Genomic DNA, 144179 nt, shown 5'->3' with positions numbered 1-144179 from the left:
TCTGTTGTGATGTCCCTTCCCTCTTTCATCTCTAATTATCTTGATTTCTATCTTCCGTGTCTTTTAGTTCATTTGGATAAGATTTTTTTTCAATATTATTGACTTTCTCAAAGAACCAACTCTTTGTTTCATTGATTCTATGTATTGTTTTGTTGTTGTTTATATTTTATAGATTTCAATTCTGGGTTGTTTCTTGTAGTCTATTCCTTTGAAGTATTAGTTATTCTTTGTTTTCTAGAGCTTTCATATGTGCCATTAAGTTGCTAGTATAAGATATCTCTAATTTTTTTTTAGTGTAGCCACTTAGTGTTATGAACTTGCCTCTTAGAACCACCTTCATTGTGTCCCATAAGTTTGAGTGTGTTGTGCTTTCATTTTCATTTAATTCTAAATTTTTTTCATTACCTTCTTTATTTCTGTCCTTTCCCATGTTTCATCCAGTAATGAGTTGTTCTATTTCCATGAGTTTGTACACTTTCTATTGTTGATATCCAGCTGTAATACATAGTAGTGGTCAGATAGAATGCAAGGAGCTATTTCTGTTTTCTTGTATCTGTTAAGACCTGCTTTGTGTCCAAGTATGGTCAATTTTGGAGAAAGTTCCATGAGCTTCTAAGAAGAAGGTATATTCTTTTGTGTTTGGGTAAAATGTTCTACAAATATCTGAGAGGTTCACTTGATTTATGACATTATTTGACTCTAGCATTTCTGTTTCGTTTTTGTTTGGATTACCTACTGGCAATAGTTAGGTATTAAAATCAGTCACTATCACTGTGTCAAGGTCAATATATAATTTTAGCTGTGGTGGTGCTTCTTTTCTGAATTTGGGCATCCTTGTGTTTGGTGAATAAGTGTTTAGAATTACAAAATTCTCTTGTCTGTATAAGTGTTGCCTTGGTCATGGTGTCTGTTCACAATAGTAAAACCCTAACTAAGACAGTTAGGGAATTTTACTGACAATATTTTCTGTTCCTTTGACCTGGGTTCCTCTCCTCCTTTTCTTCCTATCATTGGTAAGTCTTTTCATAGGACACAAGATTTCCTGGAGGTTTTCTGCCTGAGTTTTATTATATTTAACATTTTCTTTGACTGAGGTATCGATTTCTTCTACTTTGTCAGCAGTGCTTGGGACTCTGTCTTCTGTATCTTGTACTCTGTTGGTGAGGTTTACCAACAGAGGTTATACGGTTTTTCCTTGACTTCCCAAATTTTTCATCTCCAGTATTATCTCAGTTTGGGTTTCCTTTAGTGATTCTGTTTCTATTTCCAAATCTTGAGCTCTTCTCATTATTTCATTTTCACATACTTCATTAAGGTATTCACATCCTCTTTAATGTCCTTAAACATATACATAATTGCCATTTTGAAGTCTTTGTCTTATGCTTCATCTATATTGCACTTCTCAGTGCCTACTATAGTGGGATCACTGGGTTCTGGTGGAGGTATATTGCCTTGTTGTTAATGTTTGTGTTTTGTGTTGGTTTTTAGACATCTGAGACTGGGATGCTTGCAATTTCTAGGTGTTGATATATGATCTTGTCTTCAATGAGTGATTGTTTTGTTCCTTGCTTTCTGTTGCCCTCTTTGGGTTTTAAGAAAGTATATAACTGTGGGTTGCCTGGAAGAGGGTGCTTCTACAGGTTGGTATGTAACCAAGAGGAATAGAATTGTGTTAGGAGGAAAGGATGAGAGGGCCTTCAGGAAAGAGGTAAGGAGATACTGTCCAAACTAAGAGGTAGGGTTCTAAAGTAGTTAGAGGTATGCTAGGAAGGGAGAATCATGCAAGTAGATTTCAGTAAAACAAATAATCTGAAAATGCTTGGATGAAAGGCCTATGGGAACCCAGAGTCTGAACCATGAGTTAGAGTAGCCAATGAATGAAGGTGGAATAAGAGGAGAGGGGATTATTAGCCAGTTGTTACCAGGTTAAGGGCTAGGATGATGAGACCATAATAGAGGATAGGAAGGATAGTGTGAATCACCTACCTGAGTCCCTGCCAGATGTTGCCACTGAGGATCCTAGGTAGAGAGTATTTCCGGGTATTATACTTGCAGCTGACACGAAGAAATGAGAATAGACAAAAAGGAATGGCTGAGAGGGCTCACAGGAAGGAGGAAAGCTGGGTCTATGCTAAGGTTTAGGAGAGTCCCCAGGGAATGGAGGAAAGGTACCAGCCATCAGGCTTTTACAGTGCTCAAGAAGAGACTGTAATGGAGCACAGGAAGGAAAGCATGAATACCCCATTTCATAAACAATAATTTAGAAGGCCATTTGACAGGAACATCATGTTCACTTAGGAGAACAATCGCAGTAGCTTCCCCACAGTGACATCTCCAACTTTCACCAGAATTACAGTACCAGACATGAATTCCCTCCTATGGAGGCAAGGCACCAAATTCAAGCAGAGAGCACTTGGTTATCCCTATGACAGGGACATACCACTATTGTTCCAGTAGGCTCATCTTGCCTGGCCAGTCAATATTCTTGCATGTAGTAAAACTATTGATGAAAATTCTCCTAAGGAAGCTTGCATAGCCTGTTTTAGCACTATAATGGCTCATCAGCAGAGAAGAAATATCCAATCCAGTTCCATATTGATTTTTCTATCTTATTACAAAGACATGTGCCATCTTTACTAAGAGTATCTGACCAGCCGACTCTGGTGGGCCACCAAGAGTAATGGCAATTACCCATATTGTTTCCAGTTTAAGATAATCTAGTACATCAACGAATAAAAGCCAGAAAGAATGAATTTGGGCTTTAAAGTTCCAAAAACTTGTTTGTCCCCTTAGAAAAAGTGAGTCAGTATTTAAATAATCCTCTAGGATGATGGGCTATGAAACAAATGGGCTTCAATCAATCTACTTGTTCTTCAACAGATTAAAAATGCAAACAAAATCTTCCCACATTTCTAGAACACTAACACACTCATGAATCTGCCTAAACGTGCAAATCAAAGAAATTTTTTAAAGAAAATCTATATGCTTTGTGTTAGCATCATAATTTAAACATACATGCTTTCAATAGTCATCCAAAATTTTACATTGTGTACCTATAATTACAAATACTAACGATGTTAGAAGTGTGTGTGGTGCTACGTACTGGTCCTCCCAGCCTTTCGAGGCCAAGGCAGGAGAATTTCAATTTCAGGTCCACCTGACTACTGAATGCACGGGGGGAATCTGTCTCATAAGCCAAAACACAAACGATAAGAGCAAATGTGTTTTAGGTCTTGGTTTACAAAATATTTTCATTTCACCACCATTTTAAAGCGACCTCTGCAACTGATCTGGTGCATGGTTACTTGGTTGTAAGTTATTTCAAAGAGTACATTTATTAGAACAAATCACAGCTTACACACACCTGAGGTCTGCTGCAAGATTCAGCCTTGGTTTTAAATTGTAATTTGGTCTGGAAATCATAGGAGGTAGGCCACCCCTTCTGGATGCAATGGGAAGCTGCTCTATGGTTCTAGCTCCCACACTGAAGATAAAGGGTTATAATCTATTTCAATCATGTATTTGCTATGAAACTCCAGTGAGCTTCATCTTACATTGTTAGGGAGAGAAAATGAAATAGAAATTCCAATTGGTGTTAGGTAGAAAATGTAACCTTAATAAAATGTCTCTCATAGTAGCATAATAAAATTCTACTCCTTCTTTGCAGGTTATTCAGATAACACCTCCTCCATTATGCCTTGTATTTGCCCATCAGATATGCTTTCTGATATTATCCTCCGCCCACTCTGAAAGCACAATGCCTTCTCTGAGGTGAGATACTTTATGCTTAAGCAGAAATTGAGGTCACGTAGACAGGAAATTCCCAATCCATTTTTTTCTTATTTTCTTCTTCCTATTTTTGAGATTATAACATAATTTATCACATTTCTCCCTTATGTTTCCTACCTCTAAACCTTCCAATAATATTCTTTCTTTCTTTTAAATTCATGACCTTATTTTTATTAACTTAATACACAGAGATGTAGACATAAAGATATATATTTTTAAATGCAACCAGCACAGTTTGTATACTATTAATTGAATGTATGTTTTCAGGAATAACTATTTGGTATCGAATAACCTATCAGCATGTTCTTCCCTAAATAAGACCATTTCTCCCTCTCTTGGCACTCCTCAGTTGCCTGTAGTTCTTTGTTTAGGGATGAGGCCTCGTGGGCTTTTCCCTGTCTGTTTTGGAATGTCTATTGGAATCATGTTGGTGAGCCTCAGGTAGAGGAGAGGGTCACTTTTCTCCATTAGTATGTTGCCCATGATCCCTTGCTATTCCTCTGACCTACCTCGCTTTCCTCACAGGCATTCCAGTATCCTTAAGATCACAGTTGCCATCCTCTGATCTCTTAACATCCAGATGTTCACTCCTCATTCTCAAATATAGAACTTGATTGTACATCTAAATTCTGATAAATCACAGCTCAAAGATAACCCTTGGGAGGAACTCTGAGACAGACAGGAGGAAAGGGGTGGGTGGGGAGGAGGGAGTTACTACACTAGATTTGTACACAGTTGTGATTCCTTCAACAGCTTAGACATGAAGTATGCGTCTCTGTAGTCCAGATGCTGAAGCTCAGGGAGATTAAAGAAGTTTTCCAAGACCTCACATATACATGAGAACATAGCCTAGATTCTGGACACATGTGAGATTTTCAAATTCATTCTGCACGGTAAATGTGCATATGAATGCTACCATATAGCTCTAAACCAGCACAACCAAGTTCCCTTTAAGCCACAACATTATCCCTGAGGATGATTCCAATAAAGCAACTTTCCAACTGTTTTATGAGCAGTAGAAAGAACCATCATGAGTAGGGATTCATACATTCCCAAGGCCCCCCATTTAGACACATTTAAGTTGAACACAAGTATAAAGAATGAAGATCAGAAAGAGAAAAAATAAACAAAGAGTGGCTGAGGCTTACTTGAGTTGTCCGGAACAGAGAACACGCGGGACTTTTTTTTTTCCCAGACAAATTCAATAAAGATGTGTGCTTTTGTTATCTAAAATCAACATGAAAAGTTTGCCCCTCCCACCACCTCTGGGGCCTTTGTATAGAGCCCATAATTGAACTTTATTTCCTCTGGCAAAGATTTCCTTCAATGTTTTTGTAACATTCAAAGCAAGCTTTATTCCGTCCTTAGCAATCACAAGCAGAACTTCAATGATTCTCTACATATTTGCAATTTTAGAGAGAAAACACCATGAAACGCTAAAGGCCTTGATTATCAGAGGGATGAAAGATTCATACTTTGCTCTGATGGAGCAAAACCTTGGCAGGGTGAGAGCCACCTTCCGAGTACAGCAGTGAAGTTTCCACTCTGTTGTGTCAGATGAATGGCTTTCATTTTACTGTTTGCTTATCCTCAGTAAGGGTGCCAGATTGATTCAAGTTATTTGTAATGCCTTGAAGGCATAGGAGGTTGTAGCATCGAGAGTCCTCGCAACATCCTATTGCTTTTCTAAGGCAGAATTTGTCATAGTAACATAAATGTCAACAGAAAATATTCTGTTTCTCTTCACATATTAATATTTGCTTGCGAATAAGTAAATATAGCGATCAGAAATGCCAGTGTAGAGTTGATGCTGGGATGCATTTTCTTTTAAGATTTTTATTTTTATTGGTACATACATGTGTGTCATGCATGTTTGTGTACATGAGGGCAGTGCCAGCAGAAGCCAGAAGAGGATGTTAAAATCCCTGAACCTAGAGTTATAGGAACTTGTGGGCCACAGACCATGGGTGCTAAGAAGTCTTAGTTCTCTGGAAGATCATCAAGGTTTTGTAACCACTGAGATATCTCTCCAGCTCCCTTTCATGTGTTTCCTAAACTGCAGGTGACAGCAAGGCCTTTTTTCATTCTTAATTCCAAGTTGGACCACAGCATCAAAGTATATTAAAAAAAAAAAAAACTATTCACAACTTGGAGTCAGGAATTCCAATAAAAATTCTATTTTCTCCCTAATCATGAAATGGCACCAAGGAAAGTCTTTTGGCATTGACTGTATACACCACTGAAAAACATGATTCTTCTGCCTAGTGCATAAACAGTTGGGAAACTGAGCAAAAGTTCTTTCATGTCCCACCACGCCGCAACTTTCCGCAGAGTCAGCAGAAAAAGAATAGCATTGCATAGAGCTGTAAAGCTTTGATGAGTTTTAATACAGACACTCAAAACTATTTTTCCTCAATAATCAGAATGCCAGTCATTGAATCCCATATGGAATAAAATGCACCTAGAGGTATATGGCCTCCTTACACCTTGTAAATCCCAACTTTCTTATCACTTTGTCCAGACTCAGTTATACTAGCATATAAAGAGTCTCTTTTCTAAAAGTCGTGTTCTTCCTTCTCTTATTCCTTGATCCTATTTTTAAAAAAAAGGAAAGGAAAGAAAGAAAGATAGGGAAGAAAGGAAGGATAAAAGGAAGGGAGGGAGGGAAGAGGGAAAGGAAGGGAAGGGAGAAAGAGAAAGGAGGGAAGAAAGGAAGGGCAAAGAAGGAAGAAAGGAGCAAAGAAAAAAGAAAGCCACGGATGATTGAGAGCACTTGTTCCTTCCTCCCTAATTTTGATTCTTAAGAAATGAAATGTGAGATACAAAAAAGCAGAAACTTACTGTCTTTTCGTCCCATGCATAGTTCTATGCAGAGTTACAGAAATGAGAAGGTGAAATATTTCTTAGTTTATGATCTAATGTCAAAAGCAAGTATAACACATCTGAATATTCTACAGCAACAGCTCTCAACCTTCCTAATGCTGCAACCCTCTAGTATAGTCCCTCATACTGTGGTGACCCTCAACCAAAAAATTATTCCATTTCTATTTCATGACTGCAGTTTTGCTACTGTTATGAATCATAATGTAAGAATCTGATACGTAACTTCCAAAGGGGTCAAGATCCACAGGTTGAGAACCACAGATCTAAAGAAAGCTCAAAATATAGGAGGAAGTACCAGAAATATGGGCATAAACAGACTTGTCAATGAGAACAAAGTAGCACTGCCTTGGATGGCTAGCCCCTCTAAATGTCTGTCATGTGTTTCTTTCTCATCATCTGAGAATGTTCTATGTCATGTTAGCCTCCTTCCCCAGACTGATTGGCTGAATCAAAACATATTTTTATTGCAGCTGATCATGATGGAGTACACCTTTAAACCCAGAGTACAGGAAACAGAGCCAGGCAGAATTTGATGCCAGCCTGGTCTACATAGCAAGATTCAAGCCAGTCAAAGCCACATAGCTAGACCTTATCTAAAAATGTGAAAAAAAAAAAGCGTGTCTTCATTATATACATATACATTGTCTTCATTTGGGTTTTACTGCCGTGAACAGACATCATGAACAAGGTGACTCTGTTAGGATTTGGTTCTAATACTTTGTCTTAATTTTTCTTCCAAAAGCCACAGCTGGCTTCAATTGAAAATAAAAATTGGCCTACAGCCAATGGCTATACACTGATACACAACTATTTTTTTTAATTAGGTATTTTCCTCATTTACATTTTCAATGCTATCCCAAAGGTCCCCCATACCCACCCCCCCAATCCCCTACCCACCCACTCCCCCTTTTTGGCCCTGGCGTTCCCCTGTACTGGGGCATATAAAGTTAAGTCCAATGGGCCTCTCTTTGCAGTGATGGCCGACTAGGCCATCTTTTGATACATATGCAGCTAAAGACAAGAGCTCCGGGGTACTGGTTAGTTCATATTGTTGTTCCACCTATAGGGTTGCAGTTCCCTTTAGCTCCTTGGGTAATTTCTCTAGCTCCTCCATTAGGGGCTGTGTGACCCATCCAATAGCTGACTGTGATCATCCACTTCTGTGTTTGCTAGGCCCCGGCATAGTCTCACAAGAGAGAGCTATAACTGGGTCCTTTCAGCGAAATCTTGCTAGTGTATGCAATGGTGTCAGCATTTGGAAGCTGATTATGGGATGGATGCACGGATATGGCAGTCTCTAGATGGTCCATCCTTTCATCACAGCTCCAAATTTTGTCTCTGTAACTCCTTCTATGGGTGTTTTGTTCCCATTTCTAAGAAAGGGTAAAGTGTCCACTTTGATCTTCGTTCTTCTTGAATTTCATGCGTTTGGCAACTTGTATCTTATATCTTGGGTATCCTAAGTTTCTGAGCTATTATCCACTTATCAGTGAGTACATATTGTGCGAGTTCCTTTGTGATTGGGTTACTTCACTCAGGATGATACCCTCCAGGTCCATCCATTTGCCTAGGAATTTCATAAATTCATTTTTTAAATAGCTGAGTAGTATTCCATTGTGTAAATGTACCACATTTTCTGTATCCATTCCTCTGTTGAGGGGCATCTGGGTTCTTTCCAGCTTCTGGCTATTATAAACAAGGCTGCTATGAACATAGTGGAGCATGTGTTCTTCTTACCGGTTGGGACATCTTCTGGATATATGCCCAGGAGAGGTATTGCGGGATCCTCCGGTAGTACTATGTCCAATTTTCTGAGGAACCGCCAGACTGATTTCCAGAGTGGTTGTACAAGTTTGCAATCCCACCAACAATGGAGGAGTGTTCCCCTTTCTCCACATCCTCACCAGCATCTGCTGTCACCTGAGTTTTTGATCTTAGCCATTCTGACTGGAGTGAAGTGGAATCTCAGTGTTATTTTGATTTGCATTTCCCTGATGATTAAGGATGTTGAACATTTTTTCAGGTGTTTCTCTGCCATTCGGTATTCCTCAGGTGAGAATTCTTTGTTCAGCTCTGAGCCCCATTTTTTAATGGGGTTATTTGATTTTCTGAAGTCCACCTTCTTGAGTTCTTTATATATATTGGATATTAGTCCCCTATCCGATTTAAGATAGGTAATCCTTTCCCAATCAGTTGGTGGCCTTTTTGTCTTATAGACGGTGTCTTTTGCTTTGCAGAAGCTTTGCAATTTTATAAGGTCCCATTTATCGATTCTTGATCTTACAGCACAAGCCATTGCTGTCCTATTCAGGAATTTTTCCCCTGTACCCATATCTTCGAGGCTTTTCCCCACTTTCTCCTCTATAAGTTTCAGTGTCTCTGGTTTTATGTGGAGTTCCTTAATCCACTTAGATTTGACCTTAGTACACGGAGATAGAAATGGATCAATTCGCATTCTTCTACATGATAACCGCCAGTTGTGCCAACACCATTTGTTGAAAATGCTGTCTTTTTTCCACTGGATGGTTTTAGCTCCCTTGTCAAAGATCAAGTGACCATAGTTGTGTGGATTCATCTCTGGATCTTCAATTCTGTTCCATTGGTCTACTTGTCTGTCACTATACCAGTACCATGCAGTTTTGATCACAATTGCTCTGTAGTACAGTTTTAGGTCCGGCATGGTGATTCCACCAGAGGTTCTTTTATCCTTGAGAAGAGTTTTTGCTATCCTAGGTTTTTTGTTATTCCAGATGAATCTGCCAATTGCCCTTTCTAATTCGTTGAAGAATTGAGTTGGAATTTTGATGGGGATTGCATTGAATCTGTAGATTGCTTTTGGCAAGATGGCCATTTTTACAATGTTGATCCTGCCAATCCATGAGCATGGGAGATCTTTCCATCTTCTGAGATCTTCTTTAATTTCTTTCTTTAGAGACTTGAAGTTCTTATCATACAGATCTTTCACTTCCTTAGTTAGAGTCACGCCAAGGTATTTTATATTATTTGTGACTATTGAGAAGGGTGTTGTTTCCCTAATTTCTTTCTCAGCCTGTTTATCCTTTGTATACAGAAAGGCCATTGACTTGTGTGAGTTAATTTTATATCCAGCTACTTCATTGAAGCTGTTGATCAGGCTTAGGAGTTCTCTGGTGGAATTTTTAGGGTCACTTATATATACTATCATATCATCTGCAAAAAGTGATATTTTGACTTCCTCCTTTCCAATTTGTATCCCCTTGATCTCTTTTGTTGTCTAATTGCTCTGGCTAGGACTTCAAGTACAATGTTGAATAGGTAGGGCAAGAGTGGACAGCCTTGTCTAGTCCCTGATTTTATTGGGATTGCTTCCAGCTTCTCACCATTTACTTTGATGTTGCCTATTGGTTTGCTGTAGATTGCTTTTATCATGTTTAGGTATGGGCCTTGAATTCCTGATCTTTCCAAGACTTTTATCATGAATGGGTGTTGGATTTTGTCAAATGCTTTCTCAGCATCTAACGAGATGATCATGTAGATTTTGTCCTTGAGTTTGTTTATATACTGGATGACATTGATGGATTTCCGTATATTGAACCATCCCTGCATCCCTGGGATGAAACCTACTTGGTCAGGATGGATGATTGTTTTGATGTGTTCTTAGATTCGGTTAGCAAGAACTTTATTGAGGATTTTTGCATCGATATTCATAAGGGAAATTGGTCTGAAGTTCTCTATCTTTGTTGGGTCTTTTTGTGGTTTAGGTATCAGAGTAATTGTGGCTTCATAGAATGAGTTGGGTAGAGTACCTTCCGTTTCTATTTTGTGGAATAGTTTGTGAAGAACTGGAATTAGGTCTTCTTTGAAGGTCTGATAGAACTCTGCATTAAACCCATCTGGTCCTGGGCTTTTTTTGGCTGGGAGACTATTAATAACTGCTTCTATTTCTTTAGGGGATATGGGACTGTTTAGATGGTCAACTTGATCCTGATTCAACTATGGTACCTGGTATCTGTCCAGAAATTTGTCCATTTCGTCCAGGTTTTCCAATTTTGTTGAGTATAGCCTTTTGTAGAAGGATCTGATGGTGTTTTGGATTTCTTCAGGATCTGTTGTTATGTCTCCCTTTTCATTTCTGATTTTGTTAATTAGGATTTTGTCCCTGTGCCCTCTAGTGAGTCTAGCTAAGGGTTTATCTATTTTGTTGATTTTCTCAAAGAACCAACTCCTCATTTGGTTAATTCTTTGAATAGTTCTTCTTGTTTCCACTTGGTTGATTTCACCCCTGAGTTTGATTATTTCCTGCCTTCTACTCCTCTTGGGTGAATTTGCTTCCTTTTCTTCTAGACCTTTTAGGTGTGTTGTCAAGCTGCTAATGTGTGCTCTCTCTAGTTTCTTTTTGGAGGCACTCAGAGCTATGAGTTTTCCTCTTAGGAATGCTTTCATTGTGACCCATAAGTTTGGGTATGTTGTGGCTTCATTTTCATTAAACTCCAAAACGTCCTTAATTTCTTTCTTTATGCCTTCCTTGACCAAGGTATCATTGAGAAGAGTGTTGTTCAGTTTCCACGTGAATGTTGACTTTCTATTATTTATTTTGTTATTAAAGATCAGCCTTAGTCCATGGTGATCTGATAGGATGCATGGGACAATTTCAATATTTTTGTATATGTTGAGGCTTGTTTTGTGACCAATTATGTGGTCAATTTTAGAGAAGGAACCATGAGGTGCTGAGAAGAAGGTATATCCTTTTGTTTTAGGATAAAATGTTCTGTAGATATCTGTTAAGTCCATTTGTTTCATCACTTCTGTTAGTTTCACTGTGTCCCTGTTTAGTTTCTGTTTCCATGATCTGTCCATTGGTGAAAGTGGTGTGTTGAAGTCTTCCACTATTATTGTGTGAGGTGCAATGTGTGCTTTGAGCTTTACTAAAGTGTCTTTAATGAATGTGGCTGCCCTTGCATTTGGAGTGTAGATATTCAGAATTGAGAGTTCCTCTTGGAGGATTTTACCTTTGATGAGTATGAAGTGTCCCTCTTTGTCTTTTTTGATAACTTTGGGTTGGAAGTCGATTTTATCTGATATTAGAATGGTTACTCCTGCCTGTTTCTTCAGACCATTTGCTTGGAAAATTGTTATCCAGCCTTTCACTCGGAGGTAGTGTCTGTCTTTTTCCCTGAGATGAGTATCCTGTAAGCAGCAGAATGTTGGGTCCTGTTTGTGTAGCCAGTCTGTTAGTCTATGTCTTTTTATTGGGGAATTGAGTCCATTGATATTAAGAGATATTAAGAGATATTAAGGAAAAGTAATTGTTGCTTCCTATTATTTTTGTTGTTACAGTTGGCATTCTGTTCTTGTGGCTGTCTTCTTTTTGGTTTGTTGAGGGATTACTTTCTTGTTTGTTCTAGGGCGTGATTTCCATCCTTGTATTGCTTCTTTTCTGTTATTATCCTTTGAAGGGCTGGATTCGTGGAGAGATAATGTGTGAATTTGATTTTGTCGTGGAATACTTTGGTTTCTCCATCTATGGTAATTGAGAGTTTGGCTGGGTATAGTAGTCTGGGCTGGAATTTGTGTTCTCTTAGTGTCTGTATAACATCTGTCCAGGCTCTTCTGGCTTTCATAGTCTCTGGTGAAAAATCTGGTGTAATTCTGATAGGCTTGCCTGTATATGTTACTTGACCTTTTTCCCTTACTGCTTTTAATATACTATCTTTATTTAGTGCATTTGTTGTTCTGATTATTATGTGTCGGGAGGAATTTCTTTTCTGGTCCAGTCTATTTGGAGTTCTGTAGGCTTCTTGTATGTTCATAGGCATCTCTTTCTTTAGATTTGGGAAGTTTTCTTCAATAATTTTGTTGAAGATGTTTGCTGGTCCTTTGAGTTGAAAATCTTCATTCTCATCCACTCCTATTATCCGTAGGTTTGGTCTTCTCATTGTGTCCTGGATTTCCTGGATGTTTTGAGTTAGGATCTTTGTGCATTTTCCATTTTCTTTGATTGTTGTGCCGATGTTCTCTATGGAATCTTCTGCACCTGAGATTCTCTCTTCCATCTCTTGTATTCTGTTGCTGATGCTGGCATCTATGGTTCCAGATTTCTTTCCTAGGGTTTCTATCTCCAGTGTTGCCTCACTTTGGGTTTTCTTTATTGTGTCTACTTCCCTTTTTAGGTCTAGTATGGTTTTGTTCATTTCCATCACCTGTTTGGATGTGTTTTCCTGTTTTTCTATAACAACTTCTACCTGTTTGGTTGTGTTTTCCTGTTTTTCTTTAAGGACTTGTAACTCTTTAGCAGTGTTCTCCTGTATTTCTTTAAGTGAGTTATTAAATTCCTTCTTTATGTCCTCTACCATCATCATGAGATATGCTTTTAAATCCAGGTCTACCTTTTCAGGTGTGTTAGGGTGCCCTGGACTGGGAGAAGTGGGCGTTCTGGGTTCTGATGATGGTGAGTGGTCCTGGTTTCTGTTAGTAGGATTCTTACGTTTACCTTTCGCCATCTGGCAATCTCTGGAGTTAGTTGTTATAGTTGTTTTTGTTTAGAGATTCTTCCTCTGTTGATTTTGTTACCCTCTATCAGCAGACGTGGGAGACTAGCTCTCTCCTCTGAGTTTCAGTGGTCAGAGCAGTCTCTGCAGGCAAGCTCTCCTCTTTCAAGGAAGGTGCACAGTTATCTGGTGTTTGGACCTCCTCCTGGCTGAAGATGAAGGCCCAAAACAGGATCTTTCTCAGAAGCTGTGTTGCTTTGGCCAGGAAGGTGGCCGGTTGTCTGAAGCCAAAGATGGCGCCGCCTCAGAAGCTCTCGGGTCAGAGCTTTCGAATGACTGCAGTGCAGCTGCTGACAGAAAAGAGCGATACACAACTCTTATAAAGGACAACATTTAACTGGGGCTGGCTTACAGGTTCAGAGGTTCAGTCCATTATCATCAAGTTGGGAGCATGGCAACATCCAGGCAGGCTTGGTGCAGGAGAAGCTGAGAGTTCTACATCTTCATCCGGAAGCCACTAAATAAAGACTGGCCCCCACTTGGTTAGGAGGAGGGTCTCACTGCCCAACCCCACAGTGGCATACCTCCTCCAACAAGGCCACACCTACTCCAACAAGACCCTACCTCCTAATAGTGCCACTACCTAGGCCAAGCACATTCAAACCACCACATACACATACATATACACATACATATAAATCATATATATGTACATACACATATACATACATGCACAATACCTTAATATGATCTTGCAATAATGAGATGGGAAGAGTATCTCATAGCATCCAGGTGGGTGCAATGTAATCACAAAAGTGCTTATAAAAGAAATATGCTGGCAAAAAAAAAAATGTTAGAGGCAGGAAACATGAAGACAGAGATTGCCATGACACAATTGCTGGCTAGAAGGGAACCACAAGTCAAAAACCATGGGCACTCTCTCATTTCGGAAAATATAAGGAAACAGATTCCCACACACACAGTGTGTGCTCATTTAATCTATTGAGTTTGGGTTGCTGGGGATAGTAGCCATAGGAAACTAATACAGAAAGCTTCATTGCGAGGGTGAGATTTGAGCAAACACTCACAGGAAGTGAGGGGGCTCTGCAGAGTATCTGGGAAAGATTACTTAAGGAAGAAATGATAGACAGTGTGGGTAGAGTATGGCTCAGTGGTCAAGAGCACTCATTCTCGCAGGAGACATAACTGTTCCTAGTACCCACATGGTGAATCATGACCATCTGTGACTCTGGTCCCAGGCCTTCTGACACACTTTTCTGAACTCCGTGGGCACCAAACATACATGTGATACACATGCATTCGTGCAGGTGAAACACTCATACACATGAAATAAATAGATCTAAAGATAATTTTTGAAATTGAAAAGAAAATGCAAACAGCAGGCCAAAGGTCCCAGGTGTGACCAATACAGCAGAACGACAACAGAAATCAGAAGAATTGGATGTAGGAGAGGGACACTAGCAAGATTTTGCTGAAAGGACCCTGATAGAGCTGTCTCTTGTGAGACTAGGCCAGGGCCTGGCAAACACAGAAATGGAGGCTCACAGTCACCTATTGGATGGATCACAGGGCCCCCAATGGTGGAGCTAGAGAAAGTATCCAAGGAGCTAAAGGGAACTGCAACCCTATAGGTGGAACAACAATATGAACTAACCAGTACCCCGGAGCTCTTGACTCTAGCTGCATATGTATCAAAAGATGGCCTGGTCGGCCATCACTGGAAAGAGAGGCCCATTGGACACGCAAACTTTATATGCCCCAGTAAAGGGGAATGCCAGGGCCAAAAAATGGGAATGGGTGGGTAGGGAAGTCGGGGGGAGGGTATGGGGGACTTTTGGGATAGCATTCTAAATGTAATTGAGGAAAATACGTAATAAAAAAATATTTTAAAAAAAAAGGAGAGGGAAGATGGAAGATGGCGTGGAGGGAGGTGCTAAGGAGGGAGGAAGACTTCTAAATGTTTATGAGAAGAACAGCCCGATGAATTAATAAGCCGCCTGTCTAGATAAAGAGAAAAAAGCCTTGGATTTTAGTATTTGTTGAATTCTATCACATAAACATCCCCATTATAGTTAATTTTAGGTTATCCAGAGATTGACAGGTTCTTCACAAAATTCGTGAATTTTGAAGTGCTGCCTGCAACAGAGCGTGAGCTCCCATTGGCCAGTTCCATGCTGTCTCCCATCTGGGCTGAGCAGGTTGGAAGTTGAGTGCTAACAAAAATGTATTTTTAAGCTTCACTGAAAATCAGTGAGGAGATATTTATGTCTGACAGATGTGAGATTCCAGAATTCTTTTCTCTTTGCCTGCCGTGCTTGGTGACTAAGTGGAGGTTTGAAAACGCACTTTGGAGCCAAGGTGGGTGGCAGCGGAGCATGAGTTTAAGCTCAGTCAGTACTCAGGAGGCAAAGGCAGGCAGATCTCTGAGTCCAAGGCCAGTCTGGTCTATAGAGTGAGGTTCAGCAAAGCCCTGTCTCAAAAATTAATTCATTAGTTAGTTAATTAAATCAATTTTAAAATAGAAAATAAAAAATATTTTGGGGGGTAAGGAAAATTGCTGTCAGTAAAATTCCTGCCACGCAAGCACAGGGACACAAACTTAAATTTCTAACATCCACATTAAAAGAGCATGGTATGGTGGCATATGCCCATGGCCACCATGTTTGGAGGCAGAGGACAGAGTCAGGCAAATCCCTGGAGCTTGCTGGCCAGCCAATCTAACCAATCCATGATTCCCAGTTTCAGTGAGAAACCCTGTCTCAAACTACAAAACAAAAAACCAGGTGTTAAAAAATAAAGGAAGACTGTCTTATTCAGTGTTCTGTTACTATAAAGGGATACCATAGCCATGGCAAACTCTTTTTTTTTTTTTGAGTATAAAAAAATACTTATTCTTATTTTAATTTTTCCTTTTATTATTAGTTATTTTCTTTATTTACATTTCAAATATTATCCCCCTTTCCTGGTCCCCCCACCCAGAAACCCCCTTCTCCATGCCCTTTCCCCCTGCTTCTATGAGCGTGTTCCTCCACCCACTCACTCCTGCCTCCCCACCCTAGCATTCCCCTACACTGGAGCATTGAGCTTCATAGGACCAAGGGCCTCTCCTCCTATTGATGCTCAACAAGGCCATCCTCTGCTACATATGCAGCTGGAGCCATGGGTCTCCCCATGTGTACTCTTTAGTTGGTGGTTTAGTCCCTGGGAGCTCTAGGGGTACTGGTTGATTGATATTATTGTTCTTCCTATGGGGTTGCAAACCCTTCAGCTCCTTCAGTCCTTTCTCTAATTCCTCTACTGGGGACCCCATGCTCAGTCCAATGGCTGACTATGAGCATCCTCCTATGTATTTGTCAGGCTCTGCAGAGTCTCTCAGGAGACGGCTATGTCAGACTCCTGTCAGCAAGCACTTGTTGGCATCCACAATAGTGTCTGGGTTTGGTGTTTGTAAATGGAATGGATCCCCAGGTGGGGCAGTCTTTGGATGGCCTTTCCTTCAGTCTCTGCTCCACACTTTGTCTTCGTATTTCCTCCCATGAGTATTTTGTTCCCCTTCTTGAGCCTCATGTGGTCTATGAATTGTATCTTGGGTATTCCAAGCTTTTATAAAAGAAAGCCTTTAATTGGGGTTTCCTTACAATTCAGAGATTTGTTCAATATCATCATGACAAGGTGGCACACAGATAGACATGGTAGCTGAGAATTCTACACCTGAGTCCACAGGCAGCCGGAAGAAAAAACTCTGAGCCTGACATGGGCTTCTGAAACCTGAAACACCCCCCAATGCACCCCACCCCAGCAATGATACAGTTCCTCCAACAAAGCCACACCTACTCTAAGAAGGCCACACCTCCTAATCCTTTCAAATTGTGCCACCATAGTGATCAAGCGTTCAAGTCTATGAGTCTACAGGGAACATTTTTATTCAAAGCATCACAAAAACACTTGATATCACCTTCTGGCCTCCACATGAACTTATGTTTAGAGATATGTGAGACTAAAGACACAACTCAATAGTAAAATGAGCATGCCTAGCATGCATGAGGCCCTGGGCTGGAGCCTCAACACTGGGAAAAAGAAATGGGAATGTGTGATAGAAGTTGGATACTGGGTTAAAAAGTAATTATATTTTAGACCAATGGAAAAGAAAGCAGCTTTGGCCAAGCCAAAGCAAATGCATCAATTATGGAGGCACTGTGGGAAAAATGAGCTTTGGAAAGAAAGAAAGAAAGAAAGAAAGAAAGAAAGAAAGAAAGAAAGAAAGAAAGAAAGAAAGAAAGAAAGAAAGAAAGAAAGAAAGAAAGAAAGAAAGAAAGAAAGAAAGAAAGAAAGAAAGAAAGAGAAAACAGTAAATAGAGCAAGGGGTCAGAAAGGATGTTTGTTCAAAAATATTTAACACAAGAAGAAGTGAAATGTGCACCCACAGAAACATGTAGATTGTGTCTTGGGAAGCCCTAGTCAAGGTGACACATGGTGACTTCTCCATTAAAGACATACTCGGCTCCTTTTTCTAGTGTTGGAAGCCAGCGTTCACATAGTCAGGACCACTGAAATAATGTAATTTGATGTAGATCACCACTCTCATGGAAGTCACACACTTTCCATAAAGGGGCTAATGAGGAAAGTGACTAGAACCAAGCACAGCTCAGAACCACAGTGGGTGAAGGAGAGATGAGAAATGGTGGGTAATGAAGGAAGAACGGGAACCCTGGCCTTCTTTCCTTGTTGATCCCAGCCTCTACATAAATGGGACTTATCCTTTTCCTAGTCAGAATGTCACTATTTCCTCAGAACATTGAGTGGCTCAACCCATAGACAACACATTCATATCACCCTTTCCAAGACTCAGGGAACGTCATAGGAAAGAGGCAAAAGAATATAAGAACCAGAAGACGACAGGAAGGGTAGGGAGATGCTGTCTTCTGGGCTTGGCACAGCCACTGCAATCATAAACTCACCATAGCTGTGGTTGCCTGCATTAGGACTGGATGTGACTGGAACTGTCAACAGCCAGAAATGTCAACATGAATGGAGGAGGTGCTCATGGGGTCCTTCCGCTCTCAGCTGCCTAGTGAAAGATTCAGGACAGGAACAGAGAGTTCACCATATGTGGTAGCTTCCCTGAGCTGTGGGAAGCGCACCTCTATAGTGGATAGGCCTAGCGCTGCTGTTTGTATTTTGATGCCAATTCTGCTCTCCTTGGGAGGGGTTGCAGACAAGGAGTGAGCCCTGTCCTCAGGTGACTTCTTGTGAACCAATCCCCTAATGAATAAAGGAGCCAATCACTGGGCGAGTAGGCAGGACTTCCGGGTTGGATAGGGGGAAGAGAAGGAGAAGAGGGTTCGAGGTCTTGGGGATAGCCTAAGGACAAGGTGTAGCTGCTAGGGTTTGCCGGTATCATGTGAGATCCATCAGGATTCGCCACTGGAAGAATCAGACTTAGTAAGACGTACAAGATTAGGTTTTAGTTGTTGTGCCCAGATATTGAGTTACCATTGTTTCTGAGCTAAGCTTGTGTGGTTTATTTCTTCTTGCAGCTATTCGACTGGGTTCAACAGAGAAAGTTATAGCAGCAAAGCATGGGTTAGCCTGATGTGCACCACAAAGGCCATGGGGGCTTTGAAGCATGCAGCCGGCGTGGTATCAACCTACCAGTGGAAACTTAGCGAGCTGGGTGGAAAGATTTTGGAATTCTGAGTCAGAGTCTTCACGAGGTAACAACAGGTCAGCCATTGTCTGCCAGTGCATGGCCGGCCAGTCCCATGGGGCACAGAGTGCCGAACTCAAGCACGGGAACGTGCTGATTTTTTTTTTTAATATTTCTGGCAACACACCTCAAATTTGGTTCCCTTTATTTAAAAAATGGGGGGCTGGGTTAATGTTAGAGGGTTAGGGTTAGAGGGTTGGGGTTAGGATTGGGGTTAGAGTTAGAGTTAGGGAGAGAGACTGGGAGGAGAGTAATTTTCTTCTAATGGTGAGCCCACCAGGATGGGTTAGGAATCTCCATACCCATGCATGATTACACAGACAACCCTTAAACTTAAGAGTGTCACAAAAGAAATAAAAACATATGCACTTTGGAAGGGGACTAGTAGAGAGGAGGAGGACTTGTTCACAGGGGTGGGGGAAGAGAAGAGAGGGTGGAAGTATTCAAAATGCATTATTTATGTGCAAGAAATTGTCAGACATACAATTTAGTCAATAAAAAAATAAAGAGATAGCTATTGAAGTATTTTGTAATGTACCATAAATTTTAAGTCATCTTGATTTCCTCAATTCATAGCTGAGTTTGAGATATAGAAGAATAAAAGAAGCCAGTCTGGCTTAGATGCACGGGACCATTGATTGTTAAAAAGAAGAGGATCTGAGAAGGCCCTGGAGATGAGCAGCCCAAAGGTGCTGCCTGGCTTTCACAGAATGACACTGAGACCCAAGGCACTGACTATGTGACACTGACATCTAGGTCCCACTCCAGACCAACATCAGGGTATCTGACAGGAGTCAGAGCACCAAGCTGTGTTTGTATGTTTAGCCAGAGGTAAGCACTTAATGGTATGGCATTAAGTACATTCACTATGTTGTATAGCAATCACCACCATGGATTTCCAGAGGTTATTTACATTCATTCAGAAACTCTGTATCCTTGTAAGTACCCATACCTGCCTCCCTCCGCCCAGGCAGCCTCTCAGCTGCTTTCTATCTCTGAATTTTCAGGTTCTAGATGCTCCACACCAATGGAATCACCTGTTTGTTTTTTCTCTCTGGCTCATTTTTTTTCTTTTTTCTCTTTTCTTTCTTTTTTTTTTTTTTTTTTTTTTTTTTTGGTTTTCGAGACAGGGTTTCTCTATGTAGTCCTGGCTGTCCTGGAACTCACTCTGTAGCCCAGGCTGGCCTCGAACTCAGAAATCCGCCTGCCTCTGCCTCCCAAGTGCTGGGATTTAAGGCGTACGCCACCACTGCCTGACCGTCTCTGGCTCATTTCACTTGAAATGTTTTCAAGGCCCATCTGTGTTGTAGAAAGTATAACAATAACACAGATGTGTTGGTGTATACTCCTTTACTCCCAGTGCTTGGGAGACAGAGGCAGGAGGATCTCTGCGAGTTTGAAGCCAGCCTGGTCTACATAATGAGTTCCAGGACAGCCAGGGCTATCTGGAGAGACCCTATCTCAAAAGAAAAAAAAAAAAGAAAGAAAAAAGAAACAATATAATAATCACCTTCCTTTTTGAAGCTAAATAATCTACACATTGAATAGCACACTTTGTTTAGCCACTGTTTAGCCATTTTCCCCTTGAATGAATTTCTTCTTAGTTCTGTTCAACCACAGAGAGTAATGTCACTATTGAGCTTTCACAGAGATACATGATTAGCTGAGTTCTGGCTTGAAATTCTTTGAGGGATAAATATAGATGTGAAGTAAATATAAATATGCATGCAGAAATCATATGGTAATTCCCCACTTAGCTTTGGGGAGGAGGCGCCATACCATAGCCCACAGCTGTGGCACCCCTCTGCAGTCCACCAGCAACGTGCACGGGTTGCGATTTCTCCACACCCTTGCCAAAATTTGTTATGTTTTATATATAGCAGCTATCCTTATTGATTTTTCAGTGGCTTTTTAAATGCTACTCTGGTGATGCTGGGTAAAATAAAGCCTCCTGAAGAGTTTTCTGGTGGTGGAATGAGTATCCCATGGAAGGCAGTCAGCAACTGTCAGTCCCTCTCTTATTCCCTGGAGTCTTTACTAATGTCCAAAGAAAGTACGGGAGATGTTAAGCCACCGTGGAGCTGTGACACAGAACTGGCTTGAACTTCTGGCTTGTTTTACCTCTAGATCTCACAGGAGATGTCAAATGTGTCCTCCGTTATGTCTAAATGGCACTACACCTGCATCCCAATTTCCCTGAGTTTACCACTCTGCATCTCTATTATTAAACCAACAAGAGGCAGCTGTAATACTCAGGGGTCCTCAAGGAATGGGTGAGATTGTATGTACAATTATATCTCTGCTAGCATTTACGTTACTGAAGTTTCAAGGGTTTGGTTTGTTTTTTTTTTTCAGTTAACTTAATAAAATGCCTTGATAGAGGTGACAGAATCGTTGGCAAACAGTATAAGCATATGATGCCTTAGAAATGCTTTCAAAGGCAAATCTAAGAAGCATTTGCACATTTTCTTTCTCATCACAGCTACAAGCTGTGACTTAGTTCACCATCTGAATCCTGACATGTTTATCAGTAAAAATGTTGGGTGTCTGCAATGATTACCGCCCTTCTGACAATCCACAGATGATGACCCCAGGAACCACAAAAACAATCAGTCCACAGTGCAATGTCTACCTGTTAGCAACAAAACACTGAACAATTGACTTGTAACAAAACAGGAGTCAAACCACATTAAAGAATTGTTGCTCTTGTTGGGCAATCTAAAATGCACCCCCACAACACAGATCAATGAAATATTGGAAAACCCAAGCCAATTGGGACTCACTGCTGTGTATCTGTCCTGTGGCATCATGGTGTGGCAAATTGAAACAAACCACCTCGAAAAACTGGTTTTTCAGAAGGAACTCAAAAGTATTTCCAAAAGTAAGCAAATCTTGCAGTTTTCAATTAGCTTTAGTCAAACTATTCACAAACATTATATGCTCCTCTGTACAACTGAAATTTTTGATACCCTTAGGTTTAGGTGAAACTCTAAAAACCTCTTGTGATTGTAGATATCACTACCCTGTTTGAGCTTTCCTCCCTTCCTTTCTGGTATCACAGATTCTGTGATTAAATCCGGTATGTAATTTTACATATACTGGCCAACTGGGAAAGTTCTCTCTAAAGGACTGCCAAGTAGAATGAGATTTATAGCAAAGCATCATACATGTAAAATTATACATGGATCATTTGAGTTCCTAAGTAAAATGCTGATTCTGAGTCACTAAGACCTCATACTCAAGAGATGCCCAGGCTGCTAGCCTGGTACTCAGGGGAGCAAGAATGCTCATAGATGCTAGCCAGCCAAAAAAGAGTAAATACACCCATGAATTGGGTCAACTCAAGGACCCAAGAGAATGGCAACATTGCTGAGATATACAAGTACCAACTTAATTGAAATATTTTAAGGATCTGCTTGGAGTCCCATAAAGAATGTATTGAGGGGTGGGGGGCCTAGAGAAATGGCTCAGCAGTTAAAAGCCATTGCTGCCCTTCCAGATAACCCAAGTTTGGATGCCAAAACCCATGTCAGTCATCTTACCTGTGACTCCAGCTCCAGAGGATCTGGCTCTTTCTTCTGGCCTCTACCAGAACACACATACATGCAAATAAATTGAAAAGATAAATATCTTTTAAGAATGCATTAGGTCCAGTGATTATATAATATATTTATCTGTACTCCAGGATTTGGGAGGCTGATGTAAGAGACTCACAAGTTTGGCTAGCCTGTTCTACAGTGTCTGTCTGAAGAAGAAGAAGGAGAAGGAGAAGGAGAAGGAGAAGGAGAAGGAGAAGGAGAAGGAGAAGGAGAAGGAGAAGGAGAAGGAGAAGAAAGAAGAAGAAGAAGAAGAAGAAGAAGAAGAAGAAGAAGAAGAAGAAGAAGAAGAAGAAGAAGAAGAAGAAGAAGAAGAAGAAGAAAGAGGAGGAGGTGGAGCAGTAAAGGAGACAGAGAAAAGGAGGAGGAGATAGAGATAGAGGAGGAGGGGAGAGTGGGATGGGGAGCAGAAGGGGAAGGAGAAGAAGAGGAGAATGGGACAAGGAAGAGGAGAAGGAATATACTGAAGGAGCACAGAAGTAGGAAGAGCTTACATTACTATATAGGGTGAAACGTAATGATGGAGAAAGCAGGGGTGGAAATTAGTTGGAGACAACAATAAGACTCTGGTTGCAGTACGATGGCAGAGGAGCAATGGGAAGGAAGCATCAAGGACCCCCTTATTTAATGCAGAAGCAACTAGGTAAACTGAAGTGGATTCTATAAAGAATAAAAAGGCTGGAAAAGAAATAACTGGGAGAGCAAGAATAGACATAGATTTGAGACCAAACTCAGTGCTGCTATGTTCTAGCACCCAGCATCTAGCATTTGTGAAAATCCAAGGTGAAATCTCAAGACATTACTCGGACACAGCATCTTGAAGCTGTTTTTGACCAATCTGTAGCACAGTTATACATTTGGGAGTCATCAACATGTAACTGGTATTTAAAATCATTGCAATTATTAAAATATTGTCTAGAGTCTATGTATAGTACAAAAGAGAAAAGGACCCAGGGCAGAGGACTGAGAAACTTCAAAACAGGGAGTTTGAGTAAGAAGAGTCGCATAAGGGGAGTGGCTAACATTAGCCACAGGAAGGGTAAAAAATACACCACATAGGTGGGAAGACCCTACCACCACCACCAGATAAAAGAGGAGAAGCTGTCAACTCTATTATACTTAATGTTTCTGCCAGGTCATTGGTCTCAAAAACAAGAAGCCTGCTGGTAATAGCTAGAAGTGAATTGTGTCTCCCCCAAAATGTGTGTGTGTGTGTGTGTGTGTGTGTGTGTGTGTGTGTGTGTGCCTCTAATGATAATAAGGTAAAGTCAGGGATGAATCCAGACCCAACATGACTGACATCTTTATAAGGATTTCGGATACAGACAGTCAAGACCAGGGAAAACTCTGTGAGAAAACATCAAGAAAGTAGCTGACTATAAGCCGAGGGTTCAGAAGAAGTTACAACTAACCAGGCAGTAGTAGTGTGCACCTTTAATCCCAGTAATCAGAAGGCAGAGGCAGGTGGACCTCTGAGTTATCGGTCAGTTCAGTCTACAGTGTGAGTACCAGGACAGCCAGGGCTACACAGAGAAACCCTGTTTTGTAAAACAAGCAAACAAAATGAAGAAGAAGGAGGAGGAGGAGGAGGAAGAAGAGAAAGAAGAGGAGGAAGAGAAGGGGAGGAAGAGGAGGAAGAGGAGGAGGGGGATGAAAAGGAGGAGGGGGAGGAAGAGGAGGAGGGGGAGGAAGAGGAGGAGGAGGGAGAACCACAACTGCCATACCTCATCTTAGCCTTCCAGCCCCTGGTTCTGAGAGAAAACAAGCCATTTGATGTGTAACATTGCTTTGTTGCTCTACACTAGTAAAAAAAAAAAAAAAAAAGTCTTAGCAGGCCAAGTGTGGTAGTGTACCACTTCTAACACAGTACGTGAGAAGCAGAAGTGGGCAGATGAGTTTGAGGCCAGCCTGGGTCTACATAGCAAGTTTCAAGCTAGCCAGAGCTGTATAGTGGGAATCTCAGCTCAAGAACAAAAATCTTAACAAAAGAAAAGTCGTTGAATTAATGGTCTTAGTCGAAGTGGGAATCATCTTGTCCCGAGGAAGGGGAAATGAGAGTAAAGACGTAGTGAGTGCAGAAAACTCCTGAGGGAGACGTGGCCATGAAAGAAGGAACAGATAGGTGATGGAGGTGTTAGGTAGATGATGAAGAGGTTTACAGAACTGTGGGAAGAGTTTCCCCCAGATACAAGATAAGTTTCATAAAAATGAAAGATTTGTGTCTAACCGCTGACAGGAAACATCAAGAGAGAGCTGGAGGTGCCAAGAAGAAACGGAAGCAGTGAAGAGCCAGGAAAGGAAGGGACCAGGATATTATGAGGCCCTGTGATTGTAAGAGGAAAGACCTTGTGCGCTTCCTAGGATGGGAGAAACTTGTGAGTGTGCCCAGGTGAGAGTTTCGTGGTCTTCCATGCACTTTGTTGTACATGACCTAACACAGTCACCCTACGTGTGAAGTGGGGAAAAGTTATCCACATTTCACTTAAGAGGAAAAAGCAGAAGAGAGACTTCACTCTGTGAGCATGAGGTCACACAGAGGGGTTCTACTTTGTCCATGTCACATCCCCAGTCTTCAAACGTATCCCACCAGAACTGTAGATAAAATTTAACAAAATGTCAGTTAATGCATTTTTAAATCCTGAAAATAAGAATATAATTAGTTACTTAAAAAACATCATCAGCAAACACAGCACAAATCATGGAGTCAGCAGCATAGAGTATTTTGTTTTATAAATCCTTAGCCATGTTAGAGAGGCCTCTCTTTTTTCTGTTTATTTTTAAAAGTTAAATTGCCTAGTTCAAATTATTAAATGAAACTTAACATAGAGGACTATGTTGGAAGTTAAGAGATTAGCATTTGTACGATGGCTGTAGTTCTAGTTCAGTGAAAGATGACCAGGTTCTTAGTGAAAAGATTTTACCTTCAGGTGTCTGAGATTTGGGGAAGAAAAGGAAGCAGCTAAAATGACTCAAAACCAAAGGGGAAGCCAGGCATGGTGGCCCACGCCTTTAGTCCCAGGACTGCAAAGACAGAGGCAGGTAGATCCCTGCATTTGAGGGCAGTCTGGAAAGCCAGGGCTACATAGAAGAACCCTATGCTAAGAGACAAGGAGAGAAAAAAAAAGGAAAACCCCAAAGGGGAGGAATAAGAAGCATCATGATGAAGAGCCTTCCAAGTCAAATGCGCTGTTCAAATTACTGAACCTCTGAGGCTAGACTTCAATCAGGGAAAAGCTTGGTGGAAGGGGCCCCCTACTCCCGGGAGAGAACAAACATGATTTAAGTTTAAAAAAAGCTTTTAGTTTTATGGCCGGGGAGGTGGCAATAAAACAAATGAACTTCCTGCCCGTGACTCTTTTTCAAACCCTGCCAATTCCTGTGTCTGGGGAAGCTATAAAGAATGTCCAGCCTCCTGTCAAAAGAACGGCTGTGCATCTCCAGCTTGCCTTCAGACAAGCATCCAAGCATCCATAAGCCTAGAATAGAGGAACAAGCTGGGCCATTCTGTTCTGCCCTGCTGCAGTCATGCTAGCTCGGCCTCGGTGCGAACCATGAGCCATAGGTGCTAGAGAAAGGCATTGAGCAGTATGAGCAGCTAATGAAAAGCAGAATCTTTTTCTCTCTGGCAGCAATACCGATAGCATGAAGCACGTCTCCTTTGGAGCTTTCCAAACCACTTCAAAAGCATGTTTTTCTGGCGTGGATCAAGGAAACTAAGCAAATTGCCCCTGAGCGAATAGCCACCAGCCAAGATATTGATGAGTGTGGGCAGCTCAGGACCATGCACGGGCTTCAGAGGGGTCCTTTGCAAAGTTCTGTTTAACTCCAGCAAGTGTGGACAGCACTGGAAGAAAGAGGAGCCTGTCTTTGTGATCTTCAGCCAAGCTAAAGGGGGCTAAGCCCTTGCTTCCTCATGATGGCCTGCCTAGGCTCGATGTCCCAGACTTGACTTTTGCTCCTCTAAAAACCTACCAGTTTGGCTGGCAAGATGGCTCAGTGGGTAAATGTGTTTACTGCCAAACCTGAGGGCCTATTTAGTCCCTCTGGGTACCCATGTGATAGAAAGAATGATCTGACTTACAAAGTTGCTCTCTGACCACCCATAAGTGCTGACAGGCTTGACCACAGACACATACACACACATACACACCCCAAAAGTAGATAGATAGATAGATAGATAGATAGATAGATAGATAGATAGATAGATAGATAGATAGATAGTGGCTCAGCAGTTAGGAGCACTTGCTAATGCAGAGAATTCAAGTTCCATCCCCACAGGACACAAGCCAGCTCACAACTGTCTAGAATTTCAGTTTCAGGGGGTCCAACACTAAGTTTTATCTCCACAGGTGCCAGACATGTGTATGATATAATACATACCTGCAGGCAAGAGTCTGTCCACTTAAAATACAAATAAAACAGTATCTTTTGTTCCCCACCCTCGACCTTGACCATTGAGCTAAATCAACAGACCCAATAAAATATTTTTAAGAAGAGAAAGTTTTGAACACAGGAACTTTTATAAATTTAGTACACCTATGCATTGTGAAATGAACATGAGAATTTAAGGATCCAGGGTTCAATGTTGTGGTTTAAAGTGGTGTGTTAGGTGTCAAAGGGTGGACTTGCGAGGGTTAATCTTTGTGGTCAACTTGACTGGATTTTGCATCCCCTACGAGATACAACTCTGACATGTCTGTAAAGCTGTTTCCAGAGAGGCTTAACTTAAAAGGAAAAGTCTCTCTCAGTGTGTGTGGCACCATCCTCTAGACATGGGTTCTGGATTAGTGGACAATGGAATAAGCTAAGCATAAATACTCATTTTTCTCTGTCTTGACTAGAAAAGCAATGAAATCAATCATTTCATAGTCCCACCTCCATGCCTCACCACCACAGTGGCCTACATGCCATCTTTAAACTGTCCATCAAAATAGATCCTCTTTTTTTTTTTAAGCTTCCGTCCAATATTTTGTTACAGCAATGAAAACGGTAACTGATACAGAGCAATTGGCATAGAAACCAGTGAGGACTGGATGTGAAACATTCAAGATAGTCAATGTGCCCAGTAGTTCATACAGTGCTAGGCAAGTACTCAAGAAGTAAAGGTGGCCTTCCAGGTTCACACCTCCAGAGAGTGTGATTTCTGGACGGTCATTAACAAGGAATCCTACCCAACAGTCATAGATAGACAGACAGAGAGACAGACGGACGGATGGACGGACGGATGGACAGACGGATGGATAGATAGATAGATGGAGAGAGATGGAGAGATAGATAGGTGGAGAGATAGATAGATAGATAGATAGATAGATAGATAGATAGATAGATAGATAGATGATAGATAGATAGATGGATGGATGGATGGAGAGATAGATAGATGGAGAGATAGATAGATGGAGAGATAGATAGATGGAGAGATAGATAGATGGAGAGATAGATAGATGGAGAGATAGATAGATAGATAGATAGATAGATAGATAGATAGATAGATAGATAGATAGATAGATAGATGGATAGATGGATAGATGAATAATAGATGGATGGATAGATAAATAGATAGATACATAGATACATAGACAATCTTCCTACAAACCAAATAATCTTTTGCCTGGATTTGGTCACTACTCTTATAAGGCTAGAAGAACAAGAGGAAAACTATCTGTGTCCCTAAGAAGATGCTACAGACTACCTCATAATGCAGTTCTCTCCATACTTGTTCATTGCATCTCTGTTTAAAATTTAATTCAGCAAGGAAAGTAGACTTTGTGATAACAGGGGCAATGAAGATGGTGCTAGCTAGGAACATCTTTCTTCCCCCTTGTCTCTGTGGGAAAAAAAAAACTGTGTATGCCAAAAATAAGATTCGGTTAAAAATAATAATAATAATAATAATGCTTTATTACAACCTGGAGATTTTTCCCAAACTCAGAGTGAACTCTATTGAGCTGAGTCAGAACTCTAACACTAACTCAGCCTGATGCCAAAGCAAGACAGAGACCACCTCCACCCACAACCCACTTCTGCTCTTTCTCTCCACCCCAACCCTATGTCTTACATCTTGTCACTCTTGTAAGAAGGAGCTAGACTATGGTCATGGTACACACCTTTAATCCCAGCACTTGGGAGGCAGAGGCAGGCTGATTTCTGAGTTCAAGGCCAGCCTGGTCTACAGAGTGAGTTCCAGGACAGCCAGGGCTATACAGAGAAACCCTGTCTCAAAAAACCAAAAAGAAAAAAGAAAGAGCTAGACTACCGGCAGGCAGGAATAGAGGAAAGCAGCTGGCCACAGAGAATGCTTACTGACATCAAGAGAGGCTGCTAAAGATTTAGTATGCTTTCTTATTTGTTTTGGGGTGTGTTGTCTGTAAGAGAGTGGCTGATGAAGTCTCCTGCCAGGGATTATTCTTTTTTTTTTTTTCCATTTTTTATTAGGTATTTAACTCATTTACATTTCCAATGCTATACCAAAAGTCCCCCATATCCACCCACCCCCACTCCCCTGCCCACCCACTCCCCCTTTTTGGCCCTGGTGTTCCCCTGTACTGGGGCATATAAAGTTTGCAAGTCCAATGGGCCTCTCTTTCCAGTGATGGCCGACTAGGCCATCTTTTGATATATATGCAGCTAGAGTCAAGAGCTCCGGGGTACTGGTTAGTTCATAATGTTGTTCCACCTATAGGGTTGCAGATCCCTTTAGCTCCTTGGCTACTTTCTCTAGCTCCTCCATTGGGAGCCCTATGATCCATCCATTAGCTGACTGTGAGCATCCACTTCTGTGTTTGCTAGGCCCCGGCATAGTCTCACAAGAGACAGCTACATCTGGGTCCTTTCAATAAAATCTTGCTAGTGTATGCAATGGTGTCAGCGTTTGGATGCTGATTATGGGGTGGATCCCTGGATATGGCAGTCTCTACATGGTCCATCCTTTCATCTCAGCTCCAAACTTTGTCTCTGTAACTCCTTCCATGGGTGTTTTGTTCCCAAATCTAAGGAGGGGCATAGTGTCCACACTTCAGTCTTCATTCTTCTTGAGTTTCATGTGTTTAGCAAATTATATCTTATATCTTGGGTATCCTAGGTTTGGGGCTAATATCCACTTATCAGTGAATACATATTGTGTGAGTTTCTTTGTGAATGTGTTACCTCACTCAGGATGATGCCCTCCAGGTCCATCCATTTGGCTAGGAATTTCATAAATTCATTCTTTTTAATAGCTGAGTAGTACTCCATTGTGTAGATGTACCACATTTTCTGTATCCATTCCTCTGTTGAGGGGCATCTAGGTTCTTTCCAGCTTCTGGCTATTATAAATAAGGCTGCTATGAACATAGTGGAGCATGTGTCCTTCTTACCTGTTGGGGCATCTTCTGGATATATGCCCAGGAGAGGTATTGCTGGATCCTCCGGTAGTACTATGTCCAATTTTCTGAGGAACCGCCAGACTGATTTCCAGAGTGGTTGTACAAGCCTGCACTCCCACCTTCTTACCTGTTGGGGCATCTTCTGGATATATGCCCAGGAGAGGTATTGCTGGATCCTCCGGTAGTACTATGTCCAATTTTCTGAGGAACCGCCAGACTGATTTCCAGAGTGGTTGTACAAGCCTGCACTCCCACCAACAATGGAGGAGTGTTCCTCTTTCTCCACATCCACGCCAGCATCTGCTGTCACCTGAATTTTTGATCTTAGCCATTCTGACTGGTGTGAGGTGGAATCTCAGGGTTGTTTTGATTTGCATTTCCCTGATGATTAAGGATGTTGAACATTTTTTCAGGTGCTTCTCTGCCATTCGGTATTCCTCAGGTGAGAATTCTTTGTTCAGTTCTGTGCCCCATTTTTTAATGGGGTTATTTGATTTTCTGAAGTCCACCTTCTTGAGTTCTTTATATATGTTGGATATTAGTCCCCTATCTGATTTAGGATAGGTAAAGATCCTTTCCCAATCTGTTGGTGGTCTTTTTGTCTTATTGACGGTGTCTTTTGCCTTGCAGAAACTTTGGAGTTTCATTAGGTCCCATTTGTCAATTCTCGATCTTACAGCACAAGCCATTGCTGTTCTGTTCAGGAATTTTTCCCCTGTGCCCATATCTTCAAGGCTTTTCCCCACTTTCTCCTCTATAAGTTTCAGTGTCTCTGGTTTTATGTGAAGATCCTTGATCCACTTAGATTTGACCTTAGTACAAGGAGATAAGTATGGATCGATTCGCATTCTTCTACACGATAACAACCAGTTGTGCCAGCACCAATTGTTGAAAATGCTGTCTTTCTTCCACTGGATGGTTTTAGCTCCCTTGTCGAAGATCAAGTGACCATAGGTGTGTGGGTTCATTTCTGGGTCTTCAATTCTATTCCATTGGTCTACTTGTCTGTCTCTATACCAGTACCATGCAGTTTTTATCACAATTGCTCTGTAGTAAAGCTTTAGGTCTGGCATGGTGATTCCGCCAGAAGTTCTTTTATCCTTGAGAAGACTTTTTGCTATCCTAGGTTTTTTGTTATTCCAGACAAATTTGCAAATTGCTCCTTCCAATTCGTTGAAGAATTGAGTTGGAATTTTGATGGGGATTGCATTGAATCTGTAGATTGCTTTTGGCAAGATAGCCATTTTTACAATGTTGATCCTGCCAATCCATGAGCATGGGAGATCTTTCCATCTTCTGAGATCTTCCTTAATTTCTTTCTTCAGAGATTTGAAGTTTTTATCATACAGATCTTTCACTTCCTTAGTTAGAGTCACGCCAAGATATTTTGAAAACCTGGATGAAATGGACAAATTTCTGGACAGATACCAGGTACCAAAGTTGAATCAGGATCAAGTTGACCATCTAAACAGTCCCATATCACCTAAAGAAATAGAAGCAGTTATTAATAGTCTCCCAGCCAAAAAAAGCCCAGGACCAGATGGGTTTAGTGCAGAGTTCTATCAGACCTTCAAAGAAGATCTAATTCCAATTCTGCACAAACTATTTCACAAAATAGAAGTAGAAGGTACTCTACCCAACTCATTTTATGAAGCCACTATTACTCTGATACCTAAACCACAGAAAGATCCAACAAAGATAGAGAACTTCAGACCAATTTCTCTTATGAATATCGATGCAAAAATCCTCAATAAAATTCTCGCTAACCGAATCCAAGAACACATTAAAGCAATCATCCATCCTGACCAAGTAGGTTTTATTCCAGGGATGCAGGGATGGTTTAATATACGAAAATCCATCAATGTAATCCATTATATAAACAAACTCAAAGACAAAAATCACATGATCATCTCGTTAGATGCAGAAAAAGCATTTGACAAGATCCAACACCCATTCATGATAAAAGTTTTGGAAAGATCAGGAATTCAAGGCCCATACCTAAACATCATAAAAGCAATCTACAGCAAACCAGTAGCCAACATCAAAGTAAATGGAGAGAAACTGGAAGCAATCCCACTAAAATCAGGGACTAGACAAGGCTGCCCACTTTCTCCCTACCTTTTCAACATAGTACTTGAAGTATTAGCCAGAGCAATTCGACAACAAAAGGAGATCAAGGGGATACAAATTGGAAAAGAGGAAGTCAAAATATCACTTTTTGCAGATGATATGATAGTATATATAAGTGACCCTAAAAATTCTACCAGAGAACTCCTAAACCTGATAAACAGCTTCGGTGAAGTAGCTGGATATAAAATAAACTCAAACAAGTCAATGGCCTTTCTCTATACAAAGAATAAACAGGCTGAGAAAGAAATTAGGGAAACAACGCCAGGGATTATTCTGCAGGGCTTGATTTGCTCATCGCTGGATCAGCAAGATCCCGAAGGAAGAGAGAAGACTGGCCTCTCTGCCAAAAGGAGAACCCCCAGCCTTCTGTAATTCTCCAGCTCACCCAAGAAAATCCGCTCAGAGTTGAGCAAAGCTTCTTCTTTAACTCAAAAAAGCCTTAACCTTGGCTAACCATAGCTTCCCTGGAGATAAACAGAAGACGGAGTGAGTAGACTCTGGGCATCTACTGTCCAAGTCTACAGGCCAGTGTGTCATTTTATTGAGCCCATATGCAGAAAGCCTCAAAATAGTGTTTGCTGACAATACATATATAATACATGATATATGATATCTACTGAATATATATATATGAATATATACCACAGAGCAGTGTCTTATCCTACTGTCATGATAAAATACCCTGATAAAAGACAACTTAAGGGAGAAAGAGTTTATTCAGCTCTTACAGTTCTGGTTACAATCCATCATGAAGTTCTATCCATCATGGCTGGACGGTCAGAGAAGTGGGAGCTCGAAGCAGCCAGTCGCATTCTGTCTGCATTTGGAAGAAGAGAGCAACAGGTGTGTGTGGCTGCTCATTTTCCTTTCTCCCATCTCACCCAGTCCAGAATCATCTACATAGGGAATAATCCCACCCGCAATTAAGATGTGTCTTCCCATATCAATTAGCATCATCAAGATAACCCTTCACAGCTATGTGCTGGATTCTACGTTTCTGTTGGTTGGTCAGCACCAGAACCATCCCACCCACCACAAATCCTGAGGATTTCAGGATCTTCCTAGCAGGATGTCCTGGTGAGACCCTAATACAGTACTACTCAGAAAGAAGTGGGGTTTCTAAAGAAATGTTAGCATCCCTGGGGCTTAGCAAACAGTGTAGGAGAATGGTACTTAGGTCTCAGGAGTCAGATAGAGTGGAACTCAAATGCCAGCTAAATTTTTATCCACGTGACCAATGACTGTCACTAAGTAAGATGCTACCGGCTGTAAGTTCACATCCTACACGAGCTCTGATGAAAGGATGTTTCTAGAAGGCGGAGGCATTGGGAGGTGACCAGGCTTCCAAGAGAGCAGAGCCTCAAGATGAGACTGGTGCCCCTGAAAAGAGAATGACATAGCAGTAGATCTCTCTGCCACACGAGGATATGGTGAGAAGCCAGCCAACCACTCCAAGACCGTCTTCTCTGGCAACCAGGCGGGCCTTGACCTTGGACTTCCTAGCTTCTGGAGTCATGAGGAATAAATCCGTGGCAGTGTGTGAGAAAACCAAGCACACATGCATTTGCTTTTGTTGAGAAATCTCGAAAAGTCGCAAGCACCGGAACCCCTGAACTTGTGGTTTCCCTCCCTTCCCTGAGACAGAAGCTCTCTGCTGAGGGTGGGGTGAGGTGGGGGTGGGGTGGGGCGCTTCCCTGCACAGCACACCTAGGTGGGTTCTGTCTGGCTTGGACTTCTACAGCTACCTGAAGACCCTTTAGAAAAAAGTCTTGGCTTCAGGCAGGAGGTACAGACTCTGGTGTCAACCCTGCGCTGGGAATGTGCCCTGACACCTCAGTCAGCACTGAACACTGTACCCGTAGCCATTCCTTCTGACCAGGACCCTCCTCCCCTCTTGCAGTTACTAGCCTAGCTCACAGGCAGCCTCCGGTGTTTGTGTCAGGCCTGCTTCAGCCACCCATAGCTTAGTCAAAATCAGAACATAGGTCTACTGGCTTCCAACCCAGGAGTCCCCTCAACTTAGAGGTGCAAATAAATTTAAAACCAAAGAAACTGAACCTGCTTTATTTTCGTTTTCTCATTTCATCACTTCTTAGAAATCCCCATTTAGAGAATCTTGACCTCCAATGTCCCATAATCCTTTCGGAAATGACACAGCAAACAAGATGCATGCGCAGAGCAAAGCACCGCCTGACTTCGTTTTTTTTCTGTCACCTAAAAAGCGTAGAAGGTAATTTCTAAGCCGGCAGTAAAATCTATTTATAAAGATTGCTGATTTGTTTTTCAGCACTTCACAGCACAGAGGTTTAACTCATTTCCTTACCATTAAAAATGAGAGAGGAGGGGAAGGAGGGAGAGAGAGAGAACCATTAGTTTTTTAAAAAACAATCGTAGTCAGTGCATTTTATAAATGTTTTAATTTAAGAAAAAACTTGTAAATTGGAAAGTAAATAGCTTTCCTAAAATGTCTTCAGTTTACACCCAGTTTGCTGGTTGGTGAGCTTGCTATTCTTCAAAGCGAAATATTTCACAGTCACTGATTACATAGTATAAAGTTGTTTTTATAAAGCAGTTGGTTATCACTAAAACAGTCATTATAAATTAAGTTACAGGGCATAAAGGGACATCTTTATTCAGACAAATGCCAAAGTATGAACTAACTCAGTACCAAAAATTATGTTTTTACAGGAAAAACACCACACATTCTCTTTGTGGAATAACTCTTAACACCATAGTGAAATTTTAATAACTCTGCAGCAGGAACTATGGTGATTTTTGCAGTACATTGTGTTCGCTGGAGCGCCTGCCATGAGTTATTAGAAAGGAAACACTACCACCTAGTGGATAAATGAGAAAGCGGCGAGCTTTGCTCAAAACCATCAAAGTGTGCCATGAAGTTTAAAGAGAACAAGGGTGTGAAGGGGAACTTATGCAATTATAATTTCAAAAATAAAAGAAAAAAATTAAATAAAGAAAGAAAAAGATTTTATCACCTTCTCTAGGGGTAGTGATATCATACTTACATTTAGTTAGCAGGGCTCTGAGAGCATAGCTCAGTTGGTAGAGTTCTTGCCTAGCACGTAAAAATCCTTGAGTTCGAAACCCAGAACCCCATACACTGAATATGGTGTCCAATGCCTGAAATTCCAGCACTCTGAAAAGAGGCAGGATTATCTTGTGTTTACAGAATGGGATAGTACTTACAGAGCTGTTGTATAAATGGTACAAAAAAATATCTTCAGGGGATACATCGTCATTCAAATATGGCTAGTGAACTCTTTCTAAATTCCAAGTTTAGGGGGTGTCTTAGTCAGGGTTTCTATTCCTGCACAAACATCATGACAAAGAAGCAAATTGGGGAGGAAAGGGTTTATTCAGCTTACACTTCCACATTGCTGTTCATCACCAAGGAAGTCAGGAGTGGAACTCAAGCAGGTCAGGAAGCAGGAGCTGATGCAGAGGCCATGGAGGGATGTTACTTACTGGCTTGCTTCCCCTGGCTTGCTCAGCCTGCTCTCTTATAGAACCCAAGACTACCAGTCCAGGGATAGCACCACCCACAAGGGGCCTTTCCCCCTTGATCACTAATTGAGAAAAATGCCTTACAGTTGGATCTCATGGAGGCATTTCCTCAACTGAAGGAATAACTTCAGTTATTCTGTGATAACTCCAGCTGTGTCAAGTTGACACAAAACTAGCCAGTACAGTGGGGAAGGGATAAGGTTTTTAGTATGCACCACAATTCAGGAGAACAGATTAAACAAGACTTTATTCAGGTGGTACCAAGTGTGTCCATTCTTATCATTTCTAACTTAAAAGAGATCCAAGCAACAAGAGCCCAAAGGGAAAGTGAAGGGGGAGAAGTTGGGACTGATGCTTCCACATTCCCAACCCTCCTCCAGCACCACCCAATAGGGCTCGCTGCCATGGAGTCTCTCTCCTGCGCATGTCTCTCCTTCCTACTTCGTAAACATGCAGTGCAGGTAACCCTGGGAGGTCCCTGCAGCCCTTCTGCGAAATCGAAAATTTGTTTTTTTTAATAATTCGTGAATGCTACTATGTTCTTCCTCATGCCTCTTCTCTCAGCTAACGCAAGAAATTAAATGTAAAGGCCAATGAAGGAATCAATCGCTCTTCCATGGAGCCAGGCATGCAAGGGTATAAAGCAAAGCTGTTCTTCTCATCAAATCTATTCCTCTGAAGAAATAGCTTTCAGTAATTTCTGTTAAAGTGTAAAACGCAGGAGCTGAAGAGATGGCTCAGCTGGAAAATGGGGCGCTGCTCTCCCAGAGGACAGGAGTTCGGCTCCCAGGGTCCACATAGGGTGGCTCACAGCTGCCTGTAATTCCATTGCTAGATAGTCTGCCTCCCTTCGGTCGCATCTACGGGTTCTACACATACACACACACGTAGGAGAGCACACACACACACACAAGAAAGAGTAAAGTAAATCTAGAAAGAGTGTGACAGGTATATTTTTAATATGTTAAGCTTTCCCTGTTAATTTGAATGCACTAACTGTGGGTATAAGCCACACAGACAAGCGTGTTTGAGCATCCTGGTTAACTTGTAGTGACAAAGAGTCTTAAAGCCAACAGGCTTGAGAACTGATGTGCTACATCACATACTCCTGCTCTGGGACTCCCACCATTCCTTAAAAATAACACCGGGTCAGCCAACACCCCATGCCTTTAAGCCTGACCTGCCTTACCTATTGTGGAGTTCTAAGCGTGGTCGGTGTTAAGACAGTAGCATCCTCGTTATTTAACAGCATCATTGAGAGATCACTGACCAAAAAAACTCCAAGTTGTATTCCTTCCTATTTTGATTTATGTGTATGTTGTGAAAGGGTCGTATCAAGCAATTAAACATCTACCATCTCTACGTAACCGGCATTTTGTGCAATGGTGTGGGATGTGGGGGGAGGGGACGTATTGGAAAGGACTCGTCACATCTGTCCTATTAGCATGCTATAAGTGTGCACCACGGTGCTATCCAACTGGGCCTCTACTGTTTGACCATTATCTTATCTTTGCACTAAAGAAACAGGCCTGCTGCAACACCACAAACTTGGGTTATGTACTGGCTGGTTTTGTGTGTCAACTTGACACAAGCTGGAGTTATCACAATTAGTGATCAAGAGGGAGAGGGCCCATTGTGGGTATTGCCATCCCTGATCTGATAGTCTTGGATTCTGTAATAAAGCAATTGAGCAAGCCAGGGGAATCAAGCCAGTAAATAACATCCCTCCGTGGCCTCTACATCAGCTCCTGCTCCCTGACCTGCTTGAGCCCTGATGCCTCGTTCTGGATCTTAGAAGGACAGATGTCAGCTTTTCACTACAGTGTTAGAGATGGCTTGCCCCTCCAGCCTATTCAGTGTTTTTGTCATGAAATGCTGTTGAATTTTGTCAAACATCTTTTCTGTTTGCTGAGGTGCTTGTCGACTCTACCTTTTATTAATATGGTGTATAGTGTTGATTGGCTTGCATGAGTGTTGAACCAAACGAATTCAAATTCTACTCTGTCATGATGGTGCTGAATTCCATTTGCTAATATTTTGTTCAGGACTCTTGTGTTTGTCCTTTTTCGTTGCCTACTAATTTTCAGTAAGAGTGCCCTCTCTGAGTGCTCTATCTACACATACACCTGCATACCAGACAGAAGAGGGCATTAGGTCACATTATAAAAGGTTGTGAGCCACCATGTGGTTACTGGGATTAAACTCATGACCTATGGAGGAGCAGCCAGGGCTCTTAACTGGTGAGCCATCTCTCCAGCCCCAAGAGTGCCCTATTTAGAGGTGAGATTTGGGTGTATGTTCATGCGGGGGTGTGTCCATGTGTGTATATATACATGCATGGAAGCTGGCCATCAACTATGGGTGCAATCCCTCAGAAACATCCACCTTAGTGTTTGATGTAGTATCTCTCATTGAGATCTTCTGGTCAGCAAGCTCAAGAAAGCCTCCTATGTCTGCCTTCCCTGCTCTGGGATTACAAGTACAAACCACCATGCCCAACATGCTGTTTTAGATTTATTTTAGGGGTAAGACTGTTTTGCCTACATGTCTATATATGTGTTCCTGGTAACTGTGGTGTTCAGAAGAGGGTGTCAGATCTCCTGGAACTGGAGTTAGAAATGGTTATGAACTACCATGTTGGAGCAGCAAGTACAACCAGATCCTCTGCAAGAGCAACAAGGGCTCCTAACCGCTAAGCCAACTCTCCAGTCCCTCAGACAGAACTTTTTGCCTGGATACTAGGGCTCAAACTCAAGTCTTCTTGGTTACAGGGCAAGCACTTCTCTACAGCCGTCTCCCCAGGTCCTTTGTTTGACTTTTTATTTTTTCAATTTGACTGATCGTTATTTTAGAATTCTTTTCTGTGTTTACGCCAGAGCCTGCAAGGGGATGCCAATGAAGACAATTTGAAATTCAACTCCCACCTTTAGGTTTTGTTTAGCTATTTACCAGCCCGGAGTGTGATTTGAGATCACCAACTTACCTAAAGCCATCTGGTGGTTACACCTTATAGATGATCGTTGTCCTTCCCTCCCAAGTCAAAGGCAAATTACATTTTATTACTGCCCCTTTGTTCAATGAGATTTATGTCTCACCCAATACATTGGAAGCATAGTTCTTCGTCTATATAAAGAGCCCCTTCTAAAGGAGTCCAGCCTGGGACTGCTTTTATCTAAGGCACTCAAGAAAGCAGAAGTTCTAAGTCCCCAGGATTTGGTAGCCCCTTGGATAAGAGCTAGCCTTATTCATCCAACTGTTCCTACTTCCTCATTGCTCAGCTTCTATGGGATCTTACTTTGTACCAAATGACCAGTGCTTAAAAAATATCGTGTCCAGGGGAATAAGGGTTTTTTAATATTTATTAAATATTAAATAAATTATTACAACTTTTTTAGGCACAGTCATGGCACACATATACACACATGCATGCAAGACACTCATACAGATAAAAATAAATAACACAAGTTTTTAAAACTTCATTCTAAAGAGCTCATAGATAAACCATCATGCGGCGCAATTAATCAAACCCATTGTTTTTCATCTCATTCATCGTGTATGAGTTCATATTTCAGTGAACTTCGATGTAATTAGAGCCTTTCTGGAGCGGTGGAACTTCACATTGGATTTTACACTTTCTCTATCAGATATGTTTCAAGTATTTATCCACACCAAAAAGAAGAAGAAAAATCATTGACAGAGTTAAAACTAGAAAAAGGGTTATCCTCTCTTGTGGGGCTTTGGGGGAGGGGTGGGGGCAGGGAGGGACTCGCTAGAGGTTTAATAATAGAGATGCAGAGATACCTGTATAGTTTAAAGCTGTTGGTCTTTGGCTGGCACAGTCTCTCAGCTAGCCTCTAACTCAAGCCAACTTCTCCAACATTGTGGCTCTCCATGTGGCTCTCCATGCCCTACTTCCCTGTTCTGCCCTCCATGCTTAGGTCCCTCTGAGTCTGTCTCTCTGTGCAGGTCTTTCTCTGGTCCTTTGGCACCAGCTCTTTATTATGCAAAAAGCCACACTCCTTACTCATCCCGCTGTCATTGGAGGGACACATACATGACCTTTCTCAAAGCCTTGGTTTTTGGGGCAAGTGAGGAAACAATAAACATATTCAGCCAGCCTGGCCCGCCCAGCAATTAGCAATGCAAAGGGACATACTTTTTCATAGCCAGTAAACACAATATTTGTAGGCCAATCCAACCATCCTCTTCCACAAATATTTATTTTTAAATGAGAAAGGTCCTTCAGAGTATCTGCTATCCTGTTGAAAATGGAAGTGTAAAAATATTTAGTAACAAGATAAAGTAGGGAATAATGGTGGCCCAAGCATTAGAGATAATAACGAATAAGAACTTCAAATCATAAGCTTAAACTATCTCTTTCTATTACGCTTTCCATGTGACCGATTGCAGATATGGTCACAGTCACAGCCAAACCAGCGCTGTCAGGAGGCAAACGGTGACTCTAATGTTAAGAGTCAGTCAGAGGCCTACTTATATTTAAATTTTCCTGTACTTTGTTTTCTGTATTCTCATACTTTATGTTTCCATTCCGTAGCCAATAAACAGACGTAGGGAAGTTCATGCTAGAAAAACAAACACACAAACAAAAGAGAATGAATAGACAAAGGAATCATCTGCAGTCTAGTTTGTAAGTCCCCACTGGATTCTGAAAATACAAGTCTGGTTTTTAGGAGTTGTGAGCAGAGTTGAACACCAGGCTGCATGAAAGGAAGGTGCCTACTCTCTCTGTCATAGTAGATAAGACCAGTAGAACTTAAGAGCAGTCTCCCACAGGCATAAGAGCCTACTAAACAGAGTCAGAGATTTCATTTCAGTATAGAATACACAAGAAATAGCCAAGAGGAAAGTGCCGTTATTGCTATTGAGTTCTTTAATTTTGTTTGTTTCAGTTTGGTGTTGTTTGTTTGTTTGTTTTTTGAGACAGAGTTTCTCTGTGTAGCACTGGCTGTTCTAGAACTCACTCTGTAGACCAGGCTGACCTTGAACTCAGAGATCTACCTGCCTCTGCCTCCCAAGTGCTGGGATTAAAGGTGTGTGCCACTACCATGTGGCAAATGTTCATTTTTTTAAAGTATGGAAGGAGATGGAAGAGGAAAGGCCCAATAAAGGTATGCAATTGTTCTTTTTATTTCACTTCTAATATTTCCATTAGATGAGATGGATTTCGTATTTACCACCCTGTGGTATAGTGGAGCTTATCTGCACTGAACTCCATATTTGGACAGTGCTGACCATGGTGACATCACAAAAGAACATTACCATGAAATAGCTATATCATAATAATCTGTGTAGTAAACTACAGGACTGAGCTAGAATCTTCTCATTTTTAAAAGTTATTCATTTATGTAATTTTTTTTAATGTAGGAGTGCTCTGTCTGTAAGTACACTTACATGCCAGAAGAGGGCATCAGACCTCTTTGTGGATGGTTGTGAGCCAACCTATGGTTGTTGGGAATTGAATTGAGGACCTCCGGAAGAGTTGCCAGTGTTCTTAACTGCTGTGGCATCTCTCCAGACCTCTGATATCTTTTAAATCATAAAATATAGGGAAATGCTGGGCATGGTGGGGGCACACCTTTAATCCCAGCACACAGGAGATGGAGACAGGTAGATGTCTGTGAGTTTTAGGCCAGCCTGATCTACAGATTGAGTCCCATCACAGCAAGGGCTATACAGAGAAACCCTGTCTTGAAAAACAACAACAGCAACAATAATATAGAAAAATTGGAATAATCCAATGAACATAATTCCTGCAATGTTGAGTTGCAGATAAGCACGGACAGCCTGGTGTCTGCAAAGCTGACCCAGGAGCTCCACATGACACTAGACTAGACATTGGGTTATCTACGCTTGTGGGTCCATTTTAATCATTGCAATGCATTTTTAAACATATGAATTTATTTATTTACTTTACTGATTTCTTTATTTACTTGAGAAACCTTGAAAAATCAGTAGGAATTTGAGCAGATCGTGGAGGAATGTCTTTAATCAGGCTAAACCCTTGTGCATAAGAGAGATTTATCTTGGAACAATTGGTTTGTTTTTTTTTTAATTATTGATAAGTAACATAGTGAGCAAAAATAAGCTGAAAGCAAAGGGGATTTTCTCCTACTGAGTAAGGGGTTGAATTTTTATATCTTAGGTAGACCCCAGACAATGAATGCCACTAAGAGTCAAGGCGACACACAAAGAAAGTAAACCCTTACAAACTGGGGAATCAAAGTTCAGTGTGTGGTGTGTGTGTGTGTGTGTGTGTGTGTGTGTGTGTGTGTGTGTGTGTGTGTGCGCGCGCGCGCGTGCGCGTATGCACGTGCACGCGAGTGCGTATGTGGAGAGGGAGAGAGAGTCCTGACTGTGAGAAAGCCACAAAAGAGAAACTGTCCAGTCTTGTGAACATCCCTAAGCAAGGTTCCAGCTGGCACCTGCTGTGGGGGCCTGGACTCATTTGCAGCAGCCAGGAAGCTAAGGTAGGCAGATTCCTGTGTGTTTTAAGCCAGCCTGCATTAGATAGTGGGCTCCTATTTTAGGGTATACAGTGAGACTCTGTCTTAAAAACTGAAAAAGAACAACAAAATTCTCTCCCAAAAGAAGGCAAACTAAAGCCAGAGCTGAAAAGACACTTGACTGAAGTCGACAACAAAAAGACTCAATTTGGAGACAGAGATTAATCAAGCTAACTACCTTCTAAATAAAACAATCAGAATTCTCCCACAGGAGGCTGAAGAGAAGGCTTGGTGGTTAAATGCACTTGTTACTCTCTCTTGTAGAGGTACCGGGTTCGGTTCCCAGTACCCACATGACGGCTCACAACCGTACTGGGGACCTGATATTCTCCTGACCCCCACAAGCACCAGGCACATGCGTAGTGCACATATGTACATGCAGGCAAAACACTCATATGCAAAAATAATCTCTTGTTTTGTTTGTTGTTTTCTAGCAGAACAAAACAAAATCCAGAGTTCCTATAATCTAGGATGCAAACCAGTTAAATCCAATATATGAAGAAAAACACTCAAAAGAAAAAGAAGCCAATGAAACCAAAGTGCCCTGATACTGGAACTAGTCAGTACAAACAGAACAACAGAAAAACAGAAACAAAAACAAACAAACAAAAACCAAAAAACTAAGCATAGATAGAAATCAACAAAGCAAAAAGAAGTTAGATTAAAAAGTCTAATAAAAATTTCTGAAGACACAATATATGATTTTAAATTGCCACATGTACTTGAAAGCAATTTGAGACAATGAGACTAAATATGAAAATGTTGAAACTATCTAATCTGGAAAATATGAGCAATCAGAATCTATTAGGGAATGAGAACTTTTCCCCAAGGATTACTTTTGTGTCCTCTTGTATTTTTGTTTTTGAATTTTTATAATTTTAATAATATTTCCCGGAGCCGGGTGTGGTGGCGCACGCCTTTAATCCCAGCACTTGGGAGGCAGAGGCAGGCGGATTTCTGAGTTTGAGGCCAGCCTGGTCCACAAAGTGAGTTCCAGGACAGCCAAGACTATACAGAGAAACCCTGTCTCGAAAAAAAAAAAAGAAAAAAGAAAAAATATTTCCCTAATTCTTTGAGAATGTATACAACTTGGTCATATTCATTTCTCTTCTCCAACTCCTCCCAGATGCACTCCCACTTCCCAGTCCACCCAACTGTGTTCTCTTTTCTAAAAAATCCATTGAGTTCTATTTGTACTACCCAAATACTCTTGGATGTGGATAATCTTATTTTTGATAATTTCACTATTACAAACTAAGTTAGGAGATATTTAGCAAGAATATATCTTTATGCATTACTGCTTTAAACAGAATTTCTCTATATATAAGACAGAAAATGTAGACCACATGGGAATATTTATACACATTTATTAGGAGGAGAGCCCCTTGGTCCTGTGGAGGCTTGATGACACAGGATAGGGGAATGCTAAGCCGCTGAAGCAGGAGTGGGTGGGCAGGTAGAGGAGCACCCTCATAGAGGCAGAGGGAAGGAGGAGGGGATGGGGGCTTGTGGAAGGGAAGGAAACTTGGAAGGGGGATAGCATTTAAAATGTAAATAAATAAAATAACCAGTAAAAAAGAAAAGCATGATGGAGTAGGTATCGTGGTGCACACTTTAATCCAAGCACTCCAGAGGCAGAGGCAGGTAGACTTCGGTAAATTCAAGTCCAGCCTGATGTACATGGAGAGTTCCAGGGCACCCAGACTACATAAGACCCAATCTCGATGATTAATTAATTAATTGTACATGTCTCTCTCCACTGTTGTAAGCTCCAGCACCAGGCAGTGGAGGGGAGGTCCTGTCTGTCTGTCTGCCTGCCTGTCTGTCTGTCTGTCTGAGAGAGCAAATGCATCACTGTAGATCAAACCCCTCTTGGAAGAGGAGGAGTGACTCTTTCCCAGTTTTGATGCTTTTCTTTTGAGACAGGGTCCCCCTATGTAGCCCTGGCTGTCTTGGAACTCATGTTGCTCCAAATTCAAACCAGTCTGCTCCCCCCAGACTCCAAAGGCTTTTTTTAACATCTTTAGATGTGCATCTTCATATCCACTGCCACACCCAGCTCGATGCCAATTTTTAGTGAGTATCATCTCCTCCGGACCTCAGTTAAATTTGCACACTGGGATAAAGGCAGGATATAGGGAACGATGGAGGCTGCATGAGGTAACAAGGAAGCCTGCACACATTCTACATACAAAGCCATGCGAGAAGGTGGAATATTTGTTGCAGTAAATTCAGTCATCTGGCAGATCGTCTCACAAGCCAAGCCAGTGCTTTGTGCTGGAAGTCTACCAACATCAATCACTTTGGGCCATGACTGTCAGAGGATAATTGAATGAAGACTTATTATAATTGGTTATTAATAAAAAAGACTATTGTCTTTCATATTCTGAAACAAGAAGCAGAATTCTGTCTTTAACTAATCTGTGTACCCTGCACAATCCATATGTATTAAGATATCTGTATTTTTTTTTCATCCTGAGAGATACTGAACTGACCTGCCTGGACCTCTGCTTCCAGTTGCTGCCCAAAATAGTGTCAGGGATTGCTGCTGATTCCAGGTCATCCTGCCTCATTCGACCTTTCAGATGGATCTAGTCAGAACTTTGGTCAAGCCCTGCGCCTTCTAAGCATACAGAGACTGGATAAAAGATTCGAAAGCTAGCTTTCTTCAGTCTAACCAAATTTTCTAATTTTCCTACCCCTCCCCACCTCTTTAAAGAGTTTTTCATCACCCTGTTCAGCAGGAAGAGGTTATGCAGAGTTGTCAGCCCAATTCCCTGGGTTTGGGGGATTGGTAATGGTTATTTTACAAATTATAGAAAAGTTGACATTTTAAGGGATAATTTGTGACTGGTTATAATTTTGAACAAGGGAGGAAGTAGGTGGGATGGATTATGTAGCATAATCTTAATTGGTAGCAAACTTGATAATTGATGCAAAGTTGAGGTTATAATTTTTTATATTGGTACAGAATTTATTTTGATACAGATTTAAGGTTTTCATTGGTATGAATTTCTTAGATTTATACAACATTTGATATTAATATTGTTACTCTTAGATAGGCATTGTGCCTATGCAACTCATTTAAGACTACAAAGCTTAGACCCAGTCCTTCTATAATGGTTATTAAAAAGTGTTTTTAGATAATTAAGCAATGTGAGATAAGGGCTAGATAGCAAACACGGGGTTATGTTAGATTCTGATTTAATTATGAAAAGGTGTTTTCAATATATTTCAATTACAAATAACTAAGAGTAGTCAGGTTTAACAGTTTATATGTATATAAATATTCATATATAAATGTCTATATATCTCTATCTCTATATCTATATCTGTCTTCAAAAACACCAGAAATACATATCATTTGACAGTGAGACATGTCTGCTCCTGACAGCACCCCCTTCTAGGTTCAAAGAAGAAATTGAGCATCTTCACCTCCAAGAGAGGTTGCTTATCATGGCAAAGTAGCCACTGAGCAGGAATTGTCTATTTCATCTGCAGACAAAATACTGTCCACAAAAGGACACAATATACACAACAGTTGACTGTTGGCTCTCCTAAGAGAGGGCAAGCAGTTCTTAATAATTCTGCTTTGCAAAGGTCTGTCAGATGATCCTGGGCCAGAAGGCTGAAGACTGATGCTCCAACATTTTGAGGAATTAGGAGGCTGTCCAGGTAGTCAGCTGCTCTACAATTGTTTAAGTTTGAGAAGCTATGTTTGGTTCTTCCTATATACCCAGATAATGCTTAAATCTCTCTCAGATTTCTGATGGGATTGAAGACTAGTTTTAGTCTCATAAACAAACTAAAGTTATTTAACATTGAGAGGGTGATAATAAAGTGGAAGATGTGGTTTTCAGATGGCGTTACAAGCTAAAATTTAAACATAATCTAGGGATTTTAAGTTTTAAGTTAGGAATAATGGTAGAGTACTTTATCTAATTGACAAATATGATGGACTAGATGTCATTTGTATATCATACTATGTAATTTACATAATTGTTATGGTTTTGTTCAATCAATGTCTAGGAGAACACTTTTTTTATTTTTTATTGTTTATCTTTTATTGGACAGAAAAGGTGAGGTGTAGGGTGGTTCTGATGCTGTCCGATTCCCCAAATGATTTTTGATCTCTCAATAAAGAAGCCATGGACCAATTACTGGGTGGAAGGAATAGGTGGGACTTCTGGGTCCCTGGAGAAAAAGAAACAAACACAAGAGTGGAGTGGGGAGTTTTGTCATGCTTCTGATGGAGAAGGATTGAAGAGCCATGTGAGATCTCAAAATGGAGTGATCACCACAGACTGTTCCTACCGGTGTGGTTCAGGGTCATTTAGCAGTGGTTAGATGTGAGTAAGCCACTAAGGTTTAGGGCAGGTAGGAGGTGCAGAGATAAGAATATTAATAAGGAGATACTTTCCAGGTAGGAGATAGTAGTGACCAGCAATTGTGTCCAAAGGCAAGTTGAAATTGAACAACTGTGTGTGTGTGTGTCTTTTATCCATGGATTCAAGGGAAGCTGCGTGGGGGCTGGCAGCACGGCCTGTTCTCAGAGCCTAAGCAGGGTAGCTAAGGCTACAGGCAACAGATAATTCCTATCACTTTCTTCAGAATTACCTAGAACACTCAGTACAGTGAAAATTCTGGGCCCAAGTCCTTGGCCTGCTAAGATTCCATCTCTAAGGCTGGATCTTTGAAATCTTCACTGAGAACATTCCAGAGCCCAGGTGATTTTGACACATGGGAATACGAACTACTTGCTGTTTGTTCTGGCAGAACGAGAGCTGGCAAAAGACAGACCAGGGTGGAGCCCAAGGGCAAGTTTCACACCTTTGTCACTATGGGGCAATTCTTCACGTTTTCTTCAAATGAAAAAACATCTAGACACTAGAAAATGTACCTTAGGAAGGGAAAAGGTCCCCAGAACACAAGGAGAACCACCACTTTGGGAAGTTGGAGGAATAAGAATGTTGCCAGCCCAAGAACTGGAAGGCAAAGCAAGACAGAGAAGGTTCCACTATTGGAACTGCCAGCCCAGGCTAGGCTTGGACCTTCAGCAAGAGTGTCTACATAAGCTTTCAGTTCACTGTTTGTAGGTGGCCTGTTTAATATTAGATTGGTAACAGACAGACTAGAAAGACTAGGACCACACAAGGTTTAGCAGAACGGGACAGACCTGTATTCTCATGGTGTATCAAAGTTAGCATCAAGTTTTAAAAACTTTGTTGGTCCACGGCCAAATTTAGCCCTGAATTATATTTAATTTTTACATTTCTCATTTTTTTTTCAATTCATACACACACATACACACATACACACATGTGGCAGTGCATATGTGGAGGACAGAGGACAACTTTCAGGAGACAGCTCTCTCCTTCCATCATGCAGGTCTGGAGGACTGAACACAGGTCATCAGGAGTCACAGTGAGCATCTTTACCCATGGAGTAATCTCTCCTGCCCCTGAACCAGAATTTCCAGTAACGAAATCCAAGTATCTGATGCAAAGCCTGGATATGGTACACTCACTGAAAGGAACATAAATCAGAGTCTGGAACTCAGCCAAGCCGGGTTTGAGCAATGCAGACATCGGACATCCTTAGTGTGTGAACCTCTGGTAGCTCTCATTCCATGCTACAGGTGAGGATGGTAGCCAAATCTGTGGGTGCCAACCAAGGAATTTCTCCAATGCTACCCTCTTTCTAATCTGATATTTGCTCTTCTGTATTGCCCTCTCGGCTTCAAAGACAATTCTTTTCTGTAAGTCCACCCCCCATGTTCTGATAGTTATTTGAATTGTCTGTGATTTGGGAATGATTAAAACAAGAATCAGCTTTCTAATTACTTGATGGGTTAAGAGTTCCTTTCTCCCTTCTAAAGCACCTAAGAATCAACTGTAGCAATCGAGGGAGTGTAGCAGGAGGCAAAACAGATGCCACGTGCAACATAGGAAGTAGCAGCTCTTAGCTCTTAGAGTAGCATTTTATGCTTTATGCCATACTTCATACACCCACATACACATACACACACTCACACACACATACACTCACTCTCATATGTTCATACACATAACATACACATACAGATAAACTCACACAATGTACTCACACACAGACACACACACTCACACATATACATGCATACAGTCATATGCACATATGCTCATACACACACATTTACACACATATACACACATACATGTACATACACTCACACACACATATACACACATATATACACATACATGTACATACACTCACACACATATACACACATACATGTACATACACTCACACACATATATACACACATATATACACATATACACACATACATGTACATACACTCACACACATATACACACATATACTCACATATACACACATACATGTACATACACTCACACACACATATACTCACATGCACACACACACACAGTATCACAAACATACACTCACACACATCCACCTACAGATACACACAAATATATACATGCACACACATGCACACTCACACATACAGATACAACCACATGCACGTACACTCATACACACACATTTACAAACATATACTCACACACACACACACACACACACACTCTCTCTCTCTCACAAATATACACTCACACACATAGAGATACACACACACCCAACAGCCAGAAAGGGAGGGATTTTAAAAATTAGTTACACAGGGCTGACTTATCCTCCTGCTAAGTCTCCAATAATTGTGTGCTTTATGAGCCACAGCGTGAAATGGCTCCGTCCTCTGGAGGTGCTTGCCCATTCTTGTGTGCCATGTACTCCTTAGGGTAGGTAGTCCTGACCCACTCCTGGCTGCCTGGAGGAAAGTTGGCTCCAGAAAGCCATGGTCTTGAGCAACTTTACCAGGTATTTCAATTACACAATTGTTTTTTGTATTGTCTCACTGAGGAGACATGAGTAATGAGCAGGAAACCATTATGTAAGAATAAAAAATATAATTAAATAGCACTCTGAGCCACAGATATCACAAGTGCTATAGTAATTTTGTTGGCAATTGACCTTGAAGATTGATTTATTCAGTCTTTCTGCACAGGGTGTGGCCCAAATAAAATATGTCAGAAACATGCATGAACACATTTGTGTCTTTCCACAGTGTTAGAGTTCATATGGAATAAAAAAATTCATAAGCTGTAACAGTTTCATGGCCAGCGATTTGCCAAATGTATGGCAGCAATTTGTCATACATCTGTACAATCCCAAGCTATCTGGGTAACTTCCTGGGGTAGCATCTTTTCTATAAAACCAAGTTAGTTATAAGTTTGTGCATTGTGGATAACACTGGGCCCTTTCATTCTAGTTTTAATTATTGCAATACTCTCAGGTCACACATTACACATCAGACAGGGTCGGGGGGGGGGGGTTAAAAGAGGCCATAACAGAGTTCAGGAAGGTCAAAGAAGCCTCATGGTAGATATAAGCTGGCAACCAGTAGAGATGCAACGAGTCACTGCAATGGAGAGTGGCTGAAAGGCTGCCATGTCGAGATGGCCTCAAGGTTGAGTTGGGATGCAGAGGCAAAGTGCAAGACAGTGGAAGCCATGGAAGGCAGACACAGGACCCGGTTCAAAGAGATAACAAGATGGACAGACAGAGAACAAGCAATTGAAAGCAGCTCTGTCAGCAGAGGAGATGTAGCTGAGTACAAGCCCCGCCCGAAGCACGTGGAAGTTGTCTTCCTGTCAGTGCCTTCACACAAACCAAGTAGTCAGAAGACAGTGGTAGCTGTTGCCTTCACTGTTGGGTAGCCTCCTCTTCATGGGATCAATGTGGGTATCCTACACCCTTCTTTTTCCTAGTGTGGCCCATAAGTCACCAAGCCTTGTGGTTGTAATGTGCCCAGACAGTTCTATAGTTCCAAGCTACTTGGATAACTCCATGGTGTAGTATCTTTCCTATAAGATAACTATGTTAGATATTAGTTTGTACATCATGGGTAAGACTGGGCAAGTAGTACTCTCTGCATGTATGACGAGGTGCAGATTATTCTGCCTCTGCATTTGCACACACACACAAAAAAATGGAGCCAAATGTTGCTTGTAAGATGGAAACAGCATAGCCTGGAAGCCAATGTTTTATACAGTTCAGAATGATTTAGAGCTGGGCACAGCCTGATCCCCACAGAGAGCCTTGAGAGACACTGTTCTAGAGTCAGTCGTCTGATAACTGAAAGTCAGAGAAGAGTGTACATGCTTTTTGGGTGTTTTGTTTTGTTTTTTTTCAAGACAGGGTTTCTCTGTGTAGCCCTGGCTGTCCTGGAACTCACTCTGTAGACCAGGCTGGCCTTGAACTCAGAAATCTGCCTGCCTCTGCTTCCCGAGTGCTGGGATTAACAGTGTGTGCCACCACCGCCCGGCGAGTGTCCATGCTTATAAAGCTTTTACACCTTACAAGTGCTACTTGCAACCTTACGCTCTATCATTTGGCTTTTAAACTTGTGGAAGTGTTCACACTCTAATGCCGTCTCCCGTTGTATACTGCTCCTTTTATTTACTGTATGGTTGTTGTGATAGCACTCTGACCTTTGTTCAAGTATAAACAATCAGAAATATACAATGTGTTACAGCACCTGTATAGATACCGTAACTAGTCATGCAACTCTCCTTTACATATGTGTTTTTACTCTGAAAAGGAAGCACAAAAGCTACCTTTAGCTGTCAGTATAAAAAGTTCTGGGTGAGTATTTGCTTGAATGTAAGCAGCCTGTGACTTATCAAAACTGCATATTCCCTATGCATATGATGTGAATACTGTGTCTGTGAGAGGCTGAGGTCTTTATTTTAAACTAGTGTCTACCATGATTCTTATGAACAGCAAGTGTTGGAAACTCCAGGAGGATCCTTGTCACCAACAGCCTTAGAAACTTGGAAGAGTAGCTAGGAAAAAAGTAAAAATAAAGGACAGTGTTCTGGGCAGAAAAGGCAAAGCAGGTCATTACAAATGTCCTAATAACTCAGTGCAATGTCAAGGATTAAGTATAGGGGCAGGGGAAAGATCATCAATACAGGCTTGAGAAATAGATTACCAGTTAAGAACGTTGGCTACTGTGATGCTTGGCCCAGGGAATAGCATGATTAGGAGGTGTGGCCTTGTTGGAGTAGGTGTGTCACTGTGGGCGTGGGCTGAAGACCCTCACCCTAGGTGCCTGGAAGTCAATATTCTGCTAGCAGCCTTCAGATGAAGATGTAGAACTCTCAGCTCCTCCTGCACCATGCCTGCCTGGATACTGCCATGTTCCTGCCTTTATGATAATGGACTGAACCTCTGAACCTGTAAGGCAGCCCCAATTAAATGTTTTCCTTATAAGAGTTGCCTTGGTCATGGTGTCTTTCACAGCAGTAAAACCCTAACTAAGACAGCTACTCTTCCAAAGGACCCAAGTTCGATTCCAAGCACTTGAACGACAACTCACAACTACCTGTAACTCCAGATCCAGGGACCCAATGTCCTCTTGTGTCCTCCCCAAGCACAAGGCACATGATGAACATACATGTAGGCAAACCACCTAGACACATAAAGACATTTTTTTTAAATATTAGAAGATCACAATAGTGACTAACTAATAATAGAATTTTCTTTCTGTGTCTGGCAAAGGAAATGTGCTGCCTTATATAAATAGGTAGGAGAATGTCAATCTAGGGGGAAAAAAGATTCTTCAGAGCATTTACAGAGCATAGTGTGGGTGTTCTCAAGGAGGGCGAGGCAAGGGGCAATTTTTAAACACAGAAATGAAGAGGACAGAAGTACCAACAGTGGTAGAACATTGGTGTTACCAGAAACTTTGGGATGTGGTGCAGTGGGTACTATGCGTTACAGGGAAAATTGAGGCATCCTCTCAGGATTCTTAGTCTCCATGATAAAAGAATTTAAGAATGAACTTAAGATCTTGGTTCCGGGACTCAGCGGGACCTAGGAAATTAGTCTGAACAGGTTAGAGGGTGCGCCAGAGAACCGGACAGCTTCTGGGACGGGCAGAAGCACAGAGCCGCTGAGGCAGCAGCCTGGGCGGGCCGCAGATAACCGGCCACCATCCGGACCAGAGGACAGGTGTCCGCCTGGCTTGGGAGGCGACCTCAGCCTCAGCAGCAGCGGTCGCCATCTTGGTTCCGGGACTCAGCGGGACCTAGGAAATTAGTCTGAACAGGTTAGAGGGTGCGCCAGAGAACCGGACAGCTTCTGGGACGGGCAGAAGCACAGAGCCGCTGAGGCAGCAGCCTGGGCGGGCCGCAGACAACCGGCCACCATCCGGACCAGAGGACAGGTGTCCGCCTGGCCTGGGAGGCGACCTCAGCCTCAGCAGCAGCGGTCGCCATCTGGGTTCCGGGACTCCGCGGGACCTAGGAAATTAGTCTGAACAGGTTAGAGGGAGCACCAGAGAACCGGACAGCTTCTGGGACGGGCAGAAGCACAGAGCCGCTGAGGCAGCAGCCTGGGCGGGCCGCAGATAACCGGCCACCATCCGGACCAGAGGACAGGTGTCCGCCTGGCTCGGGAGACGGCCTCAGCCTCAGGAGCAGCGGTCACCATCTTGGTTCCAGGACTCCCTGGAACTTAGGAATTTAGTCTGCACAGGTGAGAGTCTGCACCACAGAAGCTGACAGCTTCTGGGAACTGCCAAAGCAACACAGCTTCTGAGAGAGGCCCTGTTTTGGGCCTTCTTCTTCGACCAGGAGGAGGTCCAAAAACAAGATATCTGCGCACCTTCCCTGTAAGAGAGCTTGCCAGCAGAGAGTGCTCTGAGCACTGAAACTCAGAGGAGAGAATCTGTCTCCCAGGTCTGCTGAGAGACGGTAACAGAATCACCAGAAGAACAATCTCTAAACAGAGTCAACTATAACTACTAACTCCAGAGATTACCAGATGGCGAAAGGTAAACGTAGGAATCCTACTAACAGGAACCAAGACCACTCACCATCATCAGAACCCAGTACTCCCACTTCGCCCAGTCCAGGGCACCCCAACACACCCGAAAACCTAGACCTAGATTTAAAAGCATATCTCATGATGATGGTAGAGGACATCAAGAAGGACTTTAATAAATCACTTAAAGAAATACAGGAGAACACTGCTAAAGAGTTACAAGTCCTTAAAGAAAAACAGGAAAACACAATCAAACAGGTAGAAGTCCTTACAGAAAAAGAGGAAAAAACATACAAACAGGTGATGGAAATGAACAAAACCATACTAGACCTAAAAAGGGAAGTAGAAACAATAAAGAAAACTCAAAGTGAGGCAACACTGGAGATAGAAACCCTAGGAAAGAAATCTGGAACCATAGATTTGAGCATCAGCAACAGAATACAAGAGATGGAAGAGAGAATCTCAGGTGCAGAAGATTCCATAGAGAACATCGGCACAACAATCAAAGAAAATGGAAAATGCAAAAAGATCCTAACTCAAAATATCCAGGAAATCCAGGACACAATGAGAAGACCAAACCTACGGATAATAGGAGTGGATGAGAATGAAGATTTTCAACTCAAAGGACCAGCAAACATCTTCAACAAAATTATTGAAGAAAACTTCCCAAATATAAAGAAAGAGATACCTATGAACATACAAGAAGCCTACAGAACTCCAAATAGACTGGACCAGAAAAGAAATTCCTCCCGACACATAATAATCAGAACAACAAATGCACTAAATAAAGATAGAATACTAAAAGCGGTAAGGGAAAAAGGTCAAGTAACATACAAAGGCAAGCCTATCAGAATTACACCAGATTTTTCACCAGAGACTATGAAAGCCAGAAGAGCCTGGACAGATGTTATACAGACACTAAGAGAACACAAATTCCAGCCCAGGCTACTATACCCAGCCAAACTCTCAATTACCATAGATGGAGAAACCAAAGTATTCCACGACAAAACCAAATTCTCACATTATCTCTCCACGAATCCAGCCCTTCAAAGGTTAATAACAGAAAAAAACCAATACAAGAACGGGAACAATGCCCTAGAAAAAACAAGAAGGTAATCCCCCAACAAACCTAAAAGAAGACAGCCACAAGAACAGAATGCCAACTTTAACAACAAAAATAACAGGAAGCAACAATTACTATTCCTTAATATCTCTTAACATCAATGGTCTCAACTCCCCAATAAAAAGACATAGACTAACAAACTGGCTACACAAACAAGACCCAACATTTTGCTGTTTACAGGAGACACATCTCAGAGAAAAAGATAGACACTACCTCAGAATAAAAGGCTGGAAAACAATTTTCCAAGCAAATGGTATGAAGAAACAAGCTGGAGTAGCCATTCTAATATCTGATAAGATTGACTTCCAACCCAAAGTCATCAAAAAAAGACAAGGAGGGTCACTTTGTTCTCATCAAAGGTAAAATCCTCCAAGAGGAACTCTCAATTCTGAATATCTATGCGCCAAATACAAGGGCAGCCACATTCATTAAAGAAACTTTAGTAAAGCTCAAAGCACACATTGCACCTCACACAATAATAGTGGGAGACTTCAACACACCACTTTCACCAATGGACAGATCATGGAAACAGAAACTAAACAGGGACACACTGAAACTAACAGAAGTGATGAAACAAATGGATCTGACAGATATCTACAGAACATTTTATCCTAAAACAAAAGGATATACCTTCTTCTCAGCACCTCATGGTACCTTCTCCAAAATTGACCACATAATAGGTCACAAAACAGGCCTCAACAGATTCAAAAATATTGAAATTGTCCCATGTATCCTATCAGATCACCATGCACTAAGGCTGATCTTCAATAACAAAAAAAATAACAGAAAGCCAACACTAACGTGGAAACTGAACAACACTCTTCTCAATGATACCTTGGTCAAGGAAGGAATAAAGAAAGAAATTAAAGACTTTTTAGAGTTTAATGAAAATGAAGCCACAACGTACCCAAACCTTTGGGACACAATGAAAGCATTTCTAAGAGGGAAACTCATAGCTCTGAGTGCCTCCATGAAGAAACGGGAGAGAGCACATACTAGCAGCTTGACAACACATCTAAAAGCTCTAGAAAAAAAGGAAGCAAATTCACCCAAGAGGAGTAGACGGCAGGAAATAATCAAACTCAGGGGTGAAATCAACCAAGTGGAAACAAGAAGAACTATTCAAAGAATTAACCAAACGAGGAGTTGGTTCTTTGAGAAAATCAACAAGATAGATAAACCCTTAGCTAGACTCACTAGAGGGCACAGAGACAAAATCCTAATTAACAAAATCAGAACTGAAAAGGGAGACATAACAACAGAGCCTGAAGAAATCCAAAACACCATCAGATCCTTCTACAAAAGGCTATACTCAACAAAACTGGAAAACCTGGACGAAATGGACAAATTTCTGGACAGATACCAGGTACCAAAGTTGAATCAGGATCAAGTTGACCTTCTAAACAGTCCCATATCCCCTAAAGAAATAGAAGCAGTTATAAATAGTCTCCCAGCCAAAAAAAGCCCAGGACCAGACGGGTTTAGTGCAGAGTTCTATCAGACCTTCAAAGAAGATCTAATTCCAGTTCTGCACAAACTTTTTCACAAGATAGAAGTAGAAAGTACTCTACCCAACTCATTTTATGAAGCCACTATTACTCTGATACCTAAACCACAGAAAGATCCAACAAAGATAGAGAACTTCAGACCAATTTCTCTTATGAATATCGATGCAAAAATCCTCAATAAAATTCTCGCTAACCGAATCCAAGATCACATTAAAGCAATCATCCATCCTGACCAAGTAGGTTTTATTCCAGGAATGCAGGGATGGTTTAATATACGAAAATCCATCAATGTAATCCACTATATAAACAAACTCAAAGACAAAAACCACATGATCATCTCGTTGGATGCAGAAAAAGCATTTGACAAGATCCAACACCCATTCATGATAAAAGTTCTGGAAAGATCAGGAATTCAAGGCCCATACCTAAACATGATAAAAGCAATCTACAGCAAACCAGTAGCCAACATCAAAGTAAATGGAGAGAAGCTGGAAGCAATCCCACTAAAATCAGGGACTAGACAAGGCTGCCCACTTTCTCCCTACCTTTTCAACATAGTACTTGAAGTATTAGCCAGAGCAATTCGACAACAAAAGGAGATCAAGGGGATACAAATTGGAAAGGAGGAAGTCAAAATATCACTTTTTGCAGATGATATGATAGTATATATAAGTGACCCTAAAAATTCCACCAGAGAACTCCTAAACCTGATAAACAGCTTCGGTGAAGTAGCTGGATATAAAATTAACTCAAACAAGTCAATGGCCTTTCTCTACACAAAGAATAAACAGGCTGAGAAAGAAATTAGGGAAACAACACCCTTCTCAATAGTCACAAATAATATAAAATATCTCGGCGTGACTCTAACTAAGGAAGTGAAAGATCTGTATGATAAAAATTTCAAGTCTCTGAAGAAAGAAATTAAAGAAGATCTCAGAAGATGGAAAGATCTCCCATGCTCATGGATTGGCAGGATCAATATTGTAAAAATGGCTATCTTGCCAAAAGCAATCTACAGATTCAATGCAATCCCCATCAAAATTCCAACTCAATTCTTCAATGAATTAGAAGGAGCAATTTGCAAATTCATCTGGAATAACAAAAAACCTAGGATAGCAAAAACTCTTCTCAAGGATAAAAGAACCTCTGGTGGAATCACCATGCCGGACCTAAAGCTTTACTACAGAGCAATTGTGGTAAAAACTGCATGGTACTGGTATAGAGACAGACAAGTAGACCAATGGAATAGAATTGAAGACCCAGAAATGAACCCACACACCTATGGTCACTTGATCTTCGACAAGGGAGCTAAAACCATCCAGTGGAAGAAAGATAGCATTTTCAACAAATGGTGCTGGCACAACTGGTTGTTATCATGTAGAAGAATGCGAATCGATCCATACTTATCTCCTTGTACTAAGGTCAAATCTAAATGGATCAAAGAACTTCACATAAAACCAGAGACACTGAAACTTATAGAGGAGAAAGTGGGGAAAAGCCTTGAAGATATGGGCACAGGGGAAAAATTCCTGAACAGAACAGCAATGGCTTGTTCTGTAAGATCGAGAATTGACAAATGGGACCTAATGAAACTCCAAAGTTTCTGCAAGGCAAAAGACACCGTCAATAAGACAAAGAGACCACCAACAGATTGGGAAAGGATCTTTACCTATCCTAAATCAGATAGGGGACTAATATCCAACATATATAAAGAACTCAAGAAGGTGGACTTCAGAAAATCAAACAACCCCATTAAAAAATGGGGCTCAGAACTGAACAAAGAATTCTCCCCTGAGGAATACCGAATGGCAGAGAAGCACCTGAAAAAAATGTTCAACATCCTTAATCATCAGGGAAATGCAAATCAAAACAACCCTAAGATTCCACCTCACACCAGTCAGAATGTCTAAGATCAAAAATTCAGGTGACAGCAGATGCTGGCGAGGATGTGGAGAAAGAGGAACACTCCTCCATTGTTGGTGGGAGTGCAGGCTTGTACAACCACTCTGGAAATCCGTCTGGCGGTTCCTCAGAAAATTGGACATAGTACTACCGGAGGATCCAGCAATACCTCTCCTGGGCATATATCCAGAAGATGCCCCAACTGGTAAGAAGGACACATGCTCCACTATGTTCATAGCAGCATTATTTATAATAGCCAGAAGCTGGAAAGAACCCAGATGCCCCTCAACAGAGGAATGGATACAGAAAATATGGTACATCTACACAATGGAGTACTACTCAGCTATTAAAAAGAATGAATTTATGAAATTCCTAGCCAAATGGATGGACCTGGAGGGCATCATCCTGAGTGAGGTAACACATTCACAAAGGAATTCACACAATATGTACTCACTGATAAGTGGATATTAGCCCAAAACCTAGGATACCCAAGATATAAGATACAATTTCCTAAACACATGAAACTCAAGAAAAATGAAGACTGAAGTGTGGACACTATGCCCCTCCTTAGAAGTGGGAACAAAACACCCTTGGAAGGAGTTACAGAGACAAAGTTTGGAGCTGAGATTAAAGGGTGGACCATGTAGAGACTGCCCTATCCAGGGATCCACCCCATAATCAGCATCCAAACGCTGACACCATTGCATACACTAGCAAGATTTTATCGAAAGGACCCAGATGTAGCTGTCTCTTGTGAGACTATGCCGGGCCCTAGCAAACACAGAAGTGGATGCCCACAGTCAGCTAATGGATGGATCACAGGGCTCCCAATGGAGGAGCAAGAGAAAGTACCCAAGGAGCTAAAGGGATCTGCAACCCTATAGGTGGATCAACATTATGAACTAATCAGTACCCCGGAGCTCTTGACTCTAGCTGCATATGTATCAAAAGATGGCCTAGTCGGCCATCACTGGAAAGAGAGGCCCATTGGACACACAAACTTTATATGCCCCAGAACAGGGGAACGCCAGGGCCAAAAAGGGGGAGTGGGCGGGTAGGGGAGTGGGGGTGGGTGGGTATGGGGGACTTTTGGTATAGCATTGGAAATGTAAATGAGCTAAATACCTAATAAAAAATGGAAAGAAAAAAAAAAAAAGAAAAAGAGGCCATAAATTTGAAAGAGAGTAAGAGGGGAGTATAAACATGGAGGCTTTGGAGGGAGAAAAGAAAGGGGGAAATGATGTAATTATTTTATAATCTCCAAAATAAAAATAAAATGTAGGGGGCTGAAAAAAAAAAAAAAAAAAAAAAAAAAAGAATGAACTTAAACAGAAGCTCAAGGACAATTCTATTAGTGTTCAAAAGAAAAACTCCAGAGCAAGAAGCATGACAGTTCTTCATAAATAGTAACATTAGGGGAATAGAGAAAACCATTGTTTGTGAGAAGCCGGTGTGGTGGAAGTGGGGGCGGTTTTAGAGAAAGAAAAAAGAAAAGAAAAGGAAAAGGAAAAATCCCAGAGTGACTGAGGAAGCTTGCTCAGGATGAGCTGAAAGAGATGGGGAAAAGGAAAAGTTACAGGAAAGGAAAGGCATTATCTCACTACAGGGATAATTATTTCTCTGGTCTCTTTACCCAAGGCTTAAGGTAAATTAGCCTTTGCTTTTTGGGGAATGGTCTCTGCCTGGTGAATGATAAGCCCAGATTTATTAACTCATAATCTTGGTTAGCTAGAATGTTAGGTCTCACTGGGCAATGGTGGGGGTGGGCACACACCTTTAATCTCAGCAGAGGCAGTCAGATCTCTTTAAGATTTGAGGCCAGCCTGGTCTACAGAGCAAGCTCCAAAACAGCCAAGGACACCCAGACATCCCCTGTTTCAAAGTGGGGGGAAGATTTTAGGTCTCTACCTAAGAACAGAGATTCTGGGGGCTGGAGAGATGGCTCAGCGCTTAAGAGCGCTGAGTGCTCTTCTGAAGGTCCTGAGTTCAAATCCCAGCAACCATATGGTGGCTCACAACCATCCACAACGAGATCTGGCACCCTCTTCTGGGGTGTCTGAAGACAGCTTACATATTAATAAGTAAATAAATCTTTAAAAAAAGAGAGAGAAATTTTATCTTATTTTCCAAAGGAAAGTGTCTCTTCCTTAATGGACTTCTATAGAGCTCTGATCAAGACTACTGTGGCATTGCCTCTCTTAAGCCATAACCCCAGCATCATTTATGGGATGGGCTAAACCTGAGGATGAGACAAGACCTATTTCACCAAGAAAAGCCAAAGATCCAGTTCCAGAAAAGATTAGTGCCTTGAGCTTTGGTCGCGCTCTCAGGTCATCTCCAGGTAAGGATGCTCTTTCAGAAGTTAGAAGACACCCAGCTCCCTTCTGGTGTTCTTGGGAAAAGCGTGGTCATTCCTGCTTGTGCAGTTTTCCAGGGCCTTACCCTAAACTGCATGCTCTGTTCCTATCACAAAGCCAGGTCCCCAGCACCAGAAAAGACAAGACAAAGATAAAGAGAGTTAAATCAGATACTTTTAAGCAATAATCATTGGCTGAGTTACAAATAACAGACCCTGTATTTATTTGCTGGATAGGGAGAAGTACTTGCAAAAGTGTTTCCTGTATGAGGTTGTGGGCAGTTTCTGTGCAAGGTTGGAGTTCAGGCAGTATCTTTGTGATAGTTTTGTCAAAAATATCTTCTATTTGCTAGATGTAATCGCCATCTCAGAGGCTTGCTGCTGAATAAACTCACCCTTTCCACTCCTTTCTAAATTCTGGCTGGCTGATTCAGCTAATCTATTCTGGCTTCAACTCCTCTCCAAGCTGACTGATTTTCATCTGGCTTCTCTCCGTGTCTCCTGAGTTGCTCTGCTTGCCCTCAAACTAACTCTGGTAATCTATTCTAATCTTCTGGCTTCTCATTCTCTGGCTTTAACTGCCTCTGCTGACCTTCACTGAACTGCAGGAGCTCATGAAGGAACTCACTCAACTCCACTGTACTGTACTCGCCACTCTGACTCCCCACTGACTGACAAGCGCTAAAGACTGAACTTGCCCCTGACCTGAATAGCTTCTCTCTCTTGTGCCACTCAGATGAGCGTTGAGCATATTCTGTCAAATCTCCCTCTGATTCACCACTTTGTTTGCCCCTCAATTAGACATCGTTGTTTAGGATTAAAGGTGTGTACTAAGTGTGTGTCTGGATTCCAGCCAGATCACACAGACCTAGAATATCTTTGCACGTCATCCCTTGCCAGAGCTGCCATCAATCATTCCTTCAAAAGTGTTTTATATTTGTCAAGTGTTGACAAAGCCATTCCATTTTTTGATTCTAACAGCATTCATGTTTCTTTCACAAAAACCAAAGATCACACAGAAGCTGTATCAGCGGTGCATTGTTTGTAATGGAAGGGAGTTATAACATTGCGGGGAAGATTGGAGGAGGCAAAAGGAATACGCACTTGGCTGGATCAAGACTACAGGGAAAGACAGTATTCGGTGTGGAGACCAAAGTCTCTTCAGCACTTGCGATAGAAACCAGTAGTTAGCAACTATACATTGTATCATTCCTCAATTGTTTCTTGTGTGTTACTCATACACAATACACGAGTAAAACATGTACAACACAACTAACAACTCTGGAGCCAGAGTCGTTGATAAAGTTGCCCGAAGCCAAGGCTGTGACCCACGCCTCCACAGAACACACATCTCGGTTTCTCTGTGCAGGCCCAGTCTGGCGGGTTGCCGGGTACTTGGTGCGATGTCCGCTGCAAAGAGAGTGGGCAGATAGATTTGATCCTTTCAACATCTGGCTCATCCAATCCAGGTATGGTCTTTACAACCTCGGCAGCAGGAAACTGTTGGATACCTTCGCTTCCACCAGGGGGCGTCTCTATAAGTTTTGCCTGGTTTGGGGGGGAAAAAAAACCGCGAACATCCGGGACTTCGCCGCAGGAACGCTGACGTGATTGGACCCTCCACGGCCGCCGTAGTGCATCGGAAGCAGTAAACAGGAAGCCGGAGAATCGTAGCCTTGGGTTGAAGAAGACCGAGAGTTCCTCGGGGACTCGCTCAGCTCCGGCCGTTAGAGCCACTTCCTCCTCCTCCCAGTCCTACGGAAGCTCTGCCAGAGGCTGCCACTTCAGCGAGCCGGGCCATGGCCGAATATTCCTATGTAAAGTCCACCAAACTCGTGCTCAAGGGCACTAAAGCCAAGAGGTGAGGCGGCGCTCGGGAGGGAGGCGCGGTTCTCAGTGCATCCATCCCCGGGGCTCAAGGGACGGGGTAGCCAAGCCACCCAGGACACTCAGACCTGCGTGGACAGCCTCCCCGACACTTCTTAGCTGACGCTGCGTGGCCGGGGATCCCCCGAAACGGAGAGACCAGGAGTCCTACTTTTGCCCCCCCCCCCAGGCCTCCCCCTGCCTGCCTTGATAACTTGCTTTAAGGAAAGTTTTTTTTTCCACCGGTCTTTCCTGCAAATGGAAAAAGCAAGCGGACAAACAAAAACGCCCTGATTCTCTGCAGTGTAATATGTAGGGGGCAGGCAAAGCTGCATCATAGTGTGAGTCGGGACCTTGAATTCGCACCGGTGATGGGTTGATGGTTCGTTTGCTGATTTATTAGACGCTGGTTCTTGTTCCTCGAGACTATAAAAAAGAGTTATGAGAACTGAATGAGACAGCCAACTCAGAATATAACAGCCAAGTGGAGGCATGTGGGTGTGATTTATAGTTAGCCCTATAGAGAAAGATATCTTGCCCGATCCTATTTCCGTCCTCTTGAAGGATCTAGCCAAAGTTGAACACTTTATTTCCTGTATCACCGCTGAAGCAGTTTCAACAGGTACTTGTCAGCGAGCTTCGTGCTGAATGAGCTCGGAGCTTTATCCTGACCGAATCTGAAACTGTTTAAAATTTAGAATTTGCTTCTGAAGATGTTGTCGATAAAATACAAAGAAGTTAAGACAGCAGTTATTAAAACCTATGTAGTGCTTTCCATGTTTCCATGATTGGTTCTTTGTTTTTTTGAGACAAGGTTTCTCTGTGTAGTCCTGGAACTTAACTCTGTAGACTAGGATAGCCATGAACTCAGACACTCACCTGCCTCACCTCCCCCACCCCACCAACCCCCAAGTGCTGGGATTAAAGGCTTGGGCTGCAACCACAGCAAGGCTCAGAATTTGTTGTAAGCACTCTGAATAATCACTTTTCCCCTAAGATCTCTCCTCGTGTTTCCATTTATGGAGCTGTAATTCATAAGCCATAAACTCCTTTTAAAGTGTACAGCTAGTGGGGTTTAGTATATTTACGAGTTCACCACTATTTAGTCAGTAAGCATTTTGCCACTCCAAAGGAGACTGTTTAACCAACCATTAAATAGTCACACCCTTCTGCCCGCCCTTCCAGCTTCTGTCGACTGCTTTCCAGCTATAAGGATTTACTTGTTATGAATATGTTATGCCTGTGGAATTAAATAGTACATAGCCTTCTATGTTTGGCTTCTTTCACTTAGGTTGCTGTTGAGACAGGATCTCCGTACGTAGCTCTGGTTGGCCTGGAACTCACAGAGATCCACCCGTGTGCTGGGGGCTGCTGCTGTGTGCTATACCTGGAACTCACAGAGATCCACCCGTTTGCTGGGGGCTGCTGCTGTGTGCTATACCTAGCTTCTTGCTCTTCGTTTTGAAGAGCAATCCATCCTGTGGGCTGTGTGTTTGTTCTGTTCTGTGACTGAATGATACTATTTTTATTATGTTCTTTCTTCATTTGATGAGTGTTTTCTGCTAATGACAATGATGCTATCAGTTTTCTGGTTTTTGTGGACATACTTTTTTCATTTCTCTTGGATATCTGCGCGCACACACACACACACACACATGTGTGTGTGTGTAGAATTACCTAGGGTGTTATTTTTGATAACTCAGTGTTTAGCTTTTTGAGAAATGCTTTACAACAAGGCTGTCTTTAGTTAAGGGTTCTATTACTCTGATAAAACAACTTGACCAAAGACATGGGGTAGGGAGAGGGGTTATTTCAGCTTACTTCTGCTTTGCAGTCTGTCGTCTGGGAAATGAGGGCAGAAGCAGCTTCTCGGTGTTTTAAACCAAACATCTGTAAATTGTAAAAGATCGTTTATCCGTAGGTCACTCATAGAGCTGGAATGACTCCTGAGTTCTCACCTTGTAGTTCTTAACACATAACAGTATGTCCAAGTCCATGCATACATCTTTTTTCCCCTTTAGTAAAAAGAAAAAGAGCAAAGATAAGAAGAGAAAACGGGAAGAAGACGAGGAGACCCAACTTGATATTGTGGGTAAGCCACCTCAGTTCTTTTTATTTTTTAATTTTTTTCTCTCTAGAACCTCTTTTATTAGGGCACTAATCCCATTTTGAGAGCTTGACCATCACAAACGAATCTCCTCTCAGTGTTGTGACCGCTGCCGAGCTCCAGAGCATTGGTGACAAGGTTTCAGCATGTAAAATTTGGAGATGATACGAACATCCAGACTATGGCATGACTGAGATTTGAGGTTCCTATAATTCTCACTTGCCTTACAATATTCTTAGAATTTATCCAAACGTTAACAAAGTCTAGAAATCCATCCTAGCTCGAAGCTGCACTGTCGTTTATTGTATGAAATGTTAGCATCTCTTATTGTTCCACTTGAAGTGTTTTCTGAGTCAGAACTGATGGTCTGCTTGTCAGGTCACCAGATAAGACTTTTCTTCCTCACCGTAGGAACCCCACAGTGGGCCAGAGACTCCATTGAGACTGATCCCCAACTTTAAAGGCCTGTCAGACAAAAGTACTGTCATCTGCACATCATTTTCTTTGGAAGCACATAAACTGTGGTGACGAGTCTGCAATTTCTTTGTTTCCAAAGGAAGTATAATGTAGCAAATTAATTATCACATACCCTGAAATGAATGAGAATCCTAAACACAACAGAACATCAAGGCCCCTATAAGTGGTTCTAGAAGCACTTGCAAATCCATAGCCAATACCTTCTGTTTTCCTGCCCTATGTGTACCTATACTTTCAGTCAAATTTCTTGTTTATTAAAACTGGGCAAGCTAAATTTTGAAACTTTGGCCAAATAAAACCACAGGTAATAGTATGTGTGGCCGTGGCCAGGCCTGGCAGCCCGATGTGGGTCCCAGGGATAGAAGGAGAGAAGTGGCTTGCACAAGTTGTCCTCTGTCTGACTTGTACACACACTGACAGACAAACACATGGACGCAAATAAATGTAATAAGAAATTTTTAAAAAGTAGGCAATGGTGTAAAGTTACGATGTAGGAAACCTCACATCACTTGAAAAAAAGCCGTTCTAAAATAATAGAATTCTGTAATTGGGGTCAGGATCAGGGGTAGGTATGTGTCTGCTGACCTGCTGTTTCTTACCATAGGTGAGTAATTAATGGTATTAGAATGTGCCAAATTGTTCTAAATGGTGTTGCTGTTTTAATGTCCTACCAGGGATAGAAAAATGTTGTCTGCTGCAGGTCCTGGGAAGTAAGCAGCCTTTCTCTCACACCGCTGCCTTTGGTTTTCTTTACACTGCTTGTCTGCTGAGCTGGTCTCTAGTTTTCCTCCGACTTGTTAACTGTTTTCTCTCATAGTTGCTGCCTTTTAGGTCTTTATTTAGCTTACCCTTATCTCAACATCTTGAAAGACTTCTGCTCTTCCTTTTGGACACATTCAAGTTTAGAGTTTTCTTCTTTGCTAACTTTATCACCCACTTCAGGGTGATTGTGTAGTGTGAGGTAGGTCTCAGAGATTGGGTTTTGCTTCTGTTTTTCCCCAGCCTCCTTTTGAATTGTTGTCTTTTGCTATGAAATGGCTACTTAAAAATTAGCTGGGTTTCTGTATGTCGGTCTCCTTCCTGACTCTTGTTCCACTTATCTGTTTTCTGTCAGTGTTTGTCTTTATTACTTCATTGCTTTATTCATCCCATAAGGTTTCCAGGTCCAGGAATTGAGTTCACCTCCTTCGTGTTTCTTTAATTAAAATTTGCTATTTATTCTGAGTGTTTATGTCCAGTTAAACTTCAGAGTAAACTTACCATTTCATTTAATAAAGTCCGTCAGGCTATCTAAGAGAGTTGTATTGCTTTTAGACTATTTGAGACATTCAGTATTTCAATTGTATAGAGCTTATATTTCTGTATTGGCTTTGCTCTTTGGGGTGTTAAGCTCCCTCACTATCATTGCTGCTTTGTTTATATGAACATCTCCAGTCATGTTTTCTTTGACTGTAGTTTAATTCTTCCTTTCTTGTGTCTTCTATTGCTTTACTGTTTTTCTTTTACCAGCCAGGACATTGGAAATACTGGGCAGATATGGTGAGAAGAGCCACAGCAGTTACTTGTAGTCCTCATCGTAAAGCCCCCCATACAGAGTGACTTAGGCATAGGATCTTTATAGGCATACTCCCAAAATAAGAGTTAGAGTTGAAGATTTTAAAAACAATTCTTAGTTGTAGAATTAGTCAAAGAGCAACAAAGATTTGAACATTTACTGGCTAGTTTTGTGCCAGCTTGACACAGCTGGAGTTATCACAGAGAAAGGAGTTTCAGTTGGGGAAATGCCTCCACAAGATCCAGCTGTAAGGCATTTTCTCAATTAGTGATCAAGGGGAAGGTCCCCTTGTGGGCAGTGCCATCTCTGGGCTGGTAGTCTTAGTTCTATAAGAGAGCAGGCTGAGCAAGCCAGGGGAAGCAAGCCAGTAAGGAACATCCTTCCATGGCCTCTGCATCAGCTCCTGCTTCCTGACCTGCTTGAGTTCCAGTCCTGACTTCCTTGGTGATGAACAGCAGTATGGAAGTGTAAGCCGAATAAACCCTTTCCTCCCCAACTTGCTTCTTGGTCATTATGTTTCTGCAAGAATAGAAACCCTGACTAAGACAAACATGTACCCCACTTGCCAACTGTTGTGACATACAGAAAACACATAACTGACAACTGCAGAATACATTTTTTAACCATACGTAGAAATGCACCAAGAAAATACTGCCATATTGTAAATGAGACTGCACAACAAAACCTTTCGAAGGTCTAAAAATAAACAACTTCATGATCCTTTATTTGTTTGGGGTGGCTCTCAGATTCAGCCTTCGTGCCTGCAGCACTAGACTGCTTTAAGCTGTTTTTTAAGTGAGATGGTGGGTTGGGGGTCCCACCACCACCAAAACAAGACAAAACTGACTGACTTAGTGATGGGCAGCTTCAGTGAGTCCTGCTTATAGTCTGCTGCTTTTTGACAGCTTAGCCCATGGAGTGATCCTGCAACCAAGAACTATGTAAGCATGTGTCTGGCCTTTGAATGGAGGCTACTTGAATTCCCAAGAAGAAAACACTTTTTCTTCTTGGGCTAACTTTTTAGGCAGTGAAGAATTCTAAAACTGATGTATTGTTTTCTCTACTTTGGCAGAGACTGAAAATTAGACATTGCTACTAGAAAGCATGTGGGGATGAGGTCTACAGTCAGAGGAGCTTACTGTTTTGTAATTCTGCATGTGTTAAGAGTGATCTTGACTGTGATAAGCAAACAAGTTCATGCAGAGCTGGTAAACTCTGAGTAACTGGGGCTGTATCAGTGTCGAGGACTGTACAGGACACATGCAAGGGTACAGTTAGGGGAAGGCAGTGCAGGGTAAACCAGCTATCTCTGCATTCAGACTTTTAAAAGGTTAGCTATAGGAAAAGCAACAGAGCTTTTGAGTAACCCTAAAATAAAAAGAATAAACTTTGATTTTTATTTTGTAGGAATCTGGTGGACTGTATCCAACTTTGGGGAGATTTCAGGAACTATTGCCATTGAAATGGATAAAGGAGCCTATATCCATGCACTGGACAATGGACTGTTTACACTGGGAGCTCCACACAGAGAAGGTTTGTATGGGGGACAAGCAATGGCAGGGAGGCCATGTCAAGTAAAGCACTACAAAGTTTGTGCATGAGTCTGAAGCAAGGCCACCACCACACTGAGCCCTGCACATTTCTCTGTCCTTGTCCTTCATTAGCTGTTGAGAAGTGTCTTTTTCTAGAATAATCATTTGAAAACATTGTGACTAGTTACAGAAGAATCTCTGTAGGAATAGAAGATAGCCTTAAAATCACATGAAAAATTGCCATTGCAGCTGGGTGGTGGCAGCACACACCTTAGTCCCAGCACTCTGCAGAGACAGGCAGATCTCTGAGGACAGCCAGGGCGGCACAGAGAACCCCTGTCTCAAAAACCCAAAATGGTGGTGATGATGATAATGAATGAAAATAGGATTGTAGTTGGGAAGAAAGAAGAGAATCTAACTGAATCAGAAGTTTGAAGGGTTTTTTTTATTGCCTGTTTGCTTGTTTGAAGTTTGTTAGAACTGGGTGTAATTAAGAGCTAGACATTTAGACATTTTCTCCTTATCCTTAGTCTACAAGGAAGCACCACAAAGAGTGAAGTGACTGAAGTAAAAAGGTGTGTTTAGGCCAGAGTGGACATTTCTGGAATACATAAAAGCATTTGGTATTTCACATGCTGTTATTGATGTACTGTGTTTTAAAAGGTGAGATTATATTGGAAGTGACTAAGTTTCATGCAGAACTGTCTTACAAAATATTGCAAAATGCAATGAATTTAATAATGATATTTTGATAGCATACTTAGCATATTATTATAGTGTGTCCAAATACCTTAATATCCTTATATGTAATTTTAGGGGGGAAACTAGTTTTAAAGCACAAAATATCTTTATGTATATATATGTATAACAAATGTGTATTTTCCATTTTTGTTTTTCTGTAGTTGATGAAGGCCCCAGTCCTCCAGAGCAGTTTACTGCTGTCAAGTTGTCTGACTCCAGGTAAGCTTTAGTTGAACTGTAGTTAAAAGCTTTACAATTTAATTTCACATAACCATGCATGGTGACGCATGCCTTTCATACAGACAAAGGGGAAGAGTCTGGAGCATCAAGAGTTCAAGGCCATCTTGGCTACATATTGAGTTTGGGGACAGCCTGGGTTGCATGGAACCCTGTCTCAAAAAGTAGTAATTTCACTTATGTAAAAAGAGCTGCACTATTAGTAAATATAAAGTCAGAGAATAATTTTAATTGAAAGACTTTAGAAAACATGTTATTTATAATCAGAACTTTTTTGGATTTTCAGTTTTGGGAATTTGGGGAATGTCTGCTTGTACATTAGTGAAGGCACATATGTTTTATTATATCACATATACATTATCTGAAGATAACTTTTATACAGTGTGTCACTGTTCCTGAATTCCGCTATGAATACTGTAGGAGGCTAGCTGTGGCATTATCCATATCATGTTTAGCTCAGAAATTTGGGATTTTGGAGGTTTGGGGATTACTTAACCTGTACTCTGTATGTGGATGTTCCCAGTATACACTTGTCTTAGTCAGAGTTTCTATTCCTGCACAAACACCATGACCAAGAAGCAAGTTGGGGAGGAAAGGGTTTATTCAGCTTACACTTCCACATTGATAATAATCACAAAAGGAAGCTGGGACTGGAACTCAAGCAGAAGCTGATGCAGAGGCCATGGAGGGATGTTACTTACTGGCTTGCTTGTATAGAACCTGAGACTACCAGCCCAGAGATGGCACCACCCACAATGGACCATCCCCCCTTGATGACTAATTGAGAAAATGCCGTACAGCTGTATCTCATAAAGACATTTTCTCAACTGAAGCTCCTTTCTCTGTGATAACTCCAGCTTGTGTCAAGTTGACCCAAAGCCAGCCAGTACAGTACTCTTTGTCTAGAAAACTTAAGAGCCTAAAAATGAAAAATGTCAAGAGACCAAATTAAATAGATCAGAAAAAGCATGGAAACAAAGTAAATATAAAAACAAGATCTGCCAGTGATACTATAATGTATAGATTTTGCTGTTAGAAGAGACATAACAGACTTGGTGGCAGACATCAGGAGGCTCAGGAAGGAGAGGACAGGTTTAGGCCAGCTAGGAGATGTAGTGATACCCTCTCTCAGGAAAAAGTCAGGAGATAGGAGGGCAAAAGAAAATCTTGCTGAAAGTAAACAAAGAGTGTTCTTTTATCACACAAAACAATTGATCCATTTTGTTCTTAAAGTGCCAGGGAACAGAATGATGTTTGAGCACGAGATAAAGAAATTGAGTGTCAATGTTGTAGTAATTACATCAACGTAATAATGATTTATATATAGTATCTTCAGTGAGACCTAAAAACAACTTCAGGAAAAACAGTTTGGTTTGTGGTTTGGAGGATAAAGTTGGTCATGCCAAGAAGTGGTCACAGGGCTCTTGGAGCCAGGAGAGTGCAGTTCATGTGCCTGGAATTCCATATCTCTGTGAGAGGGGAAAGCTGGCCATTAGCCAGCTTCCTTTTCCCCATTTTATATGTTCTGGAACCCCAGCTCATAAGATGGTACCACTCACATTTAGGGTGCATATTGCCTTCTCACTTGAACCTCTCTGAAACCACCTTCAAAGACCCAGAGGTAAACCAAATCAACTTACCAATGAAAATAAACTTCAGTATTTTTCTCCCTCCCTCTTCCTTCCTTTCTTCCTTCCTTCCTTCCTTCCTTCCTTCCTTCCTTCCTTCCTTCCTTCCTCTCTTTCTTTCTTTAAAATACAGGTTTCACTATGTAGCCCTGGCTGGCCTTGAACTTATTACATAGACCAAGATGGCCCCTGACTTACAGAGATCCAACTGCCTTTGTCTCCTGAGTACTAAGACTAAAGGCCCATGTCGTCATACCCAGGGTATACATTTTCAAATGTGCATGATTAACGTTTAGCTAGCTTCATAGCTTAGAGCGTTAGCTTAGGTGGTATTTCAGTCCCTAGCACCTCTCTTGTGAGGTCAGTGTTCATAGCTTTTTCTTGAAAGCAGGTCGAAAAACTATCCTGGCCTGGTGGGAATCTGCTGAGCTACTAAAAAAGACATTGTTGATAGCCTCCAATCCAGTGGCTTCCTTTTCTAGGAATCTCTCCTGAAGATAAATCAGCAGTTGTATATATAACAGAGAAATCAGTATGACTTTGTATAATAGCATAAAAGGTGACGTTTACACATCTACAATAGGACAGTAATCCCTTTGGGAAATGATTGCTGCACAATGTAAGATACTGTATAATGATTATATTAGCAAACTATAAGGTTACAGATAGAGAATACAGTGTCCACTATAAACATATCTGGTCTGGATCTATTATATATGTATATGCATATGTATGCACATACACACAGATACATCAGTATACCAAATATTCATAATTCTACAGTTAAATTCTTATTCTCCGTTTTTAATGTTTATCTTTTTTTAAACCCTTTAATGTTTATCTTTTTTTAAACCGAAGAATTGCCCTGAAGTCTGGCTATGGAAAATATCTTGGTATAAATTCAGATGGACTTGTTGTTGGGCGTTCGGATGCAATTGGGCCCAGAGAACAATGGGAACCAGTGTTTCAAGATGTAAGTACTGTTATTTAGAAAAGCCAGTTTAAGAAAAAGTCATTTCAGTAATAGTATATTCTCTAAAGTTAGTAATAAAACAATAAAGGTAGATTGTAATAATGTTATGCATTAAATTGGAAAAAATTAGAATAAACTTATAACTATAAAGACGAACACAGTCCAAACATAATGATACAACAACAATACTACTACAGTGGCTTGTTGCAGTCCAGAGTGATAAATTACATTGCTGTCAAAACAGTGCAAAGGAAGACATTTTCCATTCTGGGTTCCATCTGCCATTGAGGCGTGTTGTCATATTTTTCATGAAAATATAAAAAGCAAATCCCAGGGTGTTTCAGGAGCATCCTTTTTACATAAATTGGTTCAGAACTAGTAGAGACTGATAAGAGGGCAATGGGAGAAACACAGTTGACATCTCATGAGCAAGAATTGTACTGAACAGTAATTACTTGTTGTTTTTGTTTTTTTTTTTCTTTTATTCAAAGTAGATTTTTACTCCATGCAATATATTCTGATTATGGTTTCCCCTGTTCCTCTCTACCTCCTATCTCATCAGCATTCACATCCTTTCTGTTGCCTTAGAAAACAAACAAGCATCTAGGCAACAGTGATAAAACAAAATATAATACAGTAAGACAGAAAGAAATATCACATAGGACAAAAGAAACAAAGAAACAGTCCAAAAAAAACCACACACACAAGAAACATACCAGAGACACACTCAGGAATCTCATCAAAATACAAAACCAGAAGCCATATTGTGTAAGCATAGGCCCTGGAAGGTTACAAAACAACCTCCAAAGATGCCATTGCATTTGTGCTGTCTGCTGCTGGGCATGGGCACTCCCCGTAAGAGCAGTCTGTTCCCAGGTGAGGCTACGTCTTTCCTGTGTTAGTGGCGATCTATCAGTTAGAGGTAGCTTTGGGATTAGGGATGGGAGCGTGTGCACTCCACCTCTCAGCTCTAGGAACCCGTCTGCTGCAGACATGTGCAGGCCTGTGCATGCTTTTCACCTCTCTTTACAGGGCTCACTGAGCCCTGAGGGAAGGGATTTCATGGAGACATCCCATTCAGTACTGGGTGTTCCAGAGTGTCTCACTGCATGTTGTGTGGCTGTGAGACTCGGTACTTTTTCCCACTTGCTTCAAGAGGAAGCTTCTCTGATGGTTGAACAAGATACTGATCTTGATTATTGTCATTAGGTGTCATTATAGTGCAACATCTTTTGAGCAGAGCTGTAATACTTGGCTTTTCCCTAGGCCCCTGGCCTGTCTACTCAGGTTATTGGCCACCCAAGCAGCTCCATCTCATTGAGTGGGCCTTAAACACACCATATGTTTGTTGCTCACTGCTCCCACAAACGTTGGCCACTATTGTACCAGGTGCAGGCAAGTCACCATTGTAGGTAAAAGGGTTTGTAGCTGGATTGGTATTTACCTTTCTCCTTTGATAGCATCCAGACTACCTCCATGCCATGAACTGGCCCAGAGGAGTGAGGGCTCTAGGTAGGCACCAGCTTGAGCCCACCATGTTCAGTGAGCTATGTAGTTGTACTCTTCAGTACTAAGGCCTTATCATCATTTTGTCCAGAGCAACCCATAACCTGGTGCTGACCTGAGTTGTTTAGGGAATTCCATGGGACGACCTCTTTGGCCTTTGGTTACATCACTTGGTTAGATGTAACCCATTCCCAGTCTTGGAAGCTTGCTTTGGTGATGAAAGATGTCCAGTTGGGACTCTTGTCTCCCCTATTGTTTGGTAATTTTAGACTCTGTGTGTGTGTGTGTGTGTGTGTGTGTGTGTGTGTGTGTGTGTGTGTGTGTGTGTGTATGTGTGTATCAAATGGCCCTGAGTTTTAGAAGTCCCTCCCTCACCTACCTCTTCCCTCCTGTCCCCTATTCTAGGCTCCCCCTTCATCCATCCATATCTGTTCTGTAATTAAATTCTGTAACTGTCCTTTGGGAGAGCTGTCCCTTCTCCCAGTCCCTTACTCTATACCTAGCCCCTGTGGTTATAAGGATTGTAGCTTGCTTATCAATGACTTAACAGCTAACATCCACATGGAAGTGAATACATGTGTGGTATTTTTCTTTCTAGATCCAAGTTTGCTCATTCAGGATGATTTTTTTTTAGTCTGCAAATTCCATGTTTTTGTTTTTATGACAGCTGAGAAATACTCTTATTGTGTAATATATTGTGTAAATATGCCACAGTTTCTTTTGTTTTTTGTTTTTTGAGACAGGGTTTCTCTATGTTCCCTGGCTGTCCTGGAACTCACTCTGTAGACCAGGCTGGCCTTGAACTCAGAAATCCACCTGCCTCTGCCTCCCAAGTGCTGGGTTTAAAGGCATGCGCCACCACTGCCTGGCACCACAGTTTCTTTATCCATTCTCCTGTTGAGGGGCATCTAGGCTGTGGTTTCTGAATGTTATAAATAGAACAGCAGTAAACATGGTTGAACAAATGTGTCTGTGGTAGGGTGAATCTTCTCTTTTGGTATATAAAGAGTGAGGCAGCTTAATCCTGAGTTAGTTCAGTTCCCAGCTTCCTGAGGACCAAGCACACTGATCTCCATAGTGCTGTACAAGCAATGGGTGTTCCCCTGGCTCCACATGCATTTGTCCTACTGACCTTGACTGTTCCAGTCTGTGTAAAATGAAATCTCAAAGTCGTTTTGATTTACATTTCCTAGATGACCAAAGATGTTAAACATTGCAAATGCTTCTCAGCCATTTGAGGTTCTCTATGAAGAATTTGTTGCTTAAACAAGCAAACAAAAAACCAGGCAGTCACCACGCCTTTAATCCCAGTATTTATGAGGCAGTCAGATCAGATCTCTATGACCTGCTTGGTCTATAGAGCAAGTTCCAGGACAGCCAAGCCTACTCAGTGTACAGAGAAACCTTGTCTCAAAAAGTGAAACAGAGAAAGACAGTGACAGAGGAGGGAGGGAGAAGAGAGAAAAGAAAAAAAGAAAGAAAAAGAAAAGAATGAATTTAAGTGGGTTGTTTCCTTGATGTCCAGATTCTTGAGTTCTTTATGTATTTTGAATGTTGGCCCTCTATCAAACATGTAGTTGATTAAAAAAAAAAAAACCCTTTTCCCATTCTGTAGCATGCTGCTTTGTCCAAATGCCAGTGTCCTTTGCCATGCAGAAGCTTGTCATTTTCACCAGGTCGCACTTATTCACTGTTAATCTTAGTGCCTGTGCTATCAATGCTCTGTTCAGAAAGTCTTCTCTGCCAGTGAGAGTCCTTCTATCACGTTTAGTGTATCTGGTTTTATGTAGAGTTCTTTGATCCATTTGGAGTTGAGTTTTGTGCAGGGTGGTAAGTATGGATCTATTTGAATTCTTGTACATATAGCTGTCCAGTTTTACCAGCACCATTTATGGAAGATGATATCTTTTTCTAGCTTCTTTATTAAAAATAAGTTACCCATATATGTGTGGATTAATATCTGGGTCTTCAGTTCTATTCCACTGATGGATAGGTCTGTTTTTGTGCCAGTACCACTGTTTTTATACCAGGTCTTTGGTACACTTTGAGACTGGGGTTAGTGACACCTCCAGGAGTTCTTTTATCATTCAGGATTGTTTTAGCTGTTCTGGAGTTTTGTGTTTCCATTTGAACATGAAAGCTTTCCTGTCCAGATCTATGAAGAACTGTGTTGGAATTTTGATGGGGATTGCATTGAATCTGTAGAGTGCAATTGATAGGATGGCCAGTTTTATTACATTAATCCTACGGATCCATGAATATGGGAGATTTTTCCATCTTCCTATATCTTCGGGGTTTTTTTTTTTTTCCTTTAATGTTTTACTAAAGTTTTTATCATGCAAGTCTTTACTTGCTTGGTTAGAGTTACCCCAAGATATATTGAGGCTATCATGAAGATGTAGTTTCTTGATTTATTTCTTAGATTCTTTGCCATTTGTAAATAGGAGGGATTTTTCTGAATTAATTTTGTATCCTGCTACTTTGCTGAAAGTGTTTATCAGCTGTGGGAGTTTCCTAATAGAATATTTAGGGCCACTTATGTATACTGTCATATCATCTGCAAATAAAGATACGTTGACTTCTATCCTTTGATCTTCATTGTCTTGTGCTAGCTAGGACTTCAAGTACTAGATTGAATAGTGTGGAAGGATGGACCACTCGTCTTGTTTCTCATTAGTGGGAATGCTTTTGAGTTTCTCTCCGTTTACATTGATGTTGTCTGCGGGCTGGCTGTAAAATGTCTTTATTATGTTCAGGATGTCTCTCGGATCCCCACTCTGCAGGACTTTTATCATGAAAATCAGGTGTGGGGTTTTGTCAGAGGCCTTTTCTGCATCTTCTGAGGCATCGTGTGGTTGGCTTGTATTTCAGTCTGTATATATGGTAGATTGTGTTTATCGGCTTACCTATCTTGATCATTATGGATGATCTTCTTGATAAGTTTTTGGATTCAGTTTGCAAGTACTTTGAGACTTTTTGCATCTATGTTCATAAGAAAAATTGGTCTGGGTTTCTTCTCCTTCCTCTGTTCCTATTACTTGTAGATTTGGTCTGTTCATGGTATCCCAGAGTACGTGGATGTTCTGCACCTGGAGTTTTTTAGATTAACATTTTCTCTGACCCAGGTAGCCTTTTCTTCTATCTTGTCTTCAGTACTTGAGACTCTTTCTCCCATCTCTTGTATTCTGCTGGTGAGGCTTGCCACTGAGGTTCCTGCTAGAGTGTCAGTTATCCCTCAGCTTGGGTTTTCTGTATCTCTGTACTCTTTATTTCTCCCAATGTTGGGATTGAAAAGTTCTATTTCTACTTTCATAGCTTGAACTGTTTTTTTTTTCATTTTATTCCACTGTGTTTCATTTATTTGCTAATGGGTTTATTCATTTCCTTTTAAAGGACCTCTAACATATTCATAAAGACTGTTTGAAGTCTCTGTCTTATGTGTCAGCTATATTGCATCTCTCAGAACCATCTGTGGTAGAGTTGCCTGGCAGTAGGGGCTATACACAGTCCTGGCTGTTACTGTTTTCACATTGGTGTCTACGCATTTGGGTTTGAGCTAGTTGTGCTTCTAGGTGCTGATATTTGATCCAGTCTTTGTCCAGTTGGTCTTCAGTTCCTTGGTTTCTGTTGCCCTCTTTGGCTCTTAGGAGTGTGATAGCTGTGGGTTACCTGGTAGGGAATACATCTGAGGACCTGCCACATGTAGCCACTAAGGGGTAGAGGTAGAAAATCGGTTTCTCCGGATGGGGAGGATGGGCTTGTCGTTGAGGGTATCCACAGGAGGAGGAAAGCAGAGGGGACCACCTGGATCTGCTTAGGCCCCTGAGAAGTGGGACAGGGCCGAAGCACAGGCCACAGCAGTTCATCTGCTCCAGAGCTGGAGATGAGACTGGGGACTTGGAGTTGGAGGTGAGGAGAGAGGCTGAAGGCTGAAGGTTGCCTACTTGCTTCCTTGATGAGCTTAGGGTTCCCAGGGAATGGCCATGGGAGTTGGGTCTGAGACAAAGAGCAGCAGGAATTGTCCATCATGTCTTAGGCATTCTGGCGTTTTCTGACTCGTCTCCCTCTCTTTAGTTTGGAGGTTCTAGTTTTGTTTTTTTTCCAGGACTGGTTAGTAACAGCTACACCAGGGCCTGTGAGGTATCTCAGCACTTGACAACTTAAAGCTGAATATCAGAACCCATGTAAAGGTGGCTAGAGAGCACTGCTTCCACAGAGCTGGCCTCTGACCTCTGCACACACATCATGACACATGTGCACACAAGCACAGATCTTATATGCAAAGTAACTAATTTCTAAATAAAATAAAAGTTGTACTAATGAGAAGACCAAGAGGTCAAGATGTCAAAGTACAAGACAATTTATTTCACTCCACTTCTAGGAAGACACTTTCCATTTTTACAATGTAAAGAGAAGACTTCGGATCTCTGGTGTACCAGTTTACATTGCAGAAGCAGGGGTTCCACCGGCAGATTCTGGAGCATGTGGCTAAAGACAGTCGAGTCCCTGCTGCCTTAAATAAGACATAAACAAAATCCACACTGTGTTAACTAGATATTTCAAGATCATTCCATAATTATTGTACTTGCAATTTTTTTCTGATGATATTCAAAGTTTTCCAGAAGAATCATCCAAATGAAAATTTTAACCCATACAGTCATTAGGAAAACAACTATAATTCACATTCAAAGCCACAAGAAATTTAATTGGGGGGATTTATTTAATAGAAATCAGTATAATTATAAACATTAGACCCTAAAAGAATACGGGTGTCATTCTATAGAAAATCTTCTCTAGGCCAAAGGCTAGCTTTTTAGTGCTTTTAATTATGGAGAAAAGTAAGTTACACTCAAAATACTAGTATTTCAATAAATTATTATGTTATTGATAAGCTTTATTTTCTTTGAAGATAGTTTTTAGCTTAACTAATGAGTTGTATCCTCAGACATAGGAATGAAAGGAATTAATTTTGCGTGGTTAGTATACTGTCCTGCTGGAAGAAGGAAAACGGTAGTGTAATGCTCTGCCACTGAGGTACAGTCTCCAGCCCTGAGGAAAAGTGCACTGAAGTGTTTACTGTGATAATGTGTGGAAATTAAGATTTATTTAGGTTGACTTTGGTTTCCCCTTGTATGTCTTTGTGTTTGCCACGCTTTGTCTAATTTTTTTTATTTTTAATTTTAGAATTGGGGAGAAAATTTTAAAGTAGCATAATGACTTAAAATTTCTGCAAGTATTCATAGCTTACTTTTTTTTCCTTTGTTTTATTTAGGGGAAGATGGCTTTACTGGCCTCAAATAGCTGCTTTATTAGATGTAATGAAGCAGGCGATATAGAAGCAAAGAATAAGACGGCAGGAGAAGAAGAAATGATAAAGGTAAACACCTCCTATAGACTGTAGGAGATGTCTGGGAAACCTGCGGGAGCCACTGACTGTCACTTTCTATGCTGAACCAGATGTGCTTTCATTTTAATCATAAATCCAGTGGTATCTTATCTGCACACTGTAATTGAGAAATGATTGGATCAAAGCTAGTCTACTGTTTTCTTAAAGTAACTTTTAAGATAGATAGTTTGCTCCTAAAGCATGAGAGTTTGCAAGTGAAGAACTCGGCCTCTTATCTCCTGCCTGCATTGCTCAGCCATTCCAGTCCCTGCCCTGACCATACCTTTCCCCTCTTATTGTCTTGGTTTGGTTTTACTGTTGCTTGCTTGCTTGCTTCTTTTATTGTATATAAATATCTTTTCTATAAACACCTTTTCTGCTTTTCTTTATTATTACTTTTGGAGATTCCTGTCCTTGTATATCTATAGCACAAGTCTTCTCCCTTGTCCTTTTTATCACCTACATAGTCTTCCATATTCTAGTTGTTACTTACTTTACTTAATCTCTTACAAATCGAAGTATAGAGGCAGTGCTACAATGCATGACTAAATCTGCAAAAGCAAAATGTTATTAACTACTTTAGCACCCATGACAGAAGTCACTAATACACACAAAAGTCTTAGTAGACCTTTTGGGTCTCTGGCCTTTAGGTTTTGCCCACTTTGTGAATGCACGTCCTCTGTCCATGAGAAGAAACTTGAAGCACATAAAGCAGTTGTAAGTCACTAACTGGAAGGGAAAGTCCTGCTTCCAGGCGGAGTTGCCTAATGCAACTCGTTATTTTACTTAGTTATAAAAGTTATACAGATACATTCGTATCACGGTAAAGTTCTCAATAAACTGCCAAGACTCTCAGGTAGCTAACTGCAGTCTGATGGAGTCTTGTTTCAGCTTACATATAATTGCAACTGATTCTATAAATGATATGTATATGAATTAAAAAACACATCACTTTTCTGAGCTTGTCCTTTCCTAAATCTCATTGATGAGTTCATCGTTTTCTTGGTTTGCATGAGAAATCACATAGAGTGTTGTTGCTTAGCAAGTGGGGAGAGGAAGATGAATGGGTGACCTGTTGGGTTCCCTCGATATCCAGATCAGATCCTGTGCGGAAAGAGAAACCAAGAAAAAGGATGACATCCCAGAAGAAGACAAGGGAAGTGTGAAGCAGTGTGAAATCAACTATGTGTATGTACTCTCCTCTAGCCTCACTCTGACACTCAGGGCTGCTCGGGGAAGGAAAGAACCTGAAGGACCACAAGAGCCAATAACGAAACTCGGGGAAACAGAGCATTGTGCTCGCTGCTTTTCTTGTGGCCTCAGTTTTCCCAGTTATTTTTCCAGTGCTTAAAGCTAAAGGCACATGGGCTAGTCAGCTTTCCCTTTCTTAATAGAGTTGCTGTCATACCACTCAGGGCCATTCATGTTCCAGACATGAGGGCTTCAACCCGCCAACATCCCCAGGAGAAGGAGGCTTTGCAGTGCTACCCAAATGGCAGCCCTCTTGATGGATCATTAAAAAAAAATCACCTTTGTAGCAGAAAAACTATCAATTTTTTAGAGAAATACAATTAGATTTGTTAAATAAATGTGTTAGGAAAACGTTTAATAGTATTTGGAATTTGATAAGGAAACAGTAAAAGTTTGAGTTTTTTTTTTTTTTCAATGAGAGATCTTTCTTTACAGAAAGAAATTTCAGAGCTTCCAGGACCACAAACTCAAAATAAGCAAAGAAGATAGTAAAATTCTTAAAAAGGCTCGGAAAGATGGATTTTTACATGAGACACTTCTGGACAGGTAATTGTATATTTACATAATTACAGCAGTGTGTTCTTATATCACTGTTTTAGAATTGTCTTCATCTCTAATTTATGTGGTAATATTATCTAAAGAAGACATATGTCTGGGGAAAGCATGCTGAAAACAAATTTCTAAGTAACAACTAGAGTGTAAATATGTGCATTTTTTTTTTTTTTTTTTTTTTTTTTAGTTTTTCAAGTTTCTTTGAAACTTTCATAAATTTCCTGAACCATCAGGCCATTTCTGCAGTTAGCAGTTACCATGTTAGCCACCAGGCCGTTTCTATGGTTAACAGTTACCATGTTAGCCACCAGGCTGTTTCTATGGTTAACAGTTACCATGTTAGCCACCAGGCTGTTTCTATGGTTAACAGTTACCATGTTAGCCACCAGGCCGTTTCTATGGTTAACAGTTACCATGCTTGCCTCACATACATTTGCTTCCCATCATCTTCCCCTAAGGAACAGGGCTAGAAAGTTGTTTGAGTATATGAAGATTCTGTGTGTTCTGGTAGAATACTAGAGGTTACTAACACTGAGGGGGAAAATCCATGAATTTGTATCCAGACCAAAAGTTTAGTAAGGGAAATCAAACCTGATTTCGTAAGGTTAGATTCAGCAGTGTGCAAGATACTTATCAGATAGCACATTATTGATATTTGTTCCAATTTATTTCTATTTCAATAAATAACAGCCTACAGCTACCACATGGACAAGCAGGCAAGGAAGTTAGCTAGCTTCTGGCTTAACGCAGTCAGTACTGTCAGTCAGAAGATGCAAATCACTCTCAATCCTTCCCATTATCTGATAAACGAATACGTAATCACGTACTTCCTGTTAACTGCTTTGTAGGGTTGGTAAAGGTGAACTCCGCTAATGGGAGAATATTTTCAACCTTGAAAACCCATACATTTAATTATGTGGTTCTGAAAAGTTGGAGAAGGACATGAAATACAGTCAGACTTTGAAATATGAAATAGTCTAGCAACTTCAAACTAATTTTAAAAAAACACACCATTGCTGCCCATGGAAACTTAGGGAAGAGTTAAACTTATTTAACTCATAAATAACTATCATTTCTCTCGTGAACTGAAAAGGCCTTTAAGCCACATTTGTGAAATATTATAAAATAATGTTTCATAAGACTAGAATCAGTTTTATATAAAAAGAAAATTGAAAGGTAAGGATAACTATCAATATTTGATACAGTTATGAAAATAGAACAATTTCTAAGCATGAATTTTCTGTTTTATCAATTGACTCTCTCTGTATGGTGTGTTTTACATCGATGTTTTTTTGTCTTAAACAGGAGAGCCAAATTGAAAGCTGACCGATACTGCAAGTGACGTGGACATTTTGTGTAGCTTTGGGTTTTTTTCTGTGGTTTTTTTTGTTGTTGTTGTTTCTTTCTTTCTTTGTCTCCTCCCTCCCTCTCTCTCTCTCTCTCTCTCTCTCTCTCTCTCTCTGAATAAAAATATTTGATATAAGTGCTTTTACAGAGTTCTCGAGTCCTTTTGAAACTGTTGCTAAATTTAGTTTCTGGTTTGACCTGGCTGGTCATGGTTAACGTTGGCCCTTCACGGGATTTACTTTTCAGGTAAGTGTACCCTCTTAAGGACTGCAGGACTCTTTATTCTCTGAATTCCTATCATGTTACTCCAGGACACACATTCCCGGCGCTGTGGACTCTTGACTGCTGCTGCACTGCCTGTCTCTTCTCAGTCCATGTTTGATCCGTACATTTAGAGGACGTTAGAAACTCTATAAAGCTAAAAGTGAGTAAAGCTTTGACACGCTTCCTTTTTTTTTTTTCTTTTTTTCCGTGTGTGTGTGTGTGTGTGTGTGTGTGTGTGTGGTGGTTAGTACCATAACAAGGAATGTCATGTTGTATAGAAGGATATTTCAAGGCCAGCCTGGGGTGCATAAGACCCTGTTCCCCCAAAAAGTGTTTTAGGCAGGGTCTCTAGAGGAGGAACACCAAGGAGAGGGTGGGAAAAAAGAAAGGGGAGCTAAAAACAGTGTATTAAATGAACTTCATAATAATGATGGCCATTTCACTCCTGACTGGGTGCCTCAATTGGATTAAGTCCCAAAGTAGCTGTCTCTCACTGTGAGGTGATGACTCACAGTTACTCATGTCACAGGTTGGGTTGCCCCAGTAGTCCCAGTCTGGCACTGGAAGCCCAGGAAACTCCCATAGAGCCTGTGTTCCTTTTTCAGCGATGGAAGCTTGGGAATGCTGATTCTGCTGCTAGTGAAGGAGGCAGTGGTATGAATCAGCGCAGTTCAAGAGGGAGAGCCAGGTGTCGAGAGAATAACCTCTCTGAAATAGACTTTCAACTGGGCTGCTACCCGGAGGTGCTGCCCACAGTCAGGGTGGGCCTTCCCACATCAGTCAAGGGAACCAGGACAGCTCTCAGGTGAGGCTCTCCATTCAGATGATATCATTTGTGGCAAGTTAACATTAAAATCAACCATTGTAGAAAAGGAACTTTCCTAACCTGCCAAATCCTGCCGCCTTCTACAGGTTATGTTCCATGCCTCTTAAAATCAAGACAGTATCCTGTCTGTAAGCACAGTACCTAGTGTCCACTTTACACAGGAGCCCTTGCACCGAATGGAGCCCACCTTAGCCCTCGCCCCATAGCTGGGGATTGCCTCGCACTGTTCTCCCACATCTGAGTTATAGACGGGAAGCCAGATCTTACATTCACTCCAGGCTTGGCTTTGTGAGGGACAGCAGGAAGGGTGCTAATCAACCTATTTCCACATGGCAGCCGTCTGCCACAACCAGAAATCATCAAAACTAAAGTGCCTACATTTCAAGGCTGTGAAAATCTGCAGGCTAACATAATCATCTGGTCTTTTCCTCTCTCCCAGCACAACAAATAAAGCAATAACTCAAAGTTACAGACTAAAATGGCCTAGCCCACCTGTGGTTTAGTATAGATTCCCAGGAACCATCCTTAGATGCAAGGCTTAGCAAATTGGGGTATTAGACCCCAATTCTACATGCTAAGAAACTCCAAGTAAGTGTGAAGCAAGTGTTAGAAAGCACATTGGTGGAGGGGGTGAAGATGCTAAAAGATGGAAAGATTCCTCATGTTGCAGGATTGGCAGAATTAATACTATAAAAATTGCTTGTATTATCCCATGCAATCTAGGGAGTCAGTACAGTCCTCCTAAAAATCCCTGTGATATTCTTCACAAAACTAGAAAATGACAGTCACAAATTTGTATGAAAGCATAAGACTGACTGTACTGCAGCCCTTGGCACTATCACAATACCCAGTCTCATACTGCAGAGCCATAGGAACACAACAGTATGGTCCAGACACAGCGAAAGACTATGCCAACAGAGAACAGAGCACTAGGAATTAACATGAGTACATATAGCCACCTACTTTTGACAAAGTCATTAAAAACACTTGGAAAAAATACTGCCTCTTTAATAAATGATTCTGGGGAAACTGGATTTCCACATTTCACGTCATTTGCCCTTAATAAAAGTCAAAAATGAATTGAAGCTCAAAGACCTGAAACTGAAACCACTAAGGAAAACCACTTTAAAGAATTTTTTGAAAAGGATTCTAGTACCACAGGAAATAACCCAAGAATTGATAAATGGAATTATATGAAATGTGAAGTTCTGCAGAGCAAAGGGTCAATCCCCTGTCCCTGTGAAGAGGGCTTACTGCGTGAGGGGAAAACAAAAAGCACAGCCAGCTGTACATCAGACAGGCTTGATGGCTACAAACACCTCAAAAATGATACAAGTCATATGTGGAGAAAATGGAGTGACTACCTAAATAGACAGTACTCAGAAGAACACTGCAGGTGGCAGGTACATACTTGGAAAATATTCAACAGCCTGAACTAATAGGGAAATGCAAATTATAACAACTTTGAGATTCCATCTCCAGTAAAGCTTACCATGAAGAAAGCGCACTGCAGACGATGTGAGGAAAGAGGAGCCTTTATACGCCAACGATGGGCATGCAGACTGATGCAGCCACTTTAAGAAGTCATGGGATTAGTGGTTAAACACTCTTGTTGCCCTTGCACAGTACCTGGGTTTATTCTCCAACAGCCACCCGCTGGCCAAGGACAATCTGTAACTCCAGTTACAGAAGATCTGACACCTGGCCTCTGGCCACTGTGCACACCTAAAAGGACAGACAGGCATGCAAACAAAACACCTATACCTATAAAAATGCACATGCTGGGTGTGGCGGCATACATTGCCAGCAAAGGCAAAGGTTGGTGGATCTCTGAGTTCTCTGCCAACTTTATTTACAGAGGGAGTTCCAGCACACCAGAACTAGAGAGGGAAATGCTATCTCAAAGTAATAATTAACCTTTTAAAACACTAGTATGGCGGTTCCTCAAGAAACTGAAAGTACAACTACCATGATTTGGCCATGCCACTTAGTATGCACTTGGTATACCCCAGCAACTAAGCAACCTGCCATGTAGACCAATACCTTCACACCCATGCTCATTGCTTCAGTATTCACAATAGCCTGGAAGCTGAACCAGCCTGTGTACTCGTCAGGAGATAAAACATGGTACAAAAACACTATGGAATTTTAAACCGCCATATAAGAAAGTGAAGTCATGACATTTGCAAGAAAATGGATCCAAATGGAAATCCATTTAAGTTTTGAAATGAGTCATATTTGCACAAATACTACATGTTTTAAAATGCTAGATTTAAATTTAGAATTTTGTGTGTTTGAAGGGGGTGTCGTGAAACATCAATGATTATGAAATGGGAGGAAGAGACCATAAGGGAAGTGGAAAATTAATGGGATACTTGTAATAGGAAAGCAGAAAGTGGAGACTACTAGGGATAGGATGAGAAAGTACAAAGTATAATAATACATATGAAAATGCCATGGTGAAACTGATTCCTGTGCTAACCTAAAAATTAATTTTAAAAAAGAAAACCATTTTGAAAACTACCATTAAGACATTAAAAGCCAGGCTCTGATTTCAAATACTTCCTTGGTATTCAAGACTATGCCTGCTGACTGGGTTTCCTGGAATAAACATTCCATCTGTCTGCCCTTCTGTATATAAATAGTGTGTTGTTGGGCCCTTTGACAAACTTGATCCTCCATTTTCCTACCCTTATTACAATAAGTAGACCTAAATACAGGTTCTGAGAAGATAAAAATTTATACTATATTAGAGAGTAAATATACCAGTGAGTGTGGGCAACAAATGTAGATGAGATATGCCTGGTTATCTATATCAGTGCTGCTAGAATAGGAAAGTCAGTCTGGGAGAGTGAGTGGCATAGGTTAAATCAAGTGTCAGAGAGCACTAGCCTATCACACATGCCCAAGGGCAAAGATTCAGCCCCTACTTGTAGTGTGGAATGAAGGCATTTAAGTGGTCCCTTGGTGCATTTCACATCTCAGGTTATTGTGAGGGATCCCATTTAAAGCATTACAGAAATCCCTGACTAAGTACTGTCCTAGAGCTGTAACCTTACTAGAAATAAGATAAGACACTGACCTGAGAAACACTGCTCACATTTTTCAAATGAGGTTATATCTAGTCTGAATTTCTAGAAAGTCATTTGGGGTATAAAGACTTACTTCTTAGAGGAAGCATATTTGTAATATAAAATATTTCTATTGAAAATAATACTTTACTCTGAAATCTTTACAACTACTAAGTATTAAATGTTTAAAAAAAGAAAAAAAGAAAAAAAAACAGGTACCTGAAATCCCAGCACTTGAGAGGTTGAGCCAGAAGGATCAGAATTCAGTCTGGGTTATATGAGATTCTTATCTCAAGCAAAACAAAACCATCAAATATTTAGTTACTTATTAAGATTGTTTCTACTTTTAACCCTTTAGGGTCTCGACAAGGTCTCAAATAACTCAGCTAAACTCATATTTGCTATGTAGCAGAGGTTGGTCTTGAATTCCTAACCTTCTGCTTCTACTTCCCAAGTACTGGGGCTGGGTTGCAGTCACGTGCCCCCATGCCTGACTTACAGCGTCTTACTTAAACTGAAGTCACTGGGACTGAAGATGTGAGCTAGTGAGAGGGATAAGGGTTAGGTTTCAGGTTGCTGTGGGGGAGCATTGCCGAGATGCTGTGGTGATGGGGGTGTGTGGAACCCATCCTGACAGACAAGGACAGTAAGGTGTGTCAAAACCAGTATTTGGAATCCTATATGATTCTCCAACTTTGAGTGCATAGGAATGAAAGTTGAACTCAACACTAGAAAAAAATCAGAAGGGGCATTATGTAGAGGGGGTATAGAGGAGTGGTTTTTCCAAAGGATTTCTTTAGGAAACTTATGTTCTGTTTGTTCTTCTGGAAATAGATTGTTCTTCCTGCCTGTTTTCCATGTGGCTGGCATCAGAGGTCTAAGAGTCTATTATTATTCTTTCTGTAGTCTGTCCCTACCCCTCTGTAACTGTACTCAGGAGCTGAAAGGAATCATACTCATAGCCCCTCTATTTCATTGCTTAGTGTCACACACCAATACTAAATGCAGTGGCATTTTCTTTTCTGGGATTCTCATGCCAAGTCAAACTCTAGAGATAAGGAAGTTTTCACACCAGGTCTTCCATCCCCAGCAGTATGGTAGGTTTCATACCATGTATGACACTGTGCTGGCTAGTTTTGTCAACTTGATACAAGTTAGAATCTCTGGAAAGGAAGGCACCTCAATTGAGAAAATGCCTCTCTGAGATCAGGCTGTAAGGCTTTTTCTTAATTAGTGATTGATGGAGGTTGGGGGAGGCAGCTCATTGTGAGTGGTGCCACCCGTGGACCAGTGGCCCTAGTTTCTATAAGAAAGCAGGCTGAGCAAGCCAGTAAGCAGCACTCCTTCATGGTTTCTGCATCTGTTCCTGCCTCCAAGTTCCTGCCCTGATTAAATTCCTGCTGTGACTTCCTTCAGTAATGAACAGTGCTGTGGAAGTATAAACTGAGTGAGTCTTTTCCTCCCCAAGTTGCTTTTGGTAATGGTGTTTCATCACAGCAACAATAACCCTAAGACACACTTCCTATTCAAACAACTAGTCTATTGGGATTAAGTGTTTACATATATCTGGCACCAAAGCATAGAATGTATAGAATGTATAGAGCCCAGAAAGATAACAGGAATCCTTAGGGATGAATGAACACTAGGCAAGATTACACCGGAGAGCCCCACCCAACACTGGGTTACTTGAAACATTAAAAAAAGAAATACCAGAGATATTTCTAAAGAGAATCAGTGAGTATAATGGCTACATTTCTGGGAAACCATGAATAGGATAAGCTCCATAAGCAATTCAATCATATGCCTAAACCAAGTCCCATATTTAAGAGGCTGAAGAGAAAGAGTTCATGAACCTATAACATGAGCCTGAGGAACACAGTAATACAATGTCAACAAAACAAAGAGAACATTTAAAGTTTCCTGGCTTATGCTAAGAATATGTATGACTCAGTGGGAGATCCTGTGATGACTTCCAAGCCAAAGAAGCATGGAGAAAATAACGAGAATGCCTGATATATATCCTATTAAAGTATAGATAAGAGATGTGAAAGAAACAGTAGAGATAGCAGCTAGGAATTTTTCAAAAAACAAATCATGGCATACCAGAGAAATCCAAATACAAACATCACATATATACATTATGGGAAAACAATTTACTCGAATGTTAAAGTCAGAAAATGGTAATAATAGGAAAATTTTAGCAGTTTAGGTGGCTGTTGGATTTTTGCCAAGAACCAGGAATCTAAAGGAGAGCAAGAGTATCATCTGTAAGTTGAGAGAAAACAGTTGTCAAACCAAGTGTCTCCACTTTATGAGATTGTTTCCCATTTCCAGGAAAAGACTGAAATAATCCACACTAGATAGTTACTGACAACCCTGCTGATTAGACTTTTACATTTTCCCAGTCCTTTATTAATGTCCAAACTAGAGCAGGCTCACCTCTGGAAAGTCTCGGCATGCTTACACTCAGGGGTACAATGTTTTTAAGGACAAACTATAATTACATCAGTGCTGGGGATGGGTGCAGTCTATAGTGAGGATCTAGAGTTGCCTCGTAACTTCTGCTTTCTTTGCAAGACTCAGTGGTATCTTCCAGACCTTCTGGAATATGTTTGGACCATAGTCAAGATCATGGACAATCCCAGAAGTGTTGCCAAAGTGGCTGTGGCATTGGGGGTAGAAGGCTAGAAAGTGATCAGGCAGGCACAAAATAACATTGGAACAAGATGTCTTAGTTGATCCAAGATTTAAAAAGGAGAGAGAGAGTTAAAGCAAAAGACTAGAAAAGAAGAAAAGATGTAAAAAGAAAAACTATCAATTAGTTAAAAGTATGGGCTAGGAGTATGTGGGGGTTGGGAAAAGTCATGAAGATTGGAGCAGAAGACCAACCAGAGTTATATGAGTTCCAGGTCAGCTGCAGGTTTATAGTAAAACCCCATCTCAGTATACCAAGAAGAAAAGAGAAAAGGCAAGGAAATAATAAATAAAGCCTAGGGAGAAAGAAAATGGTCTCAGAAGTCAGGTTAGAGATAGGAAAAAATCCTTTTAAAATAGTGGTAAAGCTAAGTAAAACTGCTTATATATAAAAGAATAATAACGCTTCATTTATAGAAGGGTATAAACACTTAAGTACTGTATGAAAAACCAACCAACCCCTGGTGAAGTGCTTGCTTTGTAAGCATAAGGATCTCCCAGAACCCGCGTGAGAACAGCTGGGCATTGCCAGTGTTGTATCTGATTGTAACTTCTCAAAGTGAGCACCAGACATATTACAGAAGAAAAACAAGAAAGCTAGGCATACATCAGCCATGAGATGCATAATGGTCCTTTACACAAAACAAAGAAAATGGATACATAAAAAGCTGCAGGAGCCAGGCAGTGTTTTACAACTGAGATAGGAACAGCCCTATGTAAAACCAGCTATTCACAGGAGCCAGGTGAAAGGTCTGGTGCAATGCTAGTCTATTGTTAAACCCACCACCAGGGCTCCCATAGTAAATACCTAATTATGCTATTCTTCTGAGCCTAGTGAAAAACATGTACCAGGGGAATTCTGTTCTACCAACCCTTTCATGAGTACCAACCCTTCAGCTCCTCCTAAAACCACAACCCACCTTCTTTCTACTGTCATGTAATGTAGGCTGCCATTCTGTCTGCAATGAGAATTTTAAGTTTACTATTTTGAACTAGCCCTGAGAATACTAACTTATCCGGCAAACTGTGAGATGCCTGATTTCTAACTGTCAACTCTGGGGCATTTCTGGAGCATTTCGTCTGGATGGATAACATTCTTACGAAATTCCAAGCCCCAGGTCAGCTCAAGGACTGCCTAGGACGTTGGTGAAGGCCAGGGAGTAAAGTTCAACCTGATTTAGGTATCTGTAAAATCATCTTGGAGGCACCTATGACAATACTGAAAGAAAGCACACAGATCCATTCACTGACTAACAGGTTTGGAGCATTTGTGCCAAGGTTCCAGGAGACTGAGTTTCCCTGAAACAATTTGCTTCTGGACTTCGTCCAAGCTTTTGGGCCTGTCATGCAGTCTTTACTGGAGTGGGTGTGGCGGGGCATTCTGAGTGGACTCAGGCAGATCCCTAGAGTCCCCTGACCAGCCAGCCACCCTAGCCTACTTGTTGGGTACCAGGCCAATGGGAAAGCCTGTCTCAAAATAGCATCTGAGGAATGACCCTCAAGATTGCCCCATGGTTTCTACATACATGTACACACACAAGACATGTACTAGCACACATAATGTGCATCCCCACAGGAAAACAATAGTGATCTGAAGGGCAGCAATTTATCTAAAGAATTGTTTCCATATAACACTTCCAAACTTATCAGGCAGTATCACTCACTTAAAAACTCTTCAGAGGATTCAATGTCTTCTACTGGTCCCTGCAGGAACTTCACTCCAGTGCTCAGACATATACTTATATACACATAATTTAAAAATAAATAAGAAAAATGCAAAGGACCTGTAAGAAAAATCAAAGCTCTGGTAAAGCATTATGAGACAACGCCCAAAAATGCCATTGAGTTTGTTTTGTGTTGGCCGTCTACAACCGGGCATGGCGCCTACCCTTAAGAGTAGTTTGTATATCTCTCCCTAGGAGAGAACTAATTCTTTGATTTGTGAGTAGTTATTAGTTGAACATAGGTTCTGGGTTATGGTGTGGCTATGTGTCTACTTCCCCTCTCAGTGCTGGAACCCCCTTAGGCCCAGGTCTGTGCAGGCCTCGTGCATGCTGCCACAGTCGCTGTGAGCTTCTGTGTGCATCAGTTGTCTGTTTAGAAGGCTTTGTCTCTTTGGTGTCCTTCATCCCATCTGGTTTTTACAGTATTTCCACCTCTGCTTCTACAGTTTCCTGAACTCTGAGGGGAGGGATGTGATAGAGATCTCCCATAATTTAGGAATGAGTGTTCCAAGAGCTCTTACTCTCTGCATATTGTCCAGCTGCCCCGTAAATGCAGGAAATTGAACCCCAGTCCTTTGGACTGCTTTTAAATGTTGAGTTATCTCTTCAGCCTCCAATTAAAAACAAACATGATACAAATGTCCAGAAATAAACCCTTATACAGTCAACTGCTCTTTGACTACACAATTCAAGGCCAGCCTGGTCTACAGAGTGAGTTCCAAGACAGCCAAGGCTACACAGAGAAACCCTGTCTCGGAAAGAAAAAAAAAGAGAGAGAGAGAGAGAGAGAGAGTACTTCATCACATACTTTTGCTAGGAAATTCAACTTTAATTTTTTTTTGTTTGTTTTTGTTTTTGGAGTCAGGGTTTCTCTGTATAGCCCTGGCTGTCCTGGAACTCACTTTGTAGACCAGGCTGATCTCGAACTCAGAAATCTGCCTGCCTCTGCCTCCCAAGTGCTGGGATTAAAGGCATGTGCCACAACCACCCGGCAAATTTAATTATTTTTAACACACACACAAAAATAAAACTTCAGGAAGAAACTTTGGAGTGAAAAGTAGGTTTATTTTGTAGTAATAGTGATTCTTTTTATGAATTATCTCTGAACTCACCAAGTTGTATACAACAATTATATATGATTTCTGTGTATATACAAAATATTTCAAGGATTTTTCTTAAAGATAACCTAAATTAGAGAAGATAACAGAAGATGCATATTTCTGATACATTGGTACTAGTCAGTTTAATGAACTGTCTACTGCTGGGTGCTTTAAGAGGAGTTAGCTTTCAGTTCTGGAAGATGCTTGGCTCTAATGAGGACATGTGAATGGCGTCACAGGGTTAAGAGTGAGTGAAAAGAGGAGAGAAGACACTGCTATTCCAGAAGCCAGAGACACTTGAAGTACTGTGACAGCCATGTTAATCCCTTCTGACCCCTAATGACCTAGTGACCTGGTACCCATCTGTTAAATGTTCTTTCACCTCTGAACATTGTCATAAATATAAAATCCCTAATACATGAGCCCTTGGGGAGTCATATTTAAAGCATACACAAAGCATAACAACATATCAGTGTGTAAAGAATAATATTTATGACTTTATGACACAGAGAATGACAATCAAGATGTTTTCAAAAAGCTCATATTTTTTTAAATAGACAAAAGATCAGAGGAAAGCTCAGGCTTATAATGTTTGCTCATTTCTTCAAGGTAATTATCACAGACTCCTCAAACTACCCCTGTGAAAGGACTGAATACAACTGACTCATAAGAGCCCATGAGAGCATTCTACAATGGCCCACATTTGGAATCCCAGAACCACAAACAAAATTATCATGATTAACATCAGAGAAGCTTCCTCCTGAGGTAGATGGGAAAAAGTATCAGTGGGAACCTTTATCTGCTTTTGAAGTAGAAAGAATCACTTTGGTTAACTATGGGAGTATTTCACAATTGATATATTTCCCTCCTTGAGATCTTTGTGTTTAAGATACACATTCACAATCAGTGTCTAAGGGCAGTTTTTATCTTTTCTGACATGATTCTGAACAAGTGACATAAACAATTGTGGTTGGTTTGGTCATGTGTATGTTTTTTTAGAAATACAAAAACAAACCCAAAAATTTGGTTTTAGAGCTTAGAGAACACAAACAAACAAACAAAAAACCTCAAAAGCCACATTCTGAGACAAAAATAAGATCCTTGAGGCATTATACATTATCTATAGTTCTTCCAAGGTCCAACACAAATTGAAGTTTGCAAATATGGGCTAAACAGTGCCATCATGTCTACCTCTGTGAAGAAAATAAGACACAGAAAGTAAGAAATGAAGCAAGTGATTGTGGTTGAAGAAAGAGAAAAGGACGGGTGTGGAGAACCTAGGTTAATGTTTGAGTACGTTTGCCCAGGAAACCTTGTTGTTTGGATAGTTTAGTTTCTTCAACTCTGTAAGTAGTCAAGTGATTGTGATGTGGCTATTATGCATTTTCACTATGTCAGGCATTCTGCTTGATGTTGCAGATATGATGAAACATCAAACAATTAAATGATCATTCAATAATTAAAGTGTGCAAAGTAAGGAAAAATACAGGATATTTGAGAATTGACTAACAGAAGGTGCAAACATGGTAGAGAGATGTAGGTCAGGGAAGGCTTCCAAGAGAACGATGTTCAGGTGAACTCTGAGGGATGAGTAGAAATTATACACATAATTACTGGCATGGGAGAAAATATGCCATGTAGAGAAACCTTATGAGTATTCAGAACACTGAGATAGGATAGAACTGGTTTTAGATGAATTGTTTTTTGACTGCAAGAGAATGAGTCAGGGACAGTCAAAAGAAAGGAAGCCAGAGATGGAAGTCAGAGGCAATGTAGCTTCTAATATAAGTCTTGTCAGACATGTTGAGATTCTGGACTTGACTGTAGTTACTGGGAGACTATTGAACATCAAGCAGTAATATCACATTTTCACTTTAGAAAGATTGTTCTGACAAGGTGAAGTGATGTATACTCAGGAAAATTCTAGCACTTGGGAGACCAAGACAGGCCGACTTATGTAAGTTCCAGGTCAGCCTAGCCTCCATAGACTTCCAGATCAGCCAGTGCTACACAGTGAGACCCTGTTCCAGCAAAGAAGCAAACACAAGAAGAGAGCTTATTCTGTCTGCATTTTAGACTCTACAGCCATTCTACCCTGAATATGCCTAATCTTGTTGTCTACTTGCATTCTAGAGTATATTTTGAAGAGGAAAGTCCCAGAAGGAATTTATCATAGTGGTAGAAGCCAGAATTAGGGCAGCCTGGACTATAGTGTTGGCAACAAGAAGCAATGGGATTGTTTAGATATGACCAACTACCTTAGTCCTTATGATTAAATGCAAGAGATCAAGAAAAGACCAGTCAGGGCGACTCCCAAATCCCCAGAAGCAGTAGCATCTAATTTGGCAAATGAAGATTTGGAAAGGAGAGGAAGCTAACGAGTGCGATTTTGTCTTGTTATAAATTATATATGAAATAGCATTGGCGAGAAGAGAATCTAGACGCAGAAGACATGGGAGGAGATGAGATCAACTTGGAAAACATAGTAAGACGTGGAGACAGCGGTTGCCTTGGATTTGTAGCATGGCGTGTAGCTTATCATGGAAATGAGGTCAAAGAGTGATTCAGAATCCAGCAGAGTAACAAAAGCCATTAAAAAAAAAACAGCTGAAGGAAGAGGGTATGGCTCATTTTGCCTTAATACACTAGAAGACCTTCTAAAATGAAAATGGTCCTTTGTGCTACAGAGCTCGTGGGTCACCCTCACGAGGGTATTTTTGGTAAAGTAATTGGTTTGATACCCAGATAAGGAAGTGTTGATGGGTGGGGAGGAGGTGAGAAAATAGTTAATTTATAAGAGCAAAAATAAATGCAAAATGGTTTTGTATTACCTTGACAGGTTAGCAAGCTTTGATTTTTCTACGTGAGAATATTTTAAATTCTACCTAGCAATATCATCACTTTATTTTAAAATTCAAAAAATAATAATATAACAATAAAAAGTTAGTCCTTTGGAGAAGATGGTTGGTATTATTCATCTGACATATTGATCTGTAATATGATGTATGGGTAGACATGGACAATATTAGTTCATCTGTTCCTCCTCTTACAGGGGACATATAAAAATCTCCCGGTGATCTGATACTAATTCATGGCCCAGAGTTTGGTCATTTCTCACCTTCTTTTTTTTTTTTTTTTTTCTCTTTTGAGACACTGGGTATGCATGGGAGAGAGTAAGGTTAACAATAGGATCCAGAAGAGACTATTTTCTTAGCATCCGAGATTTCTGTTTATATTTTAATGCTTCAGTTACAACAGCAAAAGAAGAGTGGTTTCAGATGGGAGAGATAAGATCATAATTTAAAGCGCAGTGTTCCTGAAAGGGTGCAGCCAGGAATCCAGAAGACAGGTGGGAGGACTAGATTTAAATGGGAAAGACAATGTCATCTTCACTCTAGCAAGGAGCAGAAACTATAAAAATAGGACTAGAATGTGGCAAAGAATTGGGTACAGTATATCATGTCTGATTTTTTTAATGTTATTTATTTATATCTCATGTGCATTGGTGTTTTGCCTGCATGTATGTCTTGTGTAGGGGTGTTAGATCCCATGTAACTACAATGACAGACAGCTGTAAGCTGCCATGTCAGGGCTGGGAATTGAATCCAGGTCCTCTGGAAGAGCAGCCAGTGCTTATAACCAGAGACAGTTCTCCTGCTCCATCATGATTTTTTTTCCATATACATTTTATTAAATTTTTAGAACATGTCTTAGTTAAGGGTTCTATTGCTATAATAAAATATCATGACCATAATCAACTTGGGAAAGAAAGGGTTTATTTGGCTTACATTTCTACATCATTATCCATCATTGAAGAAGGTCAAGGCAGGCACTTAAGTATAGTTACCTGGAGGCTAGAACTGATATAGAAGCCACGGAGGAACACTGCTTACTGGCTTGCTCCCCATGATTTGCTCAGCCTACTTTCTTACAGCTCCTGGGACCACCAACCTAGGGTTGGCATCACCCACAATGAGCTGGGCCCTCTCATATCAGACATCACAGAAAAAATGCACCACAGGCTTGTCTATAGGCAAATCTTAGGAAGGCAAGTTCTCAACTGAGAGGCCCTCTTCCAAATGACTGAAGCTTGTTTCAAGCTGCCACAAAGCTAGCCAGCACAAGCAAGATCCAGGACAGCCTTTAACTTCCTGTATGGGACGACATTGAACTTCTGGTCCTTCTGATTCCATCTCCCAAGTGCCAGGGTTACAGGTAGCTGGTTTATGTGGTTCTGGGGATCAAACCTAGGGCTTTGTGTACATTGGGCAAGAACTTTCCCAAGTGTGCTACATCACCAGATTACAAACTTTTAACAATATTCGATCTACTAAATAGAACTCAGCAGCCCATGTGCATATATGTGAAGATAAAGATATCCGTGTTCATCTATTTGGAGTCTTACAGACTGGACAACAAAAAGACAGAAAACAAGAATACTTAACATATTTGCAATTGAATGGTTGGCCACAGAATCTAAACCCAAGAGAAGAAGGTAGGAAACAGGCTTATGACCTTAGAAAGACCCATCCAAAACCAGGCATACCTGATGGTACAACTTAGAAGCTACAAAGTCTGTTTAAACTTCAGCGCAGTGGTTTGCGTATGAGCTACTGTCTTCTATTTTTGTCTTTTCTCATTATATATAACTTTGCATGGGGATTGTATGGCTTACATAAGATTTTGTGATCTGGCCTGGCAATTTAGTGTAGTGACTAAGGGTACATACCTCAGAACTAGACAAACACCTCAGACTTGTCCCATTAGAGGTTACAGCACCTACTTCATATCTGTATTGATCTCCAGTCAACTGAAAACCTAGAATGCAATCTAGCATTGTTATTGTAGCTATTACTTGGTATATGATATGAACACAGTTATTTTAGTTAATTTATTAAATAACTACTCAGAAGCCACGCCAAATATTCAGAAAATATAGCAATTCACATACACGCACACACACAACCAAGTCTGTGACCTCATGGATCTTACATTCTGGCTATAGGAAGATAGGCATTGGTCAAATAAGGAGGAAAATAGTAGGTAGTGATAACATTTAGCATTAGTCCATCAGTGCTGGGAAGCTGGGAAGCTAGGGTATACCTATAGGGTGATTGCTATCTTATATATGACTGGATGGACCAATCCATTAGGAACAGTTATTTGAATGTTTGAGTGAGCCACGTGTATGTCTAGGACAGAACATATTACAAGACTGGACAATCAGTGTTAAGTCCCTCACATGAACCATCCCTAACATGTCTGAAGCTCAGAAGGAAGGCTGAGATGGCTGGAGTCCCATGAAAGCAGGACAAACTGTAGGATGAGCGATCAGAGAAGTAGCAGCAGCTAGCCAAACCAGAAGTGGATTTATAGATCGTGGTAAGAGCACTGGCTTTTATTCTGAATAACAGGTAAGTAATGGATGGTTTAGAGCAGAGAAGAATGTAGTCCTTAGTATATGAATGATGGGTGATGGCAGGAATCATCCTTAGATAAGTGTAACCTAGACTGAGGCAATGGGAGTGTACAGGAATGTTAGATTCTGGATTGCCGCAGACTGGCCTCAGTCCGTCCCTCAATCTGTGGGACAATCAGGGTCCGGGTACAGGTGGGCAAGGAGTCGGCGAAAAGTGACAAGTAGACTCAAACACAAGGGAGTGTTGTATCTGAATGTAGTTTGTCAAAGTGAGCATCAGACTTATATATTACAGAAAACAAAAAAGTTAAGTGATATATTAAGGTCATCCAAAGTACACTGAAGTTATGACACAAAACAAGAAATGCATTCAAAAAGACTGGCAGAAACCAGGCAATGTGTACAATTGAGATAAGATCAGCCCTATCTGAAGTCAGCTATTCACAGGACCCAGGTGAAAGGTCTGATGCAATACTAGTCTATTGTTAAACCCACCACCAGGGGTCCCTTAGTTAATACCTACTCATGCCATACCTCTAGGCCTAGTGAAAAACATGCACCAGGGCAGTTCCTTACTACTAATCCTTTCATGAATAATACAATACTCCAGTTCCTCTTAAAACTACAACCTTTCTTCTTCCTCGGCCATTGTAAATTCCTGTGTATGGGAGGGACTCGGCTATTGTTCTAAGGGTTTACTATGTAGACTAGCCCAGAGATTTCTAGCTCTATTCAAGTAAATTTACAATGCCTGATTTCTTTCACTATCTCTCTTACAATACTAGAAGCAATTCTGAATGTTAGTGAATAGGTAACATTCTTACTGAATTCCAAGCCCAGGGTCAGCTCAAGGACTGCCTAGGACATTGGAACACTGGTGGAGGCTAATCTAACTTAGCTATATGTCAAAATCAATCCTTAAAGGCACTTATAATAAAACAGTATTGAAGGAAAGCACACAGATCCGCTCACTGACTAAAGCAGGACAGATTTGGAGCATTCGTTTTACAGGATGCCACGGTTCCAGGAGACTAAGTTTCCATGAACTTTTCACCTCGGGACTGCATCCAAGCTTTTGGGCCGGTCACAGTCACTGCTGGAGTGGGTGTGGCACTGGATATCATGCAGATCAATGGTAAATCCAGTAAGATTTGCTGGTGTAGTGAATGTGTAACAAGAAAGATAAAGTCAAAGATGACCAAAAGATGTCTGTCCTAAGCATAACAGGACAATTGAATTGTTCCTTACTAAGAAAACTGGAGAAGTGATAATTTGTCACATTGTAGTTCATTTGTGCTGCTGCTGCCACAACAGAACCACTTAGGACTGGTTAGTGAAGCTCAGCATTGTGGCCCAGATCTAAGGAGGAACTGCATCAACTACCACAAGTTTAAGGCAAGCCTGGTCTATACAACAAGTTCTGGGCCAGCCTCAGCTACATTCCAAGACCCTGTCTCAACCTCTCAACATACACACAGTTTTACATACATGTGTGTGTGTCTGTGTGCATACATATATGCATACATATGAATTTTATATATATGTTTATATAATTTTCTAGTAGTGAAAAGTCCACTAGTCGAGCTCCAGTCTCGGACAAAGCTTCTTTACTGGATCCTCACATAGCTAAAGGCAAAAGAGGCCAAAGGCTCTGTGAACAGCCTCTTTTGAAACTATCATCTAAATATATTACTTCCAAGCAGGACTGTGGTGGCCCGAGCTTTAATCCCAATGGTCTGCGAGGCAGAGGAAGGTGGGTCTCTGGAGGCCAGCCTGGTCTATACATCCAGTTCCAGGGACAGCCAGGCAACACAGAGAAATCCTGTCTAGAGAAAAAAAAAAAAAAGCCCCCAAATCAAAAAGGAATCTATCTCCAAATGCCAGTTCATATGTCCAATCTAATCAAAACAATGGAAAATATGTAAAATATTTGAGTGGGAGTTGAATGTGCATTATATTCTTTTTAGTTGTAAGCTTGAGGTTTGGCATTAGTGTGTTAACACTGTGTGTATATCTTTGATAGCACCTATAGATCTGCTCTGTACATATAGTCAATGATAACTCTATACCCCATATATTAGCGCCAGTCATTTGCTGTGACTGGTTTTAGTTGCCATTCCAAGGTGACCTTCCTACTTCTCACTTCCCTGAGAAACAAATACACACAGCTATTAGATAGAGCTAAAGAGCAACTGATTATAGTGAAACCGACCTGCGAGCTCAGAACTCATGGCGAAATGAGAGTTCATCTTATTTTCCTCTGGAGTGAATCTGTACATCCTGTGACTTGACAAACACAGCTACATCCTGGGCACACAGCCAATAAGAGGGTGTGATGAGTGCGGGGTGAAGCTGGAGCTGGGACAGCACCATTACCATCGGCAGTGTGGTGGCAAGGACTTATATAAGCTTCCCCTCCTTGGCTACTTTCTCTACATGTCTTCAGGAGCTCCTTCAAGGTGCTTTCTCTGGAACTTAGCCATCATGTTACACTTGTATTTGTAAGAGTCCTGAGACATCTACCTATCTGGGAAGACATGGGCAAAGACAGCAACTATTTCTATTTCAGTTCTTGTCATCTAGGGCTATATGTAGTGAGTATACGTCTGAGGAAGGCACATGTAAATGAAAGAGCCAAGCAAAGGACCAGGCATGCATGTACTATGTCTCTTACAACTATCTGCCAATTACACAAGTCACTCCTCCCTTAGAGAGACATGAATGGAAGAATTCTGAGGGGAATTCAAGTTCTCTCCTCAAAATACCTGATTTATGTCCTAAACTCATATAATATGAGCAGTTCTGAGGGAAGGAATATAAAATTCCGCAAGATTCCTGAGTCAGTACAGGAACTATTATGCAGGCTCCATAGCTTTAAGTAGTCCTCATATGTTAGTTAGCAGGTGATACTTATTTCTCTGTGTACATCAGTTAGGTTACTCTTACCACCATAATTCAGCTTGCAAGCAAAGCAACTGGAGCCTTGTAATAAGGAGTCATAGGCTTTGTAATAAGGAGTAGAGTGGCTCATGGAAATACAGACTCCAGCTGTCAGGCAGGCTCGGGGATGGTTGATCTAACATCCTAACAATGCCACCAATGACCCAGTTTCTTTTATTATTTCCACCATGATGTCCACTGCTATCTATTTCATCTTAGGTGGCTCCCTTCAGGTTTGTGTCATGACTGCCAACAGCATTGGACTATAAACTTCCTTTTCTCTGTCCAGAGAAGGCAACTGCTTTGACTACACAGCACAAGCCTTGGGCTTCAAATCACAGCTTGTTTGATACAAGTGTCTGAGTTAAGACCTAAGCCAAGCACTTCAGGGAGAAGAACAGAGTAATCTTAAATGTCTTAGGTCAGTCAGGGCCCAAATAAGGTTAGGTCTCATTCCCATTCCTGTTGCTGCTACATGACAGGTCTGGAGCTGAGCTCTGTGAAACACCCACAACATAAGCCGAAGACTAGACTCCTCACACTTGAATTAAGTGCGCAGTCGTTACTGAGAGAGTAGATTTTATTACAAATGCACTAGAAGCAATTTGCTGAAGCATCAGGTAGCGAGGTATAATCATTTATGTAATATAATGTGTTATATAAAGTTAGAATAATTTACGTATTGTAGGATTTAAGCTGAAAAGAGCCTTCAGAACTAGGGTTGTAGCCCAATGGCCTGTGATTAAAATGTACAAGGTTTTAGCACACATGAAAAAATAAATGAGTAATATCCTGGTCAGAAGTATACCTCATTTAGGAAAAAGTAAAATAGGACAGGATTTTTTTTTTGAAATGGTGCTCCAAATATAACTTATATGAGTTGTCATTGACTCAATACAACTTCACAGTGTTTCACAAAGAAATAAGGATTTAGTACAAGTGGAAAGATAATTGTTATAACTTTTCTTTTGACATTAATAGAGGGACAATTAGATTAAATGTGAACACTAAATATTTAGCTTTGTAACAAAACACTACTGCTTTATCGCAAGCTGAGGTAATATTTTACATTTTTTAAATCTAAAACTTAAGAGAAAAAACAAGTAATCCTTGGTGTGGTAAAGCAACTAGAAGAAATAAAATTAATAATTTTATATGACCTCTGATTTTCTATTTTTATCTCTTATCACCTTTATTCTTTCCTGGAAGACAGAAAAAAAATCTCTTAAGACACATGCAACATTTTAAATGCACTAGGGCTTTTAAGATTAAGTGTAATTAATTTATTTGAGACATGTCATGAGACAGGCTCACTACAAAGCTACAGTGCTGAAGACCTAGGGGTACAGGTGTGTAAAACATCCCCAGTTCCTCTAGACTTAGGGGTACAGGTGTGTAAAACATCCCCAGTTCCTCTAGACTTAGGGTACAGGTGTGTAAAACATCCCCACTTCCTCTAGACTTTTTAAGAAACATACACTTATATGTGGTAAATTATTCTGTTAAGGCATTTATTTTTCAAACTGAAATATTATCTCCATATTTCTTACTTTCTACTACAAACTGTTGTACTTAATCTTTATTAAATCAAGTCATACTTCTGAGCATGTGCTATATTCATTTAGGGTGGGTAATTGGTTACAATTTTTTAAATCAGTGCTCCACCTGGGGAACATAGGAACTTTCCATAGGCGATTCAGAAGTCTATGGCTTGTCAAGAACTTCGGCTATCCCTATAAACAATTTCAATACTTACACTGACTTTCAAATACTAAACAGCTTATCCAATCCTCAGACTTGATACATCTTTGAAGAGTTTAAATCACCTTTTCTATACACATAATCATTCACAAATACATTTAAATATCATCTCTCTAAATATACCAGTATGCTTAAACCCCTATAAAGTTTCCTATAACCACACATCTTGATTTGACTTTCTGTAGCATTGGGAATTGAGTAGATTTTTAAAAAGGTTAGACACCTGTAATATTAGCAACTTGAAAGGCTGAGTAAATTCTAGTCCAACCTAGTGAGACCTTGCCTCAAAATGTAAGAGAGGGCTAGGATAGAAGTCATTAATGTGAACTTTTGTAGCATTTGCAAAGCCCTATGTTCACTGCACACTCAAAAAAAATAAAATAAAAGCTATGTGTCTGTGTTTGTGTGTGTGTGCGCGCACATATTGCGGTGAGGCAAGACATACATAATATGATATACTATTAAGAAAGTAGATTTAAGTTTTAATTTATCTGAAAAGAAAAGAATCAACGTGTATAGTAGGCTTTGAAAGTTATTTATATGAAGATGGTTTATAAGGTTATCATGCCAATTCATGTGAACTTTCTTTACAAAGCATCTAAGTTTGTTAGATCAACTAACTACAAAATACTATTTCATAAATAAAAGATACGTTTGGTGACATGTTGAAAATGCTCTCAATAGTAACTTAGGTGAATTAATCAATTAGCCATTTGATATGGTAATAGATATGTAAAATTGGGATACTCTACTTCTGATAGACTTACTTTAAGCTTCATAGAAATTCAGCAGGTTCATCATTGACCATATGTATTCAGCATTCTAAATATTCCCAGAGGAAAGGCCCAGTCCTTACAGTGGCTCTTGTCTTTAATCTGCTTTGCTTCCTTTATCTCTGACCTAACTTATTTCTCCCTCATTCCTCAGAGGCTGCCACATGGGCTTTTCTAGTGTAGCTGAACATAGTGTACACTTTAAAAAAAAATAACAATCTTGTCTCTGTCTAATGTCCTTGGTCTTTTGTTACTATTTTGTTTTATCTCCTAAAAATGCTTTCACTTTGAAAGCATTTAAAAGGATATACATTATTTTCTCAGTTTTTGGTTAGCATGAAGAAATGAGCATGAAAGTCTTAAAGTAGCTAAACTTAGTACTATAATTTAAAAAACCGAGTCGTAGCATTTCACTTGCTAAAGATGTGTTAACGTATACATAAAGCATGAAATGTATAGTTATGCAGGACAGCCTAGTGCTTTGATGTGTAATCTGCAAAGTGTAATCTTTCCACCAGAATAAGCATAACTTGAAACATGTATCACTTTATGGTGCAAAGCTTTTGTTCAGTCACAGTCTCCCTAGTCTACCTTTGCACTACAGAGCCCCTGTCTCCCTCCAGGATGCGCATCCTCCTGCGCATCCATCAGACTAATTCTACCACTTACTGTTCAGACCTCCTCTTTTCAATCATGTCTTCCCTGCCTGCATGTTAAAAATTCCAATCCCCTTCCTAGCTTCTACATTCTTCTACTCCTTGCCCGACCTCCCCCCATCCCCCAACATTTACAGCTTTTGCTTGCTATTTTACAGATGAACCTCACATGCCTGGTGTTTGCTATTTCCCATCTAGTAAGTTTCATAAGGGAAGAACTTTGTGCCTTTTTGTTGCTTCCTCAAACTCTGCATCAGAGACCTGATATATTCTGTTTTGTTTTATTTTGGAGATGAAATCTTGCTATCTTGTCTAGGCAGGTTTGAAACGCCAGAGTCAGTGACTGAAGACAGCTTTCTGCCTCAGGTTGCTGTCTAAAACAGTCCTCAGTGTCCCCCTTCAAAAAGTAAGTATTTTCCAATCTTGCTTACCTAAGTAAGATTTCTTTTTTTGTTTGTTTGTTTTTTTTTGTTTTGTTTTGTTGTTGTTGTTGTTGTTTTTTTTTTTTTTTTGAGACAGGGTTTCTCTGTATAGTCTTGGCTGTCCTGGAACTCAATTTGTAGACCAGGCTGGCCTTGAACTCAGAAATCCGCCTGTCTCTGCCTCCCAAGTGCTGAGATTAAAGGCACGCGCCACCACCGCCCGGCCCTCTAAGTGTTTCTTAATCCTGTGTTGTGTATCAACATCTAAACTTCCTCAAAAACAAACAAACAAAAAACAAACAAACAAAAGCCAACTTATTTATCATTTGCCTCCAAATTTAGGTGTTTTTTACACCAAAAAGGAAAAATACTCGGATCCCCAGCACAGGAGTCGGGGGTGAGAATTAAAATAGGATTTTAATGGTCCTGAGTGAGTTTTATAGAAGCATTTTTTTAAAAGCCTCCAAACTTCTTGAGATGCCTGTCGTCGAAGCAGAAAATGTAAATCTAGAGGCATTTTTTTCCTGTTGGATTCTAGATAACTCATCCTATTATGGAGAGCCTTGTCCAAGGTAAAAGCCAAGCAAGTATTTCACTTTTATCTGCTTTTCAAAGTAGACTATGAAGTACCAAGTACCTGTCCTAGGTTTAGGTCCGCTGGACCAACTGGCTTCTCACGAGCTAAAGGAAAACAGGAGTTGAGTAACGCGGCGACAAATACATCGATGAAGGTCCCACCCCTTCAACCTCTCCAACCCCGGACATAACAGCAAGAAACTAAAATCTAAATCCTAGGATTTAGCAGTGCCTTAAGTACCTAGAGTACCCGAGAGATGAAACTTCTGACCCTGACACTTGTCCTCTCTGGTTGTGATCCCTCGGGCAGGATGGATGGATTGAGTGACTCACTTGGAGCCAGCCTTCCCCAGAAGGCAAACTAGGTCTGACGCTATGCTCTGAAACTCTGTCCCTTTGGTGGGCTCAGGAACCGCGACGCCTAGGAGCCAACCTCTCCCGAGTCAGTCGGCGTCCGCCCTCAGAAATCCTCCAGCACCAGCGTCTTGCCCCGGCCCCCGCGCTCCAAACGAGTGAAGGCCAGAGGAAAACTGGAAGTCCCGCCCCGGGGTGCGGCTAAGGCTGGACGAAACCACTGCGTGGCGTGCTGGGGGCGCAGCCCCTCTCGGCCCTGTGCGCGGACTCCGCTCTAGGGACTCGGCCCGGCGCCTCTATCTCTGGCGTGTCCCCTGCCGTGCATGGTGTGGCCCAGGGTCGCTGATCACGCGTTGGGGTGCGGCCTGCTGCTGGTGGAGGTGGTCCCTGCTGCAGCTGCTGCTAGAGTCCCTCGGAGCGGCGCTTGCAGCTGGGAAGATGCGGGGCCAAAGTCTTCTCACCTGGGTCCTAGCCGCGGCAGTCACCTGCGCCCAGGCACAGGATGTGCCGCCGGTGGGTGAGCTCCAGCCGAGGCACAGATGGGGGTGCAGGCGCGGGCTCAGGGGGAGGTGGGCGCAGCTGTGGCGGGGCGGGTGAGGGACACCTGCTCGCGGTCTGTATCTTCCGTGAGGCGTCGGGGGAACTCTGGTTCGGTCCCGCGGAGTATGGGTGCAAATGTGGCTTGTGAACCCCGGGCTAAGTGGCTTTGCTGCTGTATGGACCGAGTACACATTTTAGGGAAGTTCTAACTTTCAAGAACAACTGTGTAGGATTCACGCATTCTCCAATCTTATATTTGAGATTACCAGCTACTGTAGGCGGAACTCTCCAGAGAAAAAGCTAACGATTGACTGGTGGCCGTAGTATTTTCTGCCTGGTTACCTAGTGCTTTTTCCTGAAGAAACCATCGCAGGAAGCTATGGGTCACATGCAGTCTTAGCCCAGATGATGGGAACCCACCCCCACCCCGCCCCCCTAAGAAGGCTGTACTGGCTGTGGCCTTCACGCCCAGGCATGGAATGTCTGTCTGTACCGTGGTGCTGCTCGACCAAGTCACAATGCCACAGACTTTATATATCCGCAAGAGACTGTGAGGAACTAACATGATTCTTGTATTTACTAGAAGAGGAAGTATAGCCCTGGAGTGAAAAATGTAGCCAGAGGTCACATCGTTGTTCCCAGAAACATTTCTAAGTTCAGCCTCTAGGTCAAAGCCCGACAGCGACATTTCATAGATCGATTCTATAAAGGCTATAGAATTGAAGACTGTTTTGTTGCCAGATTTGATAACTAGGAACCTGGATGCACCTTACCTGTGCCAGATGACAAGAATTTTGAAAAGAGGCAAGACATTGGAAATGGGAGCAGCAGGAGTTCTTTTAATTTTATTCCTAGAAGGAGAAATGCTTTTTTGAATTTGAGAGAGAGAGAGAGAGAGAGAAAATTAGCCAGCCACTAGAATAGATACTTAGTAGATAAAAGTAGAATGCACATCAGGGCAGAGGGTGGCACACGCCTTTAAATCCCAGCACTTGGGAGATAGAGGTAGGCGAATGTTCTAGGACAACAATGGACACAGAGAAACCTTGTCTGAAAAACACCACACAACACAAAGTAGAATGCAGAATGGTATACAGAGTAATTTCAGTGACCAAAACCCACATAGTATGTACAAAAGATTGAAGGAAGAGCAAAACGTTTGCTCTAGTGTAGATAAAGAATTGATTTACCAAACTTGGTTGGGATTGTAAGAATTGTTGAAGAATTAAGTATTTTGATAGCTTGTGCCTTTTTGCCCAAAGATTACCAAAGGACACATAATGGTTGAGCAAACTAGGTCTAGTGTTTGATGTGAGGGACTGATATAGACCTTTTCAACCGTGGGTTAAGTAACAACAAATTCTAAACAAAATACTTGGAGAATTTGAGTGTAACCCAGGATTTGTTGTAGAGAGTAGAAGCAGAGCATCCTTTGATTTAGCAAGAGATGCTGTTCTGAGTTACACAGTGTGTAACTCTTTATCAGTGTGTAGACACAATCATGATACAAGCTTGCTTTGTCTCACTTTGTCTCTGCGGTACTTAATTCCTCTTTGTGTCCAAGAGCAGAACACAAGTCCATGGGGTCCTATAGGCCTGTAAGGTGTTAATGTGCAGCTATGAACTCAGAGCAGTTTCATGTCCTTAGAGCTGTTATTTTTGTGTTTGTTTGCTTTTATTCTTTCTTAATACTTTGTTTTTAAATGAAGATATCTTGTTGTTTGTTTCTTTATCTGGTTTTGGTTTTTTTTTGGGAGGGTTGTTTGTTTGGTTTTGGTTTTTGTTTTTGTTTTTTTTCCCCCAGTGCTAGAGTGCTCACCCAGGACCTTACACATACTGGGCAAAAGGTCTTTTTTTTTTTTTTTTCTTTTCTGATTTTTTTTCAAGACAGGGTTTCTCTGTGTAGCCCTGGCTGTCCTAGAACTCACTCTGTAGACTAGGCTGGCCTCAAACTCAGAAATCCGCCTGCCTCTGCCTCCCAAGTGCTGAGATTAAAGGCGTGCAACACCACTGCTTGGCTGGCAAACGGTTCTTATAGTTATATCACTAGCCCAAGCAAAATATTTCATTGTTTTCAAAATATGAAAAATTAATAACCCTTCAATTGATTTAATGATTTTTTACTCGGAACAGTGGATATCAAAATCTAGTCGGTCTACTGATAATCTGATTGGAAAAGTGTTTGCACAGGTCTTAACTGAAATGAGAAAAAAATAAGAGTTAAACAAAAATAGTAACTTTCCTTATATTTTGGTTTTATGGCCATTTTATTGTTATTGAGCTTTTCTCTCATTAAAATGACAAAGTCAGGTGTTACATGGAGAGGATTTATTTTGTTTTAAAATCTTCACTTACAAAATAAAAATTGGGACCCTTTTTGAGTGGAGGCACTGTTAAAATTTTCACTCTCTTGAAGATATTGGGACCCAGTTTTCTTTTTTTTTTTTTTTTTTTTTTCGAGACAGGGTTTCTCTGTGCAGCCCTGGCTGTCCTGGACCTCACTTTGTAGACCAGGCTGGCCTCGAACTCAGAAATCCGCCTGCCTCTGCCTCCCGAGTGCTGGGATTAAAGGCTTGTGCCACCACACCCGGCATGGGACCCAGTTTTCAAAAGGCCCTTTAAGAGCTGCCTGGAAGCCTGGGGACCTTGTTTTCTGACAGAATGGAAGACAGTTATTTTGGGGGGTTTTGTTGACTTGTTTGTTTGATTGTTTTTTGGTTTTTTTTTTTTAGTTTGAATCATTATATGAATAATAAACTAAACTTTTTATTGTAGTGTAGCCTGTGGTAACCAAATATATTTCAAAATGACCTTTGATAGGTGTGGATAAGGACAAGCTTCAAATGACAAATGAGTTATTTCGTTTGGAACATTGACTGAGCGTTTTAGTTTTATGTTGGAGGCTTTTTTCAGTATAAGTAATTGAAGGTGATCTTAAGTTATTCTTCACTATTCCATCTATGAAGAGTTCATTAAGATATATTGTGCAGAGAAAAGTAGCTAGTAGAGAAAAATCCAGAAAATGAGCCGGGATATTGATAGTCTAGGCATAATGGTAATCTTTGAAGCCACTGGAGCGGATAAGCTTTTCTATGAAAAGTATAAATGAGAAAATGAGAAGCAGCCAAAAGCTGAGTGAGTTTCCCATGTGTGTGCCAAGTGAAGAAGAGGCCAGCAAAGTTAATGGCACAGCCCAAATGGGCAAGCTCCCATGGCAGGACGGGCAAGGAAGGGATCGAGGGGGTTACTGTTAAACACCATTGAGAATGGAGTGTCCATTCTGCTGGCGACTGGAAGCTACTGCTTGTCTTGTAGGTAGTACAGTGACAGAAAGGCAATGCAGCAGGATGAGGAGTGATGGGAAGGAAAAGACCTGCAGAGAAATGACCACGCTCTCAGTAATAGACCCGAGCAGAGCCAGAAGTGTGACTGAACACATGATTGAGTAATGAATTGCTAAAATGAACTGATGTCAGCTACAGATATGTGTGGTGAAACTGTTGGCATTGGCAGTGACTTTCACAAAGCTTCCATTAATCTCATAAGCCTTAGATGATTTTGTCCATATTGCTGGACTACAAAGGAAAGAATACACAGGCATAATCTGTCCTTTTAACTAAGTGCTGTTCCAGAGTCCTTCCCACAAAGTAGCATTGAGTCAGCCAACAAGATAAACTAGGCTCATGCCCTCTTGGGTGGTTGATTCACCTATTTATTTAAATACCAAGAGCTTACTAGGTTGCAGCCAGTTAAATCCCAGAAGACATGAGAGCAACCATGTCTTCATCTAGATTGTGTTTGTGAGAAACTTGCCCTGATCTTCAGTAAGAGTCTATCATGTAACCCTGCCCGTCCTCCAACTGGAGATCCTTCTTCAGCCTTCCTGGTGCTCAGCTTACAGGTACACACTACTGAGTCAGATTTAAAATGTTGTGTATATAATTAGAATCATACATTTCATTGAGATTTTCACTTCTCTTGTGGGATTCAAATATATAAAGGACAAGGTTTGCTACTGTTGAAAAATGTGTAACATTCACTGATTCCTTAATGAAATAATTTTCACTTGGTGTGTTATTTGTATTTAAAACCATTTTTTAAATCTTAATTAGTGTGTGTGTGTGTGTGTGTGTGTGTGTGTGTCTGTGTGTGTGTGTCTGTGTGTGTGTCTCTGTGTGTCTGTGTGTGTGTGTGTCTGTGTGTGTGTGTGTGTGTGTCTCTGTGTCTGTGTGTGTGTGTCTGTGTGTGTGTGTGTCTGTGTGTGTGTGTCTGTGTGTGTGTGTGTCTGTGTGTGTGTGTCTCTGTGTGTCTGTGTGTGTGTGTGTGTGTGTGTGTCTATGTGTGTGTCTGTGTGTGTGTGTCTGTGTGTGTGTGTGTCTGTGTGTGTGTGTCTGTGTGTGTGTGTGTCTGTGTGTGTGTGTGTGTGTGTGTGTCTGTCTGTGTGTGTGTTTCTGTGTGTGTGTGTGTCTGTCTGTGTGTGTGTCTGTGTGTGTGTGTGTCTGTGTGTCTGTGTGTGTGTGTCTGTGTGTGTGTGTCTGTGTGTGTGTGTGTGTGTGTGTGTCTGTGTGTGTGTGTGTCTGTGTGTGTGTGTGTGTCTGTGTGTGTCTCTGTGTCTGTGTGTGTGTGTCTGTGTGTGTGTGTGTGTGTCTGTGTGTGTGTGTGTGTGTCTGTGTGTGTGTGTGTGTCTCTGTGTCTGTGTGTGTGTCTGTGTGTGTGTGTGTGTGTGTGTGTCTGTGTGTCTGTGTGTCTGTGTGTCTGTGTGTAGAAGGTCAGAGGGGTATCAGATCACCTAGATCTGGAGTTGCAGGCATCTGTGAGCTGCCTGGCTGTGGATGCTGGGGATCACACTGAGGTCTTCTGCAAGAACAGTATGTGCTGTTAACGATTGACTACTGAGCTTTCTCTCCAGCCCTGTGTTATTGTTATACGTGTGTTATATTCAGTAACGAGACTTTCCCTAATGACTATGAAGGACATAAAGACTGATCATTTTGAATAGATTTAAGTTGCTATCAAATAAGAAGAAACTGCACTGCCAGCTGAACTCTTGATCTACATTTTTTTGTCCCGTCCCCCCCCCCCAATTTTAAATACATTGAAACATTGTTTTTCTTTGTCTTAGCAACATAAAAAGGGACTTTCTGGAGGTGGGGATGGGGAGAAGTGAGACATTGAGATTCTATTTGGGATTTTGTTTTTCCAAGATAAGGTTAATCTGTTTAGCCCTGGCTGTCTTAGAACTCTCTCTGTAGACCAGGCTGGCCTTGAGCTCAGAGATCTGCCTGCCTCTGCCTCCCAAGTGCTAGTAGTATTAAAGCCATGAGCCACCACCTGGTTTGGGAGTCTAAATTTCATTTTTTTTTCTCCTGTAAAAGGGTAGTGTAATATAGTGACAGACTACTAATACTGTACTTGTCTATTTAAAATGTTCCTGCCTTGCTAAACTTGTCTTTTATTAAAACCATCCCTGAGGCCCCTTGGTATTGCAAACTTTATATGCCCCAGTACAGGGGAATGCCAGGGCCAAGAAGCGGGAGTGGGTGGGTAGGGGAGCAGGGCGGAAGGAGGGTATAGGGAACTTTCGGGATAGCATTTGAAATGTATATAAAGAAAATATCTAATAAAAAAAACAAAACAAAACACATCCCTAGTTGAATTTGGGAATAGTCAGAGACCTTAAACAGTGAATGAGATGAGTCCAATTCTATTTCAGTGCTGTGCACAAGTTTTGAAGGTGGTGTTCCCTTGAAGAAGCCGTTGCGACTGAGGAGGTGCCTCTCATGAGTCCCCAGACTAGCCTTCCATTTAAATGACTTCCATGTGGGGACCTTGTGAGGGACTGAGATACCAAGGTCTGTGGCTGCCTGCCCTCCTTTCTCTCTCTCTCTCTCTCTTTCTCTCCCTCTCTCTTTCTTTCTTCCTTCCTTTCTTTCTCTCTTTCTCTTTTTTACTTGTGTTCATGTTTTATTCTTACAGACATACTCTGACTTCTCTTAACGTCATATAAATCTTTGGCTCTTTGTTTTGGGAACCAGATCGTATGTCATTTTCATGAGTGATTATAGCAGCCCACATTACTATAGCCCTCAGCTGTGACTCCCACATGTAGCATTGGCTGGTTGCTTTCCAGATCTTACCACTTGGACAGGTCATCTTATTTCCTGAACACCCGACTGACCACTTTCAATTTCTCTCTGAGGTCTTCAATAAGAGATGTGCGTGTGGTTTGGTTTTATTTTAGCTTTGGATCCCATGTCATGTAAATGTAATGAGAAAGTGATAGTAGTCATTGTGGTTCATTATTTACTTAATTGAGTCTGGTTGCCGTGGAAAGATCTGAACTCTGTGCAGATTATTCTTTTAGGGATCAAACTGAAGCACTATGTGTGTGTGTGTGTGTGTGTGTGTGTGTGTGTGTGTGTGTGTGTGTGTGTGTAGGCCAAAGGTTGGCATGTCTTACCTATTGTTTCCACCGTACTTGAGACAAACCCTCCCATGAGCCATTTAGCTCTGTTGGCCAGGAAGCCATCAGGTATGTCCTCTTTCTATGAACTGTTGCCTCTGGGGCAACAGATGTGTGCCACCATGCCTGGTTCTCTTGGTGTGGGCTGGAGATTCAAACCCAGCTCTTCTGCCTGAGCAGCAAACACTTTGTTCCCTACACTGGCTCCCCAATCCCTAAAGCAGCTTTTACGGTTGTGCCCTAGGAAGCCGTGACAGCAGCAGGTGAAGCCCTGAACTCGGATTCTGTCCATCCCTAATGGAGCTCAGCCCAGCATTCTGAACATGACCATACAATTCCCAGTTAACTTGAAACTGAGCAAAAGGAAAGCAACAGGATGTTTGTATATCGAGTCATACTTTCTAATATTTATTTTTATACATGTGTATGAGTGCCATATAAGTGAGGGTGCCCTCAGAGGCCAGAAAGAGGGTCTTAGGTACCCTGGAGGCTCAGCTACAGGTAGTTGTCAGTCACCTAACATGGGTTCTGGGAAGTATATATACTTGGGTCTTTCCCCAGAGCATTGTGCATTGTTTAGCTCCCAAGCCATACAGTTCTCAGGTCTAGTGTAATCCTAACCAAGTTTGGGTAGTTAGAAGAAATGTATGTTGCTCATGTTAATGGACATACGAATTGCGCTGGTGAATCTAGTAACTACTCACCTTACTACATGACTTGCTTTTATTCTGGGTTACTTTATGTGGATGGGTGGTTTGCCTGCATATGTTTGTGTGCCACACTTGTGTAGTGCTCACGGAAGCCAGAGAGTGTGTCAGGTCCCCTGGAACTGGAGTTGCAGATGGTAGTGAGCTGCCATGTGGGTGCTGGGAAGCTGGGTCCTCTGGAAGGGCAGCCAGTGCTCTTCACCTCTGAGCCATCTCTCCAGCCCCACTAAATGATGTTTTGGAAGTTCGTATGTGTGGTTGAACTACTTTTACAGTTACCAACCTCAATCTTATTAAACAAGGACTAGTGAATTTAGAGCACATATAGTGACAATTTCATTTTTTTGGTTTTTTTTTTTTCGGTCTCTCTCTCTCTGTGTGTGTGTGTGTGTTTGTGTGTGTGTTTGACTGTAGGCACACGCACGCCTTCTCTCACGTGGAGGTCAGAGGACAGCCCTGGTGTTGGTCCTCACCTCACGTCTTGCGGCTTGAGATCAGGTCACTTTATCTTTCCCCTGCACATCCCTGCTGCAGTTCGGAAGCTTCTGGGGGTTTCCTGCTTTTGTCTCCCACCTCCCTGTACACTCCTGGAGTTGCAGCCCCTCGTGCTTCATGCACTGCTTTGCGTGTGCGAGGGGTCTGGGAATCCTGACTCAGGCCCTCCCAGCTGTCCCCAGATGGAGCTTTCCCTCGCTGAGCTGTCTCCCTAGCTCCTCTTCCTTCTTCCTGGGACTGGAGAGGGACTCAGCCAGCCTGCTTTGAACTCAGTATGTCCTGAGGAAGGCCTTAAACTCCTGAGCTTCCTGCCTACCCCTCCCAAATGCTGGGAGTGCAGGTGTGTGCTGACTCGCCCTGCTTGCAGGGGCTCTTGCTGCCTTAAAAGAATTCCAGGTAATGGTAATTTCAAACTTTTAAAATTGCCAGAGACTCATTCTCTGAAAGTTCTCCATGTATTGTGAAGTAAAATCATACATGCTAAAGAATAAATATTTGGAAATATATATATCAGGTATACATGGGTAAAGAAAATGGGGTCATGTGGGCAGGCTCCTAGTCCATTCCTTCTCCAGTCCCCTCCCCGAGATCTGCCACCTGCAGTTGTTTCTGCTCTTACCTGATGGATGATTACATGCTCAGGAATCGTCACCAGTATCTCCTGGCACACGAGTTGTTTACAGCTGACCTTCTTTGATTGTGGTGGAATCAATCAAAGACTACAGGTATCATTGTAGTGATACATGGGGCACTTAAAATTAATGTTATCTCTCTATGTATTGATATTGGTGATGTAGTATACTATATGTATCTGAATTAATTAGGTTCAGGTGTTGCCTATCTCGTGCGCAAGGATGGATAAAGAGCTTACTTTAAACACCCTTCCCACTGTTACTGTCTTCCTAATTGCTCTGTGGAGATAGCCCTCATGAAATACAGCTCACCATTAAAAGTACACAACTGGGAGGACTGAGATAATGGCTCAGTGGTTAAACACTTGCCACGAAACTGTGAGGACCAGAGTTCAGGACTCAGAAATCCATGTAAATGCTAAGTGGGTGAGGTAACCATCATGTAGAAGTCCTGGTCTCGGGCTGGAGAGATGGCTCAGAGGTTAAGAGCACTGACTGCTCTTCCGAAGGTCTTAAGTTCAAATCCCAGCAACCACATGGTGGCTCACAACCATTAAAGAGATCGGACGCCCTCTTCTGGTGTGTCTGAAGACAGCTACAGTGTACTTAGATATAATAATTAATAAATCTTTAAAAAAAAAGGAATTCTCAGTCTCTGAAAGTGGAGACAGGGCTGGGGAAGTCCTTGGTGGGTAGGAACACTCACTGTAACAATATCAGGACTAGAACTCAGATGCCCAGAACCCATGTGAAAAGATAGGTGTGGCCGTGTGCACACAGAATCCCACCACTCAGGTAGAGATAGGAGGATTACTGGGGCCAAAACACAGCTTTCCAGGTTTGCAGAAGACCTTTTCTCAAAGGAGTGTGATAGAACAGGACATTCATACGGTGTCCTCGTCTGGTCTTCACAGTGGATGTCTGTGTGTGCCTGTGTGTGTGTACATGTGTATATTACACACACACAAACAATAAAACAGATTCAGCATAGTCACAGAACTGTACAGTCAACACTGCTATCTAGCTTAGAACAGTTACCCCCTAGGAGGAAAATCTCTACATTTATATATTTCCACTAGCAGAACCTCTCTCCATAGACTTAACCATTCTGCTCTTTGTGACTGGCATCTTCTACTTGATGTAGCAGTTTTATGGTTCTTCCTTCCTAAAGCTTATATCATTTCGTCATTTCTTCTTGCCAAGTAAGATTCCATGACAAAACATAGCTCGTTGTGTTTATTCATTCTGCAGGTGGCAGACGTTTGAGCTCTCCCACTTTTTGGCCAGTATGAGTAACACTCCTGAAAATATCACGCTTTTGTGGGGTTTATGTCATCCTGTATCTTGGGATGTACGTAGGATCAGGATTGCTGGGCTCGAGGACAGTGTTTACCTGTCGAGGAACTGCCAGATGGCTTTGTAAAGCAGGTGCTGTTTTGTATCTTGCTGGCAGCACGAGAGGTCCACCTGAGTGATCCCGTGTGCTGGCAGCATGAGTAATAGCAACACTCGCTGCTGCTGGGTCTCATCACGGGAGGATCACACGCTGGGTACCTCTCCTCCTTTGATTATGGGCCATTTGCATATCTCCTGGAAATGGGCCTATTTGGATCTTCTATCTGTATGTAAAATTGAGCTGCCTTTTTATTGCCAAGTTTTGCGTTTTACAAAATATATTGTGGGCGTATACTGTCAGATATACAATGCGCAGCATTGTAAGTGGAGACTTAATTTTGAACTCTTGGATCTATTCCACTGTTTTATGTATTTGTATCTATAGTAGCACCCACTGTTTGCCACTGTGTTCAAGACTCACTGTTACTTTGATGGCCCTAAGATTTACACCTTATTTAAGCAGAGGATCATCATAGAGTAACTCACTACACTTACTACTGTAGTCAAAGTTTAACTTCATACAAATTAATATTTTACCAAACACACAAAATAATAGATTTTTTATGACATTTTCATACGTGTGTAGCACGCCTTCTGCTCCTATTTGTACCCAGCATTTTTGCTACTCTTTCTCTTTTCCTTCCCCTTTCCCTTCCCCTTTCCACCACACAAAGAGTCCCCTTCTGCTTTCATGTCCTCTGTGTGTGTGTGTGAGTATGTGTATGTATTTAGGAGTATGTGTATGTATGAGCATGTGTATGAGAGAGTATGTGTGTGTATATGTAGGAGTGTGTGTGTGTCTAAGTGTGTGTGAGTATGTGTATGTGTGTAGACGTGAGTGTATGTGTATGAGTGTGTGTGTGTGTGTGTGTGTGTAAGTGAAATTCAATGAGACATGATACCTGCCTCTCTCTTTTCTCTTCCATCTCCTATTCTGCTCACCCCCTCTAGACCCCGTCCTCTCTCACATAGCCCCATTTCTTATAGGAAGTTTTAAAACTGAGTCCTCCAACTTTGTTCCTTTCCAAGATGATCTTAGCCATTCTTTATGCTGAGACCCATGGATTTATTTTAGGAATATGATCATTTTCACAGAATTAAATCCTTCACGCACAACCCCCCCCATATGACACCTTTTATTTACTTATGTTGTTTTTAATCTTGTTGGAAAGTATTCTGTAGTTTTAGGTATATTCCGTTTTGAATTTCCTTGGTTAAGTTTATTTCTAAATATTCTTTTTATTTTGTTTATGTGTTTGAGACAGTCTGTATCATAGCCCAGAATGGCTTTAGCTTTTGATTCTCCTGCCTCAGCCTGTGGAGTGATGGATTATACATGTGTACTTTGTCTGTAGCTATTGTTTTGATGCTATTATAAATGGAATTATTTTCCTTTAATTTAGCTTTTAATTATATAGATACGCGATTGCTAATTTGGTATATTGTTCCAATGTCTTGTAGCCTTAGACTTGATACTTCTAGTAAGTTTCCAGTAGATTCTTTTGAATTTTCATACACTGCATGACATTGCCTCTTTTCTATGTCAGATGCTCTTTATTTCATTTTGTTGCCCTGTTTTCTTGGGTAGCACCCAGACATCTTGTCTTTTCTGTGTTCTTCTGTTTCCTTTTTCAGAGCTTTAGTTGTTGTTTTGGTTTGGTTTGGTTTGTTTTCACTCTCATTTAGTAAATTTTGGCAGAGTTATTCCAATTGTAATATCCCTGCCCAAACTTTATTTCTCATTTTAGATCAGTAAAAATGGAAATGGTAAACTGTTTTATTTGTCAATATTGGTTATTGTCCAATATGCTTTGATTTTATTTCTTTATGTGTAGTTCTGAAGTCCTCTACCAGTTGTCCAGAATCATGCGACTTTGTCTGGGGCATTCCTGGTATTGAACACAGAGCCTGGTGCATGCTGCATAAGCAGACACTGCTGCTTTGTGACTCCAGCAGCACAGATACCGAGCTTAACTCACATCCATTTGTGCTTTGCCTTTGTAAGCTTGTCCCCTGGAGTTTATCCTTGCTTGCCTCCTTCCTGCCTGCCTGCCTTCCTTTCTCCCCCCTCCTCTTCCTCCTTCTTCCTCCTTCTTCTTTTTTTGTCTTGTTTGCTAGAAGGACCCAAGCCGTAGTCATCCCTGTATCCCCACTATATTTGGAAGTTCAATATCTTTCATCCATTCTTCCTGAAATCTACTGAATTTCTGTTGGAGTGATCACCATGTTAATATTTGCCCCATTTATTTCTCAATGCCATTTTACATGTCCCTAACATACACACAAACGATAAATAAACATAAAAGCAATTTTTAAAAATTTGAGCAAAAAAGTTTACTTAGGAAAATTTATAAAACCCCAAAAACAAGTGTAGTGTATCACTGGGTGTGATGAAGGGTGTGGTGAAGAGGAGGCGGGGACAGTCCATGAGTTTGAGGCCAGCGTATGCTACATTGTGAGTTACAGGCCATCTGGGACTACACAGTAGGATTCAGTTTCAAACACATGTCACTGTATTTAATATAAGCTGTGGTGGTTATTTGCAGTTTTCATTGTCAGCATCGTAGACTGTCATCAGATTTCTGTGAACTTTTGCTAGAAGCCGAAGCAGAGACCCTGACTCTTCTGTATATAAACATATATATAATATTTCAGCATATAGACATATATATTTAGCATATAGACAGCTGGGTAACACAAAAGTTTTATACATTTTCTTTTGAGGTCCTAGCTGAGGTTGAAACATTTTTGAGCAAGAACTTTTACAATCAGTATTATTTAACACAAAGGACTCTTTGCTCCAGACTTCTTACTGCTGCATCTTAAGGAACTCACTGGAAGCATACTTAGACAAGAAACCTATCCATTTTGGGCAGAGTGAAATCACTAAATACTCGCCATGCTGACAGAAGTCAAGTGTGAGCTTTCCATTGCTGCATATTGTTCAGCAGACAGAGTCTAAGCTCCAGCTGTCCACACAGTGGTCCCCTCCACCTCTCTGCCTCCTCTTACCTGCAGAGCTGAGCTTCTTCCTTTACTTTCTGAGTCTCAGATCACTAGAGGCCAGGAGATAAACATGCTTGCTACATGGAAGAAGTGACAGGAGTCATAAATTGGCATGAATACTTTTGGATGATGGTGTGTTAGAAGAAAAGTTCAGTTTGGCCACTAACTATGAACAGTTATCCGTGATGCAGCCTCTTTCATCCATTGTCCCCAGCAGTGGCCTCAGTGCTCGGACTGCCCTCCTATGAGGAAACACAGTGTGGCATTGAGAGGGCACAGAAAATTCTAATACAACGTGATACTCTACTGGAGATGTGTATAGGAGATGACTGGGCTTGTAGAGGAGGTCATTGAGACTTCGAAGAACGAGTGCTGGGGGAGGAGAGGGGAGCAAGTGTGTGGGTTGGGTTTTAGAAGATCACCAGGTCAGAGCATGGGCGTTCCGGGCAGAGGACACAGCAGATGTATAGAATGGAAGCATGGGAGGTTTAGGAAGTGTTTCCTTATACCCATGCTATTAGGAGTGTCTGGAACAGGACAAGGATGGTAGGCTTTGAACAGATTATTAAATGCCTTATGCACCATAGCCTGCAGATCTGGTTTGGGATGCCAATCTCAAGTCAAGTCGCAATAGAGTTGCCTCAGAGATTAATGTAAAGCGCCCTCCTATCAAGCCATTGACTTCGGGTGACTTTGTCTTTGTGTAAACTGAATTGAAACAGTAATGATCTGGGGATTTGAGAGGCAAGAGTTTTGTTTTGTTTTGTTTTCTGAAAAGGTATTGAATGCTGGGGCTGGAGAGATAGCACAGAATGTAAGAGTGCATACGTCTCTCACAGAGCATCTGGGTTCAGTTCCCAGCACCCATAAGGTGGCTCACAACCATCTGTGCCTCCAGGTCTTAGGGATTCACGTGCCCTCTTCTGGTCTCCTCAGATACCAGGCATGCAAGAGGTACACATACGCATTTAGGCAAAATGCTAAAACATGAAATAAAAGTAAACAAATCTTTTTAAAAGGTATTAAATACCAGTAGCTGTCACATATTCCTTTGATCTCAGTGCTCAGTAAATCCAGGTAGGAAGATTATAAGTTTGAGGTCAGTTTGGGTGAGCTACATAATAATAAATTCGAAGCCAGCCTGAACTATATAGGGAGGGAGACCCTATCTCAAACAAAAATAGTGAAATGGTTTTAAAAGATGGTTCTTAATAAACTATACTTTTTAAAAATGTTGCTTCAGGGCTGGAGAGATGGCTCAGCGGTTAAGAGCACCGACTGCTCTTCCAAAGGTCCTGAGCTCAAATCCCAGCACCCACATGGTGGCTCACAACCATCCTTAACGAGATCTGACGCCCTCTTCTGGAGTGTCTGAGGACAGCTACAGTGTACTTACACATAATAAATAAATAAATCTTTAAAAGGTTGCTTCAACTGGAAAGCATTTACAATTTTGTGAAATTTTTATTTTTCTCTGTTTTTTAGTGGACAGAAGATTGCAGAAAATCAACGTATCCTCCTTCTGGACCAACGTGAGTGAGCGCAGATAATTAAACCATTATCCTGTGTGCATGCTGTTCTTTATAATAGTCTTCTAGTAATTATAGCAGGAAAAGAAACCGAGGCCATGTCTTCCATCTGGAGAGAGGCTTGGTTTCCTTATGTGTGTGTCTTATGTATATGGCTAAGGCAGAAATGAAGGTAATATGATTTAGATGTTTATTTCTTGCCCCTGAAACTAGTAAGAAAGCGAAGAATACCTACGCATCGACAAACAATTCTATCTCCTAAGGAACGTTTTTGCTCTATGACAGACAGCTTGTATCACACCTACTGAGCGGTGATACTCTGTGGTGCCTGCCTATAAGCCCTCAGACTACATTGGAACATATAAAGGAACCTGTGTGTGAAAGAGTCAAGAAACAAACCTTAACTTGATAAAGTTTTCAGGCAAAAGAAGATCAAAAACCATAAGACAAAGACTGAAGCTACATTTTATTTTAGTCTAACATTTTTAGTTCACATTTTCATCTTTCCAAATATTAGTGATGGAGTAAGCCTTGGAAATATGCAGTTCCAGGCGAGAGGCCCAGAGGGGACAGCACGCAGGAAGAAGGAAGGAAAGGTGTAGGGGAGAGCTGTCTTTGGCCTCTGGTCTTCCCTCTTCCTGCAAGCACACTCCTAGGGTGGAAGAAGCAGAGTGCAGCGAAGACTTATGGGTTATGTATTGTTACAAGTTCCCACTGGCCCTTTTCCTAATCCATGTATTGTACGTAACCTCTGCCAGCACTCTTGGGAGCTGAGTGTCACCCTGTGTCCATCCCTTAGAGCATTGCTGATGCTCATTAACTGCTCGTATCTGTTGTGTTGTTTGTTCATGTAGTGTTCTGACCTTTGGATTACATTATAAACTGCCTTGGAGCCATGTAGGCTTAGGCAGGATGGTTTATGCAGTGGTCTGGGCATAGGGAATACCACGTTTCAAGCGACAAAGTGATATTGTTTATAGTAAAGTAGAACCTTACACTCTGCCAATTCCCACTGATTGAGCGTCAGTGGCTGTTGGTTAAGAGGACTGTGATTACCCAACTTCCTTCTATTCCCTCCCCTAGTGTGAAGATTTAGGAGTCCAGCTTCAGGAAAGGTCTTCTCCATCACTACTGATGTGATCTTGGCCTTCATTGCCTTCCTGAGTGTGTCTCCTGGCTGGTCTTACTGCCCAGTTCACTGAGCATTTAATGAGTACTTTCTCTACTAAAGGCAGTTTTCCCCTACTGTCTTTTAAAATGTATTTTCTATATATCTGAGACTACATTTTATTATAAACTGTAAACCTTCCCTGACTAAACATAATACAATTTTCTACTCTCTCTGTGTATGTGTGTGTGTGTATGTATGTATGTGTGTGTATGTATGTATGTGTGTGTCTGTGTGTGTGTATGTGTGTGTGTATGTGTGTATGTGTGTGCACATGTCCATACCTAGATACTGTATGTGGTTTTTCTCTTTGCTTGCTATTTTTTTAAAATATTTTTTATTATTACGTATTTTCCTCAATTACATTTAGAATGCTATTCCAAAAGTCCCCCGTGCCCTCCCCCCCACTTCCCTACCCCCCCCCCCATTCCCATTTTTTGGCTCTGGCGTTCCCCCGTACTGGGGCATATACAGTTTGCGTGTCCAATGGGCCTCTCTTTGCAGTGATTTCTCTCCGTTTCACTATCTCATCCTTCCACACTGAAATCCTCTGCCCTATTCCTAACCTTTTCTTGTCTGAACTGTACAGCAGCAGCTCTTGAGATCTGGGAGATAAGGGTGACATTCGTGGACCTTTAATTAATGAGTGTTTTCACAGTCCTATGAGGTCATCCTTTTCAACCAAATGCATGGATATCTTGGTGGCATGCAGCAGCAAATGTGAGGGAGGAAAGAGGCAAGGGACACCTGTTCGTCTGGCCAGACCAGTCACATCAATGCAGATGTTCAGGAACTGACAGCCACATCACCCTGCAGCCACTGGAGTCCCATTAAGCATTTCTTTTGCTGCTCGTTAGCTGCTTTGCACCTGCTCTCTATTTGTACACATGTGCATTGTGTCACTCGGGCTAGTTTACAAGCCACCTGGAAAGCCAGGAGGGTTCCGATGATATCATTACGAGTGCAGTGACCGGGCTTAGCAACTGCTGAGACTCACATGGACATGGTAGTTACACTGTGTATGGTGATGTAGCAGAACCTATATGGAAATCTCTATTGCTCTAATGCCAAGGACTGTCTACACATCTCATGGACTCTCCACTGCCCTCATAAAGGAGACACCTCCTGTGTCTATAGGAAGTAGAGGTACAGTTTTTAAATAAAAGAATATCTTAGAAAAGATATCTTATGTGAGAAACTATAAGATTAAATTAAGTTTTAATTATTAGAACAACTTTCTTAATCAGATCTTTCTTAAAGCAGTTCTCAAAAAATTCTGATTAGTGGAGGTTTTATTATCAGGGTTTCCTGTCTTCTTAGTCCCACAAAAGTTAGATCTTCTCTGATAATTTTCTCAACCTCTCTGTTTCCTCTGTCAAATGCTTCGGCCTGTCCTATACTCAACTGAAGATGACTCAGGAGTTTATGGAAGGCGCTCGGATTGCACTGGTTCTGTTAGATACAAGAAGGAGGGGCTGGTTGGAATTCATAGGTAAAGCACCAGCCACCGTCAGGCATCACTTCAAGAGCTCAGCACTTCGTTACTGCAACTAGACATGGAAATCCAAATGCCCAGCTTGGGGGGAGGAAAGGTGTAACTCCATCTCTCTATAAATGGGGCACCAGATTACTAAACTGTGGGACACAAGTTTGCATAAGGAATATGATTAGTTTAAAAAAAGAAGGAGGAAAAAGAATTGTCATAATGAAAAGGTCCCCCACCCCACCCCACCCCAAAGACTCCAGTCTTCATGCAATATCAACTTCTAAGGAGCTAAGGAACTTGAAAAGAACAACGAAATTCATTCATTGTAGTTTGGTTTAAACGTATATTTCCAAAATTGAGTGCATTTCTCTCTGCATCTAAATCATAACGCAAATGGGTACTGGCTAGCAATTTCATAAACCCTTACACATATACCTGGATCCCAAGCTCAGCAACTTTATTTAAAAACCCACATATCATAGTAGTAAAGTATACAGAGTGTCCCAGTAAATGCCTGTCAGGAAATAACCCATCCCTGGCTATAAATATAAGGTTAGATGATCTGTTAAGAGCCAGGTAGCGCCGGGTGTGGTGGCGCACGCCTTTAATCCCAGCACGCAGGAGGCAGAGGCAGGCGGATTTCTGAGTTCGAGGCCAGCCTGGTCTACAAAGTGAGTTCCAGGACAGCAAGGGCTATACAGAGAAACCCTGTCTCGAAAAAACAAACAAACAAAAAAAAAACAACAAAAAAAGAGCCAGGTAGCCCTGCACCACATATCAGTAGGTACCCTATGCTTTTCTCAAAGTAATAAATGGCTCAAGTGATGGATGTTTTCCGATTTAGCTTTTAATCTAATAAATCATTGAATGCCACACCCCTGAAACCTATTTCAGTTTGTTCAAAAGTATGAAAAAGGCCTGGTGTGGCGGCACATGCCTGTGATCCCGGCACTTGGTCAGAGCCAGGAGGATTTGAGGTTCCTGAATTCAAGGCCATCCTTGACTACATAGTAAGATGAAGGCCAACCGGGGCAGCATGAGACCTTGTCTCAACCCCAGCTCCCCAAATGGGTCAGACAATGAAGGTGCAATAGCAGTAGAAGCAACTGTAGGGTTAGTACACCCGGAGTATAGCCATCCATTACTAATGGGTGGACATCACTTCACCCCATAGCAGGGATTGCTGAGTGTGTGAGTAGGAAGTCGAGAATGTTGGTGGCAGATTAGACAGGCAAGAGTGTACAGGAGCACTGGGGAAGATGGGCTGGCCTTGGAGAACCAGAGGCCATCTTGGGAAGCTTGTATTGTTACCACTCTGGGCTTACAGGTGACCTCACTAACCCAATCACAAAGGAACTCACACAATATGTAATCACTGATAAGTGGATATTAGCCCAGAAACTTAGGATACCCAAGATATAAGATACAATTTGCTAAATGCATGAAATTCAAGAAGAACGAAGACCAAAGTGTGGACACTTTACCCTTTCTTAGAAATGGGAACAAAACACCCATGGAAGGAGTTACAGAGACAAAATTTGGAGCTGTGACGAAAGGATGGACCATCTAGTGATTGCCATATGCAGGGATCCATCCCATAATCAGCCTCCAAACGCTGACACCATTGCATACACTAGCAAGATTTTGCTGAAAGGACCCAGATATAGCTCTCTCTTGTGAGACTATGCCGGGGCCTAGCAAACACAAAAGTGGATGCTCACAGTCAGCTAATGGATGGATCACAGGGCCCCCAATGGAGGAGCTAGAGAAAGTACCCAAGGAACTAAAGGGAACTGCAACCCTATAGGTGGAAAAACAATATGAACTAACCAGTACCCTGGAGCTCTTGACTCTAGCTGCATGTGTATCAAAAGATGGCCTAGTCGGCCATCACTGCAAAGAGAGGCCCATTGGGCACGCAAACTGTATATGCCCCAGTACAGGGGAACGCCAGGGCCAAAAAGTGGGAGTGGGTGGGTAGGGGATTGGGGGGGTGGGTATGGGGGACTTTTGGGATAGCATTGAAAATGTAATTGAGGAAAATACATAATAAAAAAAACAAAAAACAAGGTGACGTCACTGAAGCCGTAAGAAGAGAACAATTTGCCAATAGTGTTAGACTGACTGACAAAGCATTCCAGACTAGAAAACCAAGTGCTGAAGGGTCCTAGTGTCTAGATGGTCTAGAGTTCTGGGCCTAGACTAAATTGTTACAGATATTTAGGAAAAAAACAAAAGCAAGTATTTTCTGTCAGCAGTATTTTAAGTTATAGCCCCCGAGCCACAGTTGACTCACATATTAGCAAGTCATATTAACCTTCCAGACCTAGTAGCTATAATTGTTTTTTGTTTGTTTGTTTGTTTGCTAGTTTGGTATTTTGGGCAGGGGACGGGGGACGTTGGAGCCAGGGTGTCACAGTGTAGCCCAGCACTCTTGAGTACTGCGACTCCTATGGCAGGCTCAGAATGTAGAATTGTATTCTGTGATTTCTGAGTTTATTTCAAATTGTGTGTACAAAAGAGGGCTGAAGCACTGCGTGCAAACCCTGACTTCTTTGCAGATTTTGCTTTGAGTAGCCAGCTTCCATGCTGTTGCTGTGCCTGTGTGTCTGGTCCATCCTTTCAGCTCTATAACCCTCCTGAAAGGCACTTCTTTATTTCAAGATGTTGCCCTCTCATTGCAGCTATAGAGGACCAGTTCCGTGGCACACCATAAATCTTGATTTACCACCCTACAAAAGATGGCATGAATTATTGGCTCAAAAGGCACCAGCGGTATGTTATAAATGTTAACTCTTCTTGTTCTGACTTTATGAAATATAATTCTGCTTTTTAAAAACTACTTTCTAAGTTGCATATGGAAGCCCACACCATAATCCAAGCACTTGGGAGGACTGTGGCAGACCAAGTGTTAGGTGCTTAGGGGCCAGCCTGGTCTACATAATGAGTTTCAAAGTACCCTCTGCTATAGTCTCAAAAATACTACTAGGGAAGATAAAAGATGGGTTGTCATTTGAGAGCACTTGAGGACACTCAGGATCATAGGATAGCTCTCAGTCACCTGTAATTCTAGTTCAGTGGAGTTGTTTGGCCTTGTTTGACATGAGGCATGAACATGGTATATATACGTACTACTCATACATATAAAATAAAAATAATCTTCTTTAAAATTACTACTGAAAGTTAAAGGCATATATTTGATTTTCTTCCACTATGTATAGTAATTGATAGAGGAAAACATCATTTCCCTGTAGCTTTTTGTAATTTGGGACATAGAATTGGTCTCTCCTTCCCTTTGTACTATCTTCCTTCATCTGAATGATTGAGAAGCAATGCTACTTTAAAGAGAAAATTGTGTTCATAAATTCATTGAAAATACTTTCAAACTGTGCTATTTTATTACATATTTTGAATAAGTCAGATCTAAATTGTTTTTATGACAGCAATATGAATCTTAAATCGCAGTACTTATGTATTTTTAGTGTTTTATTTATTTTTCAGTTGAGGATTTTAGTGAATTCCATAACGAGTTTAGTGAATACATTTGTGCCAAGTGGAAAACTAATGAAGATGGTGGATCAAAAGCTGGTAAGAAATAATTTATTCAATTAATTTTAAGGATACATATATAAACACATGGACATAGAGTTTTAAAATACATGCTTAGGTGGAGAAACATTGAAGCAGCAACCTCAGGCCCTACGTGGGTCTACCCCTAGTTCTCACAGCAATGGGAAAATACACAAATTTCATCAGGAGCATGAAATTTTGAGCTCATATTATAGTTTGGTGTATAGTCACACTACTGAAAACTGAGTTTCTTTCCCCTTGAGAGTATATATAGCTCAATGATGGGACACCATCATAAACTATGTTGGAAGCCCCAGATTTGATCTTAGCATGAGAAAGAAAAACTTAGACCTTAAATTAACTCAAGTTACAAGTAAATCAAGAAACTCATAGATTTCTCTAAATAAAGATAAAATGACATGTTCAGGCTAACTGTGTATTCTGTGGAGTCCATTGGTATCTGTGACCCTTGACACTCAATTATGCTGAATGTTTCTTGTAGCTAGGCAATCACTAAGTCATTTCCTTCCCTGACCCCGAGTCCTACAGGAAGACTGCATTTCACAATACCTGTTAAATATAGGTGGTACCGATGAACATCAAAGGACTGGCCCCAAACCTCCCAAGGTGTCCTCATCATCTTTCAGATTCTGCTGCAAGGGCAGGTCATAGAGAGGCCGGAAGGCTCTGGAGCAGATTCAGAGAACTGATGGCTTCAGGAATTAATACTCTTAGCTGCAAGTCTGGGCTCTACCCACTGCTTTCTTCTTTGGTTGTAACCACCAAGACAATCATGAGACATTGCCATCTCCTCCAGGACAGAACTGGAAAACCCTAGTTGAAAGCCCTACTCCTAGAGACTGGATGAGCAAAGCAGGCGCCCCTCCCTATGACCTGCTGGGCCAGGCTTATGTTCTCACCTCTCCATTAAAGTTATCAAATGCGTTAAAGGGACAGATTCACCCAGAATAAACATTGGTAGGAACTAAAAGGAGGTGAGTGAGTTCTCACGTGCCCAGTACCTAAACCCTCCTCTACTCCGAATGTCAGTAGGGAGGCAGCAGGGCGGTTTGTAATGCCATGGTTTAAAATCTGTGGTGCAGGTTTTGATGCCTTGAAATTACTGCATTCTAAGGATGCAGCAGTCATGTCCCTATGAAATGTTACTTTCCTGGTTCAAAGGATAATATTTAGGAATAATACTTACTTCATATGGTGGCTGTGAGGACTATGGCATATCACTCTGTAAATGTCCTGCTGAACCTTTGTCAATAAGCCGTAGTTGTTAAATTGGCTGGGACATTTACCTCCCACTGATGTGAGGTCACCTTATGCCGATGGTGAAAACAGGATATCGGAGCAGCGAGATAGCTCAGTGCCAAGCCAGATGACCCGAGGTCCATCACCAGAACCTTCAGAGTAGAAAGAGCAAAGCAGCACCTGCAAGATGTCCTCTGACTCCCATACGCCTTATGACATGTGTATGCATATTCCCCCTACACAAAATAAGTAAGCAAATAAAGTAACAAAGAGACTTTTAACCACACCTTCTTAGCGGGAGAATATAAATTGTGCTCTCAGTGTTTGTGCTTAGCTGAGGTGGAGAGTACGATACAGTGTCCATCACTGAATTTGCTCATGTGTTGTTTGCTCATTGAAGACAACTGTTCAACTTAGGAGAAGCCATTAACAATGACAGCCAGTGTTGTAAAATGGTAGAATACTATGCGTTTGTTGCTGGGTGTTGCCAGTTGCTAAAGAGTGAAGAAGCAAAACTTGGCTCATTGTGTTGATCGAGATAGTGGATCACCTAAAGTCATGCAGGTAGAACGACTCCAGTCCCCTTCTGTCTGGGGACTGGGCCAAAGATCAGGAGGGAAACAAAAAATCTAAGAATCACAGGTTTTGTAGGAGTCCAACACCAAACATTATATAGACTCTTTTAGAAATACATGACATAATGATTTAAAAATAACTTATGCTAAAAGAGTTCTAATCAGAGAGCCAGATTGCAAAGCATATGTTTAAGTTCAGTGTTCATTGGTTTCTTTCTTTTTAGCCTGGTATGATTGGCAGCCTTCCTGACCCTTTTGGAGAGGAAATGAGGGGAATTGCAGATGTTACTGGGATTCCTCTAGGTAACGTACACCTTGCAATGCTTAAAGCATTTAATAAAACCCTGTGACATAATTGCGTTGAAGTCGGATGCAAATGCAGTACATATAATGAAATGCACAAACCCTAATTATAAGCAGCTCATCGGAGGTTTACCCAGGTTCCATGCTTGCACATTTCATCATAGAAGGTGAAGCACACTCCAGTCCTCCAGAATGCTTCATCTGCCCCTTCACAGACACTGTGTCCTCCACAGGTTACCCTGGTCTGCCTTCACCACGCTAAGAACAAGGCTGAGCATGGCTGCAGGGCTCTCTTCACCATGGCGGTCCAGGCTCTTGACGAGATGGTTGCTCTTCGGACTTTGATCACTAATAGTGGGGCTGTTGTTGATGTGCGCGAGTGCATTCCTGTGCGTGTTTCTCTAATGGAGACACACAGTGATTTCTCTTGAACTGAACTTTTGAGTCACAGGGTAGCTAGTGAGGTACTCAGCCTTGTAAATCCCCCAAGGCAGTTTGCTAACATGAGCAGAATTATTGGCAGCACAGCATGAGAAATTAAACGTTCTCACATGGACACTACGTTCTCCTGATGAGTTACTGACTTTCTGTCAGTTTGACTTTTTTTATTTTCCTCAATTTTGGGGAAGGGCAAAACACTAGTCAAGTTTTCTTCCTCTCTTCCCTCCATGTGTCACAGTGGTATCTCTGACCTAGTCAGGTGGTTCTGCCTGCGAACTCTCTTCTGGGCTGTTACCTTTGTGTGTGTGGGTCCCGTGTGAGCTCAGGAACTGAGGCAGCTTTACCCCGTCACCTTCGGCCTCCTGCTGGCCATGCTGGCCTGCTTTACTCCTATGTGCCTCAGGGTCGGCCTGCCCCTGACCATCAGTGTTCTGAATGAAATTAGAATATCGTGAATATAGTTTAATGTCAACCTTTGCTTAAGTATTGATTTCTCAAAGACATTATTTCTTTTTAATTTTGGGAGAAAAGATCTTATATATAATTCATTATTCTTAGGTAGTGATATTTGGGGGCTATTAATTTCTATTTTCTTGGTTCCACCTTCCTTTTTAAGTCACTGCTGTGTAGCCCGGCTGGCCTCAGCTTCAGGCCCTGCTCCTGCTTCAGGGGTACTGGGGTTCTGGGCATGCACAGCCTCGCCCAGCTCTCAAAAGTTTGTACTTTCAGTTTTTCAGTTTAAGTCATTTATTGGCAAAGGTTTTGCTCACTCACCTAAAAGCAACCAAAGCGATTGAGTCGGCGTTTTCTGACACCCGCAGTGCTTTCACGAGAGAACTGATGGACATTTTCTGTTGTTTCTCAACAGAGCTGGCTAGTGCTTTTGTTTGTTTGTTTTGCTGCACTAAACAGTGTGTTTCAAGGGGCAGCAAGCTGGATCAGCAAGTACAGGGGCGTGTTGATTAGGCCTTACAACCCGAGTTCTAGATTCCTGGGATCTACAGTTTTCTTCTCACCACCACATGTACGCCATGCCAAACCTTTTTTTTTTTTTTTTTTTTTTGAGACAGGGTTTCTCTGTGTAGCCCTGGCTGTCCTGGAACTCACTCTGTGGACCAGGCTGGCCTCGAACTCAGAAATCAGCTTGCCTCTGCCTCCCAAGTGCTGGGATTACAGGCGTGCGCCACCTCTGCCCAGCTACACCATGCCAAACTTACACACACAAACACATGTATGTGCACACGTGAATAAATGCACATTTAAATAAACACAAAAATATTACAACGTCTGGGTCATGGTGGCACACACCATTAATCCCAGTACTTGGGAGGCAGAGGAAGCCGATCTCTGAGTTTGAGCTAGCCTGGTTTACAGAGTGAGTGAGTTCCAGGGCAGCCAGGGCTACACAGAGAAACCCTGTCTCAAAACAAAACAAACACAAACAAACAAACAAACAAAAAACCAAAAGCAACAACAGCAAAATCTAACTGAAAAACAATTTTAAAAAATAAAATACTGGAAATATATACTTGTCATCTACATGAGAAGAAAGTCTTATATAAAGAGTTATCACAAGTAATTACCAAATATAAATAACTCTAGAGAAAAATAGATTAATAGTTCATGATAATACTGAGATTCATCAAAACATAAATAAACTGAGAATAAGCTAGGCTGAGGTCAAAATGCAGGCTAAGCACAGAATGTTAGCATTTAACAAGACAGAAGCATGCCGCACACCTTCAGATTCAAAGGTGAATGGCGTTTTCCTTTAATGTCATGGTTGTTAACATCAGCAAAACCTTTCCCTGGTTTTTCTCCCCCACAGGAGAGATTATTTCATTCAACATTTTCTATGAATTGTTTACCATGTGTACATCAATCATAACTGAAGATGAGAAAGGTAATCTGCAGAGAACATCATACAATGTACTTTTTAGAATAAGTTAGAACATGTGCTAAGTAGGCTTGCTATTTCAATTGTGTGTCTGTTATATATCATTTAGTATATCCTGGTAAATTCTTATAAGTGCATTGAAAATTAGTCTTATTTTAAGATTACTATAATGCTTATTAAACTTTAAATGAGACGTGGAAAATGTGGAAGAAGTGTTCTAGACCAGAAGCATTCTTTGTAAAAGAGATCATGTTAAGTGTCTGAGTGTTTGCTTTAATGTGTTGACTGTGTACCATGCGCATGTCTGGCACTCCAGGAGGCTGCAGAGGGCATCTGATCCCTCCCAACTGCAGCTACAGACACTTACAAACTGCCAAGTGCCTGCTGGGAACTAAACCTGTGCTGTCACTAAGAGCAGCACGTGCCCTTAACCACCGAGGCATGCCTCCAGCCCCTCAGAAACTTTTGTGTTTTCTGCATATCTGCATAGTCCCTTTATCCCCACCTGTATAACTGAGTAGAAGGAAGTGTTCACCAGGGGCCTCTGCTACCCGCGCTGAGGCAGTGTCTTGGTCACTATTCAATCTGTGAAAAGACCATGGCCAAGATAGCTCTTATGAAATAAATATTTAATTGGGACTTGTTTCTGCTTTCAGAGGCTTAGTCCATTATCATCATCATGCTTAGCAGCAGGCAGGAAGCCATGGTGCTGGAGAAACAAACCCCTGAGAGCCTCACTGATCTCTAGGCCGAAGGGAGGGGGGAGAACAGGAACCTGGCCTTGGTGCGGGCTTTTTGAAAACTCAAAGCCCATCCCCAATGACACACTTCCGCCAACAAGGCCACACCTAATACTTCTCAAATAGTGCCACTCCCTGATGACTAAGCATCCAAATACTTGGGCCTGTGGAGGCCATTCTCATCCAAGCCACCTCAGGCAGTGACAGAGGTTTTTCTGGAGTCCCAGAACAAACACTCTCATAGTTTCTTAGTCAGCAAGCACTGTGTGTGAGAGCTTCACTTTCCTAGATTTTCCTGGCTGGACACCAAGACACATGACCCTGGCTATTGACTTACACCTAAGACTTGAGATGTCCATTTGTAGGTGGCAATCAAGGAACTGGGTAAGTCGTATTATGAGGTTATGTCCTGGCAGAATTGCTTTGCAGTTGTTCAAGGAATAACCATTGATTTGTTTCCATATCTGAGTCAGATTTTAGATACTGTGATATCTAACGTGTGCTTGTAACACCAGTTTGAACTTGTTAAGGCTTTTTCCTGGCAGCCAGGGTTCTTAATTATTATACATTGCTTGGTAAAACAGTTTTGAATGTGAATATTCACAGCTGCCTATGTCCATGTATTAAGAATCCATTGTATTTTAACTGTGGATTCATGTCTCTCTCACTTTCTTCTTAAAAGGTCATTTACTACATGGGAGAAACATGGATTTTGGAATATTTCTTGGGTAAGTAAGCAACTTGACCTACTTTTACTACCTTAGAAGAGTAGATGATAGAATTACCTTGATGAAAAGTAAACGCCCCTCATGCGCAGAGGAGAGCCGTGGGTGAGGATGACGGGATTCCTTAGTGTTAGAAAGGCAGGCACCTGGGGCGTCTCAGTCACTTAGGAGGCGTATCGCAAGAGTTGCACGCAGTGGACAGGAATTTGGACCATGCTTGAGGGCGCAGATCCTTATTTTCATTTATTGCTGAAGTCTGCCATCTCGGCCTTTATGAAAACATGATGGCTTTCTAATAGAGATCGTCATCTGAATCTAGGTCTCGCTGTTGATGTGACCAGAATTAGTCAGCTTTTCTGAGCATCAAGTTTTAGCCCCTGGAAAAAGGATGAAGCCACCCTGTTTTTGGATGAAGAAATGTTTATTCTGGCTTACAGTTCATAGGTTTCAGTCCATGGTCAGCTGGCTCTTCTGTTTCTAAGGCTAATAAGGCCTCAGAGCATCGTGTTGGTTGGAGCAGGTATCAGAGGAGGCTGTTTACCTCGTCGAGAGAGGAGTGCAGTAAAGACAGTGTAGCCTCCGAGGGTATACATCCGAGGGTATCCATCCAGGACCCTGCTTCCTTCATACGGGACCCAGCTCCTAAGTTGGCATTATCTCCCAATAATCTCTCAGCTTATTAACCCATCAGTAGATTAATCTAATCACTCCCTAAAGCCTTACCTCTGAACATCAGTTCACTGAGGACTGGGCCTGTAACATTTCAAATCCACCATAGTACACTCAAGGCTCTGTTAAGGTTGATCCTAAGTGACCAGCTAGAAGAAGCTCCTGTAACCAGACATAGCATCTCAGACCTGCAACTCTGGCCCTTGGAAGGTTGAGGCAGGAGGATTACAAGTTTGAAGCCATCTTGGATTCCATACTAAGACTCAGTGACAAACATGCATCTATGTAATGCTGGACTCTCACCTTCGTCTTTGTCTTCAATGTCAGCAACATTTATCTTTTTTAGGTGGAATATAAATAATAACACTTGGGTTGTCACAGAAGAATTAAAGCCCTTAACAGTGAATTTGGACTTCCAAAGAAACAATAAGACTGTTTTCAAGGCTACAAGTTTTGTTGGATATGTGGGCATGTTGACAGGATTCAAACCAGTAAGAAATATGTAACTTTATAAACAGTTTTGTGTCCTGGTTTTACTGTCTGGGAGTCTAAGAAAATGAGGACAAAAACAGAATATGAAGGTAGGCATGGTGGCATGCTTCTTCAGTTCTAACACTTTGGAGGCAGGTGTCAGTGAGTTTAAGGCCAGTCTGGTCTACATAGTGGTGCCCAGACCAGCCAGGGCTACACACTGAGACCTGTCTCAGCAGATGGAGAGTTTGAAGCCCTACTTTATTCCCTTGTCCTTATCACTTTTCTAACTCTGAGACTTCACACCACAGAAAAGTAGAAAGGATCCTGTGTCTGTTGAGGATACAGAGCATGTGACTGGCTCTCAAGGTCTCAGAGTAGAAGTGGGTGTCAGGCGTGGGTCTCTTGTTCACTTACGTAAGTCATGGTCAGTTCATGACTTTGCTTTTCATTTCTTTAAATGTGTGGCCATTAATTCCCTAACTCATATCACAGTCCCCAGTAGACAGTTTAGGTCATTGTATACAGCTGTCCTGGTGCAGAGATGGGGCCTTCCGGAGCACACTGACATTTCTGACCGCACTGCTTTGTCTTTCTCAGGGACTGTTCAGTCTTTCACTAAATGAACGTTTCAGTATAAATGGTGGTTATCTGGGTGAGTGGAATGCATGGAAATGCAATGGGAATCTCAGTCTTTGGAAGGGAGGGCAGTAGTCTAACCTCCTCAGGCCTGTGACACTGTCTGCATTTCCTCTCTTCTAGGTATCCTAGAATGGATGTTCGGAAGGAAAGATGCCCAGTGGGTAGGGTTTATCACTCGATCAGTTCTGGAAAACACCACAAGGTGAAGTGATTTGTTGCCTTATTACCAAATATCTGTTATAACTTATTAAAATATAACAATATTTGCCAAGTCCCAGTTTCACATCCATTGTGGAACTGTTGTGCATTTCTTAGGTGAGTCTTTGACATTTACATGAAATCATTCCTGTTTTCTGTGTGGTCTCTTACCAAAGTAATGAATTGGATTATTTAGAAATATTAGAGATATCAATACTAGGAAAGATATCCAAAAAATTTATTCCAAAAAATTACACCATGTACATAGGAAATGCTATTCAGTAAAATCTTTATAAGATGGTAATACATTGTTTCTTGTCATGGAAAGAGTAAAATATAAATTGTAGTACATAATAACCTAGAAGTTGCAGTCTATTTATGTGTTGAATAATACCAAATTGTCCTTAGCACATATTAAGTCCACATGATTGGACTAAATAAGCATTGATCTTAGTTTTTAATACTTTCCAGGGAATAGAAGTTGGTTGTCTTCCTTATTATCCACTCCTCTCCTTAATAGTCCTTATTTTCAAAGTTACTGCTCCCTGTGTTTCAGAAACTGTTCTCCAGTCTTGTGGTGTGTGTGTCCTTTTGTTGTTTTCTTGAGGCAGGATTTAATTTATTCAGACCTGGTCTCCAACTCACTCTATAGCCAGTGATGACCTTGAACTCCTGATCCTTAGGCCTCTATTTTCCAAGTGTGAGGATTAACAGACACACCACTGTAGCCTAGAGTTTATGTGAATCTATAGGGAGAGTCCAGAGTTTTGTGTATGCCAGGCAAGTATTCTGTCAACTGAGCCACTGCCTCGGCTCCTCTACACCACTGTAATCAAATTTCCCTTTCCTTTGTTGTTGAATAAAATGCGTGGGCAGAAAAGCTAGCACGTGACTCTTGAGATCTCCTTCAGATCAGGGGTCCTCCTAAAATTCCCACGCAAAACGCATTGGTCCTCCAAGAATCACTGTTCACTCCCCGTCTTTAAAACATGGTCCTTGGACAGCTGCTTCCTCAGCCTTTCCCATGAAGCTCCATTTTATCTAAAAATGCTTTATAGCCGGGCGTGGTGGCGCACGCCTTTAATCCCAGCACTTGGGAGGCAGAGGCAGGCGGATTTCTGAGTTCGAGGCCAGCCTGGTCTACAGAGTGAGTTCCAGACCACCAGGGATACACAGAGAAACCCTGTCTAAAAAAAAAAAAAAAACAAAAAAAACCTTTATTTGTCCCCATGTGTATAGGTATGTAAAATATGTTATACATATCAGAGACTTGCTTTAATATAATGTCAAATAGTTACTGTAAATTTACTTTAAAACAATTCTTTGGTATACATAGTATTTTACCATTAAAGACAAAAGCAGATATGCATACTAATGACATGGATATACCTTCTATTTCATAAGAACAATTAAGACCTGACTGAGCATCTTTCAGAGTTGATTGTCAGTGTTCAGAATGACATTTTGGAAGTTCTATCATAATCCCTAGTCAAATTTCATTTCACATTATTTTTTATTAAACTCATCAACAACTCAAAATAGTTTTAAACCTAGAGGCTGGAGTGATGGCTCAGTGGTTAAGAGAACTGGTTCGTGTAGAGGTCCCAGCTTTGGTTCCCACCACCCATATGGCAGTTCACAGTCACCTGCAACTCCAGTTCCTTGGGCCTTAGGCCTTCTTCCATGGCTGCTACACACACACATGTGCACATACACACATGCAGGCACACACACATACACATGATAATACTTTTAAAATCTCGAATGAAATTCAACTCAAGGATAAACTAGTTTTATACTTCCAATTGAAGAATCATAGTAGAAAATTATTGAAAGGGTTGGTTTTCATAATTAAGCCATTGCTTACATATGAGCAGAAAGCCTGGGAGGTATAGTAATTCTCAACAGCACGTTTTATTCCAGCTGCTGTCCTGAGTGTGGGCCGAGGTCCAGAGCAGATCAAGTGCACATTCAGAACCAGGGCTGTAGGGGAGTTGCAACTCATGAGAGCACCCCAGAAATGCTTCAGATTTCGTTCATATTCATGTGATTTACAACTAATTTTTGGTCACTGCACATTCAGAAAACTTTTAACTGTTGCTCTGTGTGTGTGTGTGTCCCCGTCTGTCCACATTCAGCTAAATAACTCGATTAAAGGACTGCTGATACCTGTTTCCCTTTAGTTTCTACACCTAAAACACAGCACTCAATCAAATAAAACTGCTTACTTTGAAAATGTTTCTATATAGTTATGAAGAAGCCAAGAACACACTGACCAAGACCAAGATAATGGCGCCAGTATATTTTATCCTGGGAGGCAAGAAGTCTGGAGAGGGTTGTGTGATCACACGGGAAAGAAAAGAGTCTTTGGATGTCTATGAGTAAGTATCCTTGATAAAGGAAATAAGAAAAAACAAGAACCCAGGCCAATGTGAAGCCTAAGAGGGAATCTCTCTCTTTATATCTAGACTTGATCCTAAGCATGGCAGATGGTATGTGGTACAAACCAATTATGACAGGTGGAAAAACACCTTGTTTATTGATGACCGCAGAACACCGGCCAAGAAGTGTCTAAATCACACCACACAGAAGGTATGCGGCATCGTCATACATAGAAAAAGGCTACCCATTAAGGACTGTCTTATTCTGCTGCTTTCATTTGACCTTGAGAAATCTGCAAACCTATTTCTCTCTCTTGACACACGGTATGGAGCTTTTGCTGTCAAACTTAAGGAATGAATTTTTGCTGTGATTTTTTTCCTCCTTAAGTTAATGTCAGGCACTATTCTTTAAAGTTAAATAAATTTCAAAGCAAGTGGGGAGAGAAAAAAAAATGATACATTAGAATAGTCACCTTTGTTTCCAGCAGTGACTCCAAGGGAGGTGGCTTTGGAAGATTGAAAAATGTTTCCTTTTTTTTTTTTTTTTTTTTTTTTTTCGAGACAGGGTTTCTCTGTATGGCCCTGGCTGTCCTGAAACCCACTTTTGTAGACCAGGCTGGCCTCGAGCTCAGAAATCCGCCTGCCTCTGCCTCCTGAGTGCTTGGGATTAAAAGCGTGTGCCACCACGCCCAGCTAAATGTTTTCATTTTTAATGACCCATTTGTATGTGTAAATGCTACAGGAGACCTGTATTTAACCCACTGAACACAACTGTTTTTGTATTTTAGAATCTCTCCTTTGCTACCATCTATGATGTCCTATCAACAAAACCTGTCCTCAACAAGGTATGTCCTCAACACACAAACACATGTACAGCTTTCAGGAAAGTATTTGCACCTATGTTGTCTCTCTTACCTTAGATCTTTTTGAGCATAGTAATTATGTCTAATTTCGGGTTTGTTATTATTTCATTCATCGACTCATATTTTGAGACAGAGTCTCTGTGCCCCAAAGTCAAGCCTTGACCTCACTTTGTAGCCCAGGCTGCCTTCAGACATGTAGTCCTTCTGCCTGAGCCTCCTGAGTGCTGAGACTGCAAACAGGCACCATCCTTCTCAGCTTTAAGGTCTGGCTTTTTAAAAAAAAACGATTTCAAGTGCCTGAAACCAGCACTGTAGGAATGTAGTTAGGATGCTGTGTATGTTAGGGTGCATACACACACACTCTCACTTTCTCTCTCTCTCTCTCTCTGGGCAATGCTGTCTCTGTCGTCTTAGCTTTGCTTGCATGGCATTGGACTAAGTCTAGTTTGACTTCTCCATGTGTCAGAAATTACACACTGTATTGTTAACTAACACCTAACAGCTTGACTAGACAGACAAACTGAGGTTTCAGGTAGAGCCAGCCCTATGTCTTTTCAGGGTGGGGCGGCTCCATAACTTTATTCTGTCCTTTTATCTTTCCCTGAACCATAACCAAGAAACCTAATCAGCCCACTTGCTTATAGTCATTCTTTGTACAGAGGTCATTTCAGGATACATTGCCCTTGACTAACCCATTTTCTTTGTTCTTGCCTAAACAGGCTGCATTGCCTCTGCCTTCTAGAACAAAGTCCTCTTCCCTTTAGCATTCGCAACTAAACAGGGACTGTCTCCTTGATTTACCTTGGTCAACCTACCATTTCTGCTTTGGACAGTATTCCCATGTGGCATCATAATGGGGTTCATTGTATGGTCTGCATGAGCAGGGGGGTGATGGTGTGTGCTTTGGACTGTGTGCCTACAGGGTTTTTTTGTTTTGTTTTGTTTTACTGTAATGGAAATGGGTTTAGGATAAGCATACTCAAAGCTCCACAGTGTATCCTTGAGCTTTCCATGACTGCCAGTTACACACTGGAGAGGGTTAAATGAATCTTAAAGTGTTCATGATTACTATTAAATATCATTATAAAACAAATTCTTTCGGGGGGGCACAAATGCTAATATGTACAAGAAAATCTTAGACTTGAAAATATCTTTAAAATGAAAATAACTTTTTTTTTCAGCTGACTGTATTCACAACCTTGATGGATGTTACCAAAGGTCAATTTGAAAGTCACCTTCGAGATTGCCCAGACCCTTGTATAGGCTGGTGAGCACACGTTGGCCAGCCTTGAGGACGTACTGAGACCCGAAGATGTGTTGTGCAGAGAGCGTGCCTGGTCTCCTTCCATAGGCTAAGGCTCAAGGCCTCTTGTCTTTAGTCAGGACTGTCCTCATCATGTTACATTGTTTACAGGCTGTTTTGTTGTTTGTTTGTTCTGATGATCATCATCACTTCGACTCACAGGTAAATTCTTTAAGGGACACCACATAGAAATTGCCAGTTCATTTCACTTTGCCACTGCGGAAAGGGTAACTGTGACCTCCATGGAACCCATCAAAGTTCTCTGATGGTGTTTGAGTCAGCGCCCTGTGTGATTAATGTAAAAGTTACATTTTCTTTTTTAATCTACATACTTATGTTTTTCTGTACACCAGTAGTTTTCCTTTTCCTGGTTCTCTCTTAGAACCAACCTGCCATTCACCTTTGCTGGTGGTGACAGCAGTGCAATGTCGCTATGCTTGGCTGGAGTACCTCAGATAGACATTTGATACTTATTTTAATGGGCAATCAATAGACCTCTGACTCTAGAAACAGTGTTTTGGAGGATTATAAAATAACTATTATACAAACACTATTTTTTTAAAAAAGAATAAGTGTTCTCTTTTTCCTAGTTATTCTGCCTGCCAGTAACCCCAGGAAGAGTCTAGCTTCAAAAACCCACAAACTCATTATTTTTAATTCTTTTATGTATAATCAATGTAATGTTTTTTCCTTCTAATCATATTTTTTTAGATTTTCATACAATATAGTATTAATATTTTTCAGAAATCAATGTATTTATGAAAACTGCAAACAGAACTTGTTCATCTTTCTAACCTTCACAGTTGACAGTGAAGCATTCTGTACAGTGTGGCAGACTGTATCCATTTAGTTTTGGACAGTCTGCGGTGTCGTGATGCGCAATAAACAGTCACTGTCAGATATGTCAGCAGTCATGCATGCTGACTGGGTGTGTGCCTGTGTTGGTTTGAGGGTGGGGGGTTATTATCAAGAGATACAAGCTGAACATAATACCTAGATTAAACAACAAGGGTTATGCAAGCAGGTTACTAAACATATGACTTAAATGGTCACAATCTGCCATGACTAATACTTACCTCCTAACCCAGTAGTGTCGACCCAGTTTGCAGGTATGCAAAAGCAGCTCCCCCTCACCCACAGACTGTGCCCAGGTGCTTCTGCAGGGCCTGTATCACCAAGATGGTTTAGGGAAGGAATAGGAATTCATGAGGCTTTGTACTGACCTAGGATACCAAGGTGGGCAAGGTGGTGCATAAGCACAATCTGAATTTGACAGGTGTCAGCAGAAGAATCAGAAGTTCGGGGCCAGCCTGGGATACATGGGATAGTCTTCAAAATCAAAATAATAAAAATAGAATAAGAGTCAATTAATTTTTTTAAATAACTTGCAATTTTGAGCCTCTCCTAGGAATGAAATGAGGTAGAACTGATCCATTTGGTGATCTGCAGGAGGCCCTGACAGCACCTGATTTCTACAGACTGCTTACTTAGCAGTACTTCAGCGACGTGAACTAACTGGCATTAAGACTGTAAGTAGCCTGTTTAGAGGTGAAGCAGTTTTTAGACAGTGTATGTAGTCCAAATTTATTTATACAGGTGCTTCTATATCGCTGCCTACATACAACTACATAGACTAAAAAGTGATGACCAGGGAGATGTTAGCTAAAATGTTGAGAGTCATTTCCCCCAGTTAATGGTCAGGGATATTAAGACTCAGATCGGATCCAAAACAAAAAAATAAATTACCTGCTTAATATTTTGGTTTTGTTTTGAAACCTTAGCTGGCCTCAAACTTGTGATCCTCCTGCCTCAGTCTCCAGAGTGCCGATACTCAAACTGGGTTTAGGAATATGATTTGAAATGGAGTCCCACACTTAACCCAGTACTCATCAGGCCCTAGGTTCAATTCTTAACACCACAGATGGATGGATGGATGGATGGATGGATGGATGGATGGATGGATGGATGGATGGATGGATGGATGGATGGGAGAGAGAGGGGGAGGGGGAGGGGCTGGGTAGTTGGCTTAGTTATTAAGAGCACTTACTGCTCTTGCAGAGGACCCAGGATTACGACCCAGTACCTAAACAGTGACTTACAACTGTCTGTAACTCAAACTTTAAGGGACCCAACACCCTCTTCTGGCTTTCACCAGTACCAGACACTCATATGCAGAGGAAAATATATACAAATAGTATTTCTGTGAAAATAAAATAGAGCTCTAGAATAGCTCATCTTGGTAACAGGTATCACACACCCAGATCTGTGTACCAGACTTTGTAACAGAAATGGTGCTCCATGCAACAGCTTGTTTTCTAAACAAACCCGTTATGCTTGAAGGCCTACTTGACAAGGAGAAAAGTAAGGTTGAGTTGCTCAGTTACGTTAATAGGAGGGATCAGAACTGGGATTTGAGCCAGAGTTGTCCAACTCTTGAGCTTTTATCCTGATACTGTATTTCACAACGACAAGTAGCACAACAAGCAGGCCTTCTGTGGGAGGCTCCTGTGACCCAAGCCTGGGAGGCTGTGGATGACATTACTTTGGCTTTGCCATCTGCTGGTTCTTCCCAAAACACTTAGGCTTCTGTAGGGATCAGAAACCTTTTGAGATTAGAAACTGTTGATAATGTGCTATCTTAAGAGGGCACATGATTTTCACCTCTACAAGCTCAGATGTACTTAAGCTTTGGGGATTCTGAAGTCAAGAATGTTAGTCTTTCTGTGACTGACGCAGCAGTACATTAAAACACCAAATTCAAGTTCCGTAAGTCATTGAATTGCAAAGTCTAGGCACTTGTTACTGTAGTAACAGAGTATGTGAGTCCTTGTCAGTGTAAATTTTTACATTCACCATCTTAGAATTGTGGATGTAGGATGTAGCTAGTCCTACAGTACCTCATACAGTGAGGTGTGGCTGACCGTCAGCCATCAACACCAGCAACTTGTCAGTTTTGGGAATATCCTCCTTCTTGGATGGGGCAGTGTTTCCTAGCCAGTTGCCGCCATCGAGCAGACTGATTTGCTAGGGCAAGTCTTCCATCGCAATTCTACATACTATGTGAAAATTTTCATCAGACCCCACAACGATTTGCTTTGAATAATAGTTTGTCTCTCTCCAGGGGAGGAGTCAGACCAACTGACCAGTAGACAGTAGCTCTTCATGTATTTCTGGTAGTTTTCCTCATCTTGAAATGTCATAGTTATGGTAGATCATGCAGAGTACAGCATCCACTTGGGGGACTTGGAGGACTTGGAAGGCAAGCAGATTAGATGCAAACAGCTCATGCTTCTTGGTATGACGAGAGGTCCTAAACTCTGACCAGGAGTGTGGCCAACCATCAGGCCGTGTGGCAGGCCAGATACGGTTAGTTGGCAAGCGGTGTCCGAGCTGAGGATTCTTCGTGGTTCTTTGACCTCGCGTTGCACCTATGCTACAGATGCTCCTTGAGATACTGATCACTGAGGCCTTTGGAGCTGCTGGGCAGTGATTCAGGCATGTAAGCCCTTGGGACAGCTGCCTCTTCAGAGGCTCCTCTGAAGGTAGGTCAAAGTGAATGACATACATTTCTATACAAACCATGACGTAAATCACTGGCCATATTGATCAAATGGGCCGGAGTCAACTAGGATTTTAGGTAGTGGAAATCTACATAAACATATCTAGCTTTCAGCTCTACCTCCTTTTTTTTCTGAGGACCTCAACCTGCCTTAATGGTTGTAGTTCTTACAACAGCAGTGGCACCTGAAGCTGTTGCTTCCCTAGAAAGGCTGAGCAAGATCAACCAGGTGTCCGAGACCTGGCTTTCTGCAAGTGTTACCACTAAGTGACAAGTACCCTGTGGAGCATTTAGAAGAGTTTAGGTTCCAGGTACTACGGAACTGTGCATACAGCACGTTTGAGAAATGAATGAGAGGTGCAGAGGCATTAGAACCTGGTAGATTTGGCCCAGACCACAATTAGAACCTTTGCAGCTGACATGGAAGCATCCAATTTGGTGGCTCAGACTGTCCCAAAAATGCATCTGCAGTAGGGCATAACTATCAGTAATTGACACAAACTTAAGTGTTTTTATTTACCAGTGAAAGAAAAGCCATTGATTTTCAAATATATATTTAGCTTCTGAAAATTTCTTGAATGATTGCAAAAATATTGCCTTATATTTTATCACATAGTTTGGGAGTGTAACTCAGTGGTAAAGCATTTGCCTAGTATGTGTGAGGCCTACCTAGGGTTCAACCTCTCAAATCACAAGATAGAGGGGTTTTTTTTGTTTTTGTTTTTTGTTTTTCGAGACAGGGTTTCTCTGTATAGCCCTGGCTGTCCTGGAGCTCACTTTGTAGACCAGGCTGGCCTCGAACTCAGAAATCCGCCTGCCTCTGCCTCCCGAGTGCTGGGATTAAAGGCGTGCGCCATCACACCCGGCAGATAGAGGTATTTTTAAAGAAAATTACTACCCAATACCAATGCATGGTTGAGTGGCTTAGGGCCTGATAACTTTAGTTCAATCTGTGGTACATATATGGCAGAGGAAGAGAGCAACTCCATGAAGTTCTCCTTTGATTTCATGGCGTACACACACACACGATAAATATAATTTTAATTACCACCTGGTTATGCTTCTAAATTTATTCACAGTGCCTAAAAGATTGTCAGATTTGATAGCACGTCTATAATCCTAGTATTTGGGAAGGTTGGAGTTCAAGGGCATTCTCAGCTACACTGATAGTTTGAGGCCAGCGAGCTATGTTGAGACCTAGTTTCAAAAACAAAAGAAACTGAAGATGTCAAGAATTGTTAAGTTGTAATTTCAAACATAAAGTATGCTGATAGACTGTTTGGAAAGGCTGTACTATGTCCCTCCAGTTTACCTCAGCATGTGTTATAAACACTGTTCCTTTACATTTATTAGGATGTATGGGTGTATACTATTTCCACATGTGGTGGTCAGAGGACAACTTTGTGGGACTGGCTCTCAGCCTCTCCTCCACCATATAGATTTTGGAGATAGAACTCAGGTCATCAGGCTCGGTAACAAGTACACTTACCCACTGAGTCATTCCATCAGCCCACAAGCATTCTACTTTTGTCAGTATTGCATAGCATGCAAACAGGAAAATGTTAGGATTCTGATTGTTTCACCAGTGAGCTGACTAGTGACTTAATAACTGTCTTGTGGTTTCATATTTGCCATTGTAAAATAAATATTCAACAATTATTTTTTTTCCTCAGAGTTGCTTTAGGTTTAGGAATCTCAAGTGTTTCTAAACTTTGCAGGCAGTTAGTTCAGCAGGAGTCAGTACCTGACATGGCTCGAGACTGTTAGTGTTACTCATAGAGATGCATGAGTGAACCCAATAAAAACCTTGTCAAGTATTTGTAGAGTGGTGATGCACAAGGAGTCTTTAATTCCAGACCCCAGGCGGTAGAGGCAGCTGGATCTCTGGGTTTGAGCCCAGCCTGGTCTACAGACCTAGTTCCAGGCATCCAGGGCTACACAGAGAAACACTGTCTTGAAAAACTTATATTCTGAAAAAAGAAAAAAAAAAAAAACCACTACTTTTAGTCCTAGTACCCCTTTTTGGTTTTGGTCTTCTGGTCTATACATACTGGGAGTCACATTAGTGGGTTATTTAATAGTGTCAATCTACTTCAGATAGATGGGATAAATCCAATAAAATTCATTTTGCTAAATGAGTATAAACCTGGGCTATTATTTCCATTCTTCATATTGTTCTTTCTTAGGTGGCTATGATATCCAGACAACAGACTGACTTATCTTTATTAATGTCTTCCTCCTCTTCCTTCTCCCCCCTTTTGCAGAGCTGATGATGCTTACAGGACTTTGCTCATGGTAGGAACTCTACTCCTGAGACACATGCTCAACCCCTTCCATTCTCTTTCAAATTTAAGCCTAAGCCTACTTGCTAACTTTTCAGTCATTGTTACCAGTCATGATCACAGTGGCAAAGCCAGCAGTCAGTACCCAACCCCTCTATCTGCTATTTCCCCCAAATGGCTACTTTGAAAAGTCAGTGTTGTTCTGAAATCATGAAAGGGCACAGTATGTGGGCCAATATTGGTAAAGGCCATTCACTTTTTTCTGTCGTTACCTGTCTTAAGCCTATTTTAGATTTTACTTTTAGATGTGTATGTGTACCAGAGTTTGTGTGTTCCAGGTGCAGGCAACTACTCACAGTGAGAAGAGAAGAGGGCATCAGGTCCCCTGGAGCTGGAACAGAAGCTACGAGCTGTGAGCTGTGGGTGCTGGGAACTGAGCCCCATCCTTTTCCAGAGCAGCAAACTGCTGCATTTGTTCTAGCCTTACTCCCATTTAGAAAGTAATTTCCACAGTATACATAGTACTGAGAGGGTTGAAATCCTCTACCCAGACACCGCATCCTTTCTCCTTTATCAGCCTGCTTCTTCACTAATTTCATAGCATTTTTCACACACACACACAAAAATCTCCGTACTTGACCTACAAACATGGACTTTAGAGGGCCTGACTAATGACAGATATCCTATTTAATCCTTGCTGCAAAACCATACAATGTTACTAGGAAGTTTGATGCAAAATATGTATTACAATCTTTGTCCTATCCCACAATTAAAAAAAACTAGAAACAACAAATAAGACAAAGAACTAAAACTATCGTCACTGGGTCGTGAGATGGCACTGTGGGTAAAGCTGCCTGCTGCCAAAGCTGAGACCTGAGTTCAGTCTGGGGACCCACATGATGGAAGTAGAGAACAGACTCCTGCAAGTTGTCCTCTGACTTCCCCAATGTCCACCATAGTACACATGCATCCCTCCACAAGACTAACAATTTAATGTACATATACATGTTACATAAATACAGCAATTTAATGAACATGTTTAAAAACAAGCAGATATTTTGGTTTACTGTTGTGATCACACTGCAGCCTAGTTCCTGAGCCCCCATTTGATCAGTGCCCTACTCAACCCAGTTCTTCAGAAACAGGAAAAATGAGGATAAGAGTCTACTGACCTTAGGGTCAAAGCTGTTAAAGTCGGAGGGAGGGAGGAGACTAGAGTTTCCGTTGCTCTGGAGAGCTTCCATAAGGTTGTGGAAGTTAGTAATTAGCAGTCGATGGTAGGTGAGTTTACAGGAACACCCCTCTTCTAGAACAGATCTAAAAAGTGTGCTTCCTCTCCTGTTCACATAGACTTAC

At 41.4% G+C, this 144179-nt stretch overlaps 2 protein-coding genes and 1 long non-coding RNA gene across 17 annotated transcripts; 2 read left to right on the top strand and 1 right to left on the bottom strand.

Annotated features, from left to right (window-relative positions):
- Positions 1-60810: 60810 nt before the first annotated feature.
- Positions 60811-61420, bottom strand: Gm50494. Its single transcript, XR_003947538.1, has 2 exons — positions 61297-61420; positions 60811-61195 (listed from the first exon to the last, which is right to left on the bottom strand). It is a non-coding gene; the product is annotated as a predicted gene, 50494 (long non-coding RNA).
- Positions 61408-89365, top strand: Frg1 (FSHD region gene 1). Of its 2 annotated transcripts, XM_017312570.2 has the most exons (11): positions 61408-61646; positions 63673-63743; positions 67198-67323; positions 68225-68282; positions 70787-70901; positions 77680-77784; positions 78890-78981; positions 79480-79590; positions 80902-81367; positions 81813-82012; positions 82120-89365. In XM_017312570.2, exons 1-9 carry the CDS (start codon positions 61585-61587, stop codon positions 80936-80938), a joined length of 777 nt encoding a protein of 258 aa, XP_017168059.1. In that variant the 5' UTR covers positions 61408-61584; the 3' UTR covers positions 80939-81367; positions 81813-82012; positions 82120-89365. The 2 variants fall into 2 exon arrangements, with proteins under 2 accessions (XP_017168059.1, NP_038550.2); NM_013522.3 differs by lacking the exons at positions 81813-82012; positions 82120-89365 and having other exon boundaries at positions 61428-61646; positions 80902-81092.
- Asah1 (N-acylsphingosine amidohydrolase 1) lies at positions 80902-137900 on the top strand. Of its 14 annotated transcripts, none has more exons than XM_017312531.2 (17): positions 80902-81367; positions 102330-102368; positions 102488-102577; positions 103480-104036; positions 118247-118293; positions 123629-123719; positions 124446-124532; positions 126574-126652; positions 128922-128996; positions 130413-130458; positions 131471-131615; positions 132196-132250; positions 132358-132439; positions 134685-134816; positions 134904-135027; positions 135605-135661; positions 136861-137900. In XM_017312531.2, the coding sequence occupies exons 4-17, from the start codon at positions 103962-103964 to the stop codon at positions 136948-136950; spliced, it is 1185 nt and encodes a 394-aa protein (XP_017168020.1). In that variant the 5' UTR covers positions 80902-81367; positions 102330-102368; positions 102488-102577; positions 103480-103961; the 3' UTR covers positions 136951-137900. The 14 variants fall into 14 exon arrangements, with proteins under 14 accessions (XP_017168020.1, XP_030099113.1, XP_030099116.1 ...); XM_030243253.1 differs by lacking the exon at positions 102330-102368 and adding an exon at positions 81813-82012 and having other exon boundaries at positions 102936-104036; XM_030243256.1 differs by lacking the exons at positions 102330-102368; positions 103480-104036 and adding exons at positions 81813-82012; positions 91232-91387.
- Positions 137901-144179: the final 6279 nt, after the last annotated feature.

This window comes from Mus musculus, chromosome 8, assembly GCF_000001635.26.
Source record: "Mus musculus strain C57BL/6J chromosome 8, GRCm38.p6 C57BL/6J".
NCBI lineage: Eukaryota > Metazoa > Chordata > Mammalia > Rodentia > Muridae > Mus > Mus musculus.
This window is presented reverse-complemented; position numbering and strand designations above follow the sequence as displayed.

Coding starts and splice junctions, on each gene's coding strand:
- Frg1 (XM_017312570.2), top strand. CDS start 61,585: ATGGCCGAATATTCCTATGTAAAGTCCACCAAACTCGTGCTCAAGGGC. Junction 63,744..67,197: donor GACCCAACTTGATATTGTGG/GTAAGCCACCTC, acceptor TTTATTTTGTAG/GAATCTGGTGGACTGTATCC. Junction 70,902..77,679: donor GGGAACCAGTGTTTCAAGAT/GTAAGTACTGTT, acceptor TGTTTTATTTAG/GGGAAGATGGCTTTACTGGC.
- Asah1 (XM_017312532.2), top strand. CDS start 103,962: ATGCGGGGCCAAAGTCTTCTCACCTGGGTCCTAGCCGCGGCAGTCACC. Junction 131,616..132,195: donor TGTTGACAGGATTCAAACCA/GTAAGAAATATG, acceptor TGTCTTTCTCAG/GGACTGTTCAGTCTTTCACT. Junction 135,028..135,604: donor TAAATCACACCACACAGAAG/GTATGCGGCATC, acceptor TTTGTATTTTAG/AATCTCTCCTTTGCTACCAT.